Below are 125,456 nucleotides of genomic sequence, written 5' to 3'. Positions count from 1 at the left end.
GGTTCTTTCTGAGGTGATGGAAATGCTGTAGGATGGGGTAGGGATGGTGATTGCACAGCATAGTGAAGACACTAAAATCCATTTATTTGTACACTAAAAAATGGTGCATTTCATATGGTGTGAGTTATGTCACATAACTAAGTAAGTAAATAAATAATTTATATCCCGGCTTCTGCCCAGGGTTTGGGAAGCTGGAAAGAGTTTCACTAGCTGAGTGCGGCGGCTCACACCTGTAATCCCAGCACTTTGGGAGGCTGAGGTGGGTGGATCGCCTGAGGTCAGGAGTTTGAGACCAGCCTGGAAAACATAGTGAAACCCTGTCTCTACTAAAAATACAAAAAAATAGCTGGGCATGGTGGCACATGCCCGTAATCCCAGCTACTGGGGAGGCTGAGGCAGGAGAATCACTTGAACCCAGGAGGCAGAGGTTGTAGTGAGCCAAGAACACGCCATTGCACTCCAGCCTGGGCAACAAAAGCGAAACTCCATCCCTCCCCCTCCCTCCCCCACTCCAAAAAAAGAGCTTCTCTGCAATCCTAACCATGAGTAAAACTCAGATCAACTCCATAATGTAGATTTCACCTGAGACCATCAGAAATCCGAGCTCTGGCAGCAACTGAGTAACCTGAATTCCAAGGAGGAGTAGGATGCCATGACAGGCTCTACAAAGGCAGAACACATGAGGGTGGGAGACTGCCATACAAGCTGGGAAGGAGGAATCAGATGATATTGTCATGAATTCCTCAAGAGTCAGTGTTTGCTGGCCTCCAAGAGGCAAGGATCTCTGGGAACTTAAGACAGAGAAGCACTTCACACTCACCCATGAGCTCTTTTCCGTGGGTCTCAACTGGGCATTCACAACATAGATTGGAAGTAAGGTGGAGACCGAAAATTTGTGATCAGACATGATTACCTTCCACAGTGTGTGGCCTGAAATCTCGCCCCCTTCCCAGATACTTCTCCCATGTGTAGAAAAAGACTTAAGTCATTGAGAGAGGTTCAGCAAAACCAGCCAATCTCAGGCCCCAGGTAAAAACCCATTGTGGATATAAGAAGGTAGATTTAAAAGTCCCTCTATCCCTAGCAGTACTGCAGAAAATTCCTGAAACCATAATCCCAGATATACAAATGTCAGGGAAGGGACAGGAAATTCCTGCCCAACTCAACCAAAGCTACCAAGTACAATCCAGCTGCCAAGGGGAAGGAGGACACAAACACTGAGCAAGCCCCACCCTCAAGGCCTACTCATATAGAAATTGTCCAAGACTGAGGCTGGGTGAGGACAGGAGAAATTTCTACTCCCCATCATGAGCCTATCCCTGAGAAGCAAGCAAGAGCAGTCCACAGCTGGGGGAGGCACCAGGTGGAGTACAGAATTGATGCAGTGGAGTCCATCCAGCTGTGGGGTCAGCAGGCACAATGCAAGCAGGAGGGGCCCATGAATGGGATAGCCATGGAGCAAGAAAGCAGGACATGCATGAACCCAACACCAGTGACTCCCTCTCACCAAGGACCACGTAGCCACCACTGTAGCTGAAAGTCTCACCTGTGACCAGCAGAGAGGTCTGGATGTGATACCTGGTAGCAACTTGAGGCCATGGAACACATTCCACCCACGAGGGGGCAGCAAACCTTCCTTAGTCCGAAGGTTGCTTGTGCTGAAAATGGGTTTGACGGAGCTCCTTGCAGGGGTCTGTGAGCACTCAGAATGTCTGACTTGTTTAAACGAAATAACCCATGACTTATTCTCAGAATGGGAATCCAGATGCCCACAAAATCCGTGGAGGGAATGAGAACATGGCCACGTGATATTCTGGGAATGACCTGAGATATGTACCATGCAGTGGTTTGGTTTTACTGGGACTGAAAGAACATTGAAATGGCCTCTTGAAATTGAATGTATTGAACAGTTTGTGAATGAGACTCTGCAGTTTGGGGGTTCTGTTACAGTAGCTGTAAATAAGCATACAGAAAGCTGTAGATGATATACATACAGATATAGCTATAAAGACAATAAATGGGCCAGGTGCGGTGGCTCATGCCTGTAATCCCAGCATTTTGGGAGGCCAGGGCAGGTGGATCACCTGAGTTCAGGAGTTCGAGACCGGCCCGATCAACATGGTGAAACGCCATCTCTATTAAAAATACAAAAATTAGCCAGGCGTGGTGCTGCTCGCCTGTAATCCCAGCTACTTGGGAGGCTGAGGCAGGAGAATCGCCTGAACTGGGGAGGCGGAGGTTGCAGTGAGCCGAGATTGCACCATTGCACTCCAGCCTGGGCAACAAGGGCAAAACTCCGTCAAAAAAATAAAAAATAATAAAAAATAAATAAAACAATAAATCATGGTATGTCTTTTGATAGGTAGAATGCATGGGCTTGGGAGTAAAGTGAGAGTTTAATGAACAGCAGCTATCACTAACTTTACAGATGACACACTTGGGAGATGTGCACATTCTGTGACTGCACTTTTAGGTGACCCTGGGTTAGAAGATCTGCCTGGTAAGAAACCACTACCAGGGAACAACACAAAAATTACTCTGTGCCTAAAATGATGATGTAGCTGGTTTTCCTTGGGTTTCCTCATTACAGTACATCAGCAGGTAAGGAGAAAGATATTATACTGGCCTGGGTAATTTTCTTTAACGATGAGGAGGAGGATTTGGTGAAGAGAGGGTGGTTGGGCAGCTTAGATAATTCACTGTGGCAGTGATGAATTCTCCATAGCTGGAGGTAACCATGACTGGGGTTGGGGTTTGCACTGTGTCTCCAAAAAGGTATGTTGACATCCTAACCTCCCGTAGCTGTGAATATGAACTTATTTGGAAATAGGATCTTTGCAGGTATAATTAGTTAAGATGTGATCATGCTGGCTTCGGGCAGGATCTAAATCCAATATTGCTCACATCTTTATAAGACATGAAGAAGACACACAGAGAAGAATAGGATGCCATGTGAAGATGGAGGCAGAGATTAGAATGAGAAGTCTGTAAACCAAGGAATGCCAAGAAATGCCAGCAAGGACCAAAGTCTAAGAAAAAGGCACAAAAGTGGCCAGGCGCGGTGGCTCACGCCTGTAATCCCAGCACTTTGGGAGGCCGAGGCGGGCAGATCATGAGGTCAGGAGATCAAGACCATCCTGGCTAACATGGTGAAACCCCATCTCTACTAAAAATACAAAAAAATTATCCGGGCGTGGTGGCGGGCACCTGTAGTCCCAGCTACTTGGGAGGCTGAGGCAGGAGAATGGCGTGAACCCGGGAGGCGGAGCTTGCAGTGAGCCGAGATCGCGCCGCTGCACTCCAGCCTGGGAGACAGAGCGAGACTCCGTTTCAAGAAAAAAGAAAGAAAGAAGGAAAAAGCACACAAGTTTCTTCTTCAGAGCCTCTAGAAAGAAGAAATTATATGAACATTTTGATTTTTTATTTCTGGCCTGCAGAACTCTGAGAGAATAAGTTTATCTTCTTTTTATTCAATACTTTGTGATAATTTGTTATATCAGCCTCCAAGAAACTAACACAATGGGCAACTCCCACAAGAAAGCCTGAAACAGGCACAATAATCAGGTGCTCAGATGCCTCAAGGTTGAAATTTATGTTTATTTCATTGGGCCGATAGTTGAGACAAGTAGAGTTTCTCATGCGAACTCTGGCAGAAGGTAAGCAGAACCTAGAGAGGGTGATAGACAGCAAAGCTGGTAAATATAAAGGATGACCTCGGGGTCAATTACAACAGAGAACACTGTACTTTTCCCCATTCACATCCATATGCTTTGTTTGCCTCATTTTTAGATAAATGTGTCCAGTGTGTTGTTGCTTTGGCAGCACATATACCAAAATCGGAATGATACAGAGAAGATCAGCATGGCAGCTGCACAAGGATATTAACAAATTTCATGAAGCATTTTATATATATATATTTTTTTTTTTAATGTGTCCAGCAAAGACCTGGAAGAAGTTATAGTGTGAAAAGACATGAACATGAAGTTCATGGGGCTATGAGCAGGGCAAAGTGTGGACTGCAACAGACAGGACAGACCCTGGTGATGCCCCATCGATGTTGCCTGGATCATGTCTTTTTTTTTTTTTTTTTTTTGAGACAGGCAGAGTTTTGCTCTTGTTGCCCAGGCTAGAGTCCAATTTTTGAGATGGAGTCTCGCTCTGTCACCAGGCTGGAGTGCAGTGGTGCAATCTCGGCTCACTGCAACCTCCATCTGCTGGGTTCAACTGATTCTCCTGCCTCAGCCTCCTGAGTAGCTGGGACTACAGGTGTGCACCACCACACTGGGCTAATTTTTGTATAATAGTGTGAGTTAATACTTAATAAACACTCATATATATATATACACATACATATATATGGTGTATATACATATATATGTATGGTATATATATACACACACATATATATGGTGTATATACATATATATGTATGGTATATATATACACACACATATATATACACACATGCATATATATACACACATATACAATTTTATATATATATATGTATATAAACACACACACACACCAGGCTAATTTTTGTATAATAGTGTGTTAATACTTAATAAACACCCATATATATGGTGTATATACATATATATGTATGGTATATATATGTAGGGTATATATATATACACACACATATATATACACACAAACATATATGTACGCACACATATATACACACACATATATACACACATATATGTACACACGCATATATTTTTTGATATGTGTATATATATACACACCAGATAAGATTTTATATATACACACACATATATATACACACAAACATATATACACACACACATATATATACACACATATATACACACACACATATATACACACATATATGTACACACACATATATTTTTTGATATGTGTGTATATATATACACACCAGATATGATTATATATATATATACACACATATATATACACACAAACATATATATACACACATATATATACACACACATATATAATACACACACATATATACACACACATATATACACACATATATATACACACACATATATACACACATATACACACACATATATATACACACACATATACATATATATTTTTGATATGTGTATATATACACACATATATATACACCAGATACGATTTTACACACACACATATATATACACACATATATATAAACACAAACATATATGTACACACATATATACACACATATATGTACACACGCATATATTTTTTGATATGTGTATATATATACACACCAGATAAGATTTTGTATATACACACACATATATACACACATATATGTACACACGCATATATTTTTTGATATGTGTATATATATACACACCAGATAAGATTTTATATATACACACACATATATACACACATATATGTACACACACATATTTTTTGATATGTGTGTGTATATATATACACACCAGATACGATTATATATATATACACACATATATATACACACAAACATATATATACACACACATATATATACACACACATATATACACACATATATACACACACATATACACACACACATATATACACACATATATATACACACATATATACACGCACATATATACACACATATATACACACACACATACATATATATTTTTGATATGTGTATATATACACACATATATATACACCAGATACGATTTTACACACACACACACACACATACACGCCATTAGTTGTGTCCCTCTAGAGAACCCTAATACGCAGCGTGTCACACGAGCGCAGGCACAGGCCATCACTCTTGTGAACACCCACGGCACCGTTTCCACTTCAGCTCGGTCCCTGAGGGTCAGGATGCATCTGCCACTGGGAAAGGTGGATCAAGTGGCTCTAGGCAGCTTGGCACGACAGGGTAGTGTAGAGCAACAGCTCAGCCTGGGGATGGCAGGCCACCAGGCAAGGCTGGCTCAGCAGTGACAATCCCTCAGCAGTGAAAGGATGCTGCGGCTACGTGTCCCCCAGAGATCCAGAAGTAGGTCCCATTCCACAATGGCATAGTGCCAGAGCTGTGACGGCCGTGGACAGTGGGGCACAGTGTCAGTCTTTTCTCCTGGGTGAGTGCAGCTGTGTGGAATCTGGGTAGCTCCGTCAGCTGTGCTTAGTGTCTGTGAAAGGGAATCTCCAATGGCGAGATCTACAGGTGTCCAAAGTGTTGATGGAAGCTGCTAGGTCTTTTTCTCAGCTTTTTCCAGCAAGGAGAAGTCCCTCTTTATTCCACGCTGATCCTGACTGAGGGATGGGGTGATAGAGGTGCAGTGCTACTTTCATTTATTACGTGGCCATCCTGTGATTTTTAATGAAATGGCTAAAATGGCAGACATAGAATTCAGAATCTGGATTCCAAACAAAGATCACTGAGGTTCAGAAGAAAGTTGAAACCCAATCCAAGGGATCTAAGGAACCCAGTAAAATGACACCAGAGGTGGAAGATGAAATAGACATTTTAAGAAAGAAAGAAACTGATTTTATAGAGCTGAAAAACTCATTACAAAAATTGCATAATATAATAAAAAGTAGTAACGGCAAAATAGACCAAGGTGAGAAGAGAATCTCAGAGCTCAAAGACTGCTTCTATGGCCAGGCATGGTGGCTCACGCCTGTAATCCCAGCACTTCGGGAAGCTGAGGCAGGAGGATCAACTGAGGTCAGGAGTTCGAGACCAACCTGACCAACATGGTGAAACCCCATCTCTACTAAAAATACAAAATTTGCCAGACGTGGTGGTGCATACCTGTATTCCCAGTTACTAGGGAGGCTGAGGCAGGAGAATTGCTTGAACCCATGAGGTGGAGGTTGCAGTGAGTCAAGATTGTGCCATTGCACTCCAGCCTGGGCAACAAGAGCGAAACTCCATCTCAGAAAACAAAAATAAAAACAAAATTAAAAAAGACTGCTTCTGTGAATCAATGCAGTCAGACAAAAATAAAAAAAAAATTGAATTTAAAAGAATGAACAAAACCTCTGAGAATTATGGGATTATGGAAAGAGACAAAACCGATGACCCATTGGCATCCCTGAGTAAGAAAGGAAGCAAGCAACTTGAAAAACATATTTGAGAATATTATCAATAAAAATTTCCCCAACCGCACTAGAGAGCCAACATTCACATTTAGGAAACTCAGAACACCCCAGTGAGATACTATACAACAAAACCATCCACAAACAACATACTCATCAACTTCTCCAAGATCAACGTGAAAGAAAATTATTCATGGCAGCTAGAGAGAATAGGCCAGTCATCCAAAAGACGTACCTCATCAGGCTAACAGTGAACCTTTCAGCATAACCCTAAAAGTCAGAAGATATTAAAGATATTAGGGTATATTTTCAGCACTCTTTTTTTTTTTTTTTTGAGACAGAGTCTCGCTCTGTCACCCAGGCTGGAGTCACCCAAGCAGCAACTGTGTGCTTGGGGAAGAGAGAAGGCGGGACTGAACTCAATGCTGCCCTGTCACAGTGGAAAGCCACACTGGGCTGATTGCAACTGATGCCCGCTCATGGAGAAAGCATTTGATGAGCTCTACCCAAAGGGGAACTGCCCAGAAAATCAGTTGGAACTTGAGATTCAGCAAGTCCCACCTGAGACCTCAGGCTAAAGTGCTCTGGGTTTGTTTTTTTGTTTTGGTTTGGTTTTAGATGGAGTCTCGCTCTGTCATCCCAGGCTGGAGTGCAGTGGTGCAATCTCGGCTCACTGCAACCTCTGCCTCCCAGATTCAAGCGATTCTCCTGCCTCAGCCTCCCAAGTAGCTGGGACTACAGGCACGTGCCACCATGCCCAGTTAATTTTTGTATTTTTAGTAGAGATGGGATTTGGCCATATTGGCCAGGCTGGTCTCAAACTCCTGACCTCGTGATCTGCCCGCCTCAGCCTCCCAAAGTGCTGAGATTACAGGTGTGAGTGACTGCGCCTGGTCTGGGGTCTTAAACAAGCTTGAAAGATAGTCTAGGCCACAAGTACTGCGATTCCTGGGAAAATCCTAGTGCTGTGCTGAGTTTGGAGCCAGTGAATTTACAGAAATCAGCCAAGGTAGCTAAGGGTGTACTTGTTTCATCCCTCCCAGTACCCAAGGCAGCACAACTTGTAGCAACAAAAATCATTCCTTCCTTCTGATTGAAGAGAGGAGAGGGAAGAATAAAGAGGACTTTGTCTTTTTTCTGGGATACCAACTCAGCCACAGTAAGATAGGGCAACAGGCAGAGTCCTGAGGTCCCCATCCCAGATGCTAGCTCCTGGACAACATTTTTATACATACCCTAGGCCAGAAGGGAAATTGATGCCTTGTGGGGAAGGATTTAGTTCTGGCAGAATTCATCACTTGCTAACCGAAGAGCTCTTGAGCCCTGAATAACCAGCAGCAATATACAGGTACTATGTCATGGGCCTTAGGTGAGACTCTGAGACTTGCTGGCTTCAAGTGAGACTCAGCACCTTCCCAGCCATGTTGACTGTGGGATGAGAAAAGTGGAGGAAAAAGTAAAAGGGACTTTGTATTGCACCTTAGGTACCAGCTCAACAACAGGGGATAGAGTGCCAAGTAGGCTCTCGGGGTCCTCAATTCAAGGACTTTGCTCTTAGAGATCATTTCTGGACCTGCCCTGGGCCTGGGCAGAGCCCAGTGTCATGACGGACGAATAGCAGGCCAGGCAGCCTTCACCACAAGCTGACTGAAGATCCCTTAGGGCTTAAGAGAACACTGGCAGTTCTCCCTGTAAGCCTGTCGTGGCAGTGGTCATGGCGTGAGGCTCCTTTGCCTTAAGAAAGGGGAGGGATGAGTGGGAAGGACAGTATCTTGTGGTTTGAGTGCCAGGTCAGCTGCAGTGCAATAGAACACCGGGTGGACTTCAAGGATTTTATTTATCTATTTATTATTATTATTATTATTATTATTATTATTATTATTTTGAGATGGAGTTTCACTCTTGTCACCCAGGCTGGAGTGCAATGGCTTGATCTGGTCTCACCGCAACTTCTGCCTCCCAGGTTCAAGCAATTCTCCTGCCTCAGCCTTTTGAGTAGCTGGGATTACAGGCATGCACCACCACGCCCAGCTAATTTTTTTGTATTTTTAGTAGAAACGGGGTTTCTCCATGTTGGTCAGGCTGGTCTCAAACTCCCGACCTCAGGTGATCCACCCGCCTCAGCCTCCCAAAGTGCTGGGATTACAGGCGTGAGGCACCGCGCACGGTGGCTGAATCTGTTAAACACAAAAACAGGAGAGGTGGCCCCATGCTGATCATGGACTTCAGTCAGTGGGCAGAGATATCCCAGCTCCTGTCCACAAACACGAGCAAGGGTGAACCACAGCTTTTCCTTTCCTTTTTTTTTTTTTTGAGACGGAGTCTCACTCTGTCCCCCAGGCTAGAGTGCAGTGGCGCGATCTCAGCTCACTGCAAGCTCTGCCTCCCAGGTTCATGCCATTCTCCTGCCTCAGCCTCCCAAGTAGCCGGGACTACAGGTGCCCGCCACCACGCCCGCTTAATTTTTCCTATTTTTTTTTTTTTTAGTAGAGACGGGTTTTCACCGTGTTAGCCAGGATGGTCTCGATCTCCTGACCTCGTGATCCACCCGCCTCAGCCTCCCAAAGTGCTGGGATTACAGGCGTGAGCCACCATGTCCCGCCTGAAAGTGAGACTTTTAGTAGGGTGTTGCAAAATTGGATGTCTGCTAGGTAGGCACACCCGGGGCAGTCACAGCAGGTAATTTATCTCTTAGCACTCAACTGTCCCTTCCCCAGTTCCTCACTGGTCGAGTACTATGAGGTTACAATCTTCCCAGACTTCGCCTGAGTTTCATTATCCCCCTTATAAGGTTATACCCCGTCCCCTTCCCCGCTTAAGTTGCGATTTCCCAATAACAAAATTTTTTTCCCTTTTATGGGCTGACCGCCTCCTCCCCCACAACCCCCCGCCATTCTGTTCACTTACTGTGATTTGCTAGGAGCATGAGCTGTGCGGTTTGTTACATCCGCAGACTGGCTGCCAATACTTAGATATCGTGCCTTGAAAATGGACCCTTTAAAATGTGTTCTCACAAATTCCCTCCTCTTTATTTACTTCCTTTGGTCTCATTTTCATTTGAACCCTTCTGGTGCTTGAATCGCTTTAGAAGTTGTTTACTTTCTTTTTTTCTTTTTCTTTTCTTTTCTTTTTTTTTTTTGAGACAGAGTCTTGCTGTGTCGCCCAGGCTGGAGTGCAGTGGTGCCATCTCAGCTCACTGCAATGTCCGCCTCCTGGGTTCCAACGATTCTCCTGCCTCAGCCTCCCGAGTAGCTGGGATCACAGGCGTGCACCACCATACCCAGCTAATTGTTTTTGTATTTTTAGGAGAGATGGGGTTTCACCATATTGGCCACGCTGGTCTCAAACTCCTGACCTCAGGTCATCCACCTACCTCGGCCTCCCAAAGTGCTGGGATTACAGGCATGAGCTACCACGCCCGGTCAAATTTTTCACTTTATGGCTACATAGTAGGTGTATATATTTATTAAATTACTTTTCGATGGTATTAATTCAATTTACTATTTTTCACCTTCACGATGTCTGTCTAATGCATTTCAACAACTGTCTGTGTTTTCCTCACGTATCTTGGTTGTCATTCCTGTGGGGCGGTTCCTCCCACGCACCTGGCCTTTCATAAAGGGTTTCTCCCACGGCTGTCCAGGCATCAGCCTGATGAAGGGGATTGTTGCCACTGCTCCTCCCCACTCCCCCAAACTCAGTGTCAGCTCAAGATTGTGCCCAGCAGGGATGGGACCAACGCCAGCCTCACACTCACCTGTGGGGCAGACGCCCATGTCTGACCACCGTGGATTGAATCTGTTTCTCACACACAGGGGAGGGGCTGAGTGCTGACTGTGGCCTCCAGTGAGTGAGCAGAGACCCCCCAGCGCCTGTCCACACACACAGGGGAGGGGGAGCCACAGCTTCCAGCTTCACCCAGAGCCCTGACCCCTCCCTGCCTGGGAGGACCTGGGGTTCCTCTTCTGTCCCGCACGGAGGTGGGAGCCTCCTCCTCCCTGATGACCCTGGGTGGTCCCAGACACCTGTGGCCACTCAGCATTGAACTCTGCTCATGGAAGGGGATGCGTCTCAATGTGAGGAACTGTTCTTCCTCTTTCTCTGCCTGTGGCTGTGATGATCTGCATATTTCAGACGTATCACAAGGAGAATTTCATGGCATTTGGAGCCGATGTGGGCTCTTGAGTGGGGGCGTCAATTATCCTCCTCGACTGTGGAGCCCAGCACCGGGATCCTCTCCCGTCCCCACCCTCCTGTCTGAACTGGTCTGGAAATTCACCATGGCTGAGCCTCCCATGTCCTGGGCACCACTGACCCCCACAGCCACTGTGATGAGTGGGGTTCATGACAGCAGGCTCAGAGGTGACATTCATGTCCAAAGTCACATAAACCCTAGATGATAATCAGGAATTAAATACAAATCAGCTCACCTTCCCCAGAATCAGATTATAGATTACAATGAAACATATATATATATATATATGTTTCTCCTTTTCAGACAGGATCTCGCTCTGTCGCCCTGGCTGGAAGGCCAAGGGGTGATCATAGCTCCCTGCAGCCTCCGCCTCCCGGGCCCAAGAGATCCTCCCACCTCAGCCTCCTGAGTAGCTGGGACAACAGGCATAAGCCTCCATGCCCAGCTCACTTTTTTCTTTTCTGTAGAGAAACAGTCAAAGTGTGTTGTCCAGGACTGCCTGAAGCTCCTGGCCTCAAGCCCACCTCCCGCCTCAGCCTCCTGAAATGCTGGGATTCCAGGCGTAAGCCACCACGGTAGACCCTGCATTTCTCCTCTGTGCTCACTGCCACACGCAGCTCAGCCTGGACTATACAGCCAGGTGTCAGGTGCGTCTCTGCTGATCTGAGTCTGCCTGCAGCATGGACCTGGGTCTTCCCTGAAGCATCTCCAGGGCTGGAGAGACGACCGCCATGGTAAGGACCCCGTAACGCTGAGCTGATGGATGAGCTGAAGGAGGGAGGGAGACCCCATGGGGAGGCTCTGAGAGGGAGGAGGAGCCCACGGTCACCCTCGCCTGAAAGGGGCTGACTCAGGAAGGCACCAGGCCTATTTGCGGCTGTGTCCCCGTCCTCAGTGAGATAAAGATAAATCAGGCAGACAGTGGCCCGGGGGCAGGGAGACCCCATTTCTCTCTGAAATGTCTGCAGAGAGCCTGGTGCGCGCCACCACTTCAGCCCTGGGGAAATGAGAGCCAGGCTCCTGGGGAGGGCAGTTCCCCTTCCTGTGGGCTGCGGATGAGACAACCCCATGACAAGAAGGACCCAGCCTCCCAGCAGCCACACCCTGTGTGTCTCTCTGTCCTGCCAGCACTGAGGGCTCATCCCTCTGCAGAGCGCGGGGTCACCGGGAGGAGACGCCATGACCCCCACCCTCACAGCCCTGCTCTGCCTTGGTGAGATTTCAAGATGGGGAGCGGGAGATCCAAGTCTTGGAGGGACCCCACCCCACACACAAGCCCTGGTCCATCAGGAGACCTCAAAAGCTCAGGAGGCACCAGGGTGGGGACTTGCTCAGGCTTCAGGGCAAATGCCTCACAGGGAATTCTCTTCCAGGGCTGAGTCTGGGCCCCAGGACCCACGTGCAGGCAGGTGAGTCTGTCCCCAGCTGTCCCAGGTCCCTACTCCTCCCTGGGACAGGGGGCCACCCATGGGCAGCTGCGGGAGGAGACAGTAGTTCTGGGTGACTGATGGGGATGATGGGGAAGTCCTGGGGCTGGCAGCTGGGATCTGAGTGTGGGGATGTCTTGGGATCCAGCCTCTGATTTCCATCTAGGGCCCTTCCCCAAACCCACCCTCTGGGCTGAACCAGGCTCTGTGATCAGCTGGAGAAGCCCCGTGACCATCTGGTGTCAGGGGACCCTGGAGGCCCAGGGGTACCGACTGCATAAAGAGGGAAGCCCAGAGCCCTGGGACAGAAATAACCCACTGGAGCCCAAGAACAAGGCCAGATTCTCCATCCCATCCATGACACAGCACCATGCAGGGAGATACCGCTGCCGCTATTACAGCTCTGCAGACTGGTCAGAGCCCAGCGATCCCCTGGAGCTGGTGGTGACAGGTGAGAGGACACTCAGGGCTCCCAGCCCCAGGCTCTGCCCTCAGGAAGGGGGTCGGCTCTCAGGGGCGTCTCCCTCTCACAGCCCAGCCCTGGGGATGATGTGGGAGGTGAGCCCCATTTAACACGGTGCCTCTTTCTCTCCTAGGAGCCTACAGCAAACCCACCCTCTCAGCCCTGCCCAGCCCTGTGGTGGCCTCAGGGGGGAACGTGACCCTCCGATGTGGCTCACAGAACGGATATCACCATTTTGTTCTGATGAAGGAAGGAGAACACCAGCTCCCCTGGACCCTGGACTCACAGCAGCTCCACAGTGGGGGGTTCCAGGCCCTGTTCCCTGTGGGCCCCGTGACCCCCAGCCACAGGTGGAGGTTCACATGCTATTACTATTATATGAACACCTCCCAGGTGTGGTCTCACCCCAGTGACCCCCTGGAGATTCTGCCCTCAGGTGAGGGAGCCACGGCCTTGTCTAACACACTTTCGGGGCAGCTGACAGGTTGTGGGGAGTTTGGCTGGTGACTGAATCTGGAAAGGACCCAGAGTGATGTGTTGATGGACGGGCTGAAGGCATGAGGGAGACCCCACGGGGAGGCTCTGACATGGGAGGAGGAGCCCTCGGCCACGCTCACCTGAAAGGGGAGGACTCAGGAAGGCATCGGTGTGTTTGCTGTGAGGTCCCAGCTCTCAGGGAGAGGAGGAAAGATCAGGCACAGTGGCCAGGGCTAGGGAGACCCCACTCCTCTGAAATGACTCCAAGACAGCCCCGGGTGAGAAGGAGGCCCTGGGGTCAGAGACTCAGAGCGTGAGAGACAGTGAGACCTGCAGGGCCAGGACGGGAGAAGGAAGGGGCGTGGGAGGAACCAGCCCTCTCAGTCCTGGCTCCTCTTTCCCTCCAGGCGTGTCTAGGAAGCCCTCCCTCCTGACACTGCGGGGCCCTGTCCTGGCCCCTGGGGAGAGCCTGACCCTCCAGTGTGGCTCTGATGTCGGCTACGACAGATTTGTTCTGTACAAGGAGGGGGAACGTGACTTCCTCCAGCGCCCTGGCCAGCAGCCCCAGGCTGGGCTCTCCCAGGCCAACTTCACCCTGGGCCCTGTGAGCCCCTTCCATGGGGGCCAGTACAGATGCTACGGTGCACACAACCTCTCTTCCGAGTGGTCGGCCCCCAGCGACCCCCTGAACATCCTGATCACAGGTGAGGAGCCCAGCGGGTTCAGTCAGGGACCCAGGCTCTGCACAGGCCCTGCCGGGGGAGCCCAGGTGGTGATGGCCGGGATGAGGGGTGGAGGTCCCAAGGGAGGGAGAGACAGAGAGAGACAGGGGATGGGCGGGGAGGCGAGACTCAGAGAAAACAGAGACAGAGACACTGAGGGTCCCAGGGAGAGGCCTGGGGAGGTGTCAGCTCAGAGCAAGGTGGGGCAGCCCCTCACCCATCCTTCTTCTCTCCAGGACAGTTCTATGACACCGTCTCCCTGTCAGTGCAGCCAGGCCCCACGGTGGCCTCAGGAGAGAACGTGACCCTGCTGTGTCAGTCATGGTGGCAGTTTGACACTTTCCTTCTGACCAAAGAAGGGGCAGCCCATCCCCCGCTGCGTCTGAGATCAAAGTACCGAGCTCATAAGTACCAGGCTGAATTCCCCGTGAGTCCTGTGATCTCAGCCCACACGGGGACCTACAGGTGCTACGGCTCACGCAGCTCCGACCCCCACCTGCTGTCTTTCCCCAGTGACCCCCTGGAACTCATGGTCTCAGGTGACTGCCCCGACCCCGTCCTCTCTGAGCTCAAAGGCTCAGCTCAAGCCCAGGCCCCAGGAGATCTCAGCTGGGATGGAGTGAGGGAGGCTTAGCCAGAGGGCACCCAGCCCTCAGAGGGGAGGAGGCCAACAGGGGTTCTCCTAGGCGTGGCCACCCGTTCTCCCCTGCCTGGCATGCAGAAGGCACCAGGTGGGCAGAGAGATGGTTCCAGGGAATCCACTGGGTGGAAGCAGGAGAGTGGGATTGGAAGGGTGCACTCCATGGACGGCCCCCGCCCCTCACCCGCCTCCCGTGCTCCTTCCAGGACCCTCTGGAGGCTCCAGGCTCCCACCCACAGGGCCGCCCTCCACACCTGGTGAGTCACTGAGGCCTCTTGGGGAGCGCGGCCTCCCCCAGGGCAATCTGAGTCTCCCTAAGGATCCCACTCCCCTCCCCTCAAGGACGGGCTTGTGTCCCAGGGGCTCTGAGGCTGGGCTGGTGAGGGGCGGGGGGTTCAAGGCAGAGAGAGATGTTGGGGCCCAGCCTGGGGGAGGAGCCGGACTGATGTGGGGAGCAAGACAGCCCCAGCCTTCACCTCCCTGTCCTGACCCAGGAGGTCCCGAGGACCAGCCCCTCAACCCCCCAGGGTCAGGCCAGTGACTCCCTGGAACTCATGGTCTCAGGTGAGGGCCCTGACCCTGTCCTCTCTGAGCTCAAAGGCTCAGCTCAGGCTCTGCACCCAGGAGAGCTCTGGGACACTAGAAAAGAGGGGAGTGAAGGGGGAGAATCCAGCCCATGGGAGGGAGGAAATAGACAGGGACCTCCCACCCCTGGCTCCCACCCCTGTAGTCCCAGTAGGGTAAAGAGCAGGGAGGGCTGGGAGGAGATGGAGGTGAACCTTGGAGGAGACGAGATTAGACTGAGGATGGAAGACGGGGGCCCCACCCGCTCTCCTCCTGATGTCTCCACCTCAGAATCAGAGCCTCTGGGTCCCTACCCCCAACATACGCCCTCCTGCAGAGAGAAGCATCCAGGCTGCGGTGCCACCTGCCCCCCACCTTTTCTTCCCTGGCAGCTCCCCAGCACTCAGTGCATACCTGAGCCTCACAGGGACCCGCATCTGCTCCCGCAGCAGCTCAGGGAATGTGCACCGCTCCTCTTCTGCACCGTTGACCACATTTTTTATTTGGGTTTTTTAAATCTCATACTGGCCTTTTTGTCCAAGCTGGTGAAAGTAGATTTGCAGTATCACCTATTTTTATTCTCATCCAGTTTTGTAATAGCCCTGATTTTACGTGCTCCCTGAGGTTTTGTAAACCTCAGGTAGAAATGTAGACTTCCTTCGTTCTGGACATTTGCTATGGAGGGGGTAGGGCTTATGTTTTCAGAAAAAGTCAAATGGCTGATACCACTCCTTGAAACCCTACAGCACTTTCCAGACCTCGGAGGGAGAAAGAGACAGAGACAGAGAGAGAGACAGAGACAGAGAGACAGAGAGAGAGAGACAGAGACAGAGAGAGAGAGAGAGACAGAGACAGAGACAGAGTCAGAGAGAGATGCTGGGGCCGCCCTTTCCTGGCCGGCTCATCCTGGCCTATTCTCAATCCACTAAGCTCAGCTCCCCTCGTCCTCTACCTTCCCCTCCACCCCATAGACAAGCGGCAATTCCTTTCTGAAGAACAGGCTGAGACCCTTCTAGGACCTGCTCTTTCTGGAGCCTCTGTTGCTCCCTGTCTGGGTCTCCACGCGCCTCGTTCCTGGCTCTTTTTCCTATTGAGGAATCAGCTTCAGTGTCACCTCCAAGTGTGACCTTCACTGATGACACAGCTCAGCCCAGTCCTACCTGCTTCTCTTCTACGTCAATTAAGCAACCTACACCATGCAGCTGAATTCCTTCTCTCTCTCACCATCTCTGCACATACACATATGTGTGTCACACCGACATCTTATGTGACATTAAAACCTAGTTATCTGTATATGTATACAGATAATATATACTCACACATAAATATAGATCTCTATCTATATATCTAAAAGTATCCCGATGACTGGTAAATTTCCACTGCTGTGGTTTCAGATGTTTGTTATTTGTCTCCTCAGCTAAATCCACACTTCAAGAAAGCAGAGACAGTTTTTATGGCCCACTATATATATAAAACAGATATATATTTGTGTTTGTGTTTTTCTGTGTGTGTATCACATTCTACCTGTTGCTGCCTATATGAATAATCAGCTACCTAGAGATTAAATGGACAATGAAATCCCAGGGGTAGTGGCTGAGCTGGAGTGAAAGGGAGGCAGCCCCAGACTTTCACCCCTTTGTGCTTCTGACATTGAGACTCCCCTGATGACTAACCCCTCATGCACGGAGCCTGGGTCCTCAGCTGGTGGATCCGTGAAACTCTCATCTCCGGGGGAATTGGCTCATGTGCTCCTGTGTCCCAGGCTGCACAGAGAGCACACAGGGCTCAGTGACCTCTCTACTGGGGGCCACTTTCCTTGCAGATCCTGAGCCCTCAGGGTGCAGGAAAACTCTCCCCCAGATGACTCAGGAGCAACGTTGAAATTCGTGGAACACAGGAAAACTGAAATAGTTTCATGAGGAGACTGGAGGGAACCCTGCTCCAGGAGAGGGAGGGTTTATTGAGGAACTCCATAAAAGCCACGTCATGAAGCCTGGAAGAATAAGAACGCAGAGCCCAGGGGAGAGGCTGGCTCAGGGCTCTCCCCTTCTGTTTTCATTCTCAGGAGGAGCTGAGACCCTCAGCCCATCACAAAACAAGTCAGACTCCAAGACTGGTGAGTGAGGAGATGCTCTCAGTTATGGGGCGGGCACAGAGGATCAGCGTCTGTCAACAGGGGATGGGGGGGTGCCCTGGGGTGGGCAACCAGGGGTCCTGGGTGATGCTGATCTGCCCTGACCTCTGTGACCTCTTCTTCTACCATCCGCAGCCTCACACCCCCAGGATTACACAGTGGAGAATCTCATCCGCATGGGTGTGGCAGGCTTGGTCCTGGTGGTCCTCGGGATTCTGTTATTTGAGGCTCAGCACAGCCAGAGAAGCCCCCAAGATGCAGCCAGGAGGTGAACAGCAGAGAGGACAATGCACCCTTCAGCGTGGTGGAGCCTCAGGGACACATCTGATGATCCCAGGAGGCTCTGGAAGAAAAGCTACAGCCGCCCTGTCCCTCTCCCTCTCCCTCTCCCTCTCCCTCTCCCCCTCCCCCTCCCCCTCCCCCTCCCCCTCCCTCTCCCCCTCCCCCTCCCCCTCCCCCTCCCTCTCCCTCTTCCCCTCCCCCTCCCTCTCCCTCTCCGTCTCCCTCTCCCCTTGGTCTCCCTCTCCCTCTCTTTCCATGGTCTCCCTCTGATGCCGAGCCGAAGCTGGACTGTACTGCTGCCATCTCGGCTCACTGCAACCTCCCTGCCTGATTCTCCTGCCTCAGCCGGCCGAGTGCCTGCGATTACAGGCGCGCGCCGCCACGCCTGACTGGTTTTCGTATTTTTTTGGTGGAGACAGGGTTTCACTGTGTTGGCCGGGCTGGTCTCCAGCTCCTAACCGCGAGTGATCTGCCAGCCTCGGCCTCCCGAGGCGCCGGGATTGCAGCCGGAGTCTCGTTCACTCAGTGCTCAATGGTGCCCAGGCTGGAGTGCAGTGGCGTGATCTCGGCTCGCTACAACCTCCACCTCCCAGCCGCCTGCCTTGGCCTCCCAAAGTGCCGACATTGCAGCCTCTGCCCGGCCGCCACCCCGTCTGGGAAGTGAGGAGCGTCTCTGCCTGGCCGCCCATCGTCTGGGATGTGAGGAGGCCCTCTGCCTGGCTGCCCACTCTGGAAAGTGAGGAGCGTCTCTGCCCGGCCGCCCATCGTCTGAGATGTGGGGAGCGCCTCTGCCCCGCCGCCCCATCTGGGATGTGAGGAGCACCTCTGCCCGGCCGCGACCCCATCCGGGATGTGAGGAGCGTCTCTGCCCGGCTGCCCCGTCTGAGAAGTGAGGAGCCCCTCTGCCCGGCAGCTGCCCCATCTGGGAAGTGAGGAGCGTCTCCGCCCAGCAGCCACCCCATCCGGGAGGGAGGTGAGGGGTTCAGCCCCCCGCCCGGCCAGCCGCCCCGTCCGGGAGGGAGGTGGAGGGGTCAGCCCTCCACCCGGCCAGCCGCCCCGTCCGGGAGGGAGGTGGGGGGGTCAGCCCCCCGCCCGGCCAGCCGCCCCATCTGGGAGGGAGGTGGGGGTCAGCCCCCGCCAGGCCAGCCGCCCCATCCGGGAGGGAGGTTGGGGGGTCAGCCCCCCGCCCGGCCAGGCACCCTGTCCGGGAGGGAGGTGGGGGGGTCAGCCCCCCGCCCGGTCAGCCACCCCATCCGGGAGGTGAGGGGCGCCTCTGCCCGGCCGCCCCTACTGGGAAGTGAGGAGCCCCTCTGCCCGGCCACCACCCCGTCTGGGAGGTGTACCCAACAGCTCATTGAGAACGGGCCACGATGACAATGGCGGTTTTGTGGAATAGAAAGGGGGGAAAGGTGGGGAAAAGATTGAGAAATCGGATGGTTGCCGTGTCTGTGTAGAAAGAAGTAGACATGGGAGACTTTTCATTTTGTTCTATACTAAGAAAAATTCTTCTGCCTTGGGATCATGTTGATCTGTGACCTTACCCCCAACCCTGTGCTCTCTGAAACATGTGCTGTGTCCACTCAGGGTGAAATGGATTAAGGTCAGTGCAAGATGTGCTTTGTTAAACAGATGCTTGAAGGCAGCATGCTCGTTAAGAGTCATCACCACTCCCTAATCTCAAGTACCCAGGGACACAAACACTGCGGAAGGCCACAGGGTCCTCTGCCTAGGAAAACCAGAGACCTTTGTTCACTTGTTTATCTGCTGACCTTCCCTCCACTATTGTCCTATGACCCTGCCAAATCCCCCTCTGCGAGAAACACCCAAGAATGATCAATTAAAAAAAAAAAAAAAAGAAGAAAGAAAAGCTACAGCCTATCCTTTCTGGACTATCTGTCGATCATTCCTGAAGAGAGGGATCAATGTTGAGGTATTGATTTCGCATGATGAAAATGACAATATCAAATGTCAGAGCTAGTAGAGCTCACTTAGAAATCCAATACATCCGTGGTAGGACTGCAAATTACTTCAGTCAATTTGGGGAGAATATCAGAAGTACCTAATTAAAAAGAAGAGACACACAGCTATGAACATGAAGTACAGAACCTAGAGGAAAATGTGTTCACATGATGAGGTTTCATTCACAACAACATGGACAAGACTGGTGCTCATATTAGACAACAGCCATAAAACCACAAAATAGATCTAAAACAAAAGAAACAAGTGTGGTTCAGTCCACCAAGGGATACTACGAGGACATGCAGAGGCACGGACGAAATCTACAAAGAGCAATGCAAACCAACCTTCAATCATGATGTTGAGTAAAGAAACAAGAGTATAAAAAGAAGGCGTGCACGGCTCTTTCAGCACATGAAGCTCAAAAGGAGGCAGCATTTATTTTATGGGGAGGCAAACTCAAAATAGACCCCAAAAATAAAGGAAGTAGATAACTCTATGTAATCCAAAATAGTGGTTGCATATCAGGAAATACTGGAGGGTTCTGTTCAACATGGAAACCACAAGGGCCACTGGACACAGGCACTGGAATGCTGACTTTCATTTGGTGACCCTCAATCCACTTTGAGTTATTGGTAAATCACATAATTTTAATTTGATACAGAATAATCACACGTTTCTTGGGAGCATCTGGTAATCTGATTCATCCATGCAATGTGTAACGATCCAATAAAGGTTCCCAGGACATCCATCACCCTGAACATTTGTTATTATGATTATTATTTTGAGACAGAGTCTTGCACTGTCGCCCAGCTGGTGTGCAGTGGCAGGATCTTGGCTCACTGCCACCTCTGCCTCCCGGGTTCAAGCAGTTTTCCTGTCTCAGCCTCCTGAGTAGCTAGGATTACAGGCATGCACCACCACACCTCGCTAATTTTTGTATTTTTATTACAGACGGGGTTTCACCATGTTGCTCTGCCTGGTCTCGAACTCCTGACCTAAGGTGATCCACCAGCGTCGGCCTTCCAAGGTGCTGGGATTACAGGCATGAGCCACTATGCCTGGCCAACTTTTATAATTTCTGTGCTGGGAACATTCCAAATCTTCATTTCTCACTCATGTGGAAAATACAACAATCTGTTGCTAAGTATGGTCACCCTACTGAGCTCTCAGGCTCTGGAAATTACTCCTTCTCTCCACCTGTATTTCTGCACCCGTCCACCAACCTCTCTCTCTCCATCCCCGTCCTCCACACTCCCTTTCCAGCCTCTGTTGACAACCATTCTACTCTCTGCCGTCACAAGGCCCACTTTTGTAGTTTCCGCGTGAGTGAGAACATGCTCCTCTTTCTGGGCCTGGCTTATTTCACTGAACATAATGTCTTCCAGATTCATCTGTGTTGCTGAACATGGTACAATTTCCTTCTTTTTATGCCTGAATATTATTTCATTGTGTATATAGACCACATGTTCCTTATCCATTCATCCATTGATGGACATGGGTCGATTCCATATCTTGGCTATTATGAATACTGCTGCAATAAACATGGTGATGCAGACACCTCTTTGATATACTGATTTTCTTTCTTTTGGAAATATACCCAACTGTGCGATTACTGGATGGTGTGGTTGTTCTACTTTCAGTTTCTTGAGGAACCTCCATACTGTTTTCCATATTGGCTGCAACAACTTACGTTCCCACCAAGGTACAAGGGTTTCTTTTCTCCATATCCTTGACAGCATCTGTTAATTTTTGTCTTAGAGATAACAGCCATTTTAACTGGGGAATGGCATATCTCTGTTTTTGTACCTATCTATCTTTATTCGTCATGCCATTTAGGGAGCTGAGATTGAAGTGTGGTGGTGAACGCCACAGGCTGCACTGGCCACTAAATGGCAAACCAGGTGGCTCTTGACCTGTCAGAGCAATGATCTCACAGGTTGACTTTGTGTTTCATTCACAACATGATGCCCACCAGCCTGATCAGCCTCACCTGAGTCCAGGCAGACAATGAGCCACTTACCCAGGTAAGAATGGGCCTCAGAAGAGGAAACACCTTGTGCAGTACTACATGACATGCAACTGACATGTTTAAGTGGCCATATAACTTTCTGATTTCATTATGTTGAAACCACCAGAACTGGGATGAAGGACACCAACGTGGCCTTGGGGTTATTCCAGACATGAAGTTCAACCCAATCAGATGGTGGTTTAGGATGATCACACAGGGCTTGGTTATTCCAGAGATGAGGTTCCATCCAATCAGGCGGTGGTTTAGGGATCACACAGGGCTTGGTTATTCCAGAGATGAGGTTCCACCCAATCAGATGGTGGTTTAGGGATCACACAGGGCTTGGTTATTTCAGAGATGAGGTTCAACCCAATCAGGTGGTGTTTTAGGGATCACACAGGACTTGGTTCCACATGTGACAATACTCCATGTGCCTTGTCACCTCCTGGACTCCTCTGAAGTGGAAAACAGAGAAAGGCGTATCTGTGCAGCTGCTGCTCATTCCAGATTCCATTCCTAGATGGGAACTTACATGATGCTTGACCCTGAAGAACAGAAGTGGCTGAAAAAGAATTCAGCAAGGAAATCCCATTTATAACAGCCACAAACAATAAAAGACCTGCTAATAAATTTAACTGACATGGTAAAAACCTCTACAAATAAAATTATGAAGCTCTGATAAAAAAATTAAAGAGGACATGAAAAAACTGGAAAGATACCTCATGTTCATACATTCAAAGAATAAATATTTACTAAAAGGACCATCGTACCCAAAGCAATCTACAGATTCATTGTAATTCCTGTCAACATACAAGTGTCATTCCTCACCGAAATATTTAAAAATTCTAAAATTCATATACAGCCATAAGATACGCAAAATAGCCAACACAATGTAGAGAAAAAAAGAACAAAGCTGGAGACATCACACTACCTCACTTCAAAATACACTACAAAGCTATAGTAACCAAAACAGCAAAGCACTGGCTGAAAAACAAACACATAGACAATGGAACAGAATGAAGAACCTAGAAATAAATCCACAAATTGACAGCCAACTAATTATCAACAAACATGCCAAGAACATATATTGGGAAAAGGACAGTTGCTTCAATAAATGCTTCTGGCATAACTGGATATCCATATGCAGAAAAACAAAACTCAACCTCTGTCTCTCACGATATACAAAATCTACTCAAGACGGAATAAGACCTAAAGTAAGACCTGAAACTATGAAACCATAGAAGAAAACACAGAGGAAACGCTTCAAGACATTGGTCTAAGCAAACATTCTATCAATAAAACCAAAAAAGCATAGGAAACAAATGCAAAAATAGACAAATGGGTATACCAAACTAAAAAGCTTCTGCAGAGCTCAGGAAACAACCAACAGTGTCATGACCTACAGAGGCAGGGAGAAACATTTGTTACCTATTCCTCTAACAAGGGTTTGATCATCAGAATATATGAGGAACTCAAACAGCTCACAGGCTTTGATGGAGAAATGAAGAGAAGGTGCTGCTACGTAGAGAAATAAGGAAGTCAGAAGGAGGAAGTTTGGGAGGAACAAACCCCACTTTCCAGGTACTGGGAGGTTCTGCTTCTCTCTCTGACTCAGTTAACTGTCTTAAACACACCTCCTTCCGTCTCCTTCCCCCACGGGGTCATTGCTCCTGTGATGGCCCTATTGGTTCCTCTTGTCAACCAAGTCACAGAATGGAAGAGCTTTCATTTCCTCAGCATCTTCCTCTTCACACACGATGAACAAATCCACACCATTCTAACCCAGAGCGCTTCTTATCAATGTCTCCTGTCCAACACTACAGTCCAAGCTTAGCTGGTTTCCTCAGCTTAACACTTCATGGATTGTGGCAGCATAACTCCAATCCCTGCCTCTGTCTCTGGGCTGGTTTCCCATTAATACTGCAGAAGTCCCCATTCTGTGCGATAAGACACAGTGACACACGAGACACCCACTCCAGCCTGGCCCCTGGAGGATTTGAATTGAGATTGGAACTCTGCAGAGTGGCCCAGGAACGTGGTTTCACACATCCTTCTGTAGGAAATCCATAACCACTACTGCAGCATCTGAGATGCGTAACCAGCTTCTCAGGGTGTAGGGGATGCAGGCTGCTCCCTGCAGTGGCAGATCCTGTGGCAACTCTATGGAGATCTTATGAAGAACCTATGGAGGTCCTGTGAAGATCCTATGGAGATGCTATGGAGGTCCTATGACAGTCCTATGGAGATCCTATGGAGATCCCATGGAGGTCCTATTGAGATTCTATGGAGGTCCCGTGGAGGTCCTATTGAGATTCTATGGAGGTCCCGTGGAGGTCCTATTGAGATTCTATGGAGATCCTGTGGAGGTCCTATTGAGATCCCGTGGAGGTCCTATTGAGATTCTATGGAGGTCCTGTGGAGGTCCTATTGAGATCCTGTGGAGGTCCTATTGAGATCCTGTGGAGGTCCTATTGAGATCCTGTGGAGGTCCTATTGAGATTCTATGGAGATCCTGTGGAGGTCCTATTGAGATCCTGTGGAGGTCCTATTCAGATTCTATGGAGATCCTGTGGAGGTCCTATTGAGATCCCGTGGAGGTCCTATTGAGATTCTATGGAGATCCTGTGGAGGTCCTATTGAGATCCCGTGGAGGTCCTATTGAGATTCTATGGAGGTCCTGTGGAGGTCCTATTGAGATCCCGTGGAGGTCCTATTGAGATCCCGTGGAGGTCCTACTGAGATCCCGTGGAGGTGCTATTGAGATCCCGTGGAGGTGCTATTGAGATCCCGTGGAGGTCCTATTGAGATTCTATGGAGGTCCCGTGGAGGTGCTATTGAGATCCCGTGGAGGTGCTATTGAGATCCCGTGGAGGTCCTATTGAGGTCCCGTGGAGGTGCTATTGAGATCCCGTGGAGGTCCTATTGAGATCCCGTGGAGGTCCTATTGAGATCCCGTGGAGGTGCTATTGAGATCCCGTGGAGGTCCTATTGAGATCCCGTGGAGGTCCTATTGAGATCCCGTGGAGGTGCTATTGAGATCCCGTGGAGGTCCTATTGAGATCCCGTGGAGGTCCTATTGAGATCCCGTGGAGGTCCTATTGAGATCCCGTGGAGGTCCTATTGAGATCCCGTGGAGGTGCTATTGAGATCCCGTGGAGGTCCTATTGAGATCCCGTGGAGGTCCTATTGAGATCCCGTGGAGGTGCTATTGAGATCCCGTGGAGGTCCTATTGAGATCCCGTGGAGGTCCTATTGAGATCCCGTGGAGGTCCTATTGAGATCCCGTGGAGGTGCTATTGAGATCCCGTGGAGGTCCTATTGAGATCCCGTGGAGGTGCTATTGAGATCCCGTGGAGGTCCTATTGAGATCCCGTGGAGGTCCTATTGAGATCCCGTGGAGGTGCTATTGAGATCCCGTGGAGGTCCTATTGAGATCCCGTGGAGGTCCTATTGAGATCCCGTGGAGGTCCTATTGAGATCCCGTGGAGGTCCTATTGAGATCCCGTGGAGGTGCTATTGAGATCCCGTGGAGGTCCTATTGAGATTCTATGGAGATCCCGTGGAGGTCCTATTGAGATCCCGTGGAGGTCCTATTGAGATCCCATGGAGGTGCTATTGAGATCCCGTGGAGGTCCTATTGAGATTCTATGGAGGTCCTGTGGAGGTGCTATTGAGATCCCGTGGAGGTCCTATTGAGATCCCGTGGAGGTCCTATTGAGATCCCGTGGAGGTCCTATTGAGATCCCATGGAGGTGCTATTGAGATTCTATGGAGAACCTGTGGAGGTCCTATTGAGATCCCATGGAGGTGCTATTGAGATCCCGTGGAGGTCCTATTGAGATCCCGTGGAGGTGCTACTGAGATCCCGTGGAGGTCCTATTGAGATCCCGTGGAGGTCCTATTGAGATCCCGTGGAGGTGCTATTGAGATCCCGTGGAGGTCCTATTGAGATTCTATGGAGATCCCGTGGAGGTCCTATTGAGATCCCGTGGAGGTCCTATTGAGATCCCATGGAGGTGCTATTGAGATCCCGTGGAGGTCCTATTGAGATTCTATGGAGGTCCTGTGGAGGTGCTATTGAGATCCCGTGGAGGTCCTATTGAGATCCCGTGGAGGTCCTATTGAGATCCCGTGGAGGTCCTATTGAGATCCCATGGAGGTGCTATTGAGATTCTATGGAGAACCTGTGGAGGTCCTATTGAGATTCTATGGAGGTCCTGTGGAGAACCTATGGAGGTCCTATGGAGGTCCTGTGGAGGTCCCATGGAGATTCTATACAGGTCTTGCTGATCCTATGGAGATTCTAGCACTTTTCCATGCATGAGGTTAGGAAATAGATGAGGGGTTTCAGGATAGGAAGTCTAAGGCCAGCACTATGTTTTCTGAGGAAACTCAAAGTAAATAGTTTCATGTTCCAGAAGAAGCCCCAGTTGTTTTTTTTTTTTGAGGTGGAGTCTCGCTCTGTCGCCCAGGCTGGAGTGCAGTGGCGCCATCTCGGCTCACTGCAAGCTCCACCTCCTGGTTTCATGCCATTCTCCTGCTTCAGCCTCCCAAGTAGCTGGGACTACAGGTGCTCGCCACCACGCCTGGCTAATTTTTTTTGTATTTTTTTAGTAGAGACGGGGTTTCACCGTGTTAGCCAGGATGGTCTCGATTTCCTGACCTCGTGATCCACCAGCCTCAGCCTCCCAAAGTGCTGGGATTACAGGCATGAGACACCGCGCCCAGACAAGAAGCCCAAATCTTATATGGCTGTTAGGGACACATAAGCACCTTCTTCACAAACGATGAACAAACTTCACACACTTCTTCACACACTTCTTCCTCAGTAAGGCACACAGACATGGGCAGAAAGAAAGCCGGTCAAGGAAAACAAAGCCTATGACTGGCAGCCAGCCAGGCAAACACACATACAACACAGACACACACACACACACACACACACACACACAGAGTCAGGATCCTACAGATAAAACTGAGATGAAGACAGACACCAGCAGACGTGCAGAGTCCTCCTCAGTACAAAGAAAAAGAATACTTTGTTCCTGCCCTGTACATAGTATAAGCATGTCTTGTGCACTACAATCAAAAACTCTTTCTCTCCAGATGTCTACAAGAAACCTTCTCTCTCAGCCCAGCTGTGCCCCCTAGTGAGTAAGATTGGAGAGCACATGACCTTGTTCTGCAGCTCTGGAAGCTCATTTGACCTGTGCCTTCTAACCAGGAAGGGGAGGCCCCTGGACACCGGCTCACTGGGGTGCAGAGACAGAGTGGGGCATTCAGGCCAGCTTCCCTCTGGGTCTTGGGGCTGGTGATGGGACCTCTAGAGGCTGCAGCTCTCTGTTGATGGCTCTGCCTGTGAGTGCCCAGTCCTGAGTGACCCACTGCACCTGTTATGGGGGGAGCCCATGCCTGCTGCATGCCCTGCGAAACAGTAAATCATGGAGCCATGTCTAAGGGACAGTCTGCTGGAGACATGGGGATGTTAGGGATCCTGGATGCCCAAGACCATGGGAACCCACCTCCTGCATCAGCATGACCCAGATGTGAGACATGGAGTCAAAGGAGATCATTTTGGAGCTTTAAGACTGGACTGCCCCGCTGGATTTGGGGCTAGCATGGGCCCTGTACGCCCTTTGTTTTGGCCAAATTCTCCCATTTGGAACAGCTGTATTTACCCAATACCTGTACCTCTATTGTATCTAGGAAGTAAGTAGCTTGCTTTGGGTTTTACAGGCTCATAGGCAGAAGGGACGTGCTGTGTCTTGCAATTCACCTGCCTCAGCCTCCCAAAGTGCTGGGATTACAGGTGGGAGCCACTGAGCCCCGCCTTGATAGTCACATTGTGATTATGCATCCGCCAATTGCTAAACATTGGGGTTGTTTTCACTATTTACCTATTATGAAAAGTGACAAAAAACACACATTTTATATGATTCCAATTATATGAAATGTCCAGAGTATGCAAATCCATACAAACAGAAGGTGTATTCCTGATTCTTAAGCTGAGGGATGAGGAGAATTTGGACAATGACTCAGGGGCTTTCTTTCTCAGGTCATGGAAATAATCTGGAATTAGATACAGGTAGTGATTGCACCAAAAAACACTGACTTCTACACCTTAAAATAGTGCGAAATCTATCCTGTAAGTAAATAAATAAACACATACTTAATCTATATCCAGGTCTCTGCCCAGACTTTGGGAAGCTGGAGAGTTTCGCCACAGCCCTAACAGAGAGGAAAGCTCAGATCAGCTCCATCGTGGAAACTTCTCCTGAGACCATCAGAAACCTGAGCTCTAGGAGCAGCTGAGTAACCTGAATGCCAAGGAGGCAGGCATGTCATGACTGGTTCCACAGAGACAGAACTCACAAGGGTGGGAGGCTGCTGTACACACTCAGAGGGGGACATCAGCTAACAGTGAATGCGGGAGCCAATGTTTTCTGGTTCTCCAGAGATCGAGATACACCTGGGGACCTAAGAGGGGCACTGTGCACTCACCCACAGGTTCGTTCCCATGGGTCTCAACTGAGCATTCACAAGACTGACTGGGAGCAAGGTGGAGACCCCACATTAGTGATCAGACAGAAAGAGCTTCCACTGTGCATGGCCTGAAATCTCATTTCCCACCCAGGTGTTTCTCTCACATGGAGGAAAAAACATAAGCCATGGGAAGAGGCTCAGATAATTCTGCCCACCTCAGATCCCAGGTAATGACTCATTGTGGCCGGAAGAAGGTGGATCATAAAATCCCTCTACCCTAGGAGGAGTGCAGAGAACAATCCTGGACCCTGGTCCTAGACAAATTCCATTAGAGATATGCAAATGGGGAATAGGGACAGAAAACCCATCCCCACCAAACAAACCTACCCAATAGAATGCAGCTGCCATGAGGAGTGGGGACAGAAACATGGAGACAGCCCCACCCTCAAGGCCCAGGCACACAGAAACTGCTGGAGACTGAGGCTGGAGGAGGACAGGAGAAATGTCTGCTGTCAACCAGGAGCTTCTCCTGAGAAGCTAGCAGGAGCGCCCACAGCTGGGGTTAGGGGACCAAAGGATCCACTGATGACTTGGTTAATGCCGTGAGCTTCAGCCAGCTCTGTGTCAGCAGCCCCAGTGCGTGCTGGAGGGGCCCATGAGTGTCGTGGCCATGGAGCAAGAAAAAAAGCACATGCTGCCAGGCGCGGTGACTCACGCCTGTATTCCCAGCACTTTGGGAGGCCGAGGTGGGCGGATTAGCTGAGGTCAGGAGTTCAAGACCAGCCTGGCCAATATGGCGAAACCCCGTCCCTACTGAAAATACAAAAATTAGCCAGGTGTGGTGGAAGGCGCCTGTAATCCCAGCTACTTGGGAGGCTGAGGCAGGAGAATCAGGGGACAAAGGTTGCAGTGAGCCGAGATCGCGCCACTGCACTCCAGCCTGGGCGACAGAGTGAGACTCCGTCTCTAAATAAAATAAAAGAAAGAAAAAAGGACATGCATGGAACCAACACCAGCGACTCCCTCTTACCAAGGACCAAGCAGCCACCACTGTCGCTGAGAGTCTCACCTGTGACCAGCAGAGCGTTCTGGATGTGATGCCTTTGAGGGGACCAGCGAGTCATCTGGTGGCCGCTTGACGACATGGCGCGCATTCCACCAGGAGGGGGCAGCAAATCCTCCTGACCGGGCTGGATGCTGGTGCTCAGATGGGTTCTGCTGGGCTCACTGTGGCTCTCCGCCAGGAATCAGAGGCTCCCACCTGTTTAAATGGAGCATCTCATGACTTAATCTCAGATCGAGGGACCTGCACGCCCATGAAATCAGTGGGGCAATGAGAACAGGGCCACGTGATATCCTGGGGGTGACCTGAGATAGGATGCGTGCCATGTAGTGGTTGGGTGCTGCTGGGGCTGACAGAGCATCGGAATGGCCTCTTACAGTAGATGCAAGAAACATCTTGTGGATGAGACTCTGCACTTTAGGTGCTCGCTGATGGTGTAACAGACATAGATATAAAACAGAGATATAGATAGCTGTAGACAATATACATATTCATATGAATGAACACTAGATGATGCTATGTCTTTTCCTTCTAATATTTTTGTTCTTATTTTTCTATAATGGGCTCTGCAAATGAAAATGCTATGTCTTTTCAGAGGTAGAACACACGGGCTGGGAAAGGAAAGGAGCGTGTCATCAACAGCCCCCATCACCACCCCTCCAGGTGACCCACTGGGCAGATGTCCTGGGCCTGCACTTTTAGGTGATTTGGGGTTAGACGATCTGCCTGGTGGGAAATTACTACCAGGGAAGAAAATAAGGGTTACCCTACGCCAAAAATGATCGCTTTGCCCTTTTCTCTCTTTTTTTTTGGCTAACTTTAGGATATCTATTTTGTAAAAAATTAGTTGCTTTTTATACAACTTTACAAAGTTTTTAATGTTTCTTTGGCATTGGAATATAATGGAATTTTACAACTATATAAAAAAGTTACGTTTGCCTAAGAAACAGTATTTACCGTGTGTACATAGTTGACTGACAAAATTCTCTACCATCCAGCACCCTAATTAATTGATGAAATAAGCTATTTAATATTACAAGATTCCCCAAAAGAAAGGAGGAGAAAGATACACACACACACACACACACGCACATACACACACACACACACCCTCCCTTCTTGGCTCAGAACACAGTATCATGGCCCTATCTGCAGGCAACCTGGAATTACCAAATACAATTCAGTGATTAAAAAAAAAAAAAACCTTTCAGTGATGACACTATACTTATAAGTCCCACTGAAGTACTGCTTTAGTTTAACTATACATAAGAAATTATTTAACCTTCTGCTATTCCAAATATATTTAATCCTCATGTCTTAAGATAAGGCTTCCTCCCCCGAAAACTAACTGCATTTTATCTCTGAAATTAAACAGAAAAACAAACAAAAAACAAAAACCCAGTGCTGATGGCAAACATAGAGCCAATTCACTTCTTCGTTCTTCGCAAAGACTGAAATCAGTTTCCAGTACCATGAAGAGCTAGAAATTCACCTGTTTTCAAAGACTTGTTTGTAGACTATGCAGCAGCTTTGTTGTCTTTCTTTCAGAAGGCAGTACTATCAATTCAGACTATTTAGGGGCCAAAGGCTGTGCTTTTCCTACATTCAAAATCTGCAAACTCCCGGCCCCTGGAACCTCCTCTGAATCCGCCGTGAAATCCTCAAGGGGTGGTCAAGGTACCACCTCTGCCACCACCACGCCCTCTGCCACCACGGAAACCAAGACCTCCTCTGCCTCTGTATCCCCCCCACGGCCACGGTTTGGACAAAGTGGGATTCCAAATGTTTCAGCAATTAATCTTCTTCCTTCAGCCCAGGTTGGCCTCCGTTCTCTATTGTCATCACCAGAAATATTATCAAAGAAGGATTTAGTTTAGTCATAAAAGCAATTAGGTCCAAGTGCATCTTCTTCATCAGCATGTCCTTCACTGTTTTGGGTATCAACTCCTGAGTCTCCTTTATCTTCACCATTTACAGGCTTCTCCTGTTTCTCAAATTTATCTTCTTTTAATTTAAGTTTATTATGAAACTCTCTGCCCGTCTCTTCCTTGCTGAATTGGGCCTTTGCACTTTCAAAGTCAAACTCTTTCTCTCACGCCTGTAATCCCAGCAATTTGGGAGGCCGAGGCGGGCGGATCACGAGGTCAGGAGACCGAGATCACGGTGAAACCCCGTCTCTACTAAAAATACAAAAAATTAGCCGGACGCTGTGGCGGGTGCCTGTAGTCCCAGCTACTGGGGAGGCTGAGGCAGGAGAATGGCGTGAACCCGGGAGGCGGAGCTTGCAGTGAGCCAAGATCGCACCACTGCACTCCAGCCTGGGCGACAGAGCGAGAGTCCGTCTCCAAAAAAAAAAAAAAAGTCTTTCTCAAATTTAATTGGCCCATCTCGCCGAATACCAAATCTTCCCCTGCCACCCCATGACCCCCACGCCCTCTCCTTGGCGCTGAAGGAGCACCTGGAGCTGCTTGTCTCTTGTTATCATTTCTGAGTTGCTCATTTTCTGGCCTTGGAACGTTGTGCGCTTCCACTCACCTCTGCTCCTGATTCTCTATTGGTTTTTGGCTGGTAGATGGCAAAGGCCTGGTTGATACAGGACTCCTTCTCCCAACAGGTGCTGGAGCAGGTAAGTGGGCCCAGGGGGTCTGCACTCCTTGTTCCATGGTTGGGCTTCTTCTCAAAGGGTCGAACTGCCCGCTTGAACGACCCTGAGATAATTGTGTTTTTAGGGATCTTGTATCCTGTGTAAAGGCAGAACCAACCGCACTACGTTGGGGCAAGATACCACTGTTTGATATTTCTGTTCCAAAGGAGGTCAAAGAGCTTCCAGCAACACCAACAGCACCAAACTGCTGCCCCACTAAGGAACTTGGACTGAACTGGCTGGATGCGGCCATCCTGCCGAAAGGCCCATAAGAACCCATGGACTGGAATGAAGAAGTCAATGAGCCTAGTGAGAACTGAATGATAGCTAGATTTTCCATGTCATTCTTACTTTCTCAAATATTTGGTAGAAATCAACAGTGTACCCATTTAGGCCAGATTTCCCTATGGAAAGATTTCTGAGTGTAGGTTGAATTTCTTTTTTTTTTTTTTTTTCGGAGTCTCCCTCTGTCGCCTAGGCTGGAATGCAGTGGTGTGATCTCGGCTCACTGCAACCTCCGCCTCCTGGGTGGAAACAGTTCTCTTGCCTCACCCTCCTGAGTAGCTGGGATTACAGGCACGCGCTACCTCACTTGGCTAATTTTTGTATTTTTAGTAGAGGTGGGATTTCACCATGTTGGCCAGACAGGTCTTGAATTCCTGACCTCAGGTAATCTGCCCACCTCAGCCTCCCAAGGTGCTGGAATTAAAGGCGTGAGCCACCAATCCCGGCCAGTTGAATTTCTTTAATAAAAATAGGAAATGTTACACTATATATTTGTTCTTGAGTAAATTTTGGTAGTTTGTATACTTCAAGATATTTTCTATTAAATGTAAGTTGTAAAACATCTTAGCATAGATTCCTAGTTTTGCTTCACTAGTCCTTTTATGTCTGTAGGATGGGTAGTGGTGCCTCTTTCCATCTTGATTTGGTAACTGTTGTGCTCCCTCTCTCTCTCTCACTCTCTTAGTTTACATCCTACAAACGTTCATATGTTATAATTTCATTGACATTTTTTCGTTAATGTTCTATCAATTTAATGTTGTGTGATTCTATAACCCATGAATATTTGTTTTTGTTTTTGTTTTTGCCATGGAGTCTTACTCTCTCACCCAGGCTGGAGTGCAGTGGCACAATCTCGGCTCACTGCAACTTCCACCCCCCGGGTTCAAGTGAATCTCCTGTCTCAGCCTCCCGAGTCATTGAAAATACAGGTGCATGCCACCACACCCAGCTAATTTTTGCATTCTCAGTAGAGACAGCGTTTCACCATGTTGGCCAGGCTGGTCTCAAAGTCCTGACCTCAAGTGATACATCTGCCTCAGCCTCCCAAAGTGCTGGGATTACAGGCATGAGCCACCACATCCAGCCTATAACCCATGAATATTTAGAATGTTATTTGTTTCCAAAGTATTGCTTTTTCTCTAAATGTCTTCTTATTGTTGGCTGCTAATTTAATTGAACTTCTAATCAGGAAACGTTACCTGTAGTAACAGTTTGGATGCTTACTTTGTTGTGTAAAAATGATAGAGACAGCTGGGCACAGTGGCTCACACCTGTAATCCCACCACTTTGGGAAGCTAAGGCGGGTAGATCACGAAGTCAGGAGATCGAGACCATCTGGGCCAACATGGTGAAACCCCGTCTCTACTAAAAATACAAAAAAATTAGCTGGGTGTGGCGGCGCACACCTGTCATCCTAGCTACTCGCGAGGCTGAGGCAGGAGAATCGCTTGAACCCAGAAGGCGGAGATTGCCGTGAGCCGAGTTCGTGCCACTGCGCTCCAGCCTGGCAACAGAGTGACACTTCGTTTCAAAAAAAAAAAAAAAAGATAGATATTACTGATCAATATGTTTTCATAAATAAGTATTCCTGACCTCACACAGTGGCTCACACCAGTAATCCCAACACTTTGGAAGGCCAAGGTGGGCAGATCCCGTGAGCCCAGGAGTTTGAGACCAGCCTGGGCAACACAGCGAAACCTCGTCTCTACAAACAATACGTGATAAAAAAAATTTAGCCGGGCAAGGTGGCATGATCCTGTAGTCCCGGCTACTCAGGAAATAGTTGCGGGAGAATCACCTAGGCCTGGGGAGGTCGAGGCTGCAGTGAGCTGGGATAATGCCATTGTACTTCAGATGGAGCAACAGAGAGAGAACTTGTTTCAAAAAGAAATACATAAAGAAATATGTATTCCCACTTAGTTGCCATAAGTATATTCCAGAAATGTTTCTATACAAATTTACATAATGTATAAACAATCGAAACATCATATTTGCGCATGAGATTGAACACTTGTGCCATTCAACCCTCACAAATATGTTGTTCACTAAATCTATCAAAGTCTGATCAATATTTCTTCAAATCCTCCACTGTGTCTCAATTGACACTTTGTAAATTTTAAGGACATGTGGTTGGTTGAGTGAAAGTGTGTAACTTTCTCTTCTTCGCAGATTGTTGATTTAAAAGTGTGAAATATCATCTATTTTTCTTTTCAAAGGCTGTTTGTGTTAGTATTGGTTTGCTATTGCTGCCATAACAAATTACACATATTGAGCAGCTTCAGCAACACAAACTCATTATCTCACAGTGCTGAATATCAGAATTCTGAACAGGTCTTTTAGGACAAAATCAAGGCCATAACGTGGCTGCATTCCTTTCTGGAGGCTCCAGAGATGCGAATCCATTTCCTCGCTCTTTCAGATTCTTAGTAGAAATGCATATACTTGTATATACACAGATTACAGATAGATCTATGCTTATTAGTTTTTTGTATGTACTGTTGACTTCTTTTATTCACAGTAGCATCTCATCTTCTCCATTTGGGGTCCATTATTCCACTCCCTGATTTACATCGTTTAGTATTCCTTTCAGAAAGAGCCCAGATGCAAACATGTCTGCAGGCTTGCAGCTCAAGCGATGCCTGCTTCTCTGTCTCTCTCTGTCTCTCTCCGTGTGTGTGTGTGTGTCTCCCTCTCCCTCTCTCTCTCTGTCTCAATCTCTCTCTCTGTCTCTCCGTCTCTCTCTGTCTGTCTCAATCTCTCTCTTTCTCTGTTGTTATCATAGTACCTGATAAAAGGACACTGAAAACGCCCTCCTTATTCCTCATAAGGCCACCGCCTGACCTGACGGGTCACGAGTGCCCCGAGTCTCCTTATTTCAGTCCTTTAATAATAACTAGGCCAGGTTGCAGTGAGCCGAGATCGCGCCATTGCACTCCAGCCTGGGCAACAAGAGCGAAATTGCATCTCAAAAGATAATAATAATAATAAATAATTATAATAGTAATAATTAGGCCGAGCACAGAACTCTCTCCTCACAGTTAAACCCTTCTGGTTGTTTCTCCTGTATCTTCTGGGGCTGCTGTTTGCTCTTTGGAACTCCAGTCCCGATGAGCTTGTCATTCATTCAAGGGTAATTTACATTTTCTCTGGTAATTTTAGGATTACTTTAAATTGATGCCTCATGGTTTTCACTTTACCATGATTGAGATATTAAATTTATTTATAAACTGATGTTTTGTCTTCAGTTCTGTAAAAATTTCAACCATTAGCTCTTCATGCATATTATGAACATCCTTCTTCCTTCTTTCATTCTGAAACCGTGACAGACACGTTCTTTCTTCTCATTCGACTTCCTGTATGTATTAATATTTTCTATTGTTCAATTTCTGTTCTTTCCATGATACAGTCTGGAAAATTTCATGAATATTTTATCCCAATGTATATATTTATTATTTCAGCTGTCTTGTCCTGGATTAAATTATGTTTTTGATTCTGTTATGTTTGCATAGTAGGTATATATGGTTAGTAAATTACTTTTTTTTTTTTTTTTGAGACACAGTTTCGCTCCTGATTTCCCAGCTGAAGTACAGGGGCGCAATCTCAGCACACAGCAGCCTCCACCTGCCAGGTTCAAGAGATTCTCCTGCCTCAGCCTTCCGAGTAGCTGGGATTACAGGCACTCACCACCACGCCCAGATAATTTTTTGTATTTTTAGTAGAGATGGGGTTTCACCATGTCACCCAGGCTGGTCTCCAACTCCTAGCCTCAAGTGATCTGCCCGCCTCCACCTCCCAAAGTGCTGGGATTACAGGCATGAGCTACCACGCCCAGACTTAAATTCCTTTTTAATGGTGTTAATTTAATGTAGTTTTTCACCTTCACGATGTCTGTCTAATGCATTTCAACAACTGTCTGTGTTTTCCTCACGTATCTTGGTTGTCATTCCTGTGGGGCGGCTCCTCCCACGCACCTGGCCTTTCATAAAGGGTTTCTCCCACGGCTGTCCAGGCATCAGCCTGATGAAGGGGATTGTTGCCGCTGCTCCTCCCCACTCCCCCAAACTCAGTGTCAGCTCAAGATTGTGCCCAGCAGGGATGGGACCAACGCCAGCCTCACACTCACCTGTGGGGCAGACGCCCATGTCTGACCACCGTGGATTGAATCTGTTTCTCACACACAGGGGAGGGGCTGAGTGCTGACCGTGGCCTCCAGTGAGTGAGCAGAGACCCCCCAGCATCTGTCCACACACACAGGGGAGGGGGAGCCACAGCTTCCAGCCTCACCCAGAGCCCTGACCCCTCCCTGCCTGGGAGGACGTGGGGTTCCTCTTCTGTCCCGCACGGAGGTGGGAGCCTCCTCCTCCCTGATGACCCTGGGTGGTCCCAGACACCTGTGGCCACTCAGCATTGAACTCTGCTCATGGAAGGGGATGCGTCTCAATGTGAGGAACTGTTCTTCCTCTTTCTCTGCCTGTGGCTGTGATGATCTGCATATTTCAGACGTATCACAAGGAGAATTTCATGGCATTTGGAGCCGATGTGGGCTCTTGAGTGGGGGCGTCAATCATCCTCCTGGACTGTGGAGCCCAGCACCAGGATCCTCTCCCGTCCCCACCCTCCTGTCTGAACTGGTCTGGAAATTCACCATGGCTGAGCCTCCCATGTCCTGGGCATCACTGACCCCCACAGCCACTGTGATGAGTGGGGTTCATGACAGCAGGCTCAGAGGTGACGTTCATGTCCAAAGTCACATAAACCCTAGATGATAATCAGGAATTAAATACAAATCAGCTCACCTTCCCCAGAATCAGATTATAGATTACAATGAAACATATATATATATATGTTTCTCCTTCTCAGACAGGATCTTGCTCTGTCGCCCAGGCTGGAAGGCCAAGGGGTGATCATAGCTCCCTGCAGCCTCCGCCTCCCGGGCCCAAGAGATCCTCCCACCTCAGCCTCCTGAGTAGCTGGGACAACAGGCATAAGCCTCCATGCCCAGCTCACTTTTTTCTTTTCTGTAGAGAAACGGTCAAAGTGTGTTGTCCAGGACTGTCTGAAGCTCCTGGCCTCAAGCCCACCTCCCGCCTCAGCCTCCTGAAATGCTGGGATTCCAGGCATGAGCCACCACGGTAGACCCTGCATTTCTCCTCTGTGCTCACTGCCACACGCAGCTCAGCCTGGACTACACAGCCAGGTGTCAGGTGCATCTCTGCTGATCTGAGTCTGCCTGCAGCATGGACCTGGGTCTTCCCTGAAGCATCTCCAGGGCTGGAGAGACGACCGCCATGGTAAGGACCCCGTAACGCTGAGCTGATGGACGAGCTGAAGGAGGGAGGGAGACCCCATGGGGAGGCTCTGAGAGGGAGGAGGAGCCCACGGTCACCCTTGCCTGAAAGGGGCTGACTCAGGAAGGCACCAGGCCTATTTGCGGCTGTGTCCCCGTCCTCAGTGAGATAAAGATAAATCAGGCAGACAGTGGCCCGGGGGCAGGGAGACCCCATTTCTCTCTGAAATGTCTGCAGAGAGCCTGGTGCACGCCACCACTTCAGCCCTGGGGAAATGAGAGCCAGGCTCCTGGGGAGGGCAGTTCCCCTTCCTGTGGGCTGCGGATGAGACAACCCCATGACAAGAAGGACCCAGCCTCCCAGCAGCCACACCCTGTGTGTCTCTCTGTCCTGCCAGCACTGAGGGCTCATCCCTCTGCAGAGCGCGGGGTCACCGGGAGGAGACGCCATGACCCCCACCCTCACAGCCCTGCTCTGCCTTGGTGAGATTTCAAGATGGGGAGCGGGAGATCCAAGTCTTGGAGGGACCCCACCCCACACACAAACCCTGGTCCATCAGGAGACCTCAAAAGCTCAGGAGGCACCAGGGTGGGGACTTGCTCAGGCTTCAGGGCAAATGCCTCACAGGGAATTCTCTTCCAGGGCTGAGTCTGGGCCCCAGGACCCACGTGCAGGCAGGTGAGTCTGTCCCCAGCTGTCCCAGGTCCCTACTCCTCACTGGGACAGGGGGCCACCCATGGGCAGCTGCGGGAGGAGACAGTAGTTCTGGGTGACTGATGGGGATGATGGGGAAGTCCTGGGGCTGGCAGCTGGGATCTGAGTGTGGGGATGTCTTGGGATCCAGCCTCTGATTTCCATCTAGGGCCCTTCCCCAAACCCACCCTCTGGGCTGAACCAGGCTCTGTGATCAGCTGGAGAAGCCCCGTGACCATCTGGTGTCAGGGGACCCTGGAGGCCCAGGGGTACCGACTGCATAAAGAGGGAAGCCCAGAGCCCTGGGACAGAAATAACCCACTGGAGCCCAAGAACAAGGCCAGATTCTCCATCCCATCCATGACACAGCACCATGCAGGGAGATACCGCTGCCGCTATTACAGCTCTGCAGACTGGTCAGAGCCCAGCGACCCCCTGGAGCTGGTGGTGACAGGTGAGAGGACACTCAGGGCTCCCAGCCCCAGGCTCTGCCCTCAGGAAGGGGGTCGGCTTTCAGGGCGTCTCCCTCTCACAGCCCAGCCCTGGGGATGATGTGGGAGGTGGGAGCCCCATTTAACACGGTGCCTCCTTCTCTCCTAGGAGCCTACAGCAAACCCACCCTCTCAGCCCTGCCCAGCCCTGTGGTGGCCTCAGGGGGGAACGTGACCCTCCGATGTGGCTCACAGAACGGATATCACCATTTTGTTCTGATGAAGGAAGGAGAACACCAGCTCCCCCGGACCCTGGACTCACAGCAGCTCCACAGTGGGGGGTTCCAGGCCCTGTTCCCTGTGGGCCCCGTGACCCCCAGCCACAGGTGGAGGTTCAGATGCTATTACTATTATACGAACACCCCCCAGGTGTGGTCCCACCCCAGTGACCCCCTGGAGATTCTGCCCTCAGGTGAGGGAGCCACGGCCTTGTCTAACACACTTTCGGGGCAGCTGACAGGTTGTCGGGAGTTTGGCTGGTGACTGAATCTGGAAAGGACCCAGAGTGATGTGTTGATGGACGGGCTGAAGGCATGAGGGAGACCCCATGGGGAGGCTCTGACATGGGAGGAGGAGCCCTCGGCCACGCTCACCTGAAAGGGGAGGACTCAGGAAGGCATCGGTGTGTTTGCTGTGAGGTCCCAGCTCTCAGGGAGAGGAGGAAAGATCAGGCACAGTGGCCAGGACTAGGGAGACCCCACTCTGAAATGACTCCAAGACAGCCCCGGGTGAGAGGGAGGCCCTGGAGTCAGAGACTCAGAGCGTGAGAGACAGTGAGACCTGCAGGGCCAGGACGGGAGAAGGAAGGGGCGTGGGAGGAACCAGCTCTCTCAGTCCTGGCTCCTCTTTCCCTCCAGGCGTGTCTAGGAAGCCCTCCCTCCTGACACTGCAGGGCCCTGTCCTGGCCCCTGGGGAGAGCCTGACCCTCCAGTGTGGCTCTGATGTCGGCTACGACAGATTTGTTCTGTACAAGGAGGGGGAACGTGGCTTCCTCCAGCGCCCTGGCCAGCAGCCCCAGGCTGGGCTCTCCCAGGCCAACTTCACCCTGGGCCCTGTGAGCCCCTCCCATGGGGGCCAGTACAGATGCTACGGTGCACACAACCTCTCTTCCGAGTGGTCAGCCCCCAGTGACCCCCTGAACATCCTGATCGCAGGTGAGGTGGCCAGCGGGTTCAGTCAGGGACCCAGGCTCTGCACAGGCCCTGCCGGGCGAGCCCAGGTGGTGATGGCCGGGATGAGGGGTGGAGGTCCCAAGGGAGGGAGAGACAGAGAGAGACAGGGGATGGGCGGGGAGGCGAGACTCAGAGAAAACAGAGACAGAGACACTGAGGGTCCCAGGGAGAGGACTGGGGAGGTGTCAGCTCAGAGCAAGGTGGGGCAGCCCCTCACCCATCCTTCTTCTCTCCAGGACAGTTCTATGACACCGTCTCCCTGTCAGTGCAGCCAGGCCCCACGGTGGCCTCAGGAGAGAACGTGACCCTGCTGTGTCAGTCATGGTGGCAGTTTGACACTTTCCTTCTGACCAAAGAAGGGGCAGCCCATCCCCCGCTGCGTCTGAGATCAAAGTACCGAGCTCATAAGTACCAGGCTGAATTCCCCGTGAGTCCTGTGATCTCAGCCCACACGGGGACCTACAGGTGCTACGGCTCACGCAGCTCCGACTCCTACCTGCTGTCTTTCCCCAGTGACCCCCTGGAACTCATGGTCTCAGGTGAGGGCCCCGACCCCGTCCTCTCTGAGCTCAAAGGCTCAGCTCAAGCCCAGGCCCCAGGAGATCTCAGCTGGGATGGAGTGAGGGAGGCTTAGCCAGAGGGCACCCAGCCCTCAGAGGGGAGGAGGCCAACAGGGGTTCTCCTAGGCGTGGCCACCCGTTCTCCCCTGCCTGGCATGCAGAAGGCACCAGGTGGGCAGAGAAATGGTTCCAGGGAATCCACTGGGCGGAAGCAGGAGAGTGGGAGTGGAAGGGTACACTCCATGGACGGCCCCCGCCCCTCACCCGCCTCCCGTGCTCCTTCCAGGACCCTCTGGAGGCTCCAGGCTCCCACCCACAGGGCCGCCCTCCACACCTGGTGAGTCGCTGAGGCCTCTTGGGGAGCGCGGCCTCCCCCAGGGCAGTCTGAGTCTCCCTAAGGATCCCACTCCCCTCCCCTCAAGGACGGGCTTGTGTCCCAGGGGCTCTGAGGCTGGGCTGGTGAGGGGCGGGGGGTTGAGGCAGAGGGAAATGTTGGGGCCCAGCCTGGGGGAGGAGGAGCCGGGCTGATGTGGGGGGCAAGACAGCCCCAGCCCTCATCTCCCTGTCCTGACCCAGGAGGTCCTGAGGACCAGCCCCTCAACCCCCCAGGGTCAGGCCCCCAGAGTGGTGAGTGAGGGGCTCTGAGTGGGAGGTGGGCGGGGTCCCGGGGAGGCAGGGGTGGGTTCTGTCCTAGGTTCAGGCTCCTCTGGAGGTGGCGATGTGGACAGGCCCCTCCCCTGCATGGGACTCAGTTTCTCCAAGTGTAAAGGAGAGAGGCCTGTGGGTGGGAAAGTTCCTTTCAGTTCTGACCCCCAGCTGTGCCCTCCTGGGAGAGGAGGCCTCCCAGGGAACCTCCCAGACCCGATTCCGCAGGGGCCTGTCCTGTCCCACCTGCAGCAGTGACGGTGACCTGGGGCAGGGGAGGGGAGCAGGGCTGTGGTTCAGGATGGTCAGGCTCTTTCCCTGCAGCTCCGGGTCTCGGCTCTGGTGCAGGAACAAGGGCTGCAGGTCAGACTCCCGGGCTCCCTTCCCAGCTCTGCCGCTTCCTCGCTGGGGGCACGGGGCAGGCGATTCCCCTCTCTGAGCCTCAGTTTGTGCATCTGTGAAATGGGTTGTACGGGTGGCAATTCAATGTTGCACGACTGCTTGTGAGGGCTGGAGGTCACGAAGGAAAGACCTGGCTCGCGCCTGCACACAGTAGGTGCTCACATCAATGACGTCATTCCCACTCCTGACGTCCTCATGTCAAGGTCTGGGAAGATACCTGGAGGTTTTGATTGGGGTCTCAGTGGCCTTCATCCTGCTGCTCTTCCTCCTCCTCTTCCTCCTCCTCCGACGTCAGCGTCACAGCAAACACAGGACATCTGGTGAGTAGGGAAGCGGGGGACCCATGGGCCGACCAAGGGTGGGCTCAGGGCACCAGCCAGAGGGAACCCAAACACACAGGGGTGTCAGTTTAGAAAACCGGTTCCAGGGGCATGTAATGTCAGCACGCATTTACAAACGTCAGTATTCATGGAGTTTTTTTTCTATCATGAAATATTTGGAACATCCATGTAGGAATATTTTTAGTTTTCCTTCTTTCCCTCAAGTTGCATGTGCAGAATGGGGGTTCTAATGTTCCCAGGGCTGAGACTCTGTCCATCTTCACCCAGACCACAGAAAGACTGATTTCCAGCGTCCTGCAGGGGCTGCGGAGACAGAGCCCAAGGACAGGGGCCTGCTGAGGAGGTAATTCTGCCCAAAGACCACAGACTCCCACCCGCCGCAGCCCATACACTGCCCCTCACACTCCCATGTCCTCCCCCAGGTCCGGCCCAGCTGCTGACGTCCAGGAAGAAAATCTCTGTAAGAGGAAGAGAGGGGACAAATGGGGGTGCTGGAGAGACAGGAGTCCCAAAATTTCAGTAGCAACAGGGAGGGGCTGGGAAGGGTCTGGGGCTCCGTGGAAGATGGTCTCGCCCCACACTGTGGGACCTCCCTGGATCTCAGTGGCCCCATCTGGGAGCAGGGCAGGGGCCAGCAGGACTGAGAGTTCTCAGAGAACCAGGAGACGAACCCCTTGCTCTGCCCCAGCAGATACTGCCGTGAAGGACACACAGTCTGAGGACCGGGTGGAGCTGGACAGTCAGGTGAGATCCCGCCCCGTGCCGGGCACCAAAGGCCTCCTGGTGCCAGATCTAATCCTGCAGGACTTCTCTGTCCTCCTTCCCCCGGCTCTCAGCATCGTCACGGTGGACCCCTCCTTGTCCAGCATGCTGCCTCCTGCCTGCTGCGACCTCACTCTCTCCTGCTGTCCTGGGACCTCGTGGGCCTCCTCCCGGGTCCCCTTCCTGCTCCTCATCCTCTGTTTGGCCGTCTGGTTGTTAGAGCGCTCCCCAGGCCTCAGGAGGATGAGGAATAAATGAACCACCTCGGTCCCCTGGGCTCCCCTTCATTCATTCATCCAGCGAGTGTTCCCAGGGAGCTCACTGTGGATGGGGCTCCCCGTGGGAGCTGCAGACACAGCAGGGAGGAAAGCCTCCCCCGCCTCCTGAGCTCACCTCGTGGTGGGAGACAAAATGCAAATGAATGCACTGTGTCCAGGAGTGCAACGTGCTGTAAGGAACATAAACCAGGGAAAGGGCAGAGAGTGTGGGGCAGTGGGGCCAGTCTGAATGGAAGGGGAGGGCTGTCTGCTCAGCTGTCATCTGAGAAGCCTGGACGGAGGGGGCCACACGGTCCTCTAATGGACGAGCCCCTACAGGCAGAGGAAACAGCCCTGCAAGGGCCCCGAGGCAGCAGCAAGCTCTTGCAGGAAGGCCCGTGAGGCTGCAGCCAAATGGGCAAGGTCAGAGTGAGGAGCAGAGGCCAGAACCACAGGGAGGGAGCGGCCAGACCCTCCATGGCCTTAGGGCGTCCCTGAGATTCCATCAGGAAAGGGATGTAATCGGATCACCGGGGCAACAGTGGGGAAAATTGACTCCAGGGGGTCAGGGGGATTCGAGGACACCCCCCACCACTGTCTCTCTCCAGCAGAGCCCACACAATGAAGACCCCCAGGCAGTGACGTACGCCCCGGTGAAACACTCCAGACCCAGGAGAGAAATGGCCTCTCCTCCCTCCTCACTGTCCGAGGAATTCCTGGACACAAAGGACACACAGGCAGAAGAGGACAGACAGATGGACACTCAGGTGAGTCCTTTCCTCTCCAGGCCCCCAGGCCTCCCCGACCCCCACCACGTTGCTTCCCTCTCACTCTCCCCAACTGCAGGCTGCTGCATCTGAAGCCTCCCAGGATGTGACCTACGCCCAGCTGCACAGCTTGACCCTTAGACGGAAGGCAACTGAGCCTCCTCCATCCCAGGAAGGGCCCTCTCCAGCTGAGCCCAGCATCTATGCCACCCTGGCCATCCACTAGCCCAGGGGGGACCCAGACCCCACACTCAACAGAAGGAGACTCAGGACGGCTGAAGGCATGGGAGCTGCCCCCAGTGCACACCAGTGAACCCCAGCCAGCCTGGACCCCTAACACAGACCACGAGGAGACGCTGGGAACTTGTGGGACTCACCTGACTCAAAAATGACTAATATCGTCCCATTTTGGAAATAAAGCGACAGACTTCTCAACAATCAATGAGTTAATAACAAAAACAAAAACAAAAACAAAAACAGACGTAAAGGCCGGGTGTGGTACTCAGGAGGCTGAGTGGGGAGGATTCCTTGAACACAAGAAGTTAAGGCTGCTGAGGCTGCAGTGAGCTATGACTGTGCCACTGCACTCCAGCCTGTGTGACAGAGCAAGACCTTGTCTCTAAAAAAAAAGAGTGAATGTTTTAAGCTGAATGATAATGTAAATATTATACATCGAACTTATGACATGGGAAAATTAAGAAGCATAAATAGGCCGGGCGCGGTGGCTCACGCCTATAATCTCAGCACTTTGGGAGGCTGATGCGGGCGGATCACGAGGTCAGGAGATCGAGACCATCCTGGCTAACACGGTGAAACCCCGTCTCTACTAAAAATACAAAAAAATTAGCCAGGCGTGGTGGCGGGTGCCTATAGTCCCAGCTACTCAGGAGGCTGAGGCAGGAGAATGGCATGAGCCCGGGAGGCAGAGCTTGCAGTGAGCTGAGATCGCACCACTGCACTCCAGCCTGGGCGACAGAGTGAGATTCCGTCTCAAAAAAATAAATAAATAAATAAATAAATAAAAAAGAAGCATAACCAGGTGCAGTGGCTCACACCTGTAATCCCAATACTTTGGGAGGGCAAGTGGGGAGGATGGCTTGAGCTCAGGAGTTCGAGTCAGTCGGAGCAGCATTGTGAGGCCCCATCTCTACAAAAAATAAAACCAGTCCGGCGTGGTGGCACACACCTGTAGTCCCAGCTACTTGAGAGGCTGAGGTGGGAGGATTACTTGGGTACAGGAGGTCGAGGCTGCAATGAGCCGAGATCGCACCACAGCACTTCAGCCTGGACGAGACCCTGTCTCAAAAAAACAAAACAACTAACAAGCCAGTGAAATTATCTGTTGATTAGTGTTTGCATAATACATTTTTCATCCTTCTGCTTTTTTAATGTGATAAAATATAAACAACAGGCCAGGCGCAGGGGTTCATGCCTGTAATCCCAGCACTTTGGGAGGCCAAGGCGGGTGGATCACAAGGTCAGGAGTTCAAGACTAGCCTGGCCAAGATGGTGAAACCCCGTCTCTACTAAAAATACAAAAATTGGCCAGGTGTGGTGGCAGGCACCTGTAATCCCAGCTACTAGGGAGACTGAGGCAGAGAACTGCTTGAACCCAGGAGGCAGAGGTTGCAGTGAACCGAGATCACACCACTGCACTACAGCCTGGGCAACAGAGCAAGACTCTGTCTCAAAAAAAAAAAAATCCAATCTTGTAATCTCTTTTTGATCACTTATATTTAATGTAATCACTGATGACATTACAATTGTATGTCACTTAATGACAGGGATATGTTCTGAGAAAGCCATCATTAAAAAATTTTGGCCAGGCGTGGTGGCTCACGCCTGTAATCCCAGAACTTCAGGAGGCCAAGATGGGTGGATCACCAGAGGTCGGGAATTCGAGACCAGCCTGCTCAACATGGTGAAACCCTGTCTCTACTAAAAATACAAAAAGTAGCCGGGCATCGTGGTGCATGCCTGTAATCCCAGCTACTTGGGAAGCTGAGGCAGGAGAATCGCTTGAACCTGGGAGGCGGAGGTTGCAGTGAGCCAAAATCGTGCCATTTCACTCCAGCCTGGGAGACAGAATGAGACTCCATCTCAAAAAAAAGAAAAAAAAATTCACCGTCGTGTGAACATCATAGAGTCTACTTACACAAACCTACGTGGTATAACCTACTACATACATAGGCTATACCATCACGTATGAAATGTGTAGTGGAGCAAAACATCGTTATGCGGTGCATGACTGTGTTCAGGTGTGCCTTTTTGTTTATCTCCTCTGCTGTGTGTTGTTTCCCCTTTCCTGCGTATTCTAGGTTTTTTAGAAATATTTTTAGTTTTGATTTGTTAAAAACTTATGATTCCTTAACTTTTCTATTTAATATTTTTGGACCATGGTTGACCACCAGGTAACTGAAAACACAGAAAGAAAATTACAGATAAAGGGGGACTACTGTATTAGAGTTTTTTAAAAATATATTTTAAATTTTTTTGTAGCAATGGGGTCTCACGATGTTGCCCAAACTGGCCTCAAACTTGTGGGCTCAAGAGCCTCCCATCTCCGCCTCCCAAAGTGTTGGGATTACAGGCATGAGCCACTGTGCCCAGCTTAAGAGTTTTTAATTGACAAATAATAATTGTACATATTTATGGCATACAGAATATTTGATTTTATCTACGTGTGTGTGTGTGTGTGTGTTTTTTTTTTCGAGATGGAGTTTCACTCTTTTTGCCCAGGCAGGAGTGCAATGGTGCAATCTCGGCTCACTGCAACCTCCACTTCCCAGGTTCAAGTGGTTCTCCTGCCTCAGCCTCCCAAGTAGCTGGGACTACATGTGTGCACCACTATGCCCAACATATATATATTTACATATATATATATATTTTTTGAGACAGAGTCTCGCTCCATTCTACCTCAGCCTCCCGAGTAGCTGGGATTACAGACACATGCCACCACGCCTGGCTAAGTTTTGTATTTTTAGTAGAGACAGGGTTTCACCATGCTGGCCAGGCTGGTCTTGAACTCCTGACCTCGTGATCCGCCTGCCTCCCAGAGTGCTGCGATTATAGGCGTGAGGCACCGCACCCGGCCCAACAAATATATTTTTATTGAGATACAACACTATTTTGTGGCATTTAGTAAATTCACAATATGGTGTAAGCATCACCTCTATCTCATTCCAAAACATTTTTATCATACCGAGAAGGAAACCGAGTTTACATCAAGCAATCACTCCCACCTAATCCCACGCAACAATTAACCTACTTTCTGCCTCTATTGATTGACCTTCTTTGAATACCTTTTTTTTTTTTTTGAGACAGGGTCTCACTCTGTCACCCAGGTTGGAGTGCAGTGGTGTGATCTCGGCTCACTGTAACCTCTGCCTCCCAGGCTCAAGCGATCCTGCCACCTGAGCCTCCCAAGTAGCTGGGATCACAGGCACATGCCACCACGCCGGGTGAATTTTTTGTATTTTTGGTAGAGATGGTATTTCACCATGTTGCCCAGGCTGGTCTCAAACTCCTAAACTCAGGCAATCCACCTGCCTTGGCCTCCCAAAGTGCTGGATTACAGGCGTGAGCCACCACACCCAGGCTGTATACTTCTTATAAATGAAATAACGTCGTATGTGACCTTTTTTTCCTGACTGCTTTTATCTAGTATATTATCAAGGTTCACACATGTAGCATGTATGAGTACTTCATTCCTTTCTACGGTTGAATAATATTTTGTTGTAAGGATATACCACACTTTCTCTATTCACCAGCTGATAGACATCGCTACAAAAATAAGTAGTGGCTGTGGAGGTGCATGTCTGTAGTCCCAGCCACTCGGGAGCCTGAGGCGGGAGGATCACCTGAGCCACGATGTCAAGGCTGCAGTGAGCTATGATAGTGCCACTGCACTCCAGCCTGGGCAACAGGCCTCATCTTTTAAGCAAAGAAAAAAGAGGCCGAGCATGGTGGCTCATGCCCGTAATCCCAACACTTTGGGAGGCTGAGGCGGGCGGATCACCTGAGGTCAGGAGTTCAAGACCAGCCTGGCCAACATGGTAAAACTCTGTCTTTACTAAAAAATACAAAACTTAGCTGGATATGGTGGCGCGGGTCTGTAATCCCAGCTAACTGGGAGATTGAGGCAGGAGAATCGCTGCACCTGGGAGGTGGAGGCTGCAGTGAGCTGAGATCACGCCACTGCACTCCAGCCTGGGTGACAGAGCAAGACTCTGTCTCAAAAACAAAAAAAAAAAAAAGAAAAAAAGAGGCCAAGCATGATGGCTCATGCCTGTAATCCTAACACTTCGGGGGGCCAAGGCAAGAGGATGATTTAAGGTCAGGAGGTCGAGAACAGCCTGGCCAACATGGTAAAACTCTGTCTCTACTAAAAATACAAAAATTAGCCAGGCGTGGTGGCACGTGCCTGTAATCCAGCTACTTGGGAGGCTGAAGCAGGACAATCACCTGAACCCAGGAGGTGGAGGTTGTAGTGAGCTGAGGTCACGCCACTGCACTCCAGCCTGGGAAACAGAGCAAGACCGTGTCTAAAAAAAAAATAAATAAATAAATAAAAAAAAAGGAAAGAAAAGAAAGAAAAAAAGAGTGCTACTCATTAACAGGAAAGTTGGCTGGGTGCAGTGGCTCACGCCTGTAGTCCCAGCACTTTGGGAGGCCGAGGCAGGTGGATCACGAGGTCAGGAGATTGAGACCATCCTGGCTAACACGGTGAAACCCCGTCTCTACTAAAAATACAAAAGATTAGCCGGGCGTGGTGGTGGGCGCCTGTAGTCCCAGCTACTTGGGAGGCTGAGGCAGGAGAATGGCGTGAACCCAGGAGGCGGAGCTTGCAGTGAGCCGAGATCGCGCCACCGCACTCCAGCCTGGGCGACAGAGCGAGACTCGGTCTCAAAAAAGAAAGTCAGTGAAGGGACCTGTTTGGGAAAACAAAGCCCAGGCTCGAAGGAAGCTTGTGCTTCCCTCTGTGAGCAAGTTAACAGTCTTAGAAACATCTCCCCGAGCCTCCTCCTCCCACGCGGGTCGTCTGTCCTGCGGCAGCCCCACTGGTTCCTCCTATCAACCAAGGCAGAGTGGAAAAGCTCCTCACACTCTTCTGCTTCACACACAGTGAACAAATCCAGACCTCTCTGCCCACATCCCTCCTCACCCGGCTCCACCCGTGTCCGCTGGTCCATCCCCACAGTCTAAGCTCAGCTGGAGACCGAGGACGCCCTGTCTGTGCACTGCACCAACCTCCCTCCTGGCCCCCTACTGGCTCCCATCCCTACTCCAGTCCATCCCTCTCATCACTTCCGAGGCCTCTTCTGACCATCTTACCTGGCTGTGATCCTCCACTGCTCAAATTCCTTCAACGGGGCTCCATCTTCCCAAAATAAGATCCACGTTCCTGTACCTCATGTTCAAGCCTGTTGATGACCAAACCTGGTACACTTTCCAGCTTCACAGGCTATGGCTGTGCCACACCAAACTCATCACAGTTACCCACCCCCTGCCACACATACACAACCTCAGTCATTAAACACGTGTAATTCTGACGGCCGCTCCCTGAGCCAATCCGGATGTAGCTGACACCTCTGCAGAGCTCGTAGACTATGACAAAGACAAGCCCTCCTGCCTCGTTCCACTCCACTGTCAACGTATGTGCGTCATAGGTCATGAGGAGTCCACATAAACCACTTAGAATCCTTATCAACACATTGCCTAGTGGCTGGGCTCACGCTAGAGTGTGGTTATGGTTAACCATTAGTGAAACCCTCCCATATTGCATTCTGTGCAGTGATGGGCTTGTAAAAACAGACATCTGTTTCTACTGTGCTTTCTAAAGATTCCTCGTTTTGTTGTTGTTGTTGTTTTCTTTTTTTTGAGATGGAGTCTCACTCTGTCACCTAGGCTGGAGTGCTGTGGCGCGATCTCGGCTCACTGCAACCTCCACCTCCCGGGTTCAAGTGATTCTCCTGCCTCAGCCTCCCGAGTAGCTGGGATTACAGGCGTCCACCACCACACCTGCCTGATTTTTTGTGTCTTTAGTAGAGATGGGGTTTCACCACGTTGGCCAGGCTGGTCTCGAACTCCTGACCTCATAATCCACCCACCTCCGCCTCCCAAAGTGCTGGGATTACAGGTGTGAACCACCGTGCCCGGCCGGATTTTCCATTTGCTTAAACATAGCATCCAATAAATCTTCATGGTGCACAAGTCCCCTGAATGACAGGGTCCCAGCTTCCTTTGGCTCACTCTCAGGTCTGAGAACAGCCCACACTGTTTCTGGTGGAGGACACTCTGCGTGCCACACTCACTGTTCACGTCTTGGTCTCTCCATCCCCCAGAAGGACCCCTCACTCCCATGACAGGTGCACGCCGCTCACCTGCTATGAGCATGTTTTCCTCCTTTCCTACAACTTGTCGAAAACGGAGCAGAATTACCTCCTGTCTAAACATGGGTAATGTGTCATTAACCCAGGCTCCGTGAGTCCAGCAGGAATCCTATCAGCTTCACCCATGACTCCCCTCCTCCTGGCAGCATGCCTGGATGTGGTAACCACTGAATAAACATCGCCTGATCGCAAGGCTCACGAAAGAAAAGATGCATTACAGAGCTCAGGACATGGAAGGGGCTTGCCTCTAGAATTAGAACAGTGACTGGGCTGTGTCCTAAGGCCCTGCCCTCTCTGGCCTCAGCCTCATGTGCTAGAACAAGGGTCACCCCTGGATGAGAGTTGGGTGAGGTGGAAGCAGGCAGAGTATGGGGAAGTCAAATTTTGACTCAAATGTGGTCTGAAAGGCCCCCAGAGCCTGCTGTCCCCTCAGCCCCATCCTTCAGGGGGAGCAGAGCGAGGCCCTGGGGAAGGGGCTGTTCCCCTCCTGCAAGGCCACTGGTGAGAACACATGACCTGTAACACACAGCCCGGGGCCCCTTATACCAGCACACCCATCTGCCCTCCAGGCTCTGTGGCTCAATGGTCTAATTCATCTGCACTGCTGGGGACCGTGACAGGCAGGGCCACAACCCCCACCCTCATTGCCCATCTCCCTGCTGTGTGTCCAGGGAAGCCTTAGGTGGACACGGGGTGGTCAGTGACCCCGACCTCTTGGGCCAGAAGCACAAGGCAGAAGGCATGGAGTTGAGACCGGTGAGAGCTCTCCCTGCAGGCCCCAGAGGGTACGCATCCCCTAAATACCAGTCGCCTCATCTCAGGGGCGTCCAGGCAGCCCTCAGCCCTCCCTCTCAGCACAGCCGGGATCACTGGTGCTCTCTGGAGACAGCCTGACCCCTCAGCATCACTCAGAGGCCGGTTTTGACAGCTCTGCATTGACCAGGACAAGGGGCTCCCAGCCCGCCAGCGCCTAGATGGGCAGCACCTCCTGGACGTCCCCCCGGGCCCTGTGAGCCACCCCCCTGGGGGCCAGCACAGATGCTGCGGTGGACACAATGCCTCCTGCCCAAGGTCGGCCCCCTGTCGCCCCCACCCAACATCCTGGTTGCAAGTGAGGGGCCCCTACCCAGCCCCCATCCCGTTCTCTGCTCAGGACCCTGGGCTCAGGGTCGAGGGAGAGAATGATACGGGGAAGTGGTCCAAGGAGATCACCAAGAAAGGGAGAGCAAGAGGCCCGGAGATTAAACAGACCCACGCAGGCCAGGCACCGTGGCTCACACCTGTCATCCTAGCGCTTTGGGAGGCGGGTGGATTGCGTGAGGCCAAGGGTTTTAGATCAGCCGGGGCAACACATTGAGACTCCATCTCTACAAATTCTTGAGATGGAGTCTCCCTCTGTTGCCCCGCTCGCTGCCTCTGTACAGAGCCCTGAAGACCCTTTTCCTTTCCAAGCCCGTAGGCTTCTCCCCAGAACCGCATACCTCAACTCCCACTCTCCCCTCCCTCCAGGCTGCCGTGGAGCTCCGCAATTGTGAGCTACACCCAGGTGAGCCACCACCTCTCAGACCAGAGACAACTGCAGTCTCTTCCTCCCAGGGGAGCTCCCAGGAGCCCAGTGAGTACGCTGCCCTGGCCATCCACTAGCCCAGACAAGACCCAGACCCCACGCTCCAAGGAAGACCACAGTGAGCCCAGATGGTGCAGCAGCTGGCCCCATGGACACAAGACTACCATCATTTCCCAAGTAGCAACGCTGAGGGAAGGGCCAACCACCCAGCTCAAGTAAGCCGCAATGGACTTCTCCGCGTGGTTTACAGTAACTTAGCTGTGTTCCAGAACTGTCCCTGCCCTGACCTCAAACCCTGAAGGCCTCCAGATAAGGACCCAATCAACTACAGCCTGCAGCCTGAGGGGGTTGCACAATTTCAGGTTTCTCACTTCCTCAGAAACCAAACCCCTTCCCAACACAGATGATCAACAAGGCTGAGAAAAGGGAAGCCTGCCAACCTCTTGACCATGAGTCCACAGAAGCACCAAACTCGGAGAGGAGGAACAGAGTTCCCTCAACGCCTTCTCCTATGCTAACCCACTTCCTCTACATGTGAAGACAAAACTGGGAACTTGCCCAACATCAACCGCATCACAAGCTTTGAAACTAGCAAGCAAATTCTGTGAAGTGTTCCCCAACAGCAATCACCAACAGTTCACCTTCCCCAGCAACCCGTCAGCCTCTGGTCAGCTCCCGTCCCACCTCTTGCCCGGCGGGGTCAGGGTCCCAAGGCCAGCAGGCAGGGAAGGCCCCCACCTCCACTCGGCGCCTGCCCTGCCTAGCAATGACTGGCTCCCTCCCACCCCTATATGCAAACGCCGGCTTACTTGGAATTTCCTTCTGGTTTTGACACAGTTTTTCCAAAAATACCATTCGTCTCTCCCCTGATGACAGAAGTTTCTGGTAAAGATGTGTTCACTACTGTAGAATAGTACTGAGAGGCCAGGGACCACTAGCTGGTAGGCACTCCCAAGTATCACCCTGAAGTGAGTGAGCCTCCCAGGGAAGGCTGCATGTTTAGAGCAGGGGAGTCAAGGAGGAGAGACCCCCACACACCAATTGTAAAGCGCTGATCCTGTTTATTTGGCAGGAAAAGGAGACAATCCAGCAGCCCAGGAGGGACAGGTGGACTTAATCCTCCTCCTCGTCGTCTCCAGCCCCAGCCCCACCCTGGCCCTTCTTGGCGTTCTTCCTCTTCACGCGGCCTGGGCGGCCACCCCCATAGGGAGAGCGCAGAGAGAAGTCAATGTGCTTCTGGGAATCCAGGCGGACAATGAAGGACGGGATGTTCACCACCTGCTTGCGGACCCTGGAAGAGGTGACAAGGTGAAGTGGACTGGAGGAGAAACGGACGCTAGCTAACCCCAGCTACGGCACCACTCTTTCCTCTCCACCCACCCCGTGAGGCTGCCATGGCTGCAGACACCAAGGCGCTGCAGGAAGGGTGCACCTGATCCTATGTGCACCCTTCGGGGTTTTAGGGTATCACCTTAATCCCCAAAAATGCTTCAGATGAGCTTCTCAACCCCATTTTATAGGAGAAATCTGAAAGTATCCCACCTAAGACCACAAAGCAAATGAGATGGCCATGTAAGAGCCCCCAAGTTCCGAGTCTGAAATATTGTGAACCCCACGCCTGACACTGAGCTGTATTACCACGTGCAGCAGCAATGCCCACAATAACGGCAACCCGAGGCTACGTCTCTGACGAAAGCACTGACACACAAGGCTCTGCCTACGGCTCACAGGGTTAGTGAAGGGCTGGGGCGAAGATTCTAAATGCAAACATCTTGCCCTCTTTCTGTACAGCTCCTCCCCCTCAATGGTGCCACATTACAGAAAGGGCACACTGAGTACCCAGAACGCAGTCATGGATCGGGGTCTGGAATCAACTTCACAAGCGAGCCAGGAGACAGCTGAACCCACCACCCAAGCGAGGTGAGGCTGGTTCTCTCCCTCCACTGGGGACACCAAGAGCTGTTACCTGTCCAGCTGCCCACATGCCTGGCAGAGGCCTTCACAAGGTGTACGGCTAGAGCCGCAGTGACCCTTGCGCTGGGCTATTGGGGCAAGAGGCTGCCCCAGCTCCCTGGTGAGCTGTGTGCAAGGGTGAATCTGTACCCTCTGGGTGAGCTCACACCCATCACCTCCGAGGGCTGCATAGGAGATAGGGACAGCAGGCTTAGTGAGGGCAACCATCAGAGGGGCAGGTGGAGGAAGATTCAGGTGCCCATCTGAGGTGGTACCTGATATGGCGCTGGCGGATCAGCACGCGAGCGTGGTGGATGGACTTGGCCAAGCCCAGCTTGAAGACCTGGGTCTGCAAACGTCTCTCTAAGAAATCCTCTATCTTCAGGCCCAGGATGTAATCCAGCTTCATCTTGCCCTCATCCAGCACCCCAATGCGGACCAGCCGCCGCAGCAGGGCGTTGCCTGGGAAGAGTGGGAGGAAACACTGATTCAGCCTTCTGACCTCAGGCTTCTTGGGTTCAAATCCTGGCTCCACCTCTTGGTAGCTCCATGCCGCGGTGGTGAGGCACAAGTAGTACAGCACCAGTCACTGTGACCCATGTCACTGTCAAAACCACCCTACGGGCTGGGAGTGGTGGCTCACACCTGTAATCCCAGCACTTTGGGAGTCCGAGACGGATCACTTGAGGTCAGGAGTTTGAGAGACCAGCCCGGCCAACATGGTGAAAGCCCGTCTCCACTAAGATTACGAAAAATTAGCCAGGCCGTTGGCGCACTGCCTGTAATCCCAGCTATTCAGGAGTCTGAGGAAGGAAAACTACTTGAACCCAGGAGGCGGAGGTTGCAGTGACCTGAGATGGGGCCACTGCACTCCAGCCTGGGCAACACAGTGAGACCCTGTCACAAAACAAAACAATACAAAAAACCAAACTACCCTATGGTTGTCAGGTCATCATTCATAGTAAACTGCAGGTGACAGGAGGGCAAAACACACCTGCCTCGTCATCTGAGCGCACAACATCCCTCGCTCCACATTCTTAGCAAGAGTAAAGGAAATCATCTCCTTACAAGGACTCAGTCTGCAAAAGACCAAATGCAGCTGCTATTAAGCTACCACCACCGTAACAAAGCACAGTGCTGAAGAGTTCATATCCTCAGCCCAGAAAGCTCTTCTGATTAACCAGATGTGAGATTGAATCACATCATCTACACCTTTTAAGGAGAGAAAAGTAATTTCTAACACTAGAATTTTTCCAGCTAAGTACATGTCATTCATTTTACTATTCTGTACGAAATTTTCCACCAAAAATATATCTAGTATGTATATAACCTAACAATGCACTGCATAAAATATCCAACAGATGCCAGCTACTACACCTTTCTTCCAACCCCAGGCTCAGGACGGCTTGCTCCTTACCCTGTCCAAAGCCATGGCTTCTAGCTAATACTCTGGACTGCCCTTGCCCACAGCCCCAGGGCCCTGGGGGCAAACGCCATCCCCTAGGCTCTGGCTCACTGCTATGATCCCACACGCGTTCAGCAAATCAACTGCCCCTTGACTGGGGTAAACACCTCAACCTTTTTTCCTTATGTGCACTTTTATAAAAAGTGGCTCTTACTAGTTACAGCAAACCATTCAAGCAAGCTTTCATAAATAGATCCACATGCATCAGGCACTTCTGATATTCCTGGCACTGTTACCCTCCCAGCAAAGTTTGAAAGAAAGCTAGCTCACTTCGTGAGGACCCAAAGTTTTCCCAGTAGGGAGCAGTTACAGGTAGGGAGAATCAAAATGGAAACACCAGCTGTGTGCATTTCCAGCATCCTATGTCATACTATGGCTTCAATTTTTGTTCATTTTTAACACTCAACATCAGAGGATATTTAAACACCTGAATATCAAAATACAAAAACATGTCCAAAAGGCGATGAAAATGAGTTTGGGATCATTTACCTCTTTGGACACTTCACGCCTTTTTGTCTTTACATTAGAAAATAGAAACTTAAGCCACACACAGTACCTTATGCCTGGCCTATAAACCCAGTATTTTGGGAGGCTGAAGCAGGAGGATCAGTTGAGTCCAGAAGTTTGAAACTAGCCTCTGCAACATAGTGAGATCGCATTTGTACCAAAACAAACAAAAAAGTAAAATTAGCCGGGCATGGTGGTACATGGTGGATTGTGGTCCCAGCTACTAGAGCTGAGGAGGATCACTTAAGCACAGGAGGTCCAGGCTGCAGTGAGCCACGACCATGCCACTGTGCTCCAGCCTGGGAGACAAAGTGAGATCGTCACCATTAGGCAAAACAAAGGCATGATTTTAAAAAAATGTTTCACATTTATTATCATTTTTGAGACAGAGTTTCGCTCTTGTTGCCCAGGCTGGAGTGCAATGGCGTGATCTCGGCTCACTGCAAACTCCGCCTCCCGGGATTCTCCTGCCTCAGCCTGGGATTACAGGCATGCACCACCACGCCCCGCTAATTTTGTATTTTTTCAGTAGAGACCAGGGGGTTTCTCCACTTTGGTCAGGCTAGTCTCAAACTCCCAACCTCAGGTGATCCGCCTGCCTCTGCCTCCCAAAGTGCTGGGATTACAGGCATGAGCCACTGCACTCAGGCCCACATTTATTAAACCATCTATCTCCTGAAAAAGAACAGGAGAGTCAGCCACAGGCAAAACCTTTAAGTATGAAGACAATAGTTTTCAACAGCACAATAAACCTTACTCCTTCAACAAAAGCATGTCCTACTGCTGAGGCTCCGCTGGGCCAATGCACCAAGAGAATTTAAAATGCTTTAAAAATGCAAACCAGGGAGGACCTCAGTGGGAAACAGGTCCTTGTCATCATACAAGGCAGTTAGGTATTACAATGCCTTCATTTCTGATCTGAAAAATGAACATGACTCCTACATTTCTTCACAGTTGTGCTGGGGGGGGGGGGGGGGTTGGGAGTTCGTGTTGTTTTGTGTCTCGCTGTCACCCAGTGCAGTGCCGCAGATCTTGACTCACTGCAATCTCCGTCTCCCAAGTTCAATCAATTCTCCTGCCTCAGCCTCCCAAGTAGCTGGGATTATAGGCACACCACCATGCTCGGTTAATTTTTGTATTTTTCGTAGAGATGGAATTTCACCATGTTGGCCAGGCTGGTCTCAAACACCTGACCTCAAGTGATCCGACCACCTCGGTCTCCCAAAGTGCTGGGATTACAGGCATGAGCCACCACGCCTCGCCTCTATCTGTTGATTATTAACTGCCAGCCAAATGTTGGCGGCTGTTCAGTCTTAACAGACAAGACTCAGAATCTCGCTAGTCACACATCTTAGTGGGAAAGGCTGGATCTGAATCAAGGCAGGATTACACCAAAGAGCAAACATCCAAGCTCCTCCTTCCTGTCCCTGACTAGGCTAGATGGCTTCATTTACTAGAAAGTGTACTCACTGAACAGCTGTGTACCCCTTGGGAATTTTCACTTCTGCCTTGGAAAACCACAAATAACCCTCAGACACCTGCACCGCTTTCTCACATGACTGTAAGTTTCATTGCAATTAGGATCTATGTCCAGAAAGTCCTCCCTAAAACCAGAACCAGCTGTAGCCCACTCCCCACAGAACCCTGGGATGAATTCCCACCCAGCATCAGTATCTATGGGGGAGGGATCTCCAGCACTTTCATGAGATTGTCAACGGGGTCTACAAATTGACGAAAAGAATGAAAGGGTCAGGTGTGGTGGCTTACACCTGTAACCCCAGCACTATGGAAAGCTGAGGTGGAAGGATCACTTGAGGTTAGGAGTTGGAAACCATCTTGGGCAACACTGCAAGATCCTGTGCCTATTTAAAGAAAAAGCTTCTAACATCTGCAAGCCTGGGACAAACTGTAATAATCTGTGGCTAAACATGCTCCAGGACTTTCTCAACGCCTAACATGGATGACCACTCTCATGCCTAACAGTCAGGGCTCAGGTGTAGAGACTGCTTTTCACCATAAATCATGACTACCCAAACTCAGGCAAAAGCAGCGTCTCAGGATATACTAATGCCAATCTTGGTCATGCCAATCCGCTGTAGAAAGCACTCCAATAACACCGCATCTCAGAGTAGATTTTAAAACAAGATGGTTAAGATGGTACATTTCCAAGTTAATGTATATTTCACCACAATTAGTAAAGTAAGCCTAAGTCTATGTGATCTGCATGCCCTCCTAAAATCATCACCTGAAATGCTGTTCCCTGAGACATTTTACAGATTCTCTCCTGTTCAGGCCTTTGCTAAATACCACCTAAATGTCCTTGACCAGCTTAATAAAACAAGCACCAGCCTGGGCAACATGGTGAAAACCCATCTCCACTAATAATAGAAAATTAGCCAGGCTTGGTGGCCCATGCCTGTGATTCCAGCTACTTAGGAGGCTAAGACAGGAGAATCGCTTGAACTCTGGAGGCGGAGTTTGCAGTGAGCCAAGATTGCGACAACTACACTCCAGCATGGGCAATAGAGCGAGACTCCGTCTCAAACGTAAAATTAGGCAGGTGTGGTGGCGTGCGCCTGTCTGTAGTCCCAGCTACTTCGGAGGCTAAGATAGGAGAATTGTTTGAACCCAGGAGGCGGGGGTTGCAGTAAGCCGAAATTGCGCCACGGCACTCCAGCCTGGGCGACAGAGCAAGACTCCGTCTCAAAAAACTAAATAAAACGAGAAAACTTAATTAAAAAAACAATAAACCAAGCAAATGTGCAAACCCTGTTATCACCATCACTTAGCCCAGAAATTCCACTTCATAGTCTACTCTCATCCACTAGCAAACAGGCCACATAAACAGAATTGTTTTGAGACATCATATAAAGATATAGACGGGTGCCCAAGTGTGCCAGGCCTATTTTTAGCTCTGGTCATTACTAAACTGAAGGTCCAGTAACTGGGCAAAAAAGCCACACACCTAAGAAACAGTGCAAAGACTGATCCAGATGCACTTTTCCTACTCCACAAGTGCCACTAAAAGTTAAAAGGCTGGCTCCATTTATCCAATGACACAACTCTCATCACTGGAACAGAGGCAGCAGAAGGGAGAATGAACCTCACAAGCCCTGCACCCCATCCCTCTGCTGTGGACTCCCATACGCACCTTCGAACAGACGCCGTGGGTCCTTCTCATCAAGCGTCAGCAGTTCCCGGGCGGCCTTGCGGATCTTGGCCAGGGTAAATTTGACCCTCCAGACCTCACGTTTGTTCCGGAGCCCATACTCGCCTGGTGGGGAGAAGGGGGTGGACAAGTGTAGTCCCACGTACTGGCACAAAAACTAGACTGGCAGCTTTGGATACACAAAACCTTCCTAAACCACGAATAGTACCAAATTTACGGGACGGACTAGATCGAGTACATGGGCGCCTTCATCCACGTGCTAACCGCCTCCCGGAAGCCTTGGCCACTCACCGATCAGCTTCAGCTCTTGGTCGAGACGAGATTTCTCGAAGGGTCTCCGCGGGGTCACATAAGTTTTGCGACAAACCCAGCTTCGGGCCACTGGCATGTTGGCTCCGCTTCCCCGTCTGCGCCTGCGCGGGAGAGAAGCGTGAGCGTAATGGCTCCACACGGAGCCTGCGCAGTCCCACAACTACGCCAAAACCTCGCGGAGCCCAGATCCGATCTCGCGAGAATAACCTCCAACGCTCTCATAGTATCTGCCCCCACAACCGTGCTGCACTCCCGTTCAACCAACCTGCTCTGTTCCCTAACGTCTTTAGCTTACTCATGGAAACTCGGAAGGCCCGGGCCACCATCCAACCCAAACCCTAGAGAAAAAGCACACCACCGCACCTCACCTGAGCGAACCACCCGGTCACTGAGAAAGAGGCGCGCAAGCGCCACGGCTGCGCTCTTATAGTAACGCCGGCGTCTCGTGACGTTATCACGCACCACGCACGTCAGAGCCAATCAGAAGAGGCGTTGGCTGGCTGAGAAGCAGTGGAGACGTGAGGCTGGGTTAGAGCGGCGTGCTAACCTGGGAGGACTAGGTTTTTACCGGCCAGGGAGTGGAAACCTGAGAAGTAGGGAGAACCTTCCTTCTCCGCCCCTGGACGGTGGTTTTTCTTTTTCTTTCTGAGACAGGGTCTCGCTCTGTCGCCCAGGCTGGAGTGCAGTGGCGTGATTTCGGCTCACTGCGGCCCCGACCAACCTCTCGGGCTCGAGCGATCCTCCCACCTCCTCCCCAGTAGCTGGGATTACAGGCACACGCCACGACGCCCGGGTAGCATTTTTTTTTTTAACAGTCGGCGTCTTGCCATGTTGCCCAGGCTGGTCTTGAACTCCTGGCCTCGAGAGAGCCTCCCGCCGTGGCCCCCCCAAAGTGCTGGGATTACAGGCGTGAGCCACCGCGCCCAGCCGAGATTATTTCTGTCACTAACAATAATGTGGCATTCTGGAACGCTTTCTATGTGCCACATACTGTTCTAAGAATTTTAAATGTATTTACTCAATCTTCAATACATACTTACAGAGCACTCTCAGAGAAGTTGCCTCCCCCCCCATGGTACTATTATCAATAGCCACTTAAGGGGTATTAGTACTATTATCAGTAATTTATTTCATTTTTGAGACGGAGTTTCGCTCTTATCACCCAGGCTGGAGTGCAGTGGTGCGATCTCGGCTCACAGCAACCTCCGCTTCCCGGGTTCAATCGATTCTCGTGCCTCAGCCTCCCGAGAAGCTGGGACTACACGCGCCCACCACCATGCCCGGCTAATTTTTATATTTTTAGTAGAGACGGGGTTTTGAACTCCTGGTCTCCAACGCCTGACCTCAAGTGATCCACCCACCTCAGCCTCCCAAAGTGCTAGGATTACAGGTGTGAGCCACCGCGCCTGACCTAGAGTTCTCTTTTTATATATAGTCTGGTTATTGTCTGTCTGTACACCCATCTCTCCACTCCGAATGCGATGGTCGTCTCCACAGCTCGTGTTCTTCAGTTGTCTTCCCTACGCTGCTGCCTCGGCAGTCACCATCTCCTCAGGAAGCAGTCCCACCCGCCCCTTTCTCTTCCACGGCATCCACACCATCCGGATGCCTGGATTCAAATGCCACGTCACCACTTGCCAGCTGCAGCGCCTTCGACAAGTTTCTCAATCACTCTGTGCCTCAGCGTCCTCTGTAAAACGGCGAATGATGGTAGTGCCTACCTCATAAGCTTGTGAGGATTAAGTGAGAGGCTATCCAGTGTTTAGGAGAGTGTCTGGCATAAATAAAGCGCCTAGTGTTAGCTACCATCGTCATTATTGTCATCTGCATTGTACTTCCATATCTTACAAACTACCTTGTTCAGTTTTATGGGTTTTTTGTTTGTTTGTTTTGTTGTTTTGAGACGGGGTTTTGCCATATTGCCCAGGCTGGTCTTGAACTCCTGGACTCAAGTGATCCACTCGCCTCAGCCTGCCCAAGTGCTGGGATTACAGGTGTGAGCCACCATGCCTGGCCAAATTTTATGCATTTTTGTATCTTGAACACGCGTATATTATTCATCTGGAAGGGGGAAACGTGGAAGGAAAAAACTTCCATAAGTTTTCACTCCCTTCAGGATGAAGTCCAAGCTCCACAAATTCCAGGTGCCTCGTGATTACAGAGATGCTTTTATAATGGTGGTTGAAACTGTAGGTTCTCAAGTCTTAAAAAAGATCTGCGTTTGAACCTCAGCAGTCACTGACGAGCTCTTGATCTTAGGCAAATTAGCCTCTTCAAGAGTGCTAAATGGGAGAAAGTAACAGGACTTTCCTCATAGGGTTTGATGATTTAGAGTAAAAAAAAAAAAGAAAGAAAGAAAACCAGCCCAGAGTCTTGTGTACTGAAGGTGCTTAATATCTTAACACAGCTGACTCTGTACAGTCTGGGGGCGAGGGGCACTGACCCCCAGCTCAGCTGAAAACCTCCATATAGGCTGGGCGCGGTGCCTCACGCCTGTAATCCCAGCACTATGTGGAAGGCCAAGGCTGGCGGATCAACCGAGGTCAGGAGTTCGAGACCAGCCTGGCCAACATGACAAAACCCGGTCTCTACTAAAAATACAAAAATTAGGCAGGCGTGGTGGCAGGTGCCTGTAATGCCAGCTACTTAGGAGGTTGAGGCAAGAGCATCGCTTGAACCCAGGACGTGGAGGTTGCAGTGAGCCGAGATCGCACCACTGCACTCCATCCTGGGCGACAGAGCAAGACTGCCTCAAAAAAAAAAAAAAAAGAAAGAAAATCTGCATATAACTTTTGACTTCCCCAAAACTTAACTACCAGGCCAGGCACCGTGGCTCACACCTGTAACCCCAGGTGGGATTTGGGAAGCTGAGGTGGGCAGAGCACTTGAGCCCAGGAGTTGAAGACCGGCCTGGGCAACACGGCAAAACCCAGACTCTACAGAAAACAGAAAAATTAACTGGGTGTGGTGGCATGTGCCCGTAGTTCCAGCTACTTGGGAGGCTGTGGTGGGAGGACTGCTTGAGTCAAGGAGGTTGAGGCAGCAGTGAACTAAGATCATGCCCCTGCACCCCAGCCCAGCTGGCAGAGCAAGACACTGTCTCAGGATTTAAAAAAAAAATTACTCGTAGTTGACTGGAAGCCTTACCAATAACATAGTCAATTAACACATATTTTATACGCTATATGTATTATATTCTGTATTCCTATGATGAATTAAGCTAGAGAAAAGAAAATATTGGCCAGGTGCGATGGCTTATGCCTGTAATCCCAGCACTTTGGGAGGCTAAGGTGGGCGGATCACCAGGTCAGGAGATGGAGACCATCCTGGCTAACATGGTGAAACCCCATCTCTACTAAAAATACAAAAAATTAGCCGGGCGTGGTGGCAGGCACCTGTAGTCCCAGTTACTGGGGAGGCTGAGGCAGGAGAATGGCGTGAACCCAGGAGGCGGAGCTTGCAGTGAGCTAAGATCGCGCCACTGCACTCCAGCTTGGGTGACAGAGCGAGACTTCGTCTCAAAAAAAAAAAAAGAAAATATTAAGAAAATTCTAAAAAAGAGTACATATATTTACTATTCGTTAAGTGGAAGTGGATCATCATAAAAGTCTTCATCCTTGTCTTCATTCTGAGTGGGCAGAGGTGCAGAAGGAGAGGAGGGTTTGGCCTTGCTGTCTCAGGGTGCCAGAGGTGGAGGAGGTAAAAGGCAAAGCAGGAGAGGCAGGCATGCTCTGTGTCACCTTTACTTTTCTCAATCTGCATAAAAGTGGACCTGAGCAGTTCAGACCCATGTTGCTCAAGGGTCAACTGATGAGATCTGGCCTCACCCTGATCCTCTTCAGAAGCATGCTCCAGTCATATGGCACCGGGCCCTCTTCCACAAACCCCTCATGCTTCCTCCTCTCTCTCTCTCTCTCAGGCTGGAGCCCTCTAGCCCTTCCTCTCTGAAAGGAGCACGGGTAATATAAGAGGAACCCTTGGTTTCCATCATGGGTTGCTAAGGACCAGCTGGGCATGCTTGGGGAGCTGAATTCCTTTCCTTTTGTACAAGTGTAATAAAATCTAATTATGCCCCATCCATAGGACGCAAAACCATGTAGCTGTTGGCAAAAATGAGACAAGCCTGGGCATATCCAGTAAGCAAGATGCAGAAGTGTGCATAGTATGCTACAATTTTCATTAATAAAAATGACCTTAACGTATGTATATTTATTTAAAATATGCTTAGAAAGCCATGTAGGAGAAATTATAATTTCCAAATTGTCTCAGCCCTGATTTAAAAATTATACTTTAAGCCACTCATTTATTTAGCAACAATGTATTGACTGCTTACTGTGTGCCAGGAACTGTCCTTGGACCTGGGGATACTGCATGAACAAGGGTAAATAAAACAAAAACCAAAACCAAAACCTTGTCCTTAACTAGAAACAAATGCCAATCACCTGGTGAATGGATAAATAAAATGGGGTTATGTCCATGCAACGGAATATCCAGCAGTAAAGAGGAACAAAGCTGGCCGGGCACGGTGGCTCATGTCTATAATCCTAGCACTTTGGGAGGCTCAGGTGGGCGGATTGCCTGAGCTCAGGAGTTCGAGCCTGGGCAATTATGGTGAAACCCTGTCTCTACTAAAATACAAAAAATTAGCCTGACGTGGTGGCAGGCGCCTGTAATCCCAGGTACTTGGGAGGCTGAGGTGGGAGAATCGCTTGAACCCACTTGAACCCAGGAGGCAGAGGCTGCAGTGGGCCGAGATTGTGCCACTGCACTCCAGCCTGGGCAACAGAGCAAGACTCTGTCTCAAAAATAAAAATAATAATAATAATAATAATAATAATAATAAGCAAGGAAGAGGATGCACATGGCCAGTTCATGAGGAAGCTGCAAAGTAGGACCTTTGAGTTTTACTCTGAGATGGAAAACTCCAGGAAAGTTTTAGACAGAGCCGTGACATGGTCTGACTTATCTTTTAATACGATGATTCTGGCCGGGCGCGGTGGCTCACGCCTGTAATCCCAGCACTTTGGGAGGCCGAGGCAGGTGGATCACGAGGTCAGGAGATCGAGACCATCCTGGCTAACACGGTGAAACCCTGTCTCTACTAAAAATACAAAAAATTAGCCAGGTGAGGTGGCGGGCGCCTGTAGTCCCAGCTACTAGGGAGGCTGAGGCAGGAGAATGGCGTGAACCCGGGAGGCGGAGCCTGCAGTGAGCCGAGATCATGCCACTGCACTCCAGCCTGGGCGACAGCAAGACTCCGCCTCAAAAAAAAAAAAAAAAAAAAAAGATGATTCTGGCTGCTCTGTTGAAAACAGACGATAGAGGGGCAAGAATGGAAGGCAGGGGATGAGTTAGGAAGCTATCAATATCAAATGAGCCATGGTTTGGTTTTTCTAAGATACTGGCAGTGAAGGTGGAGGGTGGGGCCAAACTGTGGATCCACAGTGCTTTGAACATGGCACCTATAGAATCTGTTGACTGACAACATGTGGGGACACCAGTCACAAAAGCTTTTTTTTTGTTGTTTGTTTGTTTTAAATAGAGATGAGATGAGGTCTCACTATGTTCAGCCAAGGCTGGTCTCAAACTCCTGAGCTCAGCGGCTCAACTGATCTTCCCACCTTGGCCTCCCAAAGTGCTAGGATTACAGGTCTGAGCCACCACATCTGGCCACAAGAGTTTTAAATGAGGAACTTCTCAGAGGAGAGACTCATGACAGAGGTAATGAGACTTCTAAGTACTTTGTTGTGGAGAGGAGAAAGGGTGGAGAATAGACTTACGAAGCCAATTATGAAGCAGGCACAAAGAAGAGAGTATTGGCCAGACAGGGGTTAGCGTCATTTTTTTTCTTTTCTTTTTATTTTTTTGAGATGTAGTTTAGCTCTTGTTGCCCAGGCTGGAGTGTAGTAGTGCGATCTTGGCTCACTGCAACCTCTGCCTCCTGGATTCAAGTGATTCTCCTGCCTTAGGCTCCTGAGTAGCTAGGAGTACAGGCGCATGCCACCACGCCTGGCTAATTTCTTTTTTGCATTTTTAGTAGAGATGGGGTTTCACCATATTGGCCAGGCTGATCTCAAACTCATCTGCCCACCTCAGCCTCCCAAAGTGCCGGGATTACAGGTGTGAGCCACCACGCCTGGCCCAGTGTCATATTTTAAATTAATCTAAACTTACAAGAAATTGAGATTCTATGAAGTCTGTTTACTGGGAATGGCAAGAAAGAGGGGAGATGGGAGTCTCTCTAAACCTATTCTGGTTCCAGAGGCTGCTCAATTCACACAAAAAAGAGAAAGAATGAAACGTGGGGGGAAGAAATTAAAGAACTAGAGGTGGAGACTTTCAGCCCCAGAATTTTACCATGTGGAAGTTTTTGTTTGTTTTTGTTTTTTTGAGACAGTGTCTAGCTCTGTCGCCCAGACTGGAGTGCAGTGGTGTGACCCTGGCTCACTGCAACCTCCACCTCCCAGATTCAAGTGATTCTCCTGCCTCAGCCTCCGGAGTAGCTAGGATTACAGGCGCCCGCCACCACGCCCGGCTAATTTTTGTATTTTTCATAGAGGCGGGCCATGTTGGCCAGGATGCTCTGGAACTCCTGACCTCGTGATCCGCCCGCCTTGGTCTCCCAAAGTGCTGGGATTACAAGCATAAGCCACCACGCCCAGCCTCACCATGTGAATGTATTACACTGACAAAATAAACGTGACAAAATAAAACTGCACATTGATAAGATAAAGGTGTAATTATTGGAATAGTGGTAGTGTTCTAGTACTTTCTTAAGCAAAAACATGGGTAAATGATTTCGTAAGTGCAAGTTTTTTACATATACATGTGTTTTAGCTTTTATAAAAATTGCAGAATATAACACATCCAAAAAAGAGTCTAAAATATAAATATACAGTATCAAAAAAATTCTCAACCACTACCCAGGCCATGAAAAAGCAGAACGCCTTCCAGAGTCCTTCCTGACGTTCTCCCCATGCTCTGAACTCCTAAAATTACAATACTCATTTCCTTTCATGATATATATATATATACACACACATATATATACATACATGTGTGTATATTTACATATATACACACACACACATATATATTTTTTGAGACAGGTTCTTGCTCTGTCTCCCAGGCTGGAGGGCAGTGGTGCAATCACAGCTCACAGCAGCCTCAACTTCCCAGGCTCAAGGGATCCCTGGCTAATTTTTTTTTTAATTATTTTTTGTAGAGACTGGGTATTACAATGTTGCCAGAGCTGGTCTCAAACTCCTGGGCTCAAGCGATCCTCCTGCCTTGGCCTCCAAAAGTTCTGTGGGATTACAGGTGTGGGCCATCGTGCCCAGCCTATATTTTTATTTATAACATTTGTATGCATCTGGGAAATTTCATAGAAATCTTGTCAAAAGGAAGTTTAGTGAGGTAGAAAGAGTGCAGATTTAGGAGTCAGAAAAACCAATTTTGAAAGGCCAGGCCTGCTATTTACTAAGTGTGTGACTTTGGGCAAGTCAGTCCCCCTCCTCCAGGCCTTTTTCTCACCTGTACATGCAGATGAGACCATCCACGGGTTCCAGACTGTCGCAAACATTCAAATCATGAACATTTATATAACAAGTTTATTGAGACCTCCTGAGACTTAAACCCTGTAGAAAACAGATGAATCAAACCCAGGCCCCATTCTCGGGAAGCTCACAGTGTGAAAATAGGTAACTACAAAAACACAGCCAATAAGTGCTTTGAAACAAGGAAGAACATAAAAAAGATGTAGTGTTCGAAAACCTGGAATCAAAAACTAACCGCGGAGAAAGGTAGGAGGATGTTCTAGACTCCCAGAGAAGAGCTGGGGAACATCCAGAAAGGCTCTTGCTGCCGACACAGCCACATCCCCTAGGTCTCTGGAGTTCACTGCAGGCTGGCCCATTGCAGGGAGGTGTAGACCACCTTACCATCAGGCTGCGGAGAACAGAGGAGCAGGGTCTTTCTGACGCTGGTTCCAAGGCGCCCAGCAGCAACCAGGTCTTGGAGTGGGATGGTGTCCTCGGGGGCCCAGCACTGAGCAATATAATGGGCGTGGAAGCGGAGGGGGTCACCTGGGGGAGGGAGAGAGGCACTGAAGCAGTGACCAATGGCAGAGGGCTGGATGCCACGGGAACGACCACTGGGAAGAGATTTGAGATCATTTCAGCCATCACTTAATAGATACTCTAAAACAGATGCTCTTGGACACAACTATTCCACTTCTAGGCTTTTTTTTTTTTTTTTTTTTTGAGACAAAGTCTCGCTCTTGTCCCCCAGGCTGGAGTGCAATGGCATGATCTCGACTCACTACAACCTCTGCCCCCTGGGTTCACGTGATTCTCCTGCTTCAGCCTCCCAAGTAGCTGGAAATACAGGCGCCCACCACCACGCCCAGTTAGTTTTAGTATTTTTTTTTTTTTTTTTTTTTTTGAGACAGAGTCTCGCTAGGTCGCCCAGGCTGGAGTGCAGTGGCGCGATCTCGGCTCACTGCAAGCTCCGCCTCCCGGGTTCACGCCATTCTCCTGCCTCAGCCTCCCGAGTAGCTGGAAATACAGGCGCCCACCACCACGCCCAGTTAGTTTTAGTATTTTTAGTAGAAATGGGGTTTCACCATGTTGGCCAGACTGGTATCAAACTCCTGACCTCAGGTGATCCACCTGTCTTGGTCTCCCAAAGTGTTGGGATTACAGGCGTGAGCCATTGCGCCCAGCCTGATGTCTAACTACTTCTAAATGAATCTTCTGGATCACAGTAATCATTTAATAAAAGTCGTTAAACTGCTTGCCCAATGAGTTCGGGAGCTCCCAAATGTTTCCTGTCTGTCTATGAATTTCAGAGGCTAAGAGAAAGTGAGACAAAAAAGAAAAATGCAGCTGGGCCTATAATTCCAGCACTTTGGGGGGCCGAGGTGGAAGGATTGCTTGAGCCCAGGAATCGGGACCAGCCTAAGCAACAATAGAGACCCCACCTCTATTAAGACAAAAAAAAAAAAGAAAAGAAAAACGCAGAATACATTGGGATCGTATGGAAAGGCACAGCAACCAGAGGCCCCAACCCATACTCACCAGGATAGACCAGGAAGTCACCTCCGAACTTGCCAGCCGCACTGAGGAAGAAGCCTCGCTCCCACAGGTCTCTGTAGATACTGTAGCGCAGCTCGTGGGCAGGGCGGCCGGCGTGGGGCCAGTCTTTAGACTGGACACGCCAGTCCAGGGGCCTGGCCTTGACCGGTCGAGGCCTGGCAGTGGCCAGCTGGACAAGGAGAGCAGATCTGGGCAAGGGGGCTACCCCATTTGACGGTCCTGCTTGGGAAGACGAGGGGCCTGGTGGGGAGTACAGAGAAGAGTTTGGTAAATTCAAGGGGTAAAGTCTTCTCACCCTCAGGGAGACCCAGGCACTGGATTCCCAGCTAAATTCCTAAAAGATCTCTCCTCTCCTTCCCGTGGTCCCTGGACTCCACCTCCCATGCTCACCGGCTTCCTCCTGCTCTCCCGAAGCCTGGCCATCACTGGTCTCATCCTCTTTGGCAGCCTGGCTCGAGCCGGCCTCCTGGCTCGAGCTGGCCCCTGAAGCCTGTTCTAGTTTCTGCTTCTTAGCAGCCTGGCCCTCCGTAATCTTCTCCAGGAGCTCCTGACGACGGGTCTCCCGGGCCTCAGCTGCCAAGGCGCTCTGCTCCTGGAAGCTCTCCTCTTGCTGGCGCTTGAAGGATGTCAGGGCCTGAGAAGCACACTTCGCTGGAACCTCCAAGCTTATGGTCCCTTCGGAAGCCAGGAAACTTGACTCCCAGGTCCCGCTCCCACCGAACCCAGGAGTTCGAGCCCCGCCCCCTTACCAGGCTGTGGTGCCGAGAGTCTGGACGCGGGGCGCTGACCAGAGTCACGGCGCCGATCTCGGCCAAGAGCCGCGCCTCTTCGGGCATCAGCAGCAGCGGGAGGCCCAGGCGCGAGTTCTGGCGGGGCCCGCGGGGCAGGGCGCCTACCGTGCGGCCCCCCACACCCAGGCGCTCCCGGAGGGCCTGCACCGCCTCGGCTCCCCACACCAGGGAGCGGCCGTTCGCCACCTCCACCACCAGCATCCTCCTGCGGGAGCCGGGAAGCAAAGCAGTTACCGAAACAGCTGCGCGCCGCGGACCGCTGCAGCGCACCCAAAGCCTCCGGGGTCTCGGCGAAGCCCCGCCCCTAGGCCTCAGGGGGCGGGTCCTCGCTCAGCCGCCGTTCACCACCTGCTGGGCCCGAGCGCCAGGCCCCGCCCCCGGGCGATCCCACCAGGCCCCGCGGCCGCCGGAGACGAGACGCCGGAGACAAGCCCCCGGCCCTCGCCCCTCGCCAAGCCCCCGGGGCCCCGCTCTACCCTTGTGTCCCTGCGGTCGGCACCTGCTCTGTGCCCGCACTGCCGTACCTACGATTGCGCCTTGGAGTGTGAAAAACAAACCTCCGCAAGCGCGGCGACACGCCCCCTTACAAAGGTCCATTTTGGCACCACCCTCTTGCAAAGTGGGCGTCCCCCTTCGGGTGTTCCCGTCAGGGGTCAGGAGCTCTGGAGGATAAGGCACCGCCGAGGCCACACCCTCTTCCGGACGCTCGGGCCTTCGCTCCTCCTCTTTCCGAACGACTGTGATTCGGCTTTCGGACCTACTCGCGCTCAGACTCCCACAGTACAAAACCCTGCCCCCTCCTGAGCACAGGAAGTTCGGCGTTCGAGCGTCCTCGGCTCCACCGAATCCGTAGCCCCGCCCCCTTCTCCAACGTCAGCAATTTGACGTTCGGGTGTTCTCGGCTCGGCCGAATCCGTAGCCCCGCCTCCTCCCGGACGCAATAGGTTCGGCGTTCGGGCGTCATCGGCTCCCGGCAGCCTCGCAGCCTGTGGCCCCGCCCCCTCCGAGCGCCGGCGCACCCCAGTTGGGGAGTTCCCGCCCTACGACCGAACCCCACAGCCGAAAGCCCCGCCCCCTGGGCACCCGCCGTCCACTCTCCGCTCGGGCGGGCTCACCCCAATTGGGAGCGCTCAGTCCGCCTCCTTGCCTCCCTTCAGAATGTCCCACTGTCCACCGATAGAACCAGCGAGTCACCTCATAAACAGTAATTCGCAGTCGAGGTGGAGCCACCCACCGCGCCACGCGCTCCTTGCTCCACCCCCTCATGCCGACACCCTCGTCAACTTCGTCATCCCGCCTCATCGGCGCCGCGGCAAGTCAGGTCCCGCCCCTCGCAAGACCGAAGCCCCGCCCTCCTCCCGCGGGGGCCACCTTGGCTCCGCCCCACTGAGCGCACCTCCCTCTGCCGCTTCCTCTCCTCTACTTGGGAACTTGAGGATCGTCACCCTGGCCCGGTCCCGTAGGCGCACGCCGGCCCTCGGGGTTCCGCCCCTTTGAGGGCAAGTCGCTTTCGCCCCGCCCCCTTGTAAATACTCATCGGTATCTGGCGAACCTGTTGACTCCGCCTATCATCCTAGCGACACTTGTACCCAACTATCTACCAAGTAAACCGAAGCTTGTGGCCCCACCCATATCCGGCCGAGTCTGTGGCCCCGCCCACATCGGAACAGTGACCCTAAGGACTCGACTATCTCCGAAGAAAGCCGAAACATGTGGCCCAGCCCACACTGTCCCCAGCTCTCCGTTCTCGACTATCGCCGAAGTGAGCCGAAGTTTGTGGCCCCGCCTCCAGGGAACTCAAGCTCCCGATTGTGCCCGAAGGAACCCGAAGGGAGACCCCGCCTCATTCCTCACGCCGAGCTCCAGACCCCGCCTCCTTTCCGGAGCCCGTCTGTTCCCCTTCGGGTCCAAAGCTTTTGGCTCCTCCTTGTTCCGAGCCCGAAGGCCCGCCCCTTCACGTACTCGGAGCTCGGATCCCAGTGTGGACCTGGACTCGAATCCCGTTGCCGACTCGCGCTCTCGGCTTCTGCTCCGGGGCTTCTTCCCTGCCCGCCCGGGGCCCTGACCGTGGCTTCTTCCCCGGCCTGATCTGCGCAGCCCGGCGGGCGCCCAGAAGGAGCAGGCGGCGCGGGGGCGCGCTGGGCGGGGGAGGCGTGGCCGGAGCTGCAGCGGCCAGCGGGCTGGGACTGCTCGGCCGCCTCCTGCCCGGCGAGCAGCTCAGGTGGGCCAGGGTGGCGGCGCCCAGTGGCGAGGCGAGGTTACACGGCGGCAGGGTCTCTGCGGGCTGGCGGGTGCGGGGCGGCCCCGGAGGCGCGTTGGAACTCGGGGCTGGCGCAACCGCCTGTTGGCTCTGCCGGGGATGCGCTGGGGTGCGCGGGACGGGTTGGGGCTGGGCCTGGGCCTGGGCCTGGGGAGGGGAGGGTGTTCGATCCCCGGGTTCTCAGTAGGAGAGGGGTCTGGAGCTCCGAAGGAGGTGCAGGCTGGAGGCCTGGGCTCCTCTGGGTGGTCTCGAAGGAGAAGGGCTGGGGGGTCCGGATATCTGGTTTCACAAGGGCCGGGGGATGGGGGATCCAAAGAGGGGGTCTGGGTTCCTGGATCCTCGCTGGAAGAGGGGGCTCGGAGGTCTAGATTCCTGGGCTGTCGAAGAGGAAGGGTCCGGGAGGGGTGCCGTTTCTGGGTTTTTAAAAGAGGGGTGTTTTCAAATCTGGGTCCCCAGTATGGGTGCGGGGAGTAGCTTTGATTTCTGCGTTCGCAAAGGAGGGGCTTGGGTGCTGGGAGATCCCCACACTTTCCTGGGTTCTCCAAGGACAGGAGAGCTGGAGGCCTGTGCGCTCAAAGGAGGGGCTGGGGGTGGATTCCTGTCTCCTCCAAGGAGGAAGGGGCTGGAGTCCGGGTTGCTAGGTTCTCAAAGGAGAGGAGCTGAGGCTCGGACTCCATCATCCTCAAAAACTGGGGTCTAGAAGGCTGGGTTCCTGGATCCTCGAAGAGGGAGGAGGCAGGGGGCCTGGATTCCTGGGTTCTCACTGTGAATCTCTGCCCCTCCCCCAGACCATGTCGCCTGAAGAATGGACGTATCTAGTGGTTCTTCTTATCTCCATCCCCATCGGCTTCCTCTTTAAGAAAGCCGGTGAGTAAGGCTCCCTCCCCAGTGGAAAATAAAGGGGGGGGGACCCTCTGGAAGGTTCCAGGCTTATGCTGTCCCTTCCCCCTGCAGGTCCTGGGCTGAAGAGATGGGGAGCAGCCGCTGTGGGCCTGGGGCTCACCCTGTTCACCTGTGGCCCCCACACTTTGCATTCTCTGGTCACCATCCTCGGGACCTGGGCCCTCATTCAGGCCCAGCCCTGGTGAGAATTTGGTGGAGGGAGGAGAGGGAGAGGAGGGGAGAGGGGGAAGCAACCTGTTTCCTCTTTGAGTCTTTTTCAGCTTCTGCCTCATCTCTAGCTGTCTCTTGTTGATCAGCTCATTTCTCTGTTTCATGTTTGTTTGTTTGTTTTTCTTTCTTTCTTTCTTTTTGAGATGGAGTTTCGCTCCTGTTACCCAGGCTGCAGTTCAGTGGCACGATCTTGGCTCACTGCAACTTCCACCTCCCGGGTTCAAGCGATTCTTTTGCCTCAGCCTCCCAAGTAGCTGGGATTACAGGCATGCTCCACCACGCCTGGCTAATTTTGAATTTTTAATAGAGCCGGGGTTTCTCCATGTTGGTCAGGCTGATCTCGAACTCCTGACCTTGTGATCTGCCCGCCTCAGCCTTCCAAAGTGCTGGGATTACAGGCGTGAGCCACCGCGCCCGGCCTTCATCTGCTTTTCTTCCTCCCCTGCCTTCTGCATCTGGTCCCTGTGTGTTTGTCCCAGTCCGCTACATCCATGTCATGGAGAGAGGTGGACAGTGTGTCTGCTGGCCTGGCCACCGTTCATATTCATTCATATCCACCTCTCTCTTCTTGAGCCCTGGACCTCGGAAATAAAGAAAAAGTGGAGGATTTTAGGGTCTTCACCCGAAGCTTCTCTTAACGTCATTCTCTGTTGGTGTGTGTTTCTATGTGGCTGAGCCTCTTCTCCCACTGTTTCAATCATACTCATTCCGTCCCTACATCCACCCTCCTGTCCTCTCTCTGCCCTTCTGTGTTTCTGTCTCTAAACGAATGGGGAGAGCTGGGGGAGGATTGGTGGCTGGACTCGTGGAGTGAGTGGCCAAGGCCGAGACTTCTGTGCCCAACACAGTGCGCCTCCTGCTTTTGCCCAGCTCCTGCCACGCCCTGGCTCTGGCCTGGACTTTCTCCTATCTCCTGTTCTTCCGAGCCCTCAGCCTCCTGGGCCTGCCCACTCCCACGCCCTTCACCAATGCCGTCCAGCTGCTGCTGACGCTGAAGGTCAGACTCGGGGCTTGCCACTCCCCTCCAGCCTCCCTGTGGGCCCCTTCACCTCCGACTTTACCTCCCCCTTCAGCGGCTCCCTGGGATTTTACCTCCAACACACCCTGGGGGTGGGACGTCACCTCACTTGCTGCCCTGGGTACAGCATTCCCCATTCACATGCCCTTGGGCAGGTCTTCACCTCCCAGCTCCTCCTGGGGTGAGGAAATAACCCACATAGGGTAACAGTAGGTGCCATTGGGTGCTTGCGGTGTGCCAGAGGCCCAGCTGGGTGGTTTACCAACATGCTGTCCTTGAATCTCTGTAGCCAGCTATTTTGCAAATGAGAAAAACCAGCTCTGGGGAGAAGGTACTTGGTGAAGGGAACAAAACTAGGGCATCCAGGTCTGGCTCCTAATCACCTGGGAAGAGGGGTGAAAACAGAATCCCAGGGCCCACCCCAGACCCACAGAGTCATGGTTTCTTACTGGCGGCTTATCCGTGAACACAGCAGTCGTGCTAGGTAGGGAGTGGCCTTCCCAGCATTCAGTGTGCCCTGTGGGAGCTCAGTGGTGGCAGGAGTAGGTTGGATGAGAGGGGTTCGTGGAGGAGCATTTCAGGCCGTAGGATGTGTGGAGGGGAGCAGGCTGGGTTCCACAGGCTACACCAGCCACATCCACTTTCTGGGACGAGCAAAAGGGAACGGGCAGCAGGGCTGACACCGTGCTAGGCCTGGCTGGAGACCGTGAGGACATCGGACTTCTTCCCGTGGAGGATTGAGATCTGCTGGAAGAGGGGATTTTTGGTTTGCTGCCAGAAGAGGCAATGTGACCAGTTTTAAATGTTTAGAAATACTCGTTCTGGCTGGGCACAGTAGCTCAACGCCTGTAATCCCAGCACTTTGGGAGGCTGAGGCAGGCGGATCGCCTGAGGTCGGGAGTTCAAGACCAGCCTGACCAAAATGGAGAAACCCTGTCTCTACTAAAAATACAAAAGATTAGCTGGGCGTGGTGGCACATACCTGTAATCCCAGCTACTCGGGAGGCTGAGGCAGGAGAATTGCTTGAACCCAGGAGGCGGAGGTTGTGGTGAGCTGAGATCGTACCATTGCACTCCAGCCTGGGCAACAAGAGCAAAACTCCATCTCAAAAATAAATAAACAAATAGAAATACTCATTCTAGGCCAGCTGCGGTGGCTCACGCCTGTAATCCCAGCACTTTGGGAGGCTGACGCGGGTAGATCACCTGAGGTTAGGAGTTTGAGACCATCCTGGCCAACATGGTAAAACTCCGTCTCTACTAAAAATACAAAAATGAGCCGGGTGTGGTGGCTCACACCTGTAATCCCAGCTACTCAGGAGGCTGAGGCAGGATAATTGCTTGAACCTGGAAGGTGGAGGTTGCAGTGAGCCAAGATCCCGCCATTGCACTCCAGCCTGGGCCTTCCCGGGCAAGATTCCATCTCAAAAAAAAAAGAAAAGAAAAGAAATAAAACTCGTTCTGGATGCTGAAGGAGAATTGAAGTGGAACAGGGCAAGATGGGATGGACTCAGATGATCCTCCTTTGTCCGAGTCCAGGTGACAAACTGTGGTGGCTTGATACAGGCCGTTGGCTGGCTGTGGGTAGGTCTGAGTTGCAGCAGGAAATGCGCATTTAGGATGACTGAAGGAGTGGCCACCAATTGGGCAGGATGTAGAGGAGCAAGAAGGGATGGTGCCTGAACCCCAGCCCGGCAGAAGGAGCCGTTCCTAACCCTAGGCCCAGGGGAAATGGGTCAGGTTGTGGTACCTGGATGGAAAAAGGGTTGTGTAGGCCTGGTGCAGTGGCTCATACTTGTATAATCCCAGCGCTTTGGGAGGTCATAGTGGGAGGACTGCTGGAGGCCAGGAGTTTAAGACGAGCCTGGGCAATATAGTGAGACCCTGTCTCTACAAAAAATTAATTTTTAAAATTTTATTTATTTTTAAAGATGGAGTCTCACTCTGTTGCCCAGGCTGGAGTGCAGTGGTGTGATCTCACTGCAACCTCTGCCTCTCGGGTTTGAGCGATTCTCCTGCCTCAGCCTCTCGAGTAGCTGGGACTACAGGCGCCCACCACCACGCCTTGCTAATTTTTATATTTTTAGTAGAGATGGGGTTTCACCATGTTGGCCGGGCTGGTCTCAAACCCCTGACATCAAGTGATCTGCCTGCCTAGGCCAACAAAAGTGCTAGTGTTATAGGTGTGAGCCGTCACACCTGGCCCTAAATTTTTTTTTTTTTTTTTTTTGAGACGGAGTTTCACTCTTGTTGCCCAGGCTGGAGTGCAATGGTACGATCTTGGCTTACCGCAACCTCCGCCTCCCAGGTTCAAGCAATTCTCCTGCCTCAGCCTCCCGAGTAGCTGGAATTACAGGCACGCACCACCATGCCCGGCTAATTTTTTGTATTTTTAGTAGAGACGGGGTTTCTCCATGTTCGTCAGGCTGATCTCGAACTCCCGACCTCAGGTGATCCGCCTGCCTCGGCCTCCCAAAGTGCTGGGATTACAGGCATGAGCCACCGCGCCCGGCCAAAATTATTTTTTTTAAAGGGTGTGTAGAGCCACCCACCTTGAAATGATCTATCAAGGGTGACAGCCAGCCCAAGGCCATCTTACAAGGGAATAAAAGCCCTACCCTCCCTCTCCTGAATTTGTCTCCAGCCAGGGATTTCTATTGACAACCCAGCCACAAGCTGGAAGAAGGAGATCTATTGATATAGGGTGGACCTTGGGACTGGTGGGAAAGGGTGGAGAGTACAACATATTCGGCTCAGTAGTGGAGATGGAAAGAGGCAACAGACTCAAACTTAAGGGATTTCAAGGTGGGCAGATCACTTGAGGCCAGGAGTTCGAGACCAGCCTGGCCAGCTGAGGCATGAGAATTGCTTGAGCCCCCAGGAGGCGGAGGTTGCAGTGAGCCGAGATTGCGCCATTATACTCCAGCCTGGGTGACAGAGCAAAACTTGTCTCAAAAAAAAAAAAAAAAAGATTAAAGGATCGGATTTGGGGAGTGAGGGAGGTTTTTGGCTTGAACAATTTGGTGGCCTATTGTTTGAGGGGAGACACTAGAAGAGGGTCTACCTTGTGGGGTGGGTAACATCATGTTCCGTTTCCAGTGCGTTTGGGGTGCCTGGAGACATCCGAGTATAAATGCCAATAAGCCACTTGATGGATAGGTCTGGGGCTGGGGTAGCGTTTGGGCATCCTCAGCGTGTGGATAGTATCAAAACCTCCGTGATTGCGTGAGAGCAGGTAAGCACGGAACAGGGAAAGGGGAGGAGGGCCTGGGACTGAGCCCTGGGGAACACCACCCAGCTAGAGGCGTTACACACAACTGGATGGGCAGAGCTGCGGGCACCCAGCACCCCTTGGCTGCCGAGGGCAGCCGTGCAAGGGAGATGGGTGTGGGGAAGGGCCCAGAGTCTGACCTGGCCCCTTGCCCACCCCCTTCTGCCCAGCTGGTGAGCCTGGCCAGTGAAGTCCAGGACCTGCACCTGGCCCAGAGGAAAGAAATGGCCTCAGGCTTCAGCAAGGGGCCCACCCTGGGGCTGCTGCCCGACGTGCCCTCCCTGATGGAGACGCTCAGCTACAGCTACTGCTACGTGGGAATCATGACAGGTGAGTGGGGCTGCCCTGACAGCTGTGCCACTCTGTCACTCTGTCTCCTGTGTCCCCTTCCGCCCTGAGTGCCTGTTCTGTGTTCCCACCCTGCCCGGGGCAACCTCCATCCTAGCATCTGCTGCTGTGAGGGTGGGCATGTGTCTGGATCTACGTCTCACACCTCCGCTGGACCAGAGCTGCTTTGGGGTAGAAGCTGGCTGTCTCAGCCTAAGCGATTCCTTGCTCTTCTCCTTGTAGCGTATTGGGAGCAAAGAGAAGAGATAAAGGAGGTGAAGATCTATGTCAACCTGATGTTTTTGCTTCCCAGACAACAAATATTCACAGCTTAGGGTCCACTTTCAGTTTAAGGAAATATTTTTCATCTGGGCGTGGGGGCTTATGCCTATAATCCTAGCACTTTCGGAGGCTGAGGCGAGAGGATTGCTTGAGGCCAAGAGTTCAAGATCAACTTGGCCAACATAGCAAGATCCCGTCCCTTTATTTTAAACTTTTATTTTTAAAAAATAAATAAATATAAAATTAAAAGGGCCGGGCGCAGTGGCTCACGCCTGTAATCCCAGCACTTTGGGAGGCCGAGACAGGCAGATCACCTGAGGTCAGGAGTTTGAGACCAGCCTGGCCAACATGGTGAAACCCCGTCTCTACTGAAAATACAAAAATTAGCTGGGCGTGGTGGTGTGTGCCTGTAATCCCAGCTGCTTGGGAGGCTGAAACTGGAGAATCGCTTGAACCCACGAGGCGGAGGTTGCAGTGAGCCAAGATCGCACCACTGCACTCCATCCTGGGCAACAGAGCAAGACTCCATCTCAAAAAATACATATGTATGTGTGTGTGCATGTGTGTATATATATGTATGTGTGTATGTGTATATATATGTGAAATTTTAAAAAAAATATTTTTCATTAATGTTTACCTCATCAAAGGTTTTTTTTCCAATAACAGCTTTAGGGAACTCTAATTCACATAGTCATCCACTTAAAACATACAACTCTTGGCTTCTTTAATTTCCTGAAAAGAAAAAAACACAAAACATACAACTCCCTGATTTTTAGTATATCCACAGAGTTGTGCAAACATGACCGCTGTGTAGTTGTATTCAGAACAGTTTCATACCCTGCAAAGAAACCCCATGTCCATCATCCCGCAAACCTCCATCCATCCCTGGTAACCAGTAATTGACTTTCTATCTGTAAAGATTTGCCTGTTCTGGACATTGCGCTTACAAATGGAATCATACAACATGTGGTCTTATTTATTTGTTTTAATTTGTTTTTTTTTCTTTTTATCTTCCCATGCTACATTGACCTAAACATACGGTCTTTGTGAACATATAAGAATTTTAACCCCGGTCCCTTCTGTGAATCACACTGCTTCCTCCCTAGGCCAGACCACCATCATATTGTAGCTAAAGTGCCACAGCTATCTCCTAGTTTCTTTCCTTCCTCCCTCCCTCCGTCCTTCCCTTTTCCCTTCTTCCTTCCCTCCGTCCTTCCTTCCCTCCCTCCTTCCTTCCCTCCCTCCGTCCTTCCCTCCCTCCGTCCTTCCCTCCCTCCTTCCTTCCCTCCCTCCGTCCTTCCCTCCCTCCGTCCTTCCCTCCCTCCTTCCTTCCCTCCCTCCTTCCTTCCCTCCCTCCTTCCTTCCCTCCCTCCTTCCTTCCCTCCCTCCGTCCTTCCCTCCCTCCGTCCTTCCCTCCCTCCTTCCTTCCCTCCCTCCGTCCTTCCCTCCCTCCGTCCTTCCCTCCCTCCTTCCTTCCCTCCCTCCTTCCTTCCCTCCCTCCTTCCTTCCCTCCCTCCGTCCTTCCCTCCCTCCGTCCTTCCCTCCCTCCGTCCTTCCCTCCCTCCTTCCTTCCCTCCCTCCTTCCTTCCCTCCCTCCTTCCTTCCCTCCTTCCCTCCCTTTCTTCCCTCCCTCCTTCCTTCCCTCCCTCCTTCCTTCCCTCCTTCCCTCCCTTCTTTCTTCCCTCCTTCCCTCCCTCCCTCCCTCCCTGGCTGGAATGCAGTAGCTCAGTCACTGCTCACTGCAGCCTGGGCTCAAACGATCCTCCCGCCTCAGCCTCCCCAATAGCTGGGAATTCAGGTGCCCTCCACACCTGGCTAATTTTTATTTTTTGTAGTGATGGGGTCTTGCCGTTTTGCCCAGGCTGCTCTCCAACTGTTGGGCTCAAGCAGTTCTCCCAGCTAGGCCTCCCAAAGTGCTGGGATTCCGGGTGTGAGCCACCGCGCCGGCCCCTCTGTCTGTTTTTCTGTTACTGTCTCTGTCTCTCTGAGTTTCTTGTCCCCCCCCATCTCTCGTTCCTTATCCCCATCTCTCAGGGTCTCTGTCCCTACCCTTGGGGTCTCCCCGGCGCCCAGTCTCTGCCCCTCTCACTCCCTCTTCCCACCTTCCTTCCAAGCTCCCTGTCCTCCTCCTGCAGACTTGAGCTCTGCCCACCTGCCTGTCTGACCGCAGCCCTCCCTCCCCGCCCCACAGGCCCGTTCTTCCGCTACCGCACCTACCTGGACTGGCTGGAGCAGCCCTTCCCCGGGGCAGTGCCCAGCCTGCGGCCCCTGCTGCGCCGCGCCTGGCCGGCCCCGCTCTTCGGCCTGCTGTTCCTGCTGTCCTCTCACCTCTTCCCGCTGGAGGCCGTGCGCGAGGACGCCTTCTACGCCCGCCCGCTGCCCGCCCGCCTTTTCTACATGATCCCCGTCTTCTTCGCCTTCCGCATGCGCTTCTACGTGGCCTGGATTGCCGCCGAGTGCGGCTGCATTGCCGCCGGCTTTGGGGCCTACCCCGTGGGCGCCAAAGCCCGGGCCGGAGGCGGCCCCACCCTCCAATGCCCACCCCCCAGCAGGTCAGGCGGCGCGAGGGAGGCTTCCCAAGACCCAGCAGCCCCCACCTCCAAGGGCTGGCTCTGCCCCTAGCAGGGAGGAGAGCGGGGAGCAAGGGGCCAGGGCCACCACCTTTTTTGGCAGAGTGTCGCCCCCTTGGCAACCACGGCCTGCCAGCCCCTGTCGGTAGGGAAAAGATCCCTGGTACTGACAGATGCCCCTTGTTGCTAGCGCTTGTCACCCCGCAGTATGGTGAACTGCCCCCCGTCGCTAGGAAAAGGTGGTAACTTAGCAACCCTGTGCCACCCCTCTGTTGCCACAGAAGTGTCACCCCCCAGAACCAGATTGTTCCTGCTTGCTGGGGCTGCCATCCTTTGCTAGTGGTGGGTCACCCTCTGTTGCTAGGGAAACGGTTCCCTAGCAACGGAACGCCACTATTTGCTAGGGAAGCAGGATCCCTAGCAACAGTAGCTCACCTCCTTTTTGCCAGAAGTTTTGCTCTGTTGCTGCAGATATGGCACTCCCTGCACTGCCCCTTTGTTGCTAGGAGCCAGCACTGCTCCACCCCGTGGGATGTCGTCACATAGCAGCCCTCAGCAGCCCTCTGCAAGGAAATAGCAATTTCCAATCCCTGACCAGTGCTGTTCCCCAGCAGAGGGCACACCATTCCTACCAACTACAGTTACACTGTTGCTAAGGAAGCCAAACCTCCCCCTGGAAACTATGGGTTGACCCTTGTTGCCAGAGAGGCTCCACCCCCCAGCACCTGCATTGCTAGGCAAGTCGCACGGCCATAGCTGTGGACTCTCTTGTGGCTGAGGAAGTATTGCCCCCGTGTTGCTAGGGAGATGGCACCCCCGGCAACCAGGAGTAGACTGCCCTTGTGTTCCTGGCAGCTGCAGTCAGCCTTCCCCCAGGGACTTGGACTGCGGCTGGGGAACAGCCTGTTGATGTAAATGATGAACTACTACTCCCTGCTAGGGTTGTCCCCTAGTCGTCACAAACTGCCATTCTGTTGTGGGGGTAGTGACACCCCCACGTGAATTTGTTACCACTGCCCTAATAACCGTGCCCTGACCTCCAGCTGCTAGAGAGAGGATGACCCCCTAGTAAAGCCAAGCAGGAATTGAAGGTTTTTCTAAATCTGCTCGGTCCTCACTCCTAAGGGATGGCTCCCCTCACGTCATCAGAGGCCACCAAGGCTTCATATGGGCCAATGTTTCCCACTGCTGGGGCTGTCGACACGAGTGATGAGGGAGCCACTGTATTGCTAGAGGCGACGCTTCTCCAATAATCACTGCGACCAGGAAAAAAGCCCCTTTCTAAAAGCCTTTCTAAACATTCTAGGCCTTGTTGCTAAGGAATGCCTTTTACTTAGCAACAAAGATCATGGGGACCCCACTGGCGCCTGGAACATCTCCCTAGCAACCGTGAAGCACCTTGTTATTAGGGATGATAACCACAACTTCCCTGGGAACTGCAGTGTCCGACAATTTAGAAGGGACCATCCTTGGAGGCTTCTCTGAATATACTGAGCTTGGTTGCTAAAGGACTCATAGCTTAGCAACCATAGCCCTTCATGGCTGTGGCGGGCCCCATTAGGTACCAAAAGAAGAAGAACCCCATTGTCAGTGAACTGTACCACCCAGCCCACCCATCTTCCTCCCCTACAGGCACCCTCTGGGCCACCCTCCCTTGTTGCCCTAGCAAGTCTGACAGCCAGAGGGCCATTGCCTGGCCAGGATCCCTTCCTTAGCATCCGGGGCTGGGACACTAGCAGGCGTCGGGAGGGGGCCTGGCTGAGCTGCATGTCTGTCCCCCACCCTCATCCTCCACCCCCCAGTCCGGAGAAGGCGGCTTCCTTGGAGTATGACTATGAGACCATCCGCAACATCGACTGCTACAGCACAGATTTCTGCGTGCGGGTGCGCGATGGCATGCGGTACTGGAACATGACGGTGCAGTGGTGGCTGGCGCAGTATATCTACAAGAGTGCACCTACCCGTTCCTATGTCCTGCGGTGAGTGAGCCCGCCCAGCCTCGGGTGACACTGCAGAACTACATCTCCCAGCAGGCCCCAGGGTAGCCTGCAGCTTCCCTGGCTGGGCCCCTGCCCCGGAGGCTCATGGGAATTGTAGTTTGTTTAGCCTGGTTTTGCCCTGCCTCTAATTGTAGTGGCAGCATGCCGGTGTAAAATCGTTCCCCCTCTCGGGGCCTCAGTTTCTACTTCTGTAAAGTCAGCCTCACTCAGCAGAAGCGATGTACTGAGTCCTGTGGACCCAATAGCCAGCCTTCCTGGAATCTTGGCCGTCCAGGTTACGGAGAAACCTTGAGTTGGTTGACCTCTTGGTTGCCTCAGGTGTTAAATGGAGCGAATGCTATTTATTACTGGTTTCATAGGTAGATAGAAGGACTAAATGTGATAAAATGTGAAATGTATTTAATGTGAGGCCTGACAGGTAAGTGCGTGCTATGTATTCATTTTTATTGTTTTTCATTCTTCCAATATTTCTCGAGTGGAGACTCTGTGCTTGACACTGCTATCTGTGCAGCCTTTAGAAGCAGAAACTCAGGCCGGGCGCGGCAGCTCACGCCTGGAATCCCAGCACTTTGGGAGGCCCAAGCAGGTGGATCATGAGGTCAGGAGTTCGAGACCAGCCTGACCAACATGGTGACACGCTGTCTCTACTAAAAATACAAAAAATTACCCTGGTGTGGTGGTGCGTGCCTGTAGTCCCAGCTACTCGGGAGGCTGAGGCAGGAGAATGGCTTGAACCCGGGAGGCAGAGGTTGCAGGGAGCCGGGATCTCGCCACTGCACTGCAACCTGGGCGACAGCGAGACTCCGTCTCAAAAAAAAAAAAAAAAAAATAGAAGTAGAAACTCATAGCCAGGCGTGGTGGCTCACACTTGTAATCCCAGCAGTTTGGGAGGCCCAGGCAGGTGGATCATCTTGAGGTCAGGGCAATATGGTGAAGACCAGCCTGGGCAATATGGAGAAACCCCTTCTCTACTAAAAATACAAAAAATTAGCTAGGCATGCTAGCGGGCGCCTATAATCCCAGCTACTAGGGAGGCTGAGGCAAGAGAATCACTTGAACACGGGAGGCGGAGGTTGCAGTGAGCCGAGGTCACCTGGGCAACAGAGCGAGACTTTGTCTCAAAATAAAATAAAATAGGCCGGGCGTGGTGGCTCACGCCTGTAATCCCAGCACTTTGGGAGGCCAAGGTGGGTGGATCACAAGGTCAGGAGATCAAGACCATCCTGGCTAACACGGTGAAACCCTGTCTCTACTAAAAATACAAAAAATTAGCCAGGTGTGGCGGCGGGTGCCTGTAGTCCAGCTACTCGGGAGGCTGAGGCAGGAGAATGGTGTGAACCTGGGAGGCGGAGCTTGCAGTGAGCTGAGATCGCGCCACTGCACTCCATTCTGGGTGACAGAGTGAGACTCTGTCTCAAAAACAAACAAACAAAAATAATTAATTAATTTAATTTAATTTAATTAGATAAAGGTGGAAGGGGAAGACCCAGGAGGAGTAAGTTTTGGGAGTAAGAAGGATGAGGAAACAGGGCTTGGGTTTAGTCTCACTGACTTTGAGGTGACTTAGATTTCCCGCTGAGGTTATTGGATAGGTGATTATGTGATTCTGACACTTACGGGAAAAGTCACTCTTAAAAGCGGTGCTTGAGCAGCATCAGGTGTAAATTGTACTTTTAAAACTTTTTATTGTTATTATTATTATTATTATTATTATTATTATTTTGATGCTCTGTCACCCAGGATGGAGTGCAGTGTTGTAATCTCAGCTCACTGCAACCTCCATCTCCTGGGTTCAAGTGATTCTCGTGCCAAGAGTAGACGCAGGGTTTCACCATGTTGGCCAGGCTGGTCTCGAACTCTTGGCCTCAAGTGATCTGCGTGCCTCGGCCTCCCAACGTGCTGGGATTACAGGCGTGAGTCACCATGCCCGGTCCAAAATTTTTAAATTATTATTATTTTTTTTTTTACTTTTTAAAAAATGTATAGAGATGAGGTCTCACTGTGTTGACCAGGCTGGTCTCAAACTCCTGGCCCCAAGCAGTCCTCCCATCTCAGCCTCCCAAAGTGCTGAGATGACAAGCATGAGCCACTGCATCTGGCCAGGTATAGATGACGCTTAAAGCTCTGGGGCTGAGGCCAGGTCAAAGCACCCCAGCGTTTAGACAAGTGCTTCTCAACTGGGGGCAATTGTGCGGCTGCTGCACCCCCAGGAGACACATGGCAATCCCTGGAGACATGTTGTTGTAACTGGAAGGTGCTAGTTGGATGTGGTGGGTGGGGGCCAGGGATGCTCCTAAACACCTTAAAATGCACAGGATCCATCGTTTTTGTTTATTTTACAGCTGGAGTGCAGTGGCGCAATCTCGGCTCACTGCAACCTCTCCCTCCCAGGTTCAAGCAATCCTCCTGTCTCAGCCCTCCTAGTAGCTGGGATTATAGGCACGTGCCACCATGCCAGACTAATCTTTGTATTTTTAGCCTCCCTAAGTGCTGGGATTACAGGTGCCAGCCATTGCACCCAGCCTCCACACTCTTGAAGAACCAGAAAGCCAATGGTCCTCCCTTCTCAAGAAAACAAGAGTTGGCCAGGTGCAATGGCTGACATCTGTAATTCCAGTATTTTGGGAGGCCAAGGTGAGAGGATCACTTAAGCTCAGGAGTTCGAGACCAGCCAGGGCAACACAGCAAGACTCCATCTTTACAAAGAAAAAAAAAGAGGCTGGGCGCAGTGGCTCAGACCTGTAATCCCAGCACTTTGGGAGGCCAAGGTGGGTGGATCACAAGGTCAGGAGATCAAGACCATCCTGGCCAACGTGGTGAAACCCCATCTCTACTAAAAATACAAAAATGGCTGGGTGCAGTGGCTCACGCCTGTAATCCCAGCACTTTGGTAGGCCACGGCAGGTGGATCACAAGGTCAAGAGATTGAGAGCATCCTGGCCAACATGGTGAAACCCCGTCTTTACCAGAAATACAAAAATTAGCCTGGCATGGTGGTGGGCACCTGTAGTCCCAGCTGCTCGGGAGGCTGAGGCGGGAGAATCACTTGAACCCGGGAGACAGAGGTTGCAGTGAGCCGAGATTGCACCACTGCACTCCAGCATGGGCGGCAGAGTGAGACTCCGTCTGAACAACAACAACAAAAAATACAAAAATTAGCTGAGTTTGGTGGCGCTTGCCTGTAATCCCAGCTACTTGGGAGGCTGAGGCATAAGAATCGCTTGAATCCAAGAGGCGGAGGCTGCAGTGAGCCTTGTCGTGTGGCGACAGAGCGAGACTCTGTCTCCAAAAAAATAAAAAATAAAAAAGAGTGAGGAAAGATGGTGCTGGGCCTTGGAGGAAGAGGAACATATCTCCTGGGCCCAGAATAAGGAAGGACCACAGGCCAGGGACTTCTGGATCTTCATGAGCCAGGCAGGAGTTCTCAAATGTTAACAGGCATCAGAGTCACCTGGAGGACTTGTTACTTGGAAGACTTCTCCTGGGCCCCACCCCCAGGGCTTCTGGTGCAAAAGGGGTGGGGACAAGGATTTGTATGTCTCACAAGTTCTCAGGTGATGCTGATGCCAGACCTGGGAACCCAGGTTAAGAACCACCGGGCTGGCAGGGTGTGGTGGCTCACACCTGTGATCCCAGCACTTTGGGAGGCCAAGGCGAGCGGATCACGAGGTTAGGAGATTGAGACCATCCTGGCTAACACGGTGAAACCCCGTCTCTACTAAAAATACAAAAGAAAATTAGCCAGGCGTGGTGGCGGGCGCCTGTAGTCCCAGCTACTCGGGAGGCTGAGGCAGGAGAACGGCGTGAACCCGGGAGGCGGAGCTTGCAGTGAGCCAAGATTGCACCACCGCACTCCAGCCTGGGTGACAGAGCGAGACTCTGTCTCAAAAAAAAAAAAAAAACCACTGGGCTGAAGAATTAAGACTTGTTGGTCCTGGGAGAGGAAGGGCAGTGGAATATAAAATGTTAAATCTTTAAAGAAGAAGAGGGTCTTGATAGGACTGAGTGTGTATGGAAGGCCGCGAGCTCCTGGATCCCTGAAGGAGACAGAGGCCTATAGCCTCCTCCGCCTTCCGGAGCTAGGGGCATGGGTCTGAGCGGGGAGGGCCTGGGGCCTGGTCTCCTGGGTCTGAGGGAGGAGGGAAGTGGGGTCTGGTCTCCTGGGTGTGAGGGAGGAGGGGCTGGGGTCTGGACTCCTGGGTCTCAGGGAGGAGGGGCTGGGCCTGCACTTCTGGGTCTGAGGGAGGAGGAGCTGGGGCCTGGACTCCTGGGTCTGAGGGAGGAGGGGCTGGGGCCTGGACTCCTGGGTCTCAGGGAGGAGGGGCTGGGGGCCTGCACTTCTGGGTCTGAGGGAGGAGGAGCTGGGGCCTGGACTCCTGGGTCTGAGGGAGGAGGGGCTGGGGTCTGGACTCCTGGGTGTGAGGGAGGAGGGGCTGGGCCTGCACTTCTGGGTCTGAGGGAGGAGGAGCTGGGGCCTGGACTCCTGGGTCTGAGGGAGGAAGGGGTGGGGTCTGGACTCCTGGGTGTGAGTGAGGAGGGAGGTGGGGTCTGGTCTCCTGAGTCTGAGGGAGGAGGGCCTGGGGCCTGGACTCCTGGGTCTGAGGGAGGAGGGGCTGGGCCTGCACTTCTGGGTCTGAGGGAGGAGGGGCTGGGGCCTGCACTTCTGGGTCTGAGGGAGGAGGGACTGGGGTCCTGGACTCCTGGATCTGGGGGCAGTGGGCACTGGGGACCTGGACTCGTAGGTCCTGACTCCCAGCCTCCTCCTCAGGAGCGCCTGGACCATGCTGCTGAGCGCCTACTGGCACGGCCTCCACCCGGGCTACTACCTGAGCTTCCTGACCATCCCGCTGTGCCTGGCTGCCGAGGGCCGGCTGGAGTCAGCCCTGCGGGGGCGGCTGAGCCCAGGGGGCCAGAAGGCCTGGGACTGGGTGCACTGGTTCCTGAAGATGCGCGCCTATGACTACATGTGCATGGGCTTCGTGCTGCTCTCCTTGGCTGACACACTTCGGTACTGGGCCTCCATCTACTTCTGTATCCACTTCCTGGCACTGGCAGCCCTGGGGCTGGGGCTGGCTTTAGGTGGGGGCAGCCCCAGCCGGCGGAAGGCAGCATCCCAGCCCACCAGCCTTGCCCCGGAGAAGCTCCGGGAGGAGTAAGCTGTCACGACACTCCCTCTGCCAGCTGGTCCCGGGAATTCTGTGAACCAGGCTGCTGTCTCCTCCCCAGAAAGAGTCCTTACCTTGGAGAGGGTCCTGGAGAGAATTTCCTCTTCCCCAGCTAAATACCCTGCCTGCAACTGATGCAGACCCGGGGGTGTCCTCCCTGCCCTCTGCCCAGGGGCCACCTCCACTCCTACAAAATCAAAGTATTGTCTAGACAAGAGTCACTGGCCCCTGCTCCAGCTTCTGGGTATCCAGAGAGCACTGCACTTCCCCAAAACGGAAGGGGCCCCTGGGCAGTGGGTTTTGGGCAAATTCCCTTTCTTTGCATCCACAATGTGGGGTCGGAGCTTGGGGGCAGGTCCTGGGAGTGGGAAGCCTCTTGCTTGTGTCTTTCGCTCCACTTTTAGCTCATCGCACCGATATTGCAGACTTGGAAGGAAGCCTAAGCTTCCCATTTCACAAAGGGGAAACTGAGGTGCGGATGCACGGGCCTGGGGACGGCCGTCCCATGGCTTCCATCCGAGCCACCTCGGGGCCCCAGCGCTCCTGGCGCCCTCTTCTCATCGCTTGGCCTATGACAGGTCACCGTGTGTAAATCTTTCCCAATAAAGTGTTGCACAAAGGCATCGTGTCCGTGCAGGTATCTGGGTGATAAACGGTGGGAAGGACTTAGTCCACCAAGTCCCAGGGTGAGGTACAGCCCCCCCCCCCCCCGCCCAGCCCAGGAGCCAAACTGTCAGGCCCGGGGCACCACGGGGACTTCAGCTCCCAGGAGACCTTTCGCATCAGCGGCCCTGAGAAACCACAGGAAGTGTACCTTACTCCCTCCGGGCCACCTGCTGGCCAGGTACACACCTGCCCCTGGCCCCTCCCTTACCTGGGGCAGTGTCTGCCTGGTGGCCACTAGAGGCAGCCCAGCCTGGGGCCATGGAAGAAAACCCGACCTTGGAATCAGAAGCCTGGGGCTCCTCTAGGGGGTGGCTGGCCCCCCGGGAGGCCAGAGGAGGTAGGGATGCCAGGAGAAGCTCAGATCCATCTGACCTTCAGGCTAGGTGGGGGGTCCTGCTGGAGGAGGAAAGGGGAGGCCTGGCCTCCTGAGTCTGAGGGCTAAAGAGAGAAGGTTCCACTTCCTGATGTTATGGGGGAGAAGGGAACTAGAGGCTGGAACTCCAGGGTCTGAGGAGGAGAAGCCTGGAGAACCAGGCTAGTCTGGGAGGAGGGGAGGGCTAAGGGCTGGGAGTTTGGGTGTCTTGGGAATAGGAGAGGCTGGGTTCCCACACTCCTGAGCTAGAGGGAAAAGGAAGTTGAAGCCTGGACTCCACTGCCCTGGAGTAGGAGGGTTCCACGCTTGGGGACGGAGTTGAGGGCTGTGGACCCCTGGGTCCAGGGGAAGTAGAGGCTGGCACCCGGACTCCTGGGCCTGAGGGGGGAGGGGCTGGGAACCTGGTTTCCTGGTCTGAGGGAGGAGGGGCCGGGTGCCTGGATTCCTATGTCTGAGGGAGGAGGAGCCGGGGGCCTGTTCTCCTGGGTCTGAGGGAGGAGGGGCCGGGGGCCTGGACTCCTGGGTCTGAGGGAGGAGGGGCCGGGGGCCTGGACTCCTGGGTCTGAGGGAGGAGGGGCCGGGGGCCTGTTCTCCTGGGTCTGAGGGAGGAGGGGCCGAGGGCCTGGACTTCTGGGTCTGAGGGAGGAGGGACCGAGGGCCTGTTCTCCTGGGTCTGAGGGAGGAGGGGCCGAGGGCCTGGACTTCTGGGTCTGAGGGAGGAGGGGTCGGAGGCCTGGACTCCTGGGTCTGAGGGAGGAGGGGCCGGGGGCCTGGTTTCCTGGTCTGAGGGAGGAGGAATTTGGGTCCAGACTCCCGGGTCTTCCCAGCCCCCTACCCCTCCCCAGGCCCATCGCTGTCCTCTGTGCTTAACGAGCTGCCCAGTGCTGCCACCCTTCGGTACCGAGGCCCTGGGGTGCTGCCTTGGGGGGCGCTGGAGGAGGAGGAGGAGAATGGAGGAAGGAGCAGAAAGGCCTTCACAGAAGTCACCCAGATGGAGCTGCAGGACCCTCACCCTTCCCGGGAACTGCCCTGGCCCATGCAGGCCAGACGGGCACACAGGTGAGGCCCCACCTCCAGCTGGGACCCCCACAGCCCGGACCGGGCCCTTCTCCCATACCTTGGACTCGGTCTCCTCCCTCTGTCCTCTGCCGCTCCTGGCTTCTGGGGCCTCTCTCTGCCCCGCTCAGAGCTGCCTCTCTTGGTTTCTTTCTTCCCCTCATCTTTGTCTCTACTTCAGACTCCAGGTGAGTGCTGCCTTTCGATGGCTCTGGGGTCTCTTCTCTCTAGGATTTGCCATCTCCCTGGTCTTCACCAATCCTGTCTCTGCCTCAGTTTCTCTCTGTGTGTGTGTCCAAAATCTGTTAATATTTATTTCTCTCTGCTTTATACCTTCCTTCATCTTTGCCTCCTCTTCCAAGCCTCCCTCTCTGTAACTTCTTTCTTTTCCCACTCTCACCGCATAATTTGCAGGGCCTGGTGAACAATGAAAATGCAGGTGCCCTCCTTCAAAAATGATTATGGGCCCGTTGCAGTGGCTCACACCTGTAATCCCAGCACTTTGGGAGGCCAGGCGAGTGGATCACCTGTGGTCAGGAGTTCGAGACCAGCCTGGCCAACATGGCGAAACCCCAACTCTACTAAAAATACAAACATTAGCTGGGTGTGGTGGCGGGTGCCTGTAATCCCAGCTACTCGGGCAGCTGAAGCAGGAGAATCGCTTGAACCAGGGAGATAGAGGTTGCAGTGAGCCAAGATCGTGCCATTGGACTCTGGCCTGGGTGATAGAGCGGGACTCCATCTCAAATATATATATATATACGTATATATACGTGTATATATATACGTGTATATATACGTGTATATATACGTGTGTATATATATATACGTGTGTATATATACGTGTGTATATATATATACGTGTGTATATATACGTGTGTATATATATACGTGTGTATATATACGTGTATATATATACGTGTGTATATATATACGTGTATATATATACGTGTATATATACACATATATGTGTATGTATATATGCATATATACGTATATATACACGTGTATATATACGCATATATACGTATATATACGCATATATACATATATACACATACGTATATATACACATATATACGTATATATATACATATATGTGTATATATATGGAAAAAAACAATAAAAAATAACAATGTATCAACACTCCCATGCCGATCAGTAGCGGGATCATGCCTGTGAATATAGCCACTATACTGCAGCCTGAGTAACATAGCGAGACCCCCATCTCTATTTTTTAAAAGTAATAATCAAAGTAACAATATGACAAAAAATAATACAAGTTAAAAGAACAGCTATCTATATAACATTTACCTTGTACCGGGTGTTATAAGTAATCTAGAGGTGATTTAAAGTGCATTGGAGGGCTGGGTGTAGTGGCCCATACCTGTAGCCCCAGCGCTTTGGGAGGCTGAGGTAGGAGAATTGCTTGAGCCTGGAAGTTTGAGGCTGCATTGAGCTATGATTGCACCACTGCACTCCAGCCTGGACAACAAAACGAGACACTTGTCTATAAAAATCAGATAAAAATTAAAATAAAATAAAATAAACACAGGAGGATGTGTGTAGCCTGTATGCAAATACTATACCGTTTTATATAAGGAATTTGGGCATCTACAGATTTCAGTATTCTTGGGGAGTCCTTGAACCAACCCCCATGGATACTGAGGGACGGCTGTATTCATAAAGTGAGAGCCCAGATAAACTCCAGCTAGGGCAAGCGACACGGCATGACAGCACCCTGTGCGTCCCTCCCCTGACACCCCCTTTTTCCTCACAAATACAAGGTAACCTCTTCTCTCTAACCTTTTTTTTTTTTTTTCTTTTTTGACAGAGTCTTGCTCTGATGCCCAGGCTGGAGTGCAGTGGTGCAGTCTCAGCTCACTGCAGCCTCCGACACCTGGGCTCAAGCAATCCTCCTACTCCAACCTCCTGCTTTTCTGTAGAGCTTTGCTAGCTGTACTCTGCAACTTTGTGCAAATAGAATCATACAGTCTTCAGTCTTTTGTGCTGGCTTCTTCTGCCTAGCATTAGGTTTCTTTCTTTCTTTCCTTTCTTGGAATCTCACTCCGTCACCCAGGCTGGAATGCAATGGCGCCATCTCAGCTCACTGCAACCTCCGCCTCCCAGGTTCAAGCAATTTTCCTGCCTCAGCCTCTCGTGTAGCTGGGATTACAGGCACCCGCCACCAGGCCCAGCTAATTTTTTTTTTTTTTTGGTATTTTTAGTAGAGACAGGATTTCACCATGTTGGTCAGGCTGGTCTCGAACTCCTGACCTCAGGTGATTCACCCACCTCGGCCTCCCAAAGTGCTGGGATTACAGGCCTGAGCCACTGTACCCAGCTGGTTTCTTTTTTATTGCTACAGAGTATTCTATCTTATGTATAGGCCACAATTTACTTCTCCATTCTACTGTTGGATTGTGTGTACATGCAGATGGTTCCCAGTCTGGGGCTGCGAAACCCCTCATTTTCTGCCTGTTTCCCTCCCAGGCAAAGAAATGCCAGCAGGGACCAGGTGGTCTATGGCTCTGGAACTAAGACGGACCAATGGGCGCGGCTACTTCGGAGGTCCAAGGAGAAAACAAAGGAAGGCTTGCGAAGCCTGCAGCCCTGGGCGTGGACACTGAAGAGGATCGGGGGTGCGGTGGGGTTTGGGTGGTGTCCTGGGGGCAGGGCCTGGACTCCTGGGTCTGAGGGAGGAGGGGCTTGGGCCTGGATTTTTGGGTCTGAGGGAGGAGGGGCTGGGATCTGGGTCTGAGGGAGGAGGGGCTGGGGGTCTGGACTCTTGGGTCTGAGAAAGGCACGGCTGGGCCGGGCGCGGTGGCTCACGCCTGTAATCCCAACAGTTTGGGAGGCCGAGGTGGGTGGATCACCTGAGGTCAAGAATTCGAGACCAGCCTGACCAACATGGTGAAACCCCTGTCTCTACTAAACGTACAAAAACTAGCTGAGCACGGTGGCGCACGCCTGTAATCCCAGCTACTCGTGAGGCTGAGACAGGAGAATTGCTTGAACCCAGGAGGCGGAGGTTGCAGTGAGCCGAGATCGCGCCACTGTACTCCATGCTGGGCGGCAGAGCGAAACTCCGTCTCAAAAAAAAAAAAATATATATATATATATATACACACACATATATATGTGTATATATATGTATATATGTGTGTATATATACACATATATGTATATATGTGTGTATATATACGTATATATGTATATATGTGTGTGTATATATACGTATATATGTATATATGTGTATATATACATATATGTGTATATATGTGTATATATACATATATGTGTATATATGTGTATATATACATATATGTGTATATATGTATATACGTGTATATATGTGTATATATACGTATATATGTGTATATATGTATATATACGTATAGAAAGAAAGAAAGAAAGAAAGGAAGGAAGGAAGGAAGGAAGGAAGGAAGGAAGGAAGGAAGGAAGGAAGGAAGGAAGGAAGGAAGGAAGGAAGGAAAGAAAGAAAGGCGCGGCGGGACCCCAGTCCAGGAGTGGGAGGCGCTGGTCCTGCTCCCGGGAAGGAACCTGAGCCTCTCTCTGCTGCCCCCTGCAGGCCAGTTTGGCGCCGGCACGGAGTCCTACTTCTCCCTGCTGCGCTTCCTGCTCCTTCTCAACGTGCTGGCCTCTGTGCTCATGGCCTGCATGACGCTGCTGCCCACCTGGCTGGGAGGCGCTCCCCCAGGCCCTCCCAGCCCCAACATCTCCTCGCCCTGCGGCTCCTATAACCCCCACTCCCAGGGCCTGGTCACCTTTGCCACCCAGCTCTTCAACTTGCTCTCGGGAGAGGTAGGTGCCTGGGTCCCTGGGGGATTCCCCGCTCACCTGTGAACCCAGTGCCTTCAATGACACGAACCTCAAACCCTGACCCCAGACCCTGACTGTGCAGCTCCAGGAGCCCCGCCTCCTCCCACAGTGGCCCCTGCGCCGCCTTCCCCCCACAGGGTTACCTGGAATGGTCCCCTCTCTTCTATGGCTTCTACCCGCCCCGCCCACGCCTGGCGGTCACCTATCTGTGCTGGGCCTTTGCCGTTGGCCTCATCTACCTTCTGCTCATCCTGCATCGGTCAGTGGCACCTGCACCCCTGACCCCTGACGGGACGGGTTGGGGTGGGGGAGCAAGTGGTGGTGGCAGAAACCCCCTCCCCAAGAATCCTCAGTCTTTTTTTTTTTGAGACGGAGTTTTGCTCTTATTGCCCAGGCTAGAGTGTAGTGGTGCAATCTCGGCTCACTGCAACCTCCGCCTTCCGGTTTCAAGCGATTCTTCTGCCTCAGCCTCCCAAGTTGCTGGGATTACAGGCGCCCGCCACCACGCCCAGCTAACTTTTTTGTATTTTTAGTAGAGGCGGGGTTTCACCATGTTGGTCAGGCTGGTCTTGAACTGCTGACCTGGTGATCCACCCGCCTCGGCCTCCTACAGTGCTGGGATTACAGGCGTGAGCCACCGCGCCCGGCCCCAGAATCCTCGGTCTTGCTGTGTAACCCCTTATTCTGTGCGAGTTAAAATCAAGGTTTTGGGCTGGGAGCGGTGGCTCACGCCTGTAATCCCAGCACTTTGGGAGGCCGAGGCGGGCAGATCATGAGGTCAGGAGATCGAGACCATCCTGGCTAACACGGTGAAACCCCGTCTCTACTAAAAATACAAAAAATTAGCCGGGAGTGGTGGTGGGCGCCTGTGGTCCCAGCTACTCGGGAGGTTGAGCCAGGAGAATGGCGTGAACCCAGGAGGCGGAGCTTGCAGTGAGCCGAGTTTGCGCCACTGCACTCCAGCCTGGGAGACAGAGCGAAACTCCATCTAAAAAAAAAAAAAAGATCAAGGTTTTGGGATTTGTTTTTGTTTTTCATTTGTTTTGTTTGTTTGTTTTTGAGACAGAGTCTTACTCTGTCACCCAGGCTGGAGTGCAATGGCACGATCTTGGCTCACTGCAACCTCCACCTCCCGGGTTCAAGCGATTCTACTGCCTCAGCCTCCCAAGTAGCTGGGTTTACAGGCTCCGGACACCATGCCCAGCTAATTTTTTGTATTTTTAGTAGAGACGGGGTATCGCCATGTTGGCCAGGCTGGTCTCGAACTCCTAATCTCAGGTGATCCACCTGCCTTGGCCTCCCAAAGTGCTGGGATTACAGGTGTGAGCCACCGCACCCAGTCTGTTTTGTTTTTTGAGACAGGGTCTCACTCTGTCACCCGGCTAGCGTGCAGTGGTGCAATCGTAGCTCACCGGAAGCCTGGGCCTCCGGAACTCAACTGATCCTCCTACCTCAGCCTCGGGAGCAGCTGGGACCACAGGGGTGCACCACCATGTCTTGCTAAAAAATTTTTTTTAATGTTATAGAGACAGGGTCTTGCTATGTTGCCCAGGCTGCGCTCAAACTCCTAGGCTTAAGAGATCTGCTCACCTCAGCCCCCCAAGGTGCTGGAATTACAGGCATGAGCCAATGTGCCTGGCCAAAAGCCAACTTTTTTTTTTTTTTGAGACGGAGTCTCGCTCTGTCACCCAGGCTAGAGTGCAGTGGTGCGAGCTCAGCTCACTGCAACCTCTGCCATCCAGGTTCAAGCAATTTTCCTGCCTCAACCTCCCAAGTAGCTGGGATTACAGGCATGTGCCACCATGCCCGGCTAATTTTGTATTTTTAGTAGAAATGGGGTTTCACCATGTTGGTCAGGCTGGTCTCGAACTCCTGACCTCAGGTGATGCGCCCGCCTCGGTCTCCCAAAGTGCTGGGATTACAGGCGTGAGCCACCATGCCCGGCAAAGAAGCCTCGATTTTAAGAGCAGGGAAAAGCCCTGGAATAGGTTTTAAACAGGGGAATACGGTCTGAGTTGCATCAAAAGAAGGTCCCACTGGCTCAAGAACTGAGAATGGATTATAAGCGGGCACAAGTGCAAGCAAGGAGACCATGTGGGGGCCCTCTGTGGTTGTTCACATGAGAGATGATGGGGGCCAGGGCCAGGGCAGTGAAGGTGCACATGGTCTCTTTGTCCAGTTCTGTTTCTGCCCCTGCTGGGGTTCTCTATCTCCTTCCTGCGTCTTTGCCCCCCTCTCTTGAGTCTCTTTACCTGCCCGTCTTCTCTGGGTCTTTTTTTTTTTTTTTTTTTGGAGGCGACCTCCACCTCCTGGGTTCAAGTGATCCTCCCCCCTCAGCCTCCCAAGTAGTTGGGATTACAGGCATGCACCACCACGCCTGGCTAATTTTTGTATTTTTAGTAGAGATGGGGTTTCACCACATTGGACAGGCTGGTCTCAAACTCCTGACCTCAGGTGATCCTCCCCCCTTGGCCTCCCAAAGTGCCGGGATTACAGGCGTGAGCCATGGCGCCTGGGCTGCCCCCCTCTCTTGAGTCTTTACCTGCCATCTCTTCTGGGTCTCTGTCTTCTTCTCGGCTCTTCCCGCCGCAGCTCCCTTCTCTGGGTGCCTGTACTTCTTATGGATCTTTGACCCCCATCTTTTGTAGATGTAGTTTCTCCTTTCTCACTGTCTCTGTCTCCCTCTCTCCGAATCTCCCTCTGGGGCCTCTGTCCCTCCTCCACATCTCTGTCTTCCTCAGGGCCTCTGTCTCTCTCACTCTGGGTTTCTGCCCCCTTCGCTCCGAGCCTCTGTCCCTGTCTCCTAGGTTTCTGCCTCTCTTTGGGGTGCCTGCACCCCAGAACTGTCTCTGAATCTCCCTTGGACTTTGCCTTCAATGACTGTGTCTCTGCCTCTTTGACTCTTTCCCCATCTGGTCTGGTGGGAACTCGCCTAGTACCCAAGGCCTTAGGGTTCATCTTGCCCGTTTGTCCCAATATGAGGGGTCTCCCCATAACCCCCGTTCCTGGCTGTCCTTTCACATCCCGTCTCCCGGGTCTCCCCTCTCAGCTCGGTGTCTGGGCTGAAGCAGACACTGCTGGCGGAGTCCGAGGCTCTGACCAGCTACAGCCACCGGGTGTTCTCGGCCTGGGACTTCGGTCTCTGCGGGGACGTCCACGTGCGGCTGCGCCAGCGGATCATCTTGTACGAATTAAAGGTGCGATTAGGGAGCGGGGTCTGCAACTGGGTAGGGACCAGACAGGACCGGGTTAAGATAACGCACAGGGCCTAACTCGGTGATGGGGCCTCCGGAGAGATGCTAAGCAGCTCCTTCTCCAAGAAAGGCAGGTCCTGGGGAATGAGAGGGTTGAGAGGAGGCCGAGATTGGGCTGCCCGAGGTCCAAGGGTGTAGGAAAAGGATGCGCCAGGGCTGGGATCGGTGGCTAATGCTTGTAACCCCAGCACTTTGGGAGACCGAGACAGGTGGATCGCTTCAGTCTAGGAGTTCGAGACCAGCCTGGGCAACATAGGGAGGCTCCCTCTCTACCAAAAAAAAAAAAAAAAAAGTTTTTTGTTTTTTTTTTTTAAGTAAGCACAAGAAGCGGGCGGGGCCTAAGGCAATTTGGTTCAAAGTTAAGTGATGGGAGCGGCCAGCAGGGCGTCTTGATACAGCTGAACTGGAACTTCAGGCCAGGAATAAAGCGCAGGGCCACCTGGGGGCGGAGCCTCTGATGGGCAGGGCTGACCAGGGGCGGGTCTTGGGGTGCTGGGCGGAGCCTCAGGGTCGGGGCCTGGGGTGCTGAGATTGGCCGCGGAGGGATGGGGGCTTGGGTTGCTGGATCCGGCCGCGAAGGGGCGGGGCTGTAAAGGGCCGCTGGTTTCCTGGAGTGCCCCGGAGCGGGTGGAACCAGGACTGCAGAGGTTGTTAGCGGGTGGGGAGACGGCTGCATCAGTTCACGTTCAGGAGGATCTCTGGAGAGCCAGGCCTGGGGAACCGGGAGGCCCGCGCCCTGGGAAATGGAGTCCAAGCGGGCATCTCTCCCGCCTTCAGGTGGAGCTGGAGGAGACAGTGGTGCGGCGCCAGGCTGCGCTGCGGACGCTGGGCCAGCAAGCCAGGGTTTGGTTGGTGCGGGTGCTGCTCAACCTGCTGGTGGTCGCGCTCCTGGCGGCAGCCTTCTATGGCGTCTACTGGGCTACGGGGTGCACCGTGGAGCTGCAGGTGCGGAGGGTCTTGGAAGAGGAAGCCCGGGGGTCCTGGAACGTACATTTCCAACGGTGGAGGGAGGGGACGGAAGTTTGGAATGCCAGAGATCTTAGAGAGGAAGTATGCGAGAGGGTATGTTCGGACCCTGGACTTAGGGATTTTAAAGGAAGAAGAGAGTCTGGGCGCGGTGGCTCACGCCTGTAATCCCACCACTTTGGGAGGCTGAGGCGGGCGGATCACGAGGTCAGGAGTTCCAGACCAGCCTGACCAACATGGTGAAAACACGTCTCTACTAAAAATACAAAAATTAGACGGGCGTGGTGGTGGGCGCCTGTAATCCCAGCTACTCAGGAGGCTGAGGCAGGAGAATCTCTTGAACCCGGGAGGCAGAGGTTGCAGTGAGCCGAGATCGCACCACTGCACTCTAGCCTGGGCAACAGAACGAGACTCTGTCTCAAAAAAAAAAAAAAAAGAAGAGGCCGGGGGGAGGACCTTAAGCTTGGCTCCTCCAGGACCCCAAGCCTCTACTCATGGTCCATCCCGCTCCCAGGAGATGCCCCTTGTCCAGGAGTTGCCACTGCTGAAGCTTGGGGTGAATTACCTTCCGTCCATCTTCATCGCTGGGGTCAATTTTGTGCTGCCGCCCGTGTTCAAGCTCATTGCTCCACTGGAGGGCTACACTCGGAGTCGCCAGATCGTTTTTATCCTGCTCAGGTTCCAGCCTCACGGGGATGGCTGGGAATGATGAAGGGTGGGGGCGGTCAGAGGGATGTTGGCGCTGACGGGTAAGACACGGAAATCCTGCTGATATCGAATCCAGGGATTCAAATCCTGACTCTGTTGGCCAGGTGCAGTGGCTCACACCTGTAATCCCAGCACTTTGGGAGGCCGAGGCTGAGGTCAGGAGTTCGAGACCAGCCTGACAAACATGGTGAAACCCCGTCTGTAGTAAAAATACGAATATTAGCCCGGCGGTAGTGGCTTCTGTAGTCCCAGCTACTCGGGAGGCTGAGGCAGGAGAATGGCTTGAGCCTGGGAGGTGGAGGTTGCAGTAAGCTGAGATCGCGCCACTGCACTCCAGTCCGGGCGACAGAGTGAGACCCTGTCTCAAAAAAAAAAAAAAAAGAAAAGAAAAGAAAAGAAAGAAATCCTGATTCTGTCACTGGGCCTCAGCTTCTTCATCTGTGAGATGGGTTGAATGCGGGCGCGTTCCACTGAGAAGGGAACTGCCACATGGTGGCTACCGGGTCAGGGCCCATTCTCCTCTGCCTCCCCCCCTTCAGGACCGTGTTTCTTCGCCTCGCCTCCCTGGTGGTCCTGCTCTTCTCTCTCTGGAATCAGATCACCTGTGGGGGCGACTCCGAGGCTGAGGACTGCGAAACCTGTGGCTACAATTACAAACAACTTCCGGTGAGAACGGCATGGGTGTGCCTGGGACTCTTGGGTCCCTGAAGGAGAGATGGAGCTGGCTGGGTCCAGACTCTTGGTTTGGGCGGAGAGGGGAGCTTGGGGTGCTGGAACACTCTCCCAAGGGTATGAATGTTTGAAAAATGAGGACCCCCAGAGAAAGTATTGACAGGGTCTCATAGGCTTGCGATGTGGAGACTCGGACGCGTGGGCCTCCAGGTGCCCGGGTCCTGAGTTCTTTCTGATATATTTCTTCCTTCTTCAGTGCTGGGAGACTGTCCTGGGCCAGGAAATGTACAAACTTCTGCTCTTTGATCTGCTGACTGTCTTGGCAGTCGCGCTGCTCATCCAGTTTCCTAGAAAGTGAGAGCCCCGCCCCTTGCTGAGGCCCCGCCCCTCTAGGACGAGGCCCTGCCCCATCGCGCTGTTCTTTTCACCGCGCACCTTTTTACCATTCCCGCCTCTGCCTGCTCCCTTTGCTTGCCCTAGGTCCGCAGATCTCCCCGCTCCCCGCCCTTGTTTTAGTGGGTTACTTCCCTCTGGCCCCGACCGCGGCGACATCTGGGTCCCTTCTAGTCCTCAGGTCCCGCCCTCTGGACACACCCCCTCCACGTGGAGTCCTGAAAGTCCCGCCCCCCCCTCAGATACGCATGCTTCCTATTGGCGGGCGGGGCGGTGGAGGCGGGGAAACTCCCGGCCGCCGCTCCCCTGACTCCGGCCCGGCCCCGCCCCGTCCTTCAGGCTCCTCTGTGGCCTCTGTCCTGGGGCGCTGGGTCGTCTGGCGGGGACCCAGGAGTTCCAGGTGCCCGACGAGGTGCTGGGGCTCATCTACGCGCAGACGGTGGTCTGGGTGGGGAGTTTTTTCTGCCCTTTACTGCCCCTGCTTAACACGGTCAAGTTCCTGCTGCTTTTCTACCTGAAGAAGGTAAGGGGTAGGGGGGACCCTTGGGTCTCAGGCAGGAGGTATTGGGGCCCGCACTCCTGGGTCAAGGGCAAGGAAGATCCTGGGGGCCTGGATTACTCGGTCCTGAGAGAGGAGGGGGTTGGAGGACAGACTACTGGATCTGAGAGGAGGGATCTAGGGCATTCTGACTTATATGTCTGAGGATCTGGGGACTCAGACTCCGGGGTCCTAGATGAGGAAGGGGCTCAGACTCCTGGTTCGGAAAAAAGGAGAGGCAGGTAGGCCGGGTGCAGTGGCTCACGCCTGTAATCCCAGCACTTCGGGAGACTAAGGCGGGTGGATCACCTGAGGTCAGGAGTTTGAGACCAGCCTGGCTAACATGGCAAAACCCCGTCTCTACTAAAAATACAAAAAAAATTAGCCGGCCTTAATGGCAGGTGCCTGTAATCCCAGCTACTCAGGAGGCTGAGGCAGGGGAATTGCTTGAACCAGGGAGGTGAAGGTCGCAGTGAGCCGAGATCGTGCCACTGCACTCCAGCCTGGGCGACAGAGCGAGACTCCGTCTCAAAAAGAGAAAACAAACAACAACAACAACAGCAAAACAAATTAGCCGGGAGTGGTGGTGCACACCTGTAATCCCAGCTACTCGGGAGGCTGAGACACGAGAATAGCTTGAACCCGGGAGGGGAGGCTGCAGTGAGCGCCACTGCACTCCAGCCTGGGCGACAGAGCGAGACTCTGTCTCAAAAAAAAAAAAAAAAGGAGGCACAGAGTCTTGTGTTTCAGATCCCCTTTCTCCGTGCCTTCCCCCACCAGCTTACCCTCTTCTCCACCTGCTCCCCGGCTGCCCGCACCTTCCGGGCCTCCGCGGCGAATTTCTTTTTCCCCTTGGTCCTTCTCCTGGGTCTGGCCATCTCCAGCGTTCCCCTGCTTTACAGCATCTTCCTGTAAGTGCGAGAGGCTCCCGCCTCTCTCCCTCCCTCTCTCCCCACTCAGTGTTCAGACTCCTGGCACTACGTGAGCCCAGCCTGTCTTGACTTCAGGATCCCGCCTTCTAAGCTGTGTGGTCCATTCCGGGGGCAGTCGACCATCTGGGCCCAGATCCCTGAGTCTATTTCCAGCCTCCCTGAGACCATCCAGAACTTCCTCTTCTTCCTGGGGACCCAGGCTTTTGCTGTGCCCCTTCTGCTGATCTCCAGGTGAGGTGGCCCAGACTTCTGGGTCTGGGTTTGAATGCGTGTGATCTGGGGGCCACCACCTGCGTCCAAGAGAGGAGAGGCTTGGGCGTGGGAGCAGGCAACGTACTGAGTCTGAGGGAGGAGGCCTAGACTCCTGGACTGCTGGGTCCGAAGGAGGAGGTGGGCGGGACGTAGGACTCCTGGATCTGAAGGCGGAGGGGCTGGGAGACTGAACTCCTTGAGCCCAGACGAGGAGGGGCTTAGGGGTCCACATCCCTGGCTTCGAAGGAGCCAGACGGTTGGATATAATGGAAGAGCGTGTCAGGAGTGGCTTCCGTTCCTGTCTCCTCCAGCATCCTGATGGCGTACACTGTGGCTCTGGCTAACTCCTACGGACGCCTCATCTCTGAGCTCAAACGTCAGAGAGAGACGGTGAGCCAGGCGGGTCCCTGAGAGGGCCCCTGGGGAACATGGAAAGGGGTTGGGGAAGAGGATTGTCTCACCTCCACCTCTCTTTGCCCCAGGAGGCGCAGAATAAAGTCTTCCTGGCACGGCGCGCTGTGGCGCTGACCTCCACCAAACCGGCTCTTTGACCCCCGCAGCCCACGTCCCGCTTTCAGACCCCAGGCCCATTGTAAGCCTAGGTCACAACATCTGTAAACTAGGAGAACTGGAGAAGACTCCAAGCCCTTCCAGCTTTGGTATCTGGAGATTTCCAGGGCCCCTCGCCGCCACGTCCCTGACTCTCGGGTGATCTTCCTTGTATCAATAAATACAGCCGAGGTTGCTGAGCGCGCTTTGAAATCTGCGTCCTGAAGGTGGGGGCAGGGCTACAGCAGGGCAGGAGCCAATCAAATGTATGGGCATGTTTGTCGGTGCAGAGCGCTCTTCCGCAAGGAGCCTTGACGGTCATGTCGGCCAATCGAAGGCCCCATCTGGTAGCATCAGGGGCGGGCCAACTTATGATTGGTTCAGATCTGTGACAAGAGGCGGTTGCTAGGGGATACCACGAGCCGAACGCCTAGCATTCGCTGTGATAAAGGGCGTCTCAGCCAATCACCTGTCGCTACAGGCCAGGGGGCCGTACCAACTAATTCGGAACCAATCTGCGGTCGAAGTAGGGACAAGAAGAAGGGGGGCATCCTCTCGCCAATCGGAAGTGCAAACAGTCGGGCGTGCCAGTCCCTGGACCGCTACGACGCCATGAATATCTTGCCCAAGAAGAGCTGGCACGTCCGGAACAAGGACAATGTCGCCCGCGTGCGGCGTGACGAGGCCCAGGCCCGGGAGGAGGAGAAGGAGCGTGAGCGGAGGGTGCTGCTGGCTCAGCAAGAGGTAAGCTCGGAAGCCGGCCGGGCGGCGCTCCGGGGCCCAGCGCGCAGGCGCCGCGGTTCGGGGCCGGAAGCGGAGGCGTTGCGCAGGCTCAGTGTGCCCCGTGTGAAATTCGGGACCAGGCGCCGATCCCGTTTTCGAGGACGTTGCCCCGCAAACCTTGTGCCCACTTCCACGAAACCTCCCTTGATCTCGCCCTTGTCTTAGTTTTTCCCCCACTGATGTATTTCACATGGCTGGAACAGTGTCTGGCACAAAAGAGAAGCTTAACATTTAATGAATCCGTGAACCCTTGGACAGTTCAAGGAAATTCGGATCACTTTTTAGTTTGCCTGCACAGCCTATTTATTGAGCATCTACTGTATGCTAACGACATGCCGTGTACCTGACTTGCGGAATCCCCAGTAAGCACTGTTCGTTCTTAGAGGGGCACTGTCATCTCTGTTGCACGAAGTGAGATGGCTTCAGTGAGGGGAAGGCACATTTTAAGGAGAGGCGGACAGCCAGGCTCCACGCCATCGGGCGAGCCCTTTCGTGCACCGCCCCCTAGACACATACACACAAACACGGGCTTTCTGTATGGCTCTTTAAATCTGTTTGGTGTACACCCAACTTTCATTTCCTTAGCTAGTCTGATCCTCCACCGTGGGTGGGAGGTAGTCTAGGTTTTTAGAATCTCAGTAGGCTGCTGAGCGCTGTTTGAAATCCGCGTCCTGAAGGCAGGGGACAGGGCTTCAGCAAACTTGGGGTAGTGACTTGGAGCCATGGCTAGAATTCAGATCGTCTGGCCTAATGCATACCTTTATGGCTGTTTTAATTGTCTCACTTGAGGTTAGGAACCCCTTTGGTTTAGGCCAGGGACCTCCTCCCATACATCCTTTGATGACCCGTGGTTTACTATTTGAAAGGGAGCTTACAAAACCCAGGCGTTGCCTCATCTGCCTACCCTCACCCCCAGCTAGGACAGGTGCCTCTTTTAGGCGCCTAGTGCTCCCTTTCTTATAACCCCAGCACCCTGGACTACCATTTTCTGTGGTGGGCACCAGACTCACAGTTCTTGAATTACCTCTAGGTTCTGAATGTCCTGCCTATAACTTTCTCCCCAGGCCCGTACAGAATTCCTACGGAAGAAAGCCAGACATCAGAACTCACTGCCTGAGCTTGAAGCAGCAGAGGCGGGAGCCCCAAGTTCTGGCCCTGTGGACCTGTTTCGGGAGCTGCTGGAGGAAGGGAAAGGAGTGATCAGAGGCAATAAAGAGTACGAGGAAGAAAAGCGACAGGAGAAAGTAAGCTGGCCTCACCCACTTCATCAGAGGGGCCATGAATCGAGTTGGAGGGAGGGGGCACTTTAGCCATTGGTTGTGACCAAGGTCAAACAAGAGTGAACACACAGAATTTAGGACCATACCAAGGCATGACACTCAAAAAGCGTTGGCTATTGCCGTCTGGGCGCCCACAGGGGTTGGAGGTAGATGCTAGAGGTCCCCAGCTGCTGGGCAAACCGCTCAGTTCTCCAAACTGGAGGAGTCTCAAACCTGATGGGCTTTTAAAAATTTAAATCAGCCGGCTGTGGCTCACGCCTGTAATCCCAGCACCTTGGGAGGCTGAGGCGGGTGGATCACCTGAGGTCAGGAGTTCAAGACCAGCCTGGTCAACATGGTATCTCTAAAAATACAAAAAAATTAGCCGGGCGTGGTGGTGCGCCCCTGTAATCCCAGCTACTCGGGAGGCTGAAGCAGGAGAATCGCTTGACTCAGGAGGTGGAAGCTGCAGTAAGCCGAGATTGCGCCACTGCACTCCAGCCTGGGTGACAGAGCGAGACCCCATCTCAAAACAATCAAACAAAAAGTGAATCAATCGCCTCTTGCTTTTTGGCTAAGATCAAGTGTAAAAGGTACATCAGTGGCCGTGCATGGTGGCTCACGCCTGTAATCCCAGCACTTTGGGAGGCCAACGTGGGTGGATCACCTGAGGTCAGAAGTTCAAGACCAGCCTGGCCAAACATGGCAAAACCCCGTCTCTACTAAAAATACAAAAATTAGCTGGGCATGGTGGTGTGTGCCTGTAATCCCAGCTACTAGGGGGGCTGAGGCAGGAGGATTGCTTGAACCTGGGAAGCAGAGGTTGCAGTGAGCCGAGATCGTGCCACTGCACTCGAGTCTGGGCAACAGAGCGAGACTCCATCTCAAAAAAAAAGAGGTACATCAGCTCTTGTCATTTATCTGCTGTTTCTGGACTTGCTGACCCGACCCATTGCTCCTCTGCTTTGCTTGATCCCTTCAGGCTTCTCTTCAAGTCTCTCTGCAAAGATGCCTGCCTCTGAACACTCAAGTGGCTCCACTTGTCCCCTCTTTCCCCTGCTGTTACTGTACCTGCTACTGTCCCCCCAGGGGGAGCTTGGCCTCTGTTTGTCTTCCATCCCCAGCACCTGGTCCAACTGGTTCATAACAAGCCTTAGATACCTGTTTGCTTAGATACCTGTGTCAGGGAGACACACCTGACACCTTGAAAGATTACATCACATCTCTTGTATTTCCTGGCCCCCTCAGGAGAGGCAAGAGAAAGCTCTGGGCATCCTGACATACCTGGGCCAGAGTGCAGCGGAGGCACAGACTCAACCCCCTTGGTACCAGCTACCCCCAGGGCGAGGGGGCCCCCCGCCCGGCCCAGCCCCAGATGAGAAGATCAAGAGCCGTCTGGACCCTCTGCGGGAGATGCAGAAGCATCTGGGGAAGAAGAGACAGCACAGCGGTGATGAAGGCAATCGCAGCAGAAAGGAAAAGGAGGGGTCTGAGAAGCAGCGACCCAAGGAGTAAGAAGACCCCACCTCGGCAGACCAGGGCCCAGACCTTCAGGGCTTGGCAGCAGCCCAGCATGAGCACTGCAGGGTCTCTGGTCAGGACAGCCAGGGACTCTGTGAAGGGCTGGCTAGGTGGAGAAGTGGTTCTCAGCATGTGGTCCAGGGAGCCCTAGGGGTCCTGACACCCTTTCCCGGGGTGCCGTGGTGTCAAGCCTATTTTCCTAACACTGTTGGCCTTTTCCACTCGTGTTCTCAGGCACGTAGTGCAGGTTTCCAGAGGCTGTGTGATGGGAAGACACCCTCGCTCTGATGGCTAATGGCAGATGCTTGTGTCCAAACTTTCTTAGTTTTCACTAATGATTTGCAGCATATTAACAACCCATTTAAACAAAAGCTCTTGGGGTCCTTGGTTTTTAAGAGTATAAAGGGGTCCTGAGACCAAAGAGTTTGAGAGCTGCTGGGTTAGAGAGTAAAAGCAGGCTTCTGTCTCCAGGATGCTGCACCCCTGGGCTAGAGGGGGTACATTGCCTATAATCTTTTCTCTAGAAAGGGAAACTGAGGGCCAGGGGGCGGCTAAGTGTGCTTTCTTGACCTGGAGAAGCATCAGATTTTAAAGACTGGGGAGGACCAAAGCCCACAGAAGGGAAGGCCAGAGACATGCCCATGGCGTCCCAGCACCAAGTGGCTTCTTCCAGCAGGCCTAAGGAGCTGAGGCTGGGGTGTGCTGGATGCAGCGGGGCTTCCAGGCGGCAGCTCCCTCTATAGGAGAGGTTGGGGGAATGGCCTCCTAGGGGCTACCAGCTTTCTGACCTCACTCCTCTCCCCGCAGGCCTCCATCTCTGGACCAGCTTCGAGCTGAACGTCTGTGGAGGGAAGCAGCTGAGAGGGCTCGGGCGGAGGCCCTGCTGGCCCGGGTCCAAGGCCGGGCACTACAGGAGGGTCAGCCGGAAGAAGACGAGACAGATGACCGGCGGCGGCGGTACAACTCCCAATTCAACCCCCAGCTGGCCCGGCGCCCCCGCCAGCAGGACCCTCACCTTACTCATTGACTCCTGAGGGGGTACAGGAGAGGCCGCTGCTGCCAGCCGTCATATAAAACTATTTATTCATAAATATTTTCCAAAATGAAAATAGGTTTACCAAAAAATGTCCCTCACTGGGGAGGGGAGGAGGGGGCAGCCCTCGCCCCCGGGCCCCCAGGGTGGGGCTGAGAGGAAAACCTCCCGGCCCCCTCCCTGCTTCCTGGGAGAGGGGGATGCCCCGTGGCTTGGGGCCTCCCTCCAGTCTTCCAGGGCAGGGCCCTCACCTGGGCAGGGGGATCAGCATGCGGGGGAAGGGGGTGGGTAGAGGGAGGGGCCGGTGTCACTGGAGGTCCCGGTCCTCCAGGTAGCGGTACTCAAAGGTGAAGCCTTCCTTCTTCCGCTGGCCCCACTTCTCGTAGTCAAAGTAGATGTAGGTGCCCTGGCCGGGGGAGAAGGCGGTCAGTGAGTGGACGAGGAGGTGGTCTGGGATCTGGGCCGGACCAACAGACAAAGGGGACAATTCTTAGGGCTGTGGATGTGTCAGGCACCGGGTCAGCTGCCCTGCACGCACACACTCTCATCCACCCTCACAAGGTTCTTCTTGGGTAGGAAATGTTATCATGCCACTTCAGCAAGGAGGAAATGGAGGGGCCGCAGAGAGGTTCCACCGAAGCCAGCTGCCAGAACGGGGCCCCAGCCCCAGCTGTGAGTGCACGGCCTTCGTTTCCTCGAGGGCTGTAGCTTTTGAGCACCTCTCACGTGTGAGTACAGGATGCACAGCCTAGCATTTAATCTTCACAAAGACCTCGAGGCAGTGGGTACGGTCACCCTTGTTCTAGAGAATGGAACAGTCTCACAGTCTAAATCCAAGCACTCTGCAGGGACATTTTATTGGTGACGGAAGTGGTGTGAGAATTTCTGAATGACTGGATGCCCTGAAATGTACTAACTTGGAGGATGGTTTCGGGCCAAACCAGGAAAGGACAGGAAGTCTGTGGTTAACGTCTGAGGACACAATGGGAGAGGACCTAGGTTCTAAATGAATGTCTTAAGTGCTTCAAAGATGGCAACCTGGGAGAACCAGGAGAGGGGACTGAGTTCTCTGAGGACAAGGACCTTGTAATACTTCATCCCCATGAAGGGGCTCGGCATCAGGGAAGTATTTGGTGGAAAAAAACATCACTGTAGAACACACCAACTGAAAGTAATTTGAAAAAAAAAAATCCATGACACTGACTATGTAGCAGTCACCATTAAGTACTTACATGTTATTAACTCATTTAATCTTCATAACAACTGCATTAGGTAGGTGGTCTTCCCCCCATTTTTACAGATAAGTTAATTGAGACACAGAGGTTCGAGTGACTTGCCTAGAGTCGCCCAGCTGGACTGGGCTGAAACCCAGGTAGGTTGGTTCCAGAGTGTTTGCAAGCAGCAGGAATTTCCCAGTATTAGAACTTGAGAAGCCCATTCAAAAAAAAGTTTCCGCACTGAGCCCCTGCCCTGCTGAGTGCTGGGACCTGGAGGTGAAGTGGGGGCCATCAAGGTCCCTGGGCAGCAGAGCCCGCAGCCTGGTGCAGGGACACACACTGGGAAAATCCCACACCCCAAGCGAGTGTGCCCAGCACTGCAAAGGGGAGGCACTGGGCTGGGTGGCTCCAGGAAGGTTTCTTTGAGGAAGGGACATTTGGGCTGAGACCTACAGGAGGCCTAGGAGCTGGCCAAGTGGAGGATGAGAGGGCGGTGTTCCAGGCTGAGCAGACAGCCAGAGGGAGGAGTACTTGGTCAGGCTGAGGGACTGCGCCAGCTGAAAGGTGGAGGCGAGGGAGCAGAGGCCAGCAGGGGCTGCCTGGAGCCTGGGGACTCTACCCCAACCCTAGCAGCGGGAAGAGAGGGGGCGGGGCCCTCACCTGCTCGAACTCGTCAGTGATGGTCTTGGGCTCCTCGTGCCTCTGGAACCACATCATGTACTTGGTGTGGAATCGCCATGACTGCTTCTTTAGGGCCTTGGCTGCCAGGTACTGTGCCTTAGTGCCCTGGGGGAGGAACAGTGGAGAGGGGGATCAGGGGGCCCCCAAACTGGGTGGGGAGCCAGGGGAATGGGGCAGGACATCAGGGCTGAACCCCGGCCCCCGCCACAGACCACAGTTGGGCTGGACAATCCTCTTGGAGATGGGGCTGGGGGCACAGAACATACCAATGCTGGTCAGGAGAAGGAAAATGAGACAGGAGGTGAAAATTGCTTTCAGAGAAGCTTTGAGAAGGAAGAAAAACTAATGTGTGATGAGAGCTGAGAGAGGAGGCAATTTAGAAAATTTCCCAAGTGGGGATGAGGGTGGAGGTCACTCATGACTCACTGGGGTTGGGAGGGGGCTGGACAGTTCCCCAGTGGTCTCCAGGGAGGCCTGAGAATGTGCTGACGAGCCGAGTGGGGTCGGCCTAGACTGAGGGGCTGCTGGAGCAGGGCTGGGGAGGGGCCGCGGGTGAGCCAGTGGACAACTGGAAGCGGGGCTGAGGTGTGCCTCAGTGGACCAGCCTCGCTGTCAACCCAAGCAGTTCTAACATCTCTGGGCTGGAAGTGGGGGACGGGGACAGGTGGATTTGGGGCAGGGGCCCAGGAGTGGGAATAGGGAGGGGGTGCGGTCCCAGTGGCCGCAGTGGGGCACCCACCTCACCCCTCCAGCCCGAGGGGGGACGGCGGCGGTGGCGGCGAAGCCGGGGGGCCCGAGGCTGCCCCGGGGGCCCTGCTGTACCTCCAGATAGTAGAAGATGAAGAAGAGTGTCTCGGTCGACAGGCGCTGGTAGAACTCCACAGTGTCCGAGTGTGGGGGTGGCATCTGGTGGTGGTAGGGGGGCGTCGGACAGGGGTTCCGGGGGAGGTACTGCCTGTGGGAGCAACAGGAAGGTCAGTGCCAGCTGCCTACTAGTCCTGTCCTGATCAAAAGGGTGCTCAGACATGCATCCCTGCGGGGGGAGGTGGTACAGAAAGACCCAGGGCGGTGCTGACCTTCAGTGGAGAGCCCAAGTCAGGGGCCTGGTGCTCTACCCACAGCCTCACAGGTTCAGCCACTGCCTCCTCGCTAAGACTCGAGTCCCAGCCCAACCCCCTTCCCTGTGGCCCCTCACCGGATACGCTCAGAGTCAGAGGGGTGAGGCATGTGGTGCCAGGCGGCCTCTTCCATGGCCTGCTGATAGAGCTGCTCCTTGGTGAGGGGCACAGGGCCCAGTGGACAGACACCCAGCGACAGCGGTATGTTCACCTCTGACAGCTGCAGGGGCGGCTGGGCTGAGGCCGGAGGTGCTGATGTACTGCTCAGGATGATGTCTGTGGGGAGGGTGGGGGTCCGGCCCCCTCGGTGGTGAGGATGGGTCAGGGGCAGCCCCTCCTCTTTGGCCCGCTGCTTCCCCACCATCCTGGGTCCCTCACCTCGCTCGGTCAGGTGCAGCGTTGGCACAGGGTCCTCAATGCCAGAGCTGATGGCTGCCCGTTCCGCCATGGACTTCAAGGAGCTCAGAGGCTCAGGGGCCTGGGGAGGAAACAAGAGGCCTGGCCTGAGCACTTGGGCTGCAGGAGCAAGTGCAGCCTGACACAGGCCCCAGATGCTCTCACCTGCCCTGTTTGGGGGCCGTGGAGGGCCAACGACCCACTCCTCACAATCTACCCATGACAGGTAAAAGCATCAAACTGTAGGGAAACAATCGGAGACCACGACGCATTCATCAGCAGAGAAACGTCTCGTGAGTGGGACTCTGCAGCATGGAATAATACTACGCCGAGATTTTCAAAATACAAGTTCGTGACATACTACAGAAGTAAACGCCAACCTGCAGAATATGTACAGTGCGCTACCATTTTTGTCAAAGGATGTGCCAATAGTACACGCTCCTTCACTAGGGACACCTACACGCTGGGAGAGCTCCTGCCTGTCTTGAAGGAGGCAGGAGGTCTACATGCTCAGCTGTCTGCCTGTGACTGGCATGGGGTGACTGGAATTGGGGTGGGCCCAGCCCGGCTAGGCTTCAGTCTCCTTGCTGGCAACAGGTAGGTTGGGTCTCCAGCCCCGCAGCCACGGCCTCGTTTCCTATTACAAAGGTTACAGCAGGCTTCTGTTCCCCCAAAGTCAGGGCTGGTTCTTCCCATCTCCTCCAGCCACCTGCAGCTGTCCCTAACCCCAGCCCTGTGCTGGACTCTCCACAACGAGTCAGTCGCCAAGGCTTATCCATCCTGTCTCACTATATCGCCCAGGCAGGTCTCAAACTCCTGGGCTCAAGCTATCCTCCTGCCTCTGCCCCCCTAAGAGCTGGGATTACAGGTGTGAGCCACCGCGCCCAGCTATCCGTCCTGCTTCTAACCCCCACTGGATGGCTCCCTTCCCTGTCATGCCACCATGCCCCACACAGCCCAGGCCTGTCCTCTCCTGCCCAGACCACCCTCCCTCTATCCTGTCCTCACCAGCCCCGGGGGACCTTTCCAATGAAGTCATGTTGTTCCTTCTCTACTCCAAACCTTGCCATGGTTCCCGACCACCCACCCCAGCGATTCATTTTTGTTGGTGGTGGTGGTAAAAGATATGGACCCCTTCTGAAAATCTCAAAGCTGCTGTTTCCCTTTTTCCAGAAAAATGCACGCACTATAAATATCCTGTCCACCTACTTCTAAAATTTGGGCCGGGCACGGTGGCTCACACCTGTAATCCCAGCACTTTGGGAGGTCGAGGTGGGTGGATCACCTGAGGTTAGGAGTTCAAGACCTGCCTGACCAACATGGCAAAACCCCATCTCTATTAAAAGTACAAAAATTAGCCTGGCGTGGTGGCAGGCGCCTGTAATCCCAGCTACTCAGGAGGCTGCGGCAGACAAATCCTTGAACCCGGGAAGTGGAGCTTGCAGTGAGCCAGATCGCACTACTGCACTCCAGCCTGGGTGACAGAGCAAGACTCTGTCTCAAAAAAGAAAAAAAAATTGATGCTTCTGTTGGGCCAGAAACTGTTCCAAGAGCTTTATGAGGATGATTTAGTCTTCCAAATAACCCTACATAGTAGGTATAATCGTGACTATTGCCATTTCCCAGATGAAGGCACAGAAAGGACAATGCCAAGACTTGGACCTGGACAGCCTGGGCGCGCACACTGCCTCCTGGACAGCCTGGGCGCGCACATTGCCTCCTGGACAGCCTGGGTGCGCACACTGCCTCCTGGACAGCCTGGGCATACACACTGGCACCCCCATGGAAGCTGCGCTACAGTATACTGGCTCACAAGCCAAGCCCCAACTCCTGACCCTCGATGATCAGGACCCCACCGTCCTATCCTGCTACACCCACTATCTCAGCCCTGCAGCTGGTGGCACTGCCTCCTGCAGAGTGGACACCTCTCTCCTCTCTGCTGCATCCTGCCCAGCTTCCTAAGCACACAGGCAGATGCATGCTCCTCCTAAAGCACCTCCTGAAGCCCTTCCTGCAGCTGTTAGCCCCCCTGCCTGGTCCAGGTCTCAGCTTAAACATCACCCCCTCAGAGCCTTCCTGGGCCTGTCTCCCGGGTCAGGTCAGATGCCCCTCGGTGGGCCCACCGCAACCTTCCCTGCAGCTGCCCTAGCAGGGAAGCTTCCTAAAGGGTGGAACCAAGCTGCATTCACCCAACCAGTCTTTCTACTTGTGCAGAAAGTACACCAGTCTATGCCTTGTGACGACAAACGGGGACAGAAACTGAGGGCCTGCGGGGGGGATGAAGACGGAGACCCAGAGAGAGCAAGCAACAGGTACAACCAAGAGAAAGGAAAAGAGACCCAGAGAAACAGAGCTTTGGAGGAAACAAGAGAGCAGGTATGAGAGCCCCCAGAGATCAAGGTCACGGGGAGGGTGGTACAGAAAGACCTGGAGAAAGAGCAAGTGTGAGAAGGGGACAGAAAGCCAGAGAAAGAGATCCAGAAAGAGGGTGGGGGCAGGGGGCGCAGCTAGAGACCTGGAGGAAAGAAACAACAGAGTCAGGACACAGAGGCTCGGGGGATGTCCGAGGAGCCCACCTTGATTTCCGGGGCGGTGCTGAACTGTGGAGGCCCATTGAGCAGGGCACCGGCTGCCTTGGCATCACTGAAGCTGGGCGTTGGGGAGCTGGGAGGATTCACAGGCAGTGGCACCAGGAGGCTGGGTCCCCCTGAGTTGTTCCCTGAGCCTGGGGCCACGCCCCCAGCCCCCGTTGGGGCTGCCGCACTGGGTTCCTTCCTGGAGAGAGAGCATGGAAGAGGGGGTTGAGAGGAGGGTCCCTGAGGGTGGGATGGGCAGAGAGGCTGGCTGGAGAGAGGGGAGACTGCACAGATCAGATGGGATCTGAGAGGGGCAGGTGAGGGCAGACAGATGGGAGAAAGAAGTGGTTCTCTGGGCAAACAAAGGCAGAGCCCATTCTTTGGAATGGTTTCTCATCAGCAGAGCAGAGCTGTGGGGGTGGGGGTGAGGATTCTCAGGTGCTCCACCAGGCCACAGGCTGATCAAAACCACTTGCCTTGGGCAGGTGTTCACAGGGTCCATTCCCCCTTGGGCAGGCCAGCTGGAGCTGGGGTGAGGGGGCCGAGAAGCAGGACTTTCCTTTGTGCACATTGATCTTTCTTAGGACATTCTTTGGGAAACAGGCAGACCCAGTGGAATGGTCTGAGCTAAGATTTGAAGGAGTGGCTGCAGAGGAATAAGGACTTCGGGACAATTCACTTTGAAAAGTGAAACAGTGACCCTCCGGTGGCAGTCAATTGGCCTCAGGCAGGTAACAGAAATGGGGAGGAAAGGGTATGGGGCTCTTGAGAAAACTTCCACTTAGATGAGAATGTATTTTAGAATGTTCTGAAGGGCAAAGCAGGGAGGCTGATGTAGTTTCCTTGCTGGAAAGAAGTGGGGGTGTAACACCTGATGGAGATGGAGGATAGCGCTTGGCCATTCCCAGCAGCAAGGGCGGGGGGTTCAGAACCCATCGATGCGGGGGTGAGGCGCCTGCGCCTCTCTGTTTCGAAAGGCTGCCATCCCAACCCTGCCGATGGCCGAGACACTCACGAGGTGCTGGGAGGTGGGTTGTGGGGGCCGGAAGGGGGGCCCAAGGCCTGGCTGCTGGCATTGTTGCCCCCACTGCTGCTCAAAGCCACCTCTGCCGGGCTGTCTGCCACAACTGAGCTGTAACCTGGGAACAAAGAGTAAATGGAAAGGGCTGCTGCCTGCTGCCCAGCCCCGCCCACGCCCCCCACCCCGCTGCCTCCCCACTCACTGGTGGCGCCATTCTGCTTGCCAGCCCCTCCACCGGCACTGCTGTTACTACTGCTGCTACTCCCTCCGCCTCCGCTGCCGCCTCCTCCGCCTCCGCTAGGCTGGACGCTGGGGGGCCGGGGCTGGGTCGTGCTGGGCCCACTGGGAGCTGGTGGGGCCACAGCCTGGGCATAGGGAGCAGGGGTGCCCGAGTTGTGGCTGGGAGCTGGACTGGCCTTGGGGCCCAGGGCACTTGGGGGTGCTGCTGGGGCGGGGACCCCATTGTTGCCAGGAGTGGTGCTCAAGGCAGAGGCAGCAGGCGGGGGGCCGGAGGGGTAGGTGGGCGGCACAGCTGGGGACTGAGGGTGCTGGTTGCTGTGGACAGGCTTGGAGCCGTTTTTGGCTGGAGACTGCGGGTGGGAGAGAGCAGAGGGTCAGGACCCAGTGGGCCAGCTGGTCGGGTCAGGACCCAGTGGGCCAGCTGGTCTCCCTCACCACCCCCACCTCAGGCTCCATTTTCGTCCCAGCAGCCTCCTCTCCGGCCTCGCTGCCCCCACCTGCTCCTGCCCTCTTGGGGACCTGGGTGACCTTACTCACCCTCATGGCTTCAATCACCTTCATGCTTAAAACACTCACACTGATTTCCAGCCTGCCCAGCTTCCCAAGTCCTGCCTGGACACCGCCCCATGGACACCCCCACAGGGATCTGACACACAACTTAGGTTGTCAGCCAGAGAAGATCCATCTGTTGGAAGCCAGAGGACTAGTGGGAAACACTTAAGTGTCCTCAATATGAGATTAGCTGGAGCCGCCTAATGTCCAAGAGTAGAAGGAAAAACAGCTGGAAATTGGATAGTAATTCTGAATGTCACCTGAAGGGTCACAGAAGCTACTCACAGGGCTGGAAGTTACCAGCACTCCAGAAGGTGGTGGGAGGGTAAATGTGCTCATGGTATCCCCACCGCAGGCAATCTGCGGACAGCACTCGGGCTGCTGAGCCTAACCACCTCCTGGGCTTCTTTCCAGCCACCCCACAGGCACCTTGCGCTTACCAAGCGCCCAACAGGACTGACTACCCACTTCTCTCCTGGGCATCGCTGCTTGGCAGTGGGGGCCTGGGAAGGTGGCAGAGCCCAGCCTGGCCCCTGGAGTACCTGCCTCAGTGTCTCTCATCACCTCCTGGCCCTGCTGCCCGCCCTCACTACTACCTGCGAGTCCCCTTAGTCTCCACACCAGCCTCCTCAATGCCCACTCAGGGTGTCCCCTTGGAACCATCCATCCCGTTAGCCCACAGAGGGGCCTCAGGCCCATGCTGCTCCTGCCTAACATTGTTCTGTAGCAGCGTTTCCGAAAGCGTGCTCCTGTCCTGGGAGATGTTAAAGGAGTTGCAGAAGCACTGCCCGCCACCGTCTCCTCTCAGAAATTTGCAGTGTGTATTATCAGCACAGCAAAGGCCCCATCGCTTCCTAGGCTTATTTGACTCTGGAGGCCACTCAGGTCCACAAAGCCTGAGCCCCTCAGCCTGACAGTCCCAGTCCCTGTGCTCACAGTTGGGCCCCTGGCCCTGCAGACCTGGCCAGACTCATCTCTCCACACTTCCAAGCTTTCTGTCACAACTTGCCCATGTTACTGGCTGCCACCTCTCCCTGCCAGGCAAACTCACCTGACTGTGAAGCCCAGGGCACTCCACAGCAGCATCTCCTGACTGCCTGGCCAGGCCAAGGGTGACCTGTGCTACCCCCTTGACCACAGCACCAGTCACCTGTCCACTTGCCCTGCCCACCTGCCCTCAGGGCAGCACTGATTTCTGAGCCACCTGTGTCCACCAGCCCAGCACAGTGGCCGGCGCTCAGGCCTCAAGATGCCTTTGGGAAGCAACAGAGGAGTGAATGGCGTGCCCACCCGGTCCAGGCTCACACCCACCTGGCTGACCTCACTGTCTGTGGAACGTCCCCTCTTCTTATCATCTTCAGAGTTTTCCTGAGGTAGGGGAGGCAGAATAGAAACCTGTGTGACCTCTGGGGCTCTGATGGAGAACTGCCAATCTCTGAATGTCCCGGGGACCTGGGCCCAATTGACTGCCATTGTGGCCCCAGAGCTGGTCAAATGGCTGTCCTTAATCTGCCTGGAGAAACCACCTCAATTCAGGCCCTCCAGTCTTCTTGTTTTCTGGGAGCCAGCACTGACCCACCAGCCTCTTAAGGATCTGGGAACCTGCTCTCCACAGGGAAGCCAACCCTTGGATCCCTGCCCAAGGTAGCCAGCTACCCAGCCTCCTCAGGCAGCCCAGGCACCGGCCCCTCCCACCTCCCAGATCCAGGACCTAAACTGGCGCGGGATGCACCCTATTGCTCTTTATGTCCTTTAGGGACCCAGATATAGGACCTTAGCATGTGCTCCAAGAGCCTAGATAGACCCTGGATACCTAGATCTGTGTTTCCTCAATTACGCTCCCCTAGCCACTTTGGAGTGACCCAGATTTGTCTCCTCAAGTCCTGCCCTGCTGGAAACACAAGGTACTAGTGTCCCGTGGGGCCTCACCGTGGTACAGTTGGCTGGGCTGGGCGGGATGGGAGAGCTGGAGGTGGTCGAGGTGGGCGTGCTGCTGGACTGGTTGAAGATCTCATCCTCCATGTGGCTGTGGCTGGGGGGGGAGGTGGCGACCAGCGCCTGTGCTGTGGGGGCAGAAGAAGGGCATGCTTAGCTGGCTCACACAGCCCACTCTGGGCCCTCACTTCCTGTGCCACGATCAGCCCCAGGGCCTCACGAATGTCCTCGAGGTCCAGGTCATCGTAGAGAAACTCGTTCTCCTCGAAGTCGGGGTCCTGGGATGAGTCAACATAGTACTCAACGTCGTCCTTGATCTTGCGGATGGCGTCAACGAGGATGGAGTCATTGTCCAGCATGCGCAGGATGGTCTCTAGCATGCGCACGTGGTAGCGGTGCTTCTCGATGTGCCGCTTCAAGCCCTCGATCCGGTCCTGCTTCTGCTGGCGAGCCCAGGGCCAGGCTCAGGGGCTGCAGAGCACCTGCTTGGCCCCTCCTGCCCCCACAGAACCTGTCCTCAGTCCCTGACCCCTGTGGAGACCCAAAGCCTCCACGCCATCCCCTTCGGGGTGGGGCAGTATGGGGTCCACCCACCCTCTGAGCCCTGTGGGGACCAATCTTAGCCTTGACATCTTGGGATCCCACTGCTCCCTCCTCTCCCCACACCTTTCTGGCTCCAGGAGTCCTTGGAAACCTCTAAAAGACCCAGAGGTCCTTGTGCCATCCCACGACTTGGCCTCCATCTGCACCTCACCTGACAGCCCAGACTTCTCAACTGAGCCCGCCCACCACTGTGACTGCCTCTGGCATACAGATACCCTCCGACCTGCTCCAGCAGTTAACAATGATGACCCCCATTTGTGAGGAGCTTGCTGTTTAGAATCGTGATGATATCTGTCATCACTAGGCCCCCAACCCTACCCATTTATCCCTGAGAGAGCCCAGATTCCTAAGCCTCGCTCTTGCCCTCCCCTCAAGGCCCCTTTAGGATTTAACATCTTAGCCTCGGTTCCAAATCCCTGCTCTGTTCAAGGACCCATCATCTCCCCGAAAGCCTCTGGTTCCCAAATCCCTCAGAGTCTGACACCCGACCCTGTCATCTTCCACTTCCTGACCCTTTCCCACCCACAGCTTCCCTGAGGACCCGGCTCTCCCCTCCCTGTCTGTCTGGTTTCAGCAAGTCTGTACAGTTTGTATCCCTTTGAACTCATACCCCACAATCCCGGATTTTAGAACCTGGGACCCCAACATCCAGCTTTGTCCCAGACTCCTGTCTTCCTTCAGGCCTGGTTCTCTGCCTTCTCCATGTTCTGCCTTGTCTCTACCCACTGTGCTCTCCCTAGGACCAGGGCCCTCTGGGTGCCAGGAGGCCTCTTGCCATGGGTGTCCTTCAGGTCTCACTTTTACTCTGTGGCCCAAGCTCAACCTGCACTCACCTTCCCCCAAATCGCTCCTCTTCACGAAGGCCCCACTGTCTACCCAGACACCCAGGAGACCCTGAGATTCTGTCTGACCTCCTCCCTGCCCCACGAGTGCAGCTGCTAAGCCCTCCCAATCCTGTCTCTCAAATCCCTAATCCCGGCTGTTGGCCCTGTCCGCCTGAGGAATCCAGGCCCCAACTCCCAGGAGCCTAAATGACTGGCCTCCTGCTGGCCAGCCCATTCCCATGCCCATCCCCATCCCAAAGGTGTTGGGTCTCCCTCACTCACATCCTTGTCGCCCTTCTTCTTGCGTGTCTGCACTGACAGTGACTCCACTTCACTCTCAAACTGGTCCACCTGCATGTTGAGCGTGTCGATGGTATTCTAGGGGAGGGAGAGGAAGAGGAAGCCCATCAGCTAGGGTTCCGCCTACACCCAAGGCTCAGGATCCTCAGAGTTCACCTCCTCTTCTCTACCCCAACTCACCGTGAGCCACTGGCCAACCTCTTCCTTCTCCTTCTGGGCAGGATCTACCTTCTGGGCCAGGCCCAGGCCCTCCTTGCTATAAGCTTTGGTTTTGGTCTCTCGTTCCACAACTTTGAACCGTTCCATTTGCTGTAAAGAGTGCAGTTGGCAGGGGGGCTCTCAAAGGTGGGAAAGGAGCTGACTAAGGGCCAGCAGACACTCAGACCTGAGCCTCGTGACCCTACTTTCTGAGCTCTGAGTCCGCTGCCTCTTAGCTTCCCTTAGGTGCAGAAACCGTACTTCTCTTGAGGACCTCTGGGGTCTGGCCACTCTGCCTCCGCCCCTTGGGATCTCAAGAATCTGGTGACCTTCCCACCTCTCTGGGACTCAGGCTCTGGGCTCCTACCGTCTCAATGAGCTTGCGGTTGTCTATAAGCTGCCTCTTGTCCTTGATCTCGTTGGACGCTACCCATGTCTTGATCTGGTCCCTCAGCCGCTGCAGATGGGAAAAGCAAGAAAGTCAGACCTCAGGACCCGGGAACTGGGGCCCACAGCTCCTTCTCCCTGGGACCCAGCAGTCCACTCTCCCAGTTCCCTCTACCCTCAGGACAAAGGCGTCCAGGCCCCCAGCCCCCTCACTTGTAGCTTCTTAATCTCCTTCTTTAGGTCAGCCTCATACTTTTCTTTCTGGTTCGCGTTGGCTGCATTGTGGAGCTGAGGGATAGAGAGAATTGAGAAGTCAGTGTGGGAGGGGATGTCCCAGTACCCACTCCAGTGATTCTTCCTTATGCTATGGACTCGAGGACCCCCGCAACCCCTACCCCCAATCCATCTTAGAGCTGATTCTCTTAGGTCCTCAGCATCTGCATATGTAGCCCCTCCCGCTGGTCCGCCTTCCTGTGCCCTCCTCTCTGAAGACCCAGATTATTAGGGTCTCAGCCCCTGTACCTTCTGCCAAATATCTTCAAACTGCTCCACGCCCTCGGACACCTTCTTGAGGCAGCGATCAATCTCACCTGGCCAGGGAGGAACAAGGCTGTGAGAATCCTGCCCAGGCGGCAGGTATCTAAAGAGCAGTCCTCAGAAGAGGGAGCATGTGGCTACAGGTGCAGCAGGAAGTCAGTCTAGTACCTTGGAGTTTGCGCTTGTCCGCCATCTTCCCTGCCCTACAGACGCACTCTCTTCATACTCTCTTGGAGACGGACGCTGCTAGGAGAGATTGGAGAGGAATTAACACGTATTCCCTGGCTGGTAAAAACCCAGAGACATGGACCTAGTCAGCATAGTGAGGCAGGTGGGACTGGTAAAGAGAAGAAGCATTTGCTATCTGACAAGAGACCAGCCCCAGTTCTCCTGATGCTCGCTTGACTGCCCAGCATAGTGTCTGGCCAACAGGGGACCCTATAAGTTTGTTGAAACAAGAAAAGTTACATACTTTTTTGTGTGCCTCTGACTCAGGAAGTGGAAAATTCCTAGAGCATGGAGTACCTTCTCCCCAGAATACACTCAAAAAGGTTTTTCAGAGCAGGACAGTCACGCTGCACACAGCTGATGACTGGGATGGAGGCATTAGCCCTGGAGATCACACTTCTTACTCAGAGGGGCTGGGCACAGAGGTGGCTAGGAGAGGTCATCCCTCAGACAAGTCAGGAGACAAATGAAACTGGCAGCTCACAGAGAAGGGCGTGTGTGTGTGTGTGTGTGTGTGTGTGTGTGTGTAAGCTGTAGATAGGAGAAGAAAGATTGGGGGTGGGGGAAAACGACGGCGAGCAGAGATGCCGAAAACTATGAAGAGCTGAACCCACTCATATAGACAGGGCTGAATGCCAAGTAGAAGGGACTTAAACCACCAAGAAATTTATTCCAGAGCAGGATCCTTAAACCAAAAGGAAATAACACTCCTAACCCAAAGAAGCTGATACCAAGAAGGGTTAGAGATTTGGGGGCAGAAGGCAGTACCCACGAGAGACCTGGGAGAAGACAGAAATCTTACTAAGATAAGAGGGTGCAAAGGTACCGCAGCTGTGAGGGAGCTGATCTGCACTCACGGAGGAATCCCATAGCAAGTGGATTGGTAATTTAGAGTCAGGGAGACATAGACCATCAGGGCAGGGATCCAAAACTTCAAGAGAGGAGCATCTTTATTTTAAAGGAAGTTACCGGGAACCCAGAGAAGACTGAGGTCAAAAGGGAGTTCCAAGGAGCTTTAGTCCAAGGGAAGACATACCTTAGGGCCTAACAGCGAGACCAGGGGAGCCCTGGGGAGAGAGGCTTATGCCTCAGAAGAAGACTTCTGAGATACCAGCAGAGATTGCCCTCTTCCCCTCCAGGGAGGGGGCCTACAATGAAAAGCACAGTTCCCTGGGATCCAGGGGCCGCTCCCACTCTACTTGTGCAGGGCAGGGAACCCTGGAGTAGTCACTTACTGTAAAGACAGAAACAGCCCCATACTGAGGAACAAGAGCCTCAATACAGAGGGAAGTCACACCAAAAGAGTCCTCACCCACAAAGAAGGGAACATCTGGCAAACAGTGCTATCCAACAGAACTTTGCAATGCTGGAAACACTCTATTTGCGCATATCTGTTGGCCACTGAACATCTGAAATGTGGCAAGTGTAATGGAGGAACTGAATTTTTCATTTTTAACTAGTTACTAATCACCACATGTGACTAGCAGCAACCATATGGGACGGATATGCTTTAGAACAAGAAGCCCATAAAGGACAGGGCTGGCACCCTACCCCCAGGGAGAATTTTCCCAACACCGCAGGGACCCATTCTGGGTGATAATAGGTAGGGGTGCTACCTTACACTTGAGGGAATTTAAATCTCCTCAGTAAAAGGCCCAACCTAAAGAAAGCCGCAGCAGCCCCCGCCCAGGTCAGCTATCACGCCCTACCTGGGGAATCTCCAAGAAGGCAAAGCAACCAACAAAAGGACCCAGGAGAAGGTGCCACAGAGGGGATTCAGGCTGAGGAGGGGAAAGCCCCTTTGACCCAGGGAGCTCACACAAGGCAAGGGCCTGGACACCAGAGCTCAGGTGTGCAGGGATCCTCACCAAAGTCCAACATCCCAACACAGAAAAGCCTCTTACTGCATAGGGGGAACAATAATGTGAAACGAGAGCTTACACTCCTCTTTCCATCCCAAGAACCCAACAGAGGGTCATGGGCAGGTGCTCCAGCCCAGAGAGAGAAGAGGTCTCATGGTCTACACCCCTAAACAAGGCAATCAACACCTTAGGCAGGTGACGCCCTCCCTGTGTCTCCACACGGAAAGGACTGGTATCCTAGTGCAGAGGAAGAATACCCGCAGAGAGGAGACCACACTGTGGCAGCAAGAGAAGGAAGTCCTGGAGGGGTCACAAGCCAGGAGGAGGGGAACAAGAGCCCTAACCCAAGGAGGTGATGTTTCAGACAGAACAGTGTGACATCGAAGTCAGCTACAGCTGAGACCCAGCGAGGAGGCAGCTCCTCCACAGAGAAGGGGCAAGTGCCAGAGGCCCAGGGTACTTGTCCCCTAGAGAGGCTGGAGCCTTAGCCACAGTAGAGACAACACCTTCCCCGCTAAGAAAATCCCTATATCATGAGGGTATCTGTACCTCTGGTCCCCCCAGCAAAGGACCAGAGAGAAGGGAAGCTGGAGCTTGAGTCTCGAAGCAGAGACGCCGCCAGAGAAGAAAGAGCCCCATTTGCTGTAGTCAGGGGGGCATCCACCAAGATCCTCCAAGGAAGGTGGTGATCGCAGGTCCATTCTCAGGCATGAAGAACCTGTGCTCCAGCAGCAAAGGCTCTCCAAGAGCACTGAGGAATCTGGGAACCTCGGCCCAGGAGGAGACTTACCCAAGAGGAACACACATCCCCACAGGGAAGGGACCCACAAGCCGGGGGGGAGGTGAGCAGGACACCAGCCTCACAGGAGCCAACACGCTAAAATCAGAGCCAAAACCAGTAAAGAAGAGCCCCCCAGACTTCATCTCAGGGAAGATGATACCACCACACAAAGACTCGAGGAGGGAGGGGCAGGAGGTCAGCCCTGGGAAACTAACACCGGGTGGTCCTTAACCTTGGGGGCCGTCATGTGCCCACAGAGTGGTCTTTGTCATGAGGCACCTTTGATCTGGGAGAGCTTCCGCCTCTGCAGCAAGGAGCTCTGAGAAGTGATGTTGAAGGGTGATCCTTAACCCAGGTGGCTGCTGACGTGGCCACACAGAGGCTCTGAGACTCCAGAAGAAGGATGCGTTAGGGCCTGGGGTAGAGGTAGTCATCTCCCCTGAGATGCCCGATGCCAAGGGTGGGGGGCTGGAAACTCCCACCTTGGAAAGTCTACACCAGAGAAGTCTGTGGTCCCAGGGACAGGGTCTACAGTGGAGTCTCCCGCTTGAGACTCAGGTATCTTACATCCACACAGCCAGGAAACTATGCCTTACCCCATGCAGTGAAAAATCAAGAGGGGGTTTTGGAAGCATTAGCCGGGGGCACCTGCATCCGAGAGGGGTCCTCAGCCTTACGGTGGGGACACACACAGAGGCGTGGACACCTCAAATCCAGAAGAGCAGCCATACCAATACCAAGGATGGCAAGAACCTTATCCCTGGGGGAGGCGACACCAAGAAAGGGTCCTTACCCTGGAGAGAAGGCACAGCCCCAGAGGGAAGAGCCCCCACCTCGCAGTACAGGAACCCGGGTCTAGGAAGCTTCCTACTCTCATGGGGTACCAGCAGCGGGGCCAGAAGGTGAAACCCTTGTTCTCCAACTGCTGACACCCAGCGTAAGGGTAGATGGGAAGTCAACAAACCCACAGTGTGGGATCTGATGCAAATATCAAGGGCAGTGGGCTTCTTGGTCCTTGGAGAGATGACACCCTAAAGGAAGAGACTGGTGTGAAGATGGAAGAAGCCTCATACTCAGGCAGGGGTGAAGGGAGTGAGGGGAGACATCAAAACCCCTCACCAAAAGGGCAGGAGAGCTCACCCCGGGGTGGGTGGCCGCCCTGCACTGAGAGGCAGGGACTGCTCAGAAAGAGGGGCTGGTGCTGCCCGCAGTGGGAGCTCACTAACATGGACAGCGTGGGGGCTTAGTGTCTTTCACCAGGCACCTGAGCGCCAGGGGAGCCCAGCAGCCCCCAGCAACAAGACCACAGTGGTCCTGATATCACTGGGAGACGCCCACACCCAGAAGGTCGGAGAGTCACGATGCAGGGGAGTTCAAGGCTGCAAAGCCAGGGGCAGACGCCAGGATCAAAGAAGTGTGAGAGCTGAGGCCAGACGTGGGCCACACTGAGGACGGTCCTGTACCCCAGGTGGGGGAAAGCCAAACTCCCCCAAAAGGCAGGCGCCCAGTGCAGCGGGATGGCGAGGCTTGAGCCACCCAGCGCGCTACTCGCTATGAGAGGGAAGAGCTGCAGACTACAGAGGTGGAAACTTCGGCAAAGGCTCCAACTAACGGGGAGTTTCTCCTCCACTCCTCTCCCAAGAGGCTCCCATCCGATACAGACGGGCAGCTGGAACCTGAGATCCAGGGGAGGCTGCGCTCCCGGGAGCAGTGAGGAGGGATGCGGAGGGCGGCCTCGGTCCTGGGAAGGGTGACTCCCCCACCCAGCTGGGGTCCTCGTCCCGACCACCACCCCCCCTCCCCGCCACCGTCGAGGGAGAAGCCCCGGCGCGGAGGCTGCCCCACAACGCGAAGGACCGAGGCCGAGGGGGGCAGGCACCTGAGCCCCGAGAGGGCGGGCACCTGGGACCAGGGGCGCCTCCATCCTTGCAGCCAGGAGCCAATACCGACGCGGAGAGGGGCGGGCACCTCGCGCCCGGGAGGCTTCGCACCCTCACACCCCTACCGGGGGGCCCGACGCGATGCCACGCGGGGAGGCGGCGGCGGGCGGGGCCCGGGGTCCGGGTCGCGGAAGGACCCCCGGGAGGCGCTGAGGAACGTGAAAGAGGCGCAGGAACGGGAGGGCGAGAAGGAGGGAGCCGCCCCCCGCCGGGAGCCCCGCGCTGCAGAGGCGGCGGCAGGCGGCAGGCGAGGGGAGGCCATGTCGCGACAGACGGCGGTGTCGCCAGGGCGGGAGGCGGCGGGGAGGGCGGCCGATGGCGCCGGGGGGAGGAAGGGAAGGGGTCCGGCCCAGTCGAGCCTGACGCTCTCACCACAGGAGCTGGCGCCGCCGCTGAGGAGCGTATCGCGACAGGCGGGGGAGGCGAGCGCCCGCCGCCTTTTTCTCGCGCCCCGGGCCCGGGCGCTATCGCGATAGCGGCGCGAAGCGGAAGTGGGGTTGGGGGAGTGGGCCCGGGGTTGTTCTGACGACGGGGGTCGGGGCTCAAGGGAGGCCGCGGCGTCTGCCGATGGCTCCGCGGAAGCTGACCGGGCCCGGTCCAAGATGGCGGCGGCGGAGGAGGCCTCCCCTCCTCTCTTCTCGTCTCTGGCGCCGACCCGCCCCCGAGTCCCGAATATAGGCCAGTCATTGCTCCCGCTGAACGTCGCTCCTGACCCTTGGAGGCGTTCTATTGGTTCCTGGCAGGGATGCGCCCTGCCCCCTTTCGCGGATTGGTTGATCGCTCCAAGGCGCGGCGTTCGATTGGCCTCCCGCGCAGCCTGCTAGGATTGGCTCAGGTTTTCCTCCCCGCTCCTCCTCCTCCTCCCGCCTCAGGGCACAACACGCCAGCGCGAGGACCCGAACGTCAATCAAGAGACCTGTGTGGTGCTGATTGGATGTATCCGCCCCCCTCTCCTAAAACAATTGGTCTGGGGGAGGAGCTACGACAGTCCAGGGGCGGGAAGTCGTCCGTCAAGTTTAGAGCTCTTTTTAATTGGTTGCGGGGGCATATTCTGCCTTGAAGTCATTGGTTGGTCCTGGAAGTGGGTGCGGAAAGCGGAGGAAGGCATGGAGTGTGGGCGTTAGGGGCCGCGTACCTAATGGGAGACAGACAGGTGCCTTTAAAGCGGGGGCAGAGCCGAAGTCATCTGCCAATCAAAACAGCCACAGGGCCAAGTGGGAGGAGCTGGGCAAGAAAGTCCACCCCTTTTTCTTCGTTGGCCCTAACAGTTATCATTCATGCTAGTTTGACCAATAGCGTGGCGAGTGGGCGGTAGCTGCTCGTAGAGCGTGTGAAAGAGGGTGTATGTAGCTGGCAGAAGTGGGACTTGGTCGCAACCCTTGCGTCCCGGCCAGGTAAGCAGCTTCCCTCTCAGCTGCCTCGTCTTTCTCCAAGTGCCTCTATGTTGGCACATCTCTGAAATTCATTATTTGCTGAGTGAAAGAAGAAAGGGACCAGAGACACTGCTTTAAATCTCTGGCACCGTGCATAGCAGAATTGGTTGGGAAGCGTGAGGCATGGAGTTTTTGTCCTGCCCCTGCCTGGTTAGGCGACCAGATGGTGGGACAGTCATTCCCCTCTGCATCTCCGCTTCCTTAGTGTGTTGAGGACGCTGCAGAAGGTACAGAGGAGACAGGTGGCTCCCTAATGCCTGTTCGTTTCAGGTCTCAGCTCTGTTGTCTTCTTGGAGAGAAAACTTCCGTGACCTCCCTCCCGGGCGGAGCGCTCCTGCGCGCCTTGTTCGTTAGGATTTATTTTTGTACGTCTACCGTCATTTTCGTAATTATTCGGTTTCCCTGTCTGGATTTTGCATCTCCAGCACTTAGCACGCAGGAAGTAGTCAGTAACCATTTGTCAAAGGAATAGATGGATGAATGTGAGGAAGGACTTGTGATTGAAAACTTACTAGACACTGAGGCTTCCACGAACTGGGAGGCATTTGCCCAGGGTCACACAACCGAGATGGGAAGCCAGATTCGCCCCTTCCTGTCTAGGTGGTGGAAAGTAAGATAAATCCCAGGGAGAGGTGAACGTGAAGAAGGATGGAGCCGTTCAGCACCACCCGCATCAGAATGGTCTGAGGCAAGGGGGAGGAGGAATGCTTGCGAAAATGCATATTTGTAGGCCCACACACAGACAACGGGAATGAAGCCTAGAGTTATTGTTCTAGAGATTTG

At 53.1% G+C, this 125,456-nt stretch overlaps 8 protein-coding genes, 2 long non-coding RNA genes, 1 other non-coding gene and 1 pseudogene across 49 annotated transcripts; 7 read left to right on the top strand and 5 right to left on the bottom strand.

Annotated features, from left to right (window-relative positions):
• The first annotated feature begins 3,810 nt into the window (after positions 1–3,810).
• Positions 3,811–3,913, top strand: LOC115931673 (U6 spliceosomal RNA). The gene has a single exon (XR_004068121.1). It is a non-coding gene; the product is annotated as a U6 spliceosomal RNA (small nuclear RNA).
• Positions 3,914–12,357: 8,444 nt separating this feature from the next.
• On the top strand, positions 12,358–18,061 carry LOC129528684 (leukocyte immunoglobulin-like receptor subfamily A member 6). 2 transcript variants are annotated; one of them, XM_063701636.1, is made up of 8 exons: positions 12,358–12,473; positions 12,634–12,669; positions 12,854–13,138; positions 13,284–13,586; positions 14,035–14,331; positions 14,586–14,888; positions 17,619–17,669; positions 17,823–18,061. In XM_063701636.1, the coding sequence occupies exons 1-8, from the start codon at positions 12,440–12,442 to the stop codon at positions 17,957–17,959; spliced, it is 1,446 nt and encodes a 481-aa protein (XP_063557706.1). In that variant the 5' UTR covers positions 12,358–12,439; the 3' UTR covers positions 17,960–18,061. The 2 variants fall into 2 exon arrangements, with proteins under 2 accessions (XP_063557706.1, XP_063557707.1); XM_063701637.1 differs by lacking the exon at positions 17,619–17,669 and adding an exon at positions 15,196–15,246.
• A 12,995-nt stretch (positions 18,062–31,056) lies between these two features.
• Positions 31,057–32,421, bottom strand: LOC101150228 (protein LSM14 homolog A-like; annotated as a pseudogene).
• Positions 32,422–38,027: 5,606 nt separating this feature from the next.
• Positions 38,028–44,829, top strand: LILRB3 (leukocyte immunoglobulin like receptor B3). 5 transcript variants are annotated; one of them, XM_055370517.2, is made up of 13 exons: positions 38,028–38,181; positions 38,342–38,377; positions 38,562–38,846; positions 38,993–39,295; positions 39,741–40,037; positions 40,292–40,594; positions 40,902–40,952; positions 41,866–41,982; positions 42,271–42,346; positions 42,426–42,463; positions 42,695–42,747; positions 43,634–43,789; positions 43,869–44,829. In XM_055370517.2, exons 1-13 carry the CDS (start codon positions 38,148–38,150, stop codon positions 44,013–44,015), a joined length of 1,896 nt encoding a protein of 631 aa, XP_055226492.1. In that variant the 5' UTR covers positions 38,028–38,147; the 3' UTR covers positions 44,016–44,829. The 5 variants fall into 5 exon arrangements, with proteins under 5 accessions (XP_055226492.1, XP_055226491.1, XP_063557699.1 ...); XM_055370516.2 differs by having other exon boundaries at positions 43,631–43,789; XM_063701629.1 differs by having other exon boundaries at positions 42,426–42,747; positions 43,869–44,647.
• Positions 44,830–52,789: 7,960 nt separating this feature from the next.
• On the bottom strand, positions 52,790–59,671 carry RPS9 (ribosomal protein S9). 4 transcript variants are annotated; one of them, XR_010132056.1, is made up of 6 exons: positions 59,523–59,671; positions 59,134–59,255; positions 58,825–58,947; positions 53,977–54,163; positions 53,715–53,886; positions 52,908–53,039 (listed from the first exon to the last, which is right to left on the bottom strand). XR_010132056.1 is itself a non-coding variant. In XM_004061414.4 (5 exons), the coding sequence occupies exons 2-5, from the start codon at positions 59,228–59,230 to the stop codon at positions 52,862–52,864; spliced, it is 585 nt and encodes a 194-aa protein (XP_004061462.1). In that variant the 5' UTR covers positions 59,231–59,255; positions 59,523–59,671; the 3' UTR covers positions 52,790–52,861. The 4 variants fall into 4 exon arrangements, 3 of the variants coding, with proteins under 3 accessions (XP_004061462.1, XP_018870346.1, XP_063557705.1); XM_004061414.4 differs by lacking the exon at positions 53,715–53,886 and having other exon boundaries at positions 52,790–53,039; XM_019014801.3 differs by lacking the exon at positions 53,715–53,886 and having other exon boundaries at positions 52,790–53,039; positions 59,518–59,655.
• Positions 59,601–60,968, top strand: LOC134757703 (uncharacterized). 2 transcript variants are annotated; one of them, XR_010132058.1, is made up of 2 exons: positions 59,601–59,672; positions 60,590–60,968. It is a non-coding gene; the product is annotated as an uncharacterized lncRNA (long non-coding RNA). The 2 variants fall into 2 exon arrangements; XR_010132057.1 differs by lacking the exon at positions 59,601–59,672 and adding an exon at positions 59,742–60,229.
• Positions 60,969–66,746: 5,778 nt separating this feature from the next.
• On the bottom strand, positions 66,747–70,568 carry TSEN34 (tRNA splicing endonuclease subunit 34). Of its 5 annotated transcripts, none has more exons than XM_019014796.4 (5): positions 70,437–70,568; positions 68,999–69,245; positions 68,640–68,883; positions 68,232–68,489; positions 66,747–67,238 (listed from the first exon to the last, which is right to left on the bottom strand). In XM_019014796.4, the coding sequence occupies exons 2-5, from the start codon at positions 69,239–69,241 to the stop codon at positions 67,051–67,053; spliced, it is 933 nt and encodes a 310-aa protein (XP_018870341.1). In that variant the 5' UTR covers positions 69,242–69,245; positions 70,437–70,568; the 3' UTR covers positions 66,747–67,050. The 5 variants fall into 5 exon arrangements, with proteins under 5 accessions (XP_018870341.1, XP_018870340.1, XP_063557697.1 ...); XM_019014795.3 differs by lacking the exon at positions 70,437–70,568 and adding an exon at positions 70,235–70,365; XM_063701627.1 differs by lacking the exon at positions 70,437–70,568 and adding an exon at positions 70,275–70,353.
• Positions 70,569–70,902: 334 nt separating this feature from the next.
• MBOAT7 (membrane bound acylglycerophosphatidylinositol O-acyltransferase MBOAT7) lies at positions 70,903–87,666 on the top strand. Of its 3 annotated transcripts, none has more exons than XM_004061408.5 (8): positions 70,903–71,261; positions 72,089–72,167; positions 72,255–72,384; positions 73,284–73,410; positions 76,873–77,032; positions 79,503–79,863; positions 81,684–81,860; positions 86,650–87,666. In XM_004061408.5, exons 2-8 carry the CDS (start codon positions 72,092–72,094, stop codon positions 87,035–87,037), a joined length of 1,419 nt encoding a protein of 472 aa, XP_004061456.1. In that variant the 5' UTR covers positions 70,903–71,261; positions 72,089–72,091; the 3' UTR covers positions 87,038–87,666. The 3 variants fall into 3 exon arrangements, with proteins under 3 accessions (XP_004061456.1, XP_063557696.1, XP_055226506.1); XM_055370531.2 differs by having other exon boundaries at positions 71,241–71,409; XM_063701626.1 differs by lacking the exon at positions 73,284–73,410 and having other exon boundaries at positions 70,991–71,261.
• On the bottom strand, positions 72,731–78,187 carry LOC129528692 (uncharacterized). 2 transcript variants are annotated; one of them, XR_010132054.1, is made up of 4 exons: positions 77,949–78,187; positions 73,881–74,178; positions 73,506–73,724; positions 72,731–72,988 (listed from the first exon to the last, which is right to left on the bottom strand). It is a non-coding gene; the product is annotated as an uncharacterized lncRNA (long non-coding RNA). The 2 variants fall into 2 exon arrangements; XR_010132055.1 differs by having other exon boundaries at positions 73,881–74,175.
• Positions 87,667–87,927: 261 nt separating the features above from the next.
• Positions 87,928–101,277, top strand: TMC4 (transmembrane channel like 4). Of its 5 annotated transcripts, none has more exons than XM_031003947.3 (15): positions 87,928–88,049; positions 88,931–89,144; positions 91,635–91,783; positions 92,734–92,966; positions 93,122–93,243; positions 96,034–96,181; positions 97,016–97,183; positions 97,719–97,882; positions 98,452–98,578; positions 98,841–98,938; positions 99,317–99,500; positions 100,296–100,426; positions 100,523–100,678; positions 101,011–101,089; positions 101,182–101,277. In XM_031003947.3, exons 1-15 carry the CDS (start codon positions 87,971–87,973, stop codon positions 101,248–101,250), a joined length of 2,121 nt encoding a protein of 706 aa, XP_030859807.2. In that variant the 5' UTR covers positions 87,928–87,970; the 3' UTR covers positions 101,251–101,277. The 5 variants fall into 5 exon arrangements, 4 of the variants coding, with proteins under 4 accessions (XP_030859807.2, XP_055226495.1, XP_055226497.1 ...); XM_055370520.2 differs by having other exon boundaries at positions 88,913–89,144; XR_010132053.1 differs by having other exon boundaries at positions 87,943–88,049; positions 88,913–89,144; positions 100,946–101,089; positions 101,182–101,222.
• Positions 101,278–101,853: 576 nt separating this feature from the next.
• On the top strand, positions 101,854–105,920 carry LENG1 (leukocyte receptor cluster member 1). Its single transcript, XM_004061417.4, has 4 exons — positions 101,854–101,992; positions 103,096–103,275; positions 104,539–104,801; positions 105,619–105,920. Exons 1-4 carry the CDS (start codon positions 101,861–101,863, stop codon positions 105,836–105,838), a joined length of 795 nt encoding a protein of 264 aa, XP_004061465.1. The 5' UTR covers positions 101,854–101,860; the 3' UTR covers positions 105,839–105,920.
• On the bottom strand, positions 105,878–123,914 carry CNOT3 (CCR4-NOT transcription complex subunit 3). 19 transcript variants are annotated; one of them, XM_004061405.4, is made up of 18 exons: positions 123,613–123,914; positions 118,598–118,672; positions 118,415–118,482; positions 118,106–118,180; positions 117,873–117,962; positions 117,488–117,616; positions 117,290–117,385; positions 115,801–116,020; positions 115,575–115,708; positions 114,957–115,013; positions 113,056–113,443; positions 112,848–112,971; positions 111,833–112,031; positions 109,239–109,338; positions 108,938–109,136; positions 108,565–108,697; positions 107,722–107,847; positions 105,878–106,250 (listed from the first exon to the last, which is right to left on the bottom strand). In XM_004061405.4, exons 2-18 carry the CDS (start codon positions 118,620–118,622, stop codon positions 106,152–106,154), a joined length of 2,262 nt encoding a protein of 753 aa, XP_004061453.1. In that variant the 5' UTR covers positions 118,623–118,672; positions 123,613–123,914; the 3' UTR covers positions 105,878–106,151. The 19 variants fall into 19 exon arrangements, 17 of the variants coding, with proteins under 17 accessions (XP_004061453.1, XP_055226471.1, XP_018870322.1 ...); XM_055370496.2 differs by having other exon boundaries at positions 118,598–118,675; positions 123,613–123,910; XM_019014777.3 differs by having other exon boundaries at positions 105,878–106,301; positions 123,613–123,901.
• Positions 123,915–125,456: the final 1,542 nt, after the last annotated feature.

This window comes from Gorilla gorilla, chromosome 20 (assembly GCF_029281585.2).
Source record: "Gorilla gorilla gorilla isolate KB3781 chromosome 20, NHGRI_mGorGor1-v2.1_pri, whole genome shotgun sequence".
Classification (NCBI taxonomy): Eukaryota; Metazoa; Chordata; class Mammalia; order Primates; family Hominidae; genus Gorilla; species Gorilla gorilla.
This window is presented reverse-complemented; position numbering and strand designations above follow the sequence as displayed.

What these genes read in the sequence shown, in the direction of transcription:
- LOC129528684 (XM_063701636.1), top strand. Translation starts at nt 12,440, where the DNA reads ATGACCCCCACCCTCACAGCCCTGCTCTGCCTTG. An exon ending in CCTGGAGCTGGTGGTGACAG is followed by an intron (nt 13,139 to 13,283) that starts GTGAGAGGACAC and finishes TTTCTCTCCTAG; the next exon opens with GAGCCTACAGCAAACCCACC. An exon ending in CCTGGAGATTCTGCCCTCAG is followed by an intron (nt 13,587 to 14,034) that starts GTGAGGGAGCCA and finishes CTTTCCCTCCAG; the next exon opens with GCGTGTCTAGGAAGCCCTCC.
- LENG1 (XM_004061417.4), top strand. Translation starts at nt 101,861, where the DNA reads ATGAATATCTTGCCCAAGAAGAGCTGGCACGTCCGGAACAAGGACAAT. An exon ending in TGCTGCTGGCTCAGCAAGAG is followed by an intron (nt 101,993 to 103,095) that starts GTAAGCTCGGAA and finishes CTTTCTCCCCAG; the next exon opens with GCCCGTACAGAATTCCTACG. An exon ending in GAGAAGCAGCGACCCAAGGA is followed by an intron (nt 104,802 to 105,618) that starts GTAAGAAGACCC and finishes CTCTCCCCGCAG; the next exon opens with GCCTCCATCTCTGGACCAGC.
- TSEN34 (XM_063701627.1), bottom strand. Translation starts at nt 70,342, where the DNA reads ATGAGGCGGGATGACGAAGTTGACGAGGGTGTCGGCATGAGGGGGTGG. An exon ending in AGCAAGGAGCGCGTGGCGCG is followed by an intron (nt 69,246 to 70,274) that starts GTGGGTGGCTCC and finishes CGGCTCCCGCAG; the next exon opens with GAGGATGCTGGTGGTGGAGG. An exon ending in ACTCTCGGCACCACAGCCTG is followed by an intron (nt 68,884 to 68,998) that starts GTAAGGGGGCGG and finishes TGTGCTTCTCAG; the next exon opens with GCCCTGACATCCTTCAAGCG.
- MBOAT7 (XM_004061408.5), top strand. Translation starts at nt 72,092, where the DNA reads ATGTCGCCTGAAGAATGGACGTATCTAGTGGTTCTTCTTATCTCCATC. An exon ending in CTCATTCAGGCCCAGCCCTG is followed by an intron (nt 72,385 to 73,283) that starts GTGAGAATTTGG and finishes GCTTTTGCCCAG; the next exon opens with CTCCTGCCACGCCCTGGCTC. An exon ending in AGCTGCTGCTGACGCTGAAG is followed by an intron (nt 73,411 to 76,872) that starts GTCAGACTCGGG and finishes CCTTCTGCCCAG; the next exon opens with CTGGTGAGCCTGGCCAGTGA.
- RPS9 (XM_004061414.4), bottom strand. Translation starts at nt 59,230, where the DNA reads ATGCCAGTGGCCCGAAGCTGGGTTTGTCGCAAAACTTATGTGACCCCG. An exon ending in CCAAGAGCTGAAGCTGATCG is followed by an intron (nt 58,948 to 59,133) that starts GTGAGTGGCCAA and finishes TCTCCCCACCAG; the next exon opens with GCGAGTATGGGCTCCGGAAC. An exon ending in ATCCGCCAGCGCCATATCAG is followed by an intron (nt 53,040 to 53,976) that starts GTACCACCTCAG and finishes CACCTCTTCCAG; the next exon opens with GGTCCGCAAGCAGGTGGTGA.
- CNOT3 (XM_055370487.2), bottom strand. Translation starts at nt 118,622, where the DNA reads ATGGCGGACAAGCGCAAACTCCAAG. An exon ending in ACCGCAAGCTCATTGAGACG is followed by an intron (nt 117,617 to 117,872) that starts GTAGGAGCCCAG and finishes CACTCTTTACAG; the next exon opens with CAAATGGAACGGTTCAAAGT. An exon ending in CAGACAGTGAGGTCAGCCAG is followed by an intron (nt 113,444 to 114,956) that starts GTGGGTGTGAGC and finishes TCCCACCCGCAG; the next exon opens with TCTCCAGCCAAAAACGGCTC.
- LILRB3 (XM_055370513.2), top strand. Translation starts at nt 38,148, where the DNA reads ATGACCCCCACCCTCACAGCCCTGCTCTGCCTTG. An exon ending in CAGCAAACACAGGACATCTG is followed by an intron (nt 41,983 to 42,270) that starts GTGAGTAGGGAA and finishes ATCTTCACCCAG; the next exon opens with ACCACAGAAAGACTGATTTC. An exon ending in ACAGACAGATGGACACTCAG is followed by an intron (nt 43,790 to 43,868) that starts GTGAGTCCTTTC and finishes CCCCAACTGCAG; the next exon opens with GCTGCTGCATCTGAAGCCTC.
- TMC4 (XM_055370520.2), top strand. Translation starts at nt 87,971, where the DNA reads ATGGAAGAAAACCCGACCTTGGAATCAGAAGCCTGGGGCTCCTCTAGG. An exon ending in CCCCCGGGAGGCCAGAGGAG is followed by an intron (nt 88,050 to 88,912) that starts GTAGGGATGCCA and finishes GGGTCTTCCCAG; the next exon opens with CCCCCTACCCCTCCCCAGGC. An exon ending in CCCCTTCTGCTGATCTCCAG is followed by an intron (nt 100,679 to 101,010) that starts GTGAGGTGGCCC and finishes TGTCTCCTCCAG; the next exon opens with CATCCTGATGGCGTACACTG.